This window comes from Cololabis saira, chromosome 4, assembly GCF_033807715.1.
Source record: "Cololabis saira isolate AMF1-May2022 chromosome 4, fColSai1.1, whole genome shotgun sequence".
Taxonomy (NCBI): Eukaryota; Metazoa; Chordata; class Actinopteri; order Beloniformes; family Belonidae; genus Cololabis; species Cololabis saira.
The window spans coordinates 38,801,604-38,915,561 of NC_084590.1; the positions used below are offsets into that span (position 1 = coordinate 38,801,604).

General features: G+C 40.9%; 1 protein-coding gene across 1 annotated transcript; it reads right to left on the reverse strand.

Annotated features, from left to right (window-relative positions):
* Positions 1-385: 385 nt before the first annotated feature.
* LOC133441927 (protocadherin-16-like) lies at positions 386-109,748 on the reverse strand. The gene is made up of 21 exons (XM_061719720.1): positions 109,615-109,748; positions 102,116-103,936; positions 25,979-26,167; positions 25,029-25,260; positions 24,670-24,906; positions 22,181-23,209; positions 21,073-21,260; positions 20,885-20,981; positions 20,034-20,191; positions 17,210-18,056; positions 13,250-13,489; positions 12,284-12,409; positions 10,150-10,359; positions 9,172-10,038; positions 8,315-8,428; positions 8,019-8,230; positions 7,551-7,702; positions 6,420-6,550; positions 5,826-6,112; positions 5,304-5,445; positions 386-4,566 (listed from the first exon to the last, which is right to left on the reverse strand). Exons 2-21 carry the CDS (start codon positions 103,913-103,915, stop codon positions 1,979-1,981), a joined length of 9,846 nt encoding a protein of 3,281 aa, XP_061575704.1. The 5' UTR covers positions 103,916-103,936; positions 109,615-109,748; the 3' UTR covers positions 386-1,978.
* Between the last annotated feature and the right edge of the window lie 4,210 nt (positions 109,749-113,958).

The window sequence follows — 113,958 nt, forward strand, 5'->3', positions numbered from 1 at the left end:
ACAAATCAATACATTTACAAAAACACATGGTGTTGTTACATAAAGTCCAAAATTACACTTAATAGCTATCATTACATCAAAATATGGTTCAGCATATTTTATCTTCTCTAAGATTGGGATAATAGTGGGGCTGAACTGGGCAGTTTTAAGACCAACCTATTTTCTATTAAACCTTTTTTTTTCTTTTCAGATAAAGCAACGTCTCATTTGTACAAGCTTACACGCTTGTATAAAGCTCAGCTGCAGTGAATTTACATTTGAGATCTTCCACCCGAAGGCTCTAATTCAACAAAACAGCATTCAGTAGAGCCAAAAGAAGAAAAACACAGAAAATATATGCATTTTTTATCACTTTCAGCTGAGAAAGATGTGACAGAGCCGAAAGCAGGATCACAAGTACTTTAATTAGGCACTTTTTGCTTTAAACATCTTTCTCGATGAGTGTTGAATGATATCTGTGATCATCTGGAGGAATTTCTCTTCCACATTGACAAACACGAAAGGCGGGTGGCAGGTTATTAACACTTGCTGACTACAAAACAGCACAAACGACAAGATGCCTTCCTTCCACCATGTAGGTATCGCTGACATGTATTTCAGTATATTATCAGTGTAAATGATTTCCCAAGCCTCTCCGCCTCTGGGGCCCGTCCTCATGGAATTGCATTATGATGTATGGCAATATTATAGAGTCTAAAAGTCAGCATTAAGCGAGGGCAGAAGGTGACACATTAGGTTATTTATAAAGGCTGGCGGTTGCACATTTATGGTCAAGAACATTTTATACTGAAAGCATCTGCGTAAAAAGCAGTACAGTACGTTAAACATTCCCGGCGGTGATTGAACATTCAGAAATATTTGCTTTTTATACTAAATGTATCAATTGTTAGTTCATCCATGTAGTGGACAGAGAAATATGGCCCAGAATGACTTCTTTACAGTTTGTCAGTAAATGTATACAATAACACTTATCCAGACAGAAATTAAATGAACCTGCTTCGAATTTCAATTTTACAAGAGCATCAATTCATAGCTTATGTTAGTTGCTTTTTTTTAATGTTACTCTACATTGAAAACAGAAGATAAAGAGCTGTTTACATTCTCTGGAATGATCGGGCTACTGAAAGAGCAAACAATGTCCTCCACAATATAACATAAAAAAGCAGTAAGGCTTGTTGTGAAAAATTAAAGCCAACACACCTGGCCCAAAGGAATCAGTGGATGCCGTCGGATGTCAACTTCCATTTTCCTTCGCGCAATTTGAAGGGATGCATCAATTTTTCAGCTTTTCACATTCATTTTTACCTTTTGATGTGAGATCAAACACTGGATTCTCAGAAAATATGATCACACAATACTCTATTCTGACTGATGCTTCATTTGTTAAAGCAAAGATGCCTCTTCTAGCATAAATATTTACAATTACCTCATACAAAAAAAACGCAGTTCATAAAACCTCTATGAAGAGCTTCGTTTTAAAACCACAAGGATGAGAATACAGGAAATACCAAAAACTTACAGTACGATCAAGTATACAGTACAAGCTACAAATATACAAATATAGAAATATATTCTGCAGTTTTTGCAACCGTTTGACACTTTAGTCCAAGTTTGTTCTTTTTTGTCAGAAACCACGTGAAAGTATAAAAAAATAGACAGCGATTCTTTTACAAAATTTGACATCATGTATGAATCTCCACTTGAATGTGCAAATTAAAAATAAAAAATAAAAATAATGTTTCTATTACAAACACAGTCAAAGGCATGGTCCTTTTTTTTTTGGCTTGTAAATGATATTGTTTATTCCTTCAAGAATGCAGCTTCAGCAAGTCGGACTTCTTAGTGTGACAGTGTGTTTTCGTTCTCATCACAAACAGAACAGAGGAGAGATAGCAGTCGGTTCAAGTTGCAGCCTGCGGTCATACAGTAGAACAAGTCTGGAACAGCAGTGACTCAGTTTTTATCCAACAGTCAGAACTCAAATCCGCAGCTCTGCCTCTTCACTGTGTTCCAAGTTATGCTCGGTTGTGCTTATCATGGAGGCCGAGGGGCCCTGTGAGACGTTGAAGGGTGTAATTGCAGGAGAACGTGCTGCCAGTGGGGACAGAGAGGGAGAGAAGCTTGGAGACATGGCAACCGAGGAGATGGATCCCTCAGCACTGAGGGGAGATCTTCGGAAAGATGCCAAATGGGGGAATGTCCTTGACGGGGCGGGCTTTGGAGGTACGGTTTTGGCCCCCGGGTGGGCCACGGAGGTTATGAGAGGTGGAGGGTCGATTCTTGACTCTGCTTTTGCTTTTTGATGAAACGACCTGCGAGGATGAGGAGCGGTTTCATCTTTTAATCGGGCTATTTCAGTGAAAACGTTAGCCAAGGGTTGGAACTGGGGACACCAGTTTAGGAGATAGTCCCAGTTATAACTGCCCCTCAGCTCCTCATCGCTGGCCACGATGGCTGTGAGGCAGCCGTCCGCAGGAGGCTTTCCATCCTCGGGAAAGGTATAGTCTTTAGGGTGGGAGATGCTGAGTCCACGTCCCACCCCCACGTACCCACCCCCTTCATCCCTGTAGACCGGCACCTGGCCAGCTAATAAAGAACCATTCAGACTGCCCAGTTTCTTCCCTTTGAACCAGTCTAAGGAAGGCTCACAAGACACATCTGACAGCTGATCGGCATCCTGCTGGATTCCAGAGTCCGGACCCCGGGCTGAAATGTGCTCCTGCATGGAGGAAGAAATACTTGACACCCGGGGATATTCATTAATCATTCTGATCTCATCATCCTCTGCTGCCTCTGCCTCGGCAGAGCCGCGGCCACTGGAGTGGGAGGGATCCAGGGACCCCCCACGCGTGTATGGACCCCCACTACTGCCGCTAGGATCAGCTGCATATCCAGGAAGAGCCTGGTGGTAAATCATTTCATTTGCTGCGAGCTTTGTCTCCTCAAACTTGTGCAGCAGAGTGCCTGCCATCGGCGTTCGTTTAAGCTCTTTTTGTTCCCTTTTTCGCCGTCTTAATTTAACGAAAAATAGTGCCACAGCTATCATTATCAGCATGATTATGGTCCCAAGTGAAACTGCAATGACACTGATAAGCAGCATATTCATGTCTGTACTGAGACCGAACGATGTGTGGCTCACATCTACGGTAACTTTGGCTACTGCTGTGCGAGAGGTCCCCAGAGGGCTGTGAGCAGTGACTTCCAGCGTAACTAGTCGCACCTCTCTTTTAGAGCGACTCGTGTGTCTATTGTTGGCGTCCATCTTCAAAGAAATCGCCCCGGTTGATTTATTGACCTCAAAATATGGCGAAAGGTCCGATAAGGAGTAGAGGATGACGCCGTCCACACCTTCGTCCTCATCTCGGGCTTCTACCTTGCCAATGACATCACCTTTCTTTGCTCCTTCAGGCACTTCAAGCGAGACCTCCGAGGAGGTGAAAACGGGATCATATTCATCTTCTCCGGTAACATAAACCTGTACTGTTACAGAGGCAGAGTAGTTGCCTACGTCTGCGGCGACAGCCACGAAACGGAAGGAGTTGACCTTCTCAAAGTCAAAGGCAGAACGCGTCCGTAATTCGCCTGACGTTTGATTGACGTAGAAGTTCTCGCTTCCCTCTTTAGAGGGAAGTAACATGTGGTACCTCAGCTGTCCGAAAACTCCTCTGTCATGGTCGATGGCGTGCAGGATTGTAACTAAGGCATGCTGGGGTTGGTTCTCCCTGATGCTTGCAGTTACAACTTTAAGAGGGAAGAAGGGCCTGTTGTCGTTGATGTCCTTTACCTCTATGCTGACTGAGGCCAAAGCATAATGTCCGTGGCCATCAGTTGCCTGGACAACAATTACATGAGACAGTTGCGTTTTGCTGTCAAGAGGTCTCTGCAGCCTCAAAGCTCCGGTAAAGCTGTCCACCTGGAAAAGGTGGCTCTCGTCTCCTGAGTTTATAAAGTACTGCACCTCGCCATTGGAGGAAGAGTCTGGATCTGTGGCAGATAACTTCAAGATCTCGGTCCCTGCTGTGGTCCCCTCGATCAATACAACACTGTAATCTGTGCGGCTGAACACTGGAGGATTATCGTTGGCGTCTAAAACACTTATTAGAATGGCCACGCTCGAACTACGCTGAGGGATACCACGATCCGATACCACGACGGTCAGGTTATAGCTTGGTACGACTTCGAAGTCCAGTTTCTCCACCAGGATGAGGCTCCCCACCGTCTGGAAGCCTTGCCCCTCTATGAAGCGGACACTGCTCTCAATCTGGAAGACGTTGCCGGAGTTGCCACTGGCGATGGCGAAATCAAAACCACAGTTGTCCCGGAACAAGTCTCCGTCTGCAGCATCCAGCGTCAGAACGGTTAATCCGGGAAGTCCGTCTTCAGACACGGCAGCTCGGTACTCTGAGCGGTGGAAGATGGGAGCGTTGTCGTTGACATCAGACACTTCCACCTGGACAGTGGCAATGGATGACAGGGAAGGAGTGCCCTGATCCCGTGCCTCTATCACCACCAAAATGGAGGGATGTTCAAAATCCAATTCTGCCTTTTGACTTATAAAGAGAGTGCCTGTGAAGAAACAAACAAACAAAAAGAGATAATTGAATTGTTGAACGTATTCAATGCATAAACATGATTAAAAACCTTTAAAGGAGCATGAGGCTCCTTTTAAGAAATAAGACTCTCTAGCGCCACCCTTCACCACGACGGCTGTCGTGGGTACTGCAGCCAACAGTGAAGCCGGCACAGGAGAACGGGGAGAACGCACATGCAGCGTCATGTGACGTCACATCCGCAGGACAGCGCGGGAAATTCGGGACCGAATTGCAGCACATTTTGCAGCACACAGCCTGTTCAAGGCAAAGGAGAGATACACTAGAGGCCTCATTCTTTTGGGTTTGGAACGCTTCATCTGACATTATTCCTAGAAAACTTAAAATGTATACGGATTTTTTTCATAAATCCTGCCACAATCCGGCCTCAAGCTCCTTTAAGCAGTTTTTGGCCCAAGAGTTTAAATTATATTAAGTAAATGGATAAAAACAGGGGAGAGCGGAGCTTAAGACAGAAACAGTCCTCTTTTATGATACACTTAATTATAGAGGGGGAAAAAAATCACATAAAATCTCAGTTTCAACTACCTCTTAATGAACACAATGTTTTTATGTTTGGATTGCTTGTTGCAAATATCCCCTGAATCCAAATAGATCACAAAGGAAAGCCTTTAGAGAGTGGTTTTAATTTTTTTTCTTAAGTGTAAGTAACTCTCAGCAACTCAAAATAAGCACATACTGTAGCAATCTTACCATTGTTTGGGTCAATGTAGAAAACACCCTTGGTGGATGACATCACTCTGTAGACAATCTTTCCATTCTCCCCGGAGTCGTGGTCAGTGGCTGTTACTGTTATGACTGCGCTGCCAGGAGGTAGGTGCTCGGATACAGTTACCTGAAGAGAAACACAAAGTATAAATGTATCTATATCCATCATGAATAATTCCACAATTTAACAACTAACAGCTGTTCATAATAATAATAATAATAAATTGTATTTATAGAGCGCATTTTCACCTGAAGAACAAGTCTCAAAGCGCTTACAATAAAGATTAGAAAAAAAAAGAAAAATAGAAAAGAAAAAGAAAAGAGAAATAAAAATAAAAAAAAAATAATAAAAAAATAAAATAAAATAAAAAAAGCTAAATTAGCAAAAAAGCACAAGGACATTCTAAAAGACCAGGATATCAGGGATAGGCTTTCTTAAAAAATAACGTTTTTAAGTTTCTTTTAAAACAGTCTGTGGTCTGGGGGGGTCCTCATGTTCATGGGTACCTGATACAAATCTTGGGTGAAGATGGGGGCGTTATCGTTCACATCCTCCACCAGTACAGTGAGGTTGGCCTCGCTGTGATGTTTAGAGTCGGATGAGCGGACCGTCAGCGTGTACCACGTCCTTTCCTCAAAGTCCAGTGGGCCGGTCAAGCACACGCCACCCCCGTAATGGTGAATCCCAAACATGCCTTGACTGCTAACATCCAGGTGCAGCGTGTAGGAGAGCGGTGGGCCAGAGTCCACATCATTTCCTGTAACCTGGGTGATCACCGTGCCAATGAGAGTATCTGCATGTGGGTGACGATAAAAAAAGGGAGATGGGAGAAGAGAAGCAGACATTCAGATTGCAGCTGAAACAAAGCAGGGAGTCTTAGTGATGGAAAAATACATTTTTTCTTGCTCTTCATGAAGAAATATCCTGCTCTGGAAAGCCTTGACCTCACAGACAGGAAATGAATAGAGGAACGTTGGCAATAACTTGTTTCATAAAAGGATCAGATTTTTCTCACTGAGCCCCGCTGACTGAGCTGCCAGGGAGTGTGATGTGAGGCTTTATGATAAGATCACTGGACTAACTTCCACTGTGCAGCTTACCCTCAGGAACCCGGATCTCCCGAGGCAGAGGAATCATGGGACTGTTGTCATTGAGATCGATGATGATCACAGTAAGGGTAGCAGAGCCAGCCAACCGTGGGGTTCCCCGGTCTGTTGCCGTAACGACAAGCCTGATGCCACAAAATGAAAATGGGACATTAGTAACTGCACTGTTGTTGAACCCAGTTGCATAACATTTAGTCCTTAAGATTAATAAACAATAAATTACGCATTGAAACTTCAACTCCCCATGAGAATGAATATTAAAGGTATTGTGACATGAAAAACACATTTTTCTTGATTTTTTGTGTTTTGTTGGGTGTCTTGACATCAATTACACAAAAAACAACGAACTTTTAACAATCAGTGTATTGTGTGCTTTCTGGGATTTTCCGCATAACTATGCAAAAACGGCGCATGTGGTTTGGTGGCGGGTCGTTACGTATAGACCCGCTTAATCACCGCCCCCTCCACCCAGCTCCCTGCCTCCTCTCCTCTCCAGCGCACCATAAAGGCTGATTTATGGTTCCGCGTTACACCGACGCAGAGCCTACGGCGTAGGGTTAAGCGGCGACGCGCACCGTACGCTGAACCCTACGGCGTAGGCTCTGCGTCGATTTAACGCGGAACCATAAATCAGGCTTAACACGGAGCTGTTTAGAGCCTCTTTTGTTCTAATCACCGGAGGAAAACTGCTAAGAAGACCCGCGGCCACTGACTGGACACTGGGACACTGCTGCTTGCATGCCTTTATTTTTATGATTGTTTGCTGTGGACTGCTTCGCCCTGCTGCTTTTCCGTGCATGCTTCGCCTGTCGCTCCCGGCTTAACTCTCCGACGCCGCTGTGAGCGTATGGTTGGGTTGGAGGAGGTTTGGAGGAGCGGCGCAATGATTGACAGGAAAGGGGGAAAAGGAAGCGTTTTTCACAGCGCAAAAAAACACTGTAATAAAAAGCCAGGAATGGAGTACTGGAGTGAAGTTTTTCTTGTTACACTCTTTTAGACACATTTGAGGGATGTTGGCCAAGACTTTTAATAGTGTTAAAAGCATGTTAAAAATGATGTCACAATACCTTTAACAAAAAAGAAATCAGTCTTATTTAGTACAACCAAAACAGAAGAACAACTTACTTTGTTTGTGTCCAGATCTCTCTGTCCATTATAGCTGCAGTGGTGATGGTGCCAGTTATCGGGTCTATCCTAAACAAACCACTCATGGACGAAGACCTGATAGAGTAAGTCACCTGACCATTCTGACCCTGGTCCCGGTCATCTGCAGTAACCTGAGGAAATTACCACCACATTTATTGAAATAAAAATACAGACATATTTGCAGCAGCTGGCTAAGTGTAATCTGAGCTAGTGAGCAATATTGAACTTGGAAGTCAGTAGTTCATAAAAAAATGAGCTATATGGACTCATGAATATAAAGTACATTCAGTTGGGACACTGAGAATACATACAGCTGAATAGAGCAATTTTTCTACAATGCTGAACCAATCCAGACTTTTGAAGACTGAATGTTCCTGTTTAATTCCACGACTTCACACTTAGACATCAGCCAACCATAATAAACATGTAAGGAATGGGCTACTGCACCTGGATAATGGGAAAATCGTATCCCTGCGCCTCTCTTATAAATGCTACATAGTTCTGGAGTTGGAAGCGTGGCAAGTTGTCATTTACGTCCTGCAGGATTAAATTAACAGCCATGTAGGAGCTGGAGGACGCTGTTTCTGCTTTCACCACTAAGCGGAGTTTAGGGGTTTCTTCAAAGTCGATTCCCTCAGGTTTCTGGACCCATATTTCACCTAATTCATAAAAACAGCAGTGACTCACTTTGTTGGATTGGAAAATGTCATCTGGCACTATGAGCAACCGACTTGTGTACTTACCAGTAATGGAGTTTATTCCAAAAGACTCTATTCTGTTTCCACTGAAAATGCTGTAGCTGATACCGGTCCTGGAGCCGTCTGGGTACTGCGCCTGCGTCTGTGTCACCAGCGTGCCTGTGGGGCCAAAACAATACGATACTGAAATACACTGCACGGGGTGATACGCACAGATATTTTAAAGTTTGGCAGCCATTTTTATCTTATTTTGAAGATAAATTTCTGACAGTGTAGCCCCCCCCCCTTCTTTTTTTTTTGTGTTTGTCGGTATGTATGCATATAGATTATTCGATTACATTTATTTATGGGTATGTGTTTTATACATTACATTTATTTATTTATTTATTTCGTTTCGTGCATGGTGGTCAATCTACAAACCATGATCGAAAAGGAGCAGGATGAAGACAAGTCTTATTTTACCTGCCCCTTATTAAATACCAAAACAAAAAGAACAGTCAATGTAACCAATATTTACAAAAATATACACTTAAATAGAACCAACCACAGATATTAATAATACTGCTTAATTCCCAGTCTATTCATGAATATATAACTTAAATATTTTATCTCTATACATTTTTTTGAACCTAAGTGAATTTGTGCATTCCTTTAAATCATTCTGTAGAGAGTCGTTACGTTGTCGTTACATGCCATACCATAGGCATACATTATATTTGTTTTTGTATTGCATTTATTTGTACTTATTTTATGGGTCTGGGAACCAAGTTCTAATGTTGATGTAAATATAATTGAAAAATTCAATAAACATATTTGAATAATAATAACAATACGATACTGAAACAATTCAACACATTTACAATTTGTGTAGTAAAGAGTGGGAAATGTTGTATCAGTCACACCTTTAGCAGCGTTCTCTTGTAGACTGACGTCTCTAGCCGTGCGGGGGAAGCGAATGCCCTTGTAACTCTGCTCCCTGATGTAAACGATTACCACTCCCAGGGAAGACTGAGCTGGTTTTCCTTGGTCCATGGCCTGAACTATCAAGGTCCTCTGGCTTTGGGTCAGAGTCTGCAGCTTCTCTGTGGCCTGGATGTCTCCTGTCAGGGAGTTTATGGCAAAGCCTCTAACGGCGTTAGCGAAACGATAAAAAACAGAGCCGTTGGCTCCAAAGTCCTTGTCCTCCGCTCTCATGGTGGCCAGCACTCTGCGGCCAGACAGGCCGCTGGCAGAGATGTTCACAATGAGCGGGTCCTGGATGAAGAAGGGGGCGTTGTCATTCACATCCTGGATGTAGACGGTCACTTGAACGGTGGAGTTACGCGGGTCGGCGGGGGAGGAGTCGGTGGCACACACCTCAAAGGTGTAGGAAGCAGCTCTCTCTCTGTCCAGGGGGGCTGCCGTGATAATACGGCCCGTGCTCTGGTCTATGATGAACATGCTCTGGGAACCCTGGCTCAGGAAGTACAGGATCTTGCTGTTGGGTCCGTAGTCCAAATCAACGGCTTTTACTTCGAGAACCAGAGAGCCAATGGGAACATCTTCCGAGATGTCCGCGGTGTAACTGCTGCTCTGAAAGCGCGGGCTGTGGTCGTTGGTGTCCAGAACGGTCACCTCAACCGTGGCGGTGCTGCTGAGGGAAGGGCTGCCTTGGTCTTGGGCCATGACAGTTAGAGTATAACCAGCTCTCTTCTCCCGATCCAGAGGTCTGGAGGTATACAGAACCCCTGACTGCCTGTCCAAGCGGAAGTCTCCAGCTGGATCTCCACCTGCCATAGGAGCAATGGCAAAAAAAAGGTGTTACGAGTATGAAGCTTTGCCACTCTAAACTATAAAAATGCTAAATAGAAAAAAAGCGGCTCCGCTGAACAAATTCAAACCTGCAATTCTGTAAGTTATCTCCCCGCTGTCTCCCATATCTGGGTCAGTGGCTCTGAGGGTGAACAGTGGTAACATTTCCATGTTTTCAGGCACCTCAGCGCTGTAGTACAGACGTCCGAAGACAGGGGCGTTGTCATTCACGTCAAGCACCTTGATCCTGACAGTAGCTTTGGCATAGTTGGGCGGCAGGCCTCCATCTTTCGCATAAACTGTCAGAGCACAGAAATAATCAAGAAAATGAATGTTTTCACATAATCCAAACAGCACTTAATTTAATTTAATTTAATTTATTTTATTTAATAGGGACAATGCAGGTTTACATGTGATCACATTCACTCATTACAAACAAGCCAATGTGACTGATGTTCTGCATACAGAGATTATAGCTATTGCTAGTTTCCATCTCCTGTCCCTAGTTAGGCTTTTAGTAAAAGAAAACGAAAGAAAGGAGAAAAAGAATACAAAAATACATTCAATTTTCAACATGCAAAGCTATATCCTATTTACAATTCTCAGCTTGCAAGAGAGCACCCTATTAGCGGTTACAGGTGATTAAAAATGCGTACATTTCTGATTTTGCTTCAACCAGTCTTTGACATTTTTAGTAAAAACCTTAAAATCTTGAGTTGTTTTTATCTCAGTTGGCAGTGTGTTCCACATTTGAGAGCCCTTTATAGAGAACGCTGACTGCCCAAAGGAGGTCTTACGGTGTTCAACCTTACAGTTACCACTTGTTGTTCCCCTGGTGATCCTACCACTATTCTGCCTGCTAACTAACTTACATAAAACATCTGGTGCTAGGTCCCCCTCCCCTGCAATCGCCCTGGAAACACTCCAACAGAGCTTCCAAGCCGTACAGTCTGGTTTCTCTGCCCTCGGCCTATCCATAAACTCCAGCAAAACCAAGGTCATGTGGTTTGGTCGTAAGCACGCTGTCCAAGATGGTACCATTCTGGCTGCCGACGACCATAAACTTGACCTGGTATCCTCTTATAAATATCTGGGAGTCTGGATAGATAGCAGCCTGTCATTCACTGAGCACTTATCCTCTCTGCAGTCAAAAGTGAAGGCCAGGCTCAGCTTTCTTTACCGTAACCGCTCCTCGTTCACTGCCACTGCCAAACGCTCCTTGGTCCAGCTCACTGTGCTTCCACTTTTTGATTACGGTGACGTCATATATAGATCTGCCTGCAAAGGAGCACTTGAACGGCTCAACGTTCTCTACCACTCCGCCATTCGATTTGCTACCAACGCCCCATACAGGACCCATCACTGTGACTTCTACACCCTGGTAAACTGGCCCCCCCTGGAAACCAGGCGCAACATGCACTGGCTGATGCTGGTATTCAAAACCCTCCTAGGTCTTACTCCTCCCTACCTAACACAGCTTCTGCATCTGCGCCCTCCCCCTATACACAACATCCGTTCTGCCCCTCTCATCCTGTTAAATGCCCCACGGTCGCACTCTTCCCTGGGCCGTTCCTCCTTCCAGGTTGCCGCTGCCGACAGCTGGAATCAACTCCAAAAATCCTTACAGTTACAAACTCTTACCTCTGTCAACTCCTTCAAAAATGTCATAACTAAATCCATGAAATATACCTGCAGCTGTCCCCGCCAAAGCTCTCTCTGATCCTGTCACCTCATTAACCTGACTAGCTGCTGTTGTTTTGTTACAGTCTCATTTATTCCTTTTCTGTTGTGTCACTGTTGTTGTATGTGCTTTTATTGTCTACTGTATATCTTAATGTTACTCCCCTTCTCCCTTCCCCTTAGGAGATCTTTCACCTCCTACCAGGCCATTGCCTTAAATAAGAATGTATTCTTAGCAATTCTTGCCTGGTAAAATAAAGGTTTACTACTACTACTACTAGGTTCTGTAGACACCTAAAAACCAGTTTGAGTGTAGAAAACTTAAAGAAATTATCAAAACTAAGCATGTTGTACTGTTTCAATATGTGACAGTGATGCCATCTCATCGGTTTTTTATCCATTATTTTTAAGGCTTGATTATATAGAGGTGAGATAGGCTTAATCGCAGTTACACAAGTTTGGCTCTACACTGTAACACAATATGACATATTCTTAACATTATTCTTTATAAACCAATAACGTATTTAGTGTGGGAGTAGATACCTGTCAGAGTGTAATGGTCCTGAGACTCTCTGTCCAAGGACCTAGTGGTTGTTATGACGCCGGTGATGGGATTGATGCTGAAAGCTCCATGTGAGATACTCCCATATGTTATGTGCCCGTTGCTTCCTGCGGAGAAACATGAGGTAACAATTCTCTGATTAAAAAACCTGCACTGAAAGAAAAATAATCAAAAATTAAAGCCCAACAATATGTTAATTTCTATAACGTGAGAATCCGAGCCAAAAGTCTGTTTTCTCCTATTATGGCTTGAATTCTTATTTGTTTGTCTGTCATAGAATTTGCTGTTTAAGCATTTGGCAGCGATAGATATCCCCCAGATGTCTGGATGCCAGATTATTGCGTGCTAAAAGAAAGCATTCTGGCAACCTCACCTGTTTACTTCACTAATTGTTTTTGAGCAGAAAGTTTATAATCCTTCTGTTTTATGTGCTTCTGACTAAGACCAGGGGAATGCACCCTCTTTGTATCCATACCACCACCCTCCTGTGAAGCCTACAATCAAAAACAACTGGTAATGTCTCTAACGTGAACACTAAGAACATAATTGTATTCAAAAAAAGGAACAGAAAGCGACTTGTGTTTTTCAGTGCAAACATTTTGTCTGATTACATGTAACCAGAAACTCTGTAATCCTGACTTTGCTGTTTATATTTCATGTCATTCGAGCCTGTTGTTTTGATTTATCACAATTCACCTTTTTTTTTTCTTTTCTGTTCAAAGCTTTATGAGCACTGGTGGGCCTTATCAAACAGGAAGGAGACAATAAAACAGGGAGAGAAAGAGGAATGGCATGCAGAAAAGGCCGCAGGTCGGCTGCACCGGGACCGGAGCCTCTGCATATGGAGAGCCTGCACAACCACACGACCTATTCAAGACCCCTAAATCAGAACTGTTGGTTGCAAAAAAATGTGGTGACGTGTTCAATGCATGAATAGTGTACTTCACCTTGGTCCAAATCGGAGGCAGAAACTGTCAATACACTCATCCCTGCAGGCTGTTTCTCAGAGATTTGGGATTCATACTGGCTCTCCTCAAACCAGGGAGCCTCATCGTTGACATCAATCACATGGACACACAGCAGCTGGCTGGACGATTGTTGGGGTATCCCATGATCCTCGGCGATCAAAGTGAGGTTAAAGATGTCTTGCTCCTCGCGGTCCAGAGGTTTGAAAATGGATAGAGAACCTGTGTAGAGATGAACCAGTCAAGAAATCCCATTTGTGTGGTTACTATTGTGACTGCTGATATGGTTTAAGGGGCAAAAGTAATTTTAATGTCACATTAATACGCACAAACAGGAAAGGTTTTTGTGTTTCAGTCAGCGCGGTGAGGCTATGGAACTAAATTCAATGGAATTAAAGCAATGTCCAAATATTAAACCGTTTAAAATAAAATACAAAGATATTATTTTTCAGAGGTACAGGGATGAGCAAAATGCTTGGGTGCAATGATACAGTGTTTATTTTTTATTTATCTATTTTTATCCTTATTTTCTTACACTAGTCAGTAGCTTATGTTGCTACAATGTTTTTATTGTCTTGTTTTGATTGTTTTTTTATTTTTTATTTTTTTTTATTATTATGTTTGCATAATGTTATGTTTGCATGTGTTAGCTAGTCATATTTAAGGAGAGGGGGTGAGAGTTTATAAGTTTTACTTCTTCTCACTCCCTTTCGAATATGTAATTTGTCTCATGTTAAGACGATTGTCTTATTTCTTTCTTTTTTTATATGATTCATATTCGAAATAAACACTACTACTACTACTGCTCTGTTTCAGAGTCGGTCGAATGCAGAAACTGTTGTAAGCTCCCAAAAGGCAGTAAAACTAACCACTTTTCTCAGATTGTGTGTCTTCAGGTTATTTTAAAATGTAAGTGTGAAAAGTTGCCGTGTGAGGGCCGAATCAAAGCTAATCTCTTCCACACACACGGCCTTCCCTACCTGAGTGCTACTACCACCACTGCTGTAACAACCAAAACGGTCTGGCCACAGTTTACAAGATTTTCCACTGGAGAATACCGCAGCCATCGAGAGAGAAGCAGTAAACATGCTCTAGACACGCAACATCCAGGCCTGCCGTGCTCCAGAGGAATTAGGGGCACCCTTGCCTTTTCATTATCCTGCCCTTAGAGGGTAGAGTTTGCATTGATTCAATTTCAATTTCATGCTTTAAAATGAGATGCAACTGTTAAAAACAGAAAAGGGCCGGTGCTATTTTGTTTTTTAACTTCTTCTGTACATGTTTTTCACGTTGTGTCTCAGTGGGACTGAGATAACTTGCCCCCGAGCTTTTAATCTGGTAGAAGTTAAAGGCTGGAATTCTTTCACCTAAATTTGATTCCTCTGTGATCGTGCCACAGCCACAGTTAACACATGGGCAGAAAGAAAGAACAGTCAAGAGAGGAACTGGGAAATGTTTTTATCCTGGATGTTTTTTAATGTCAAGATCATAGGCGTACGTGTGGTTTGTGGCACTGGCAGTGTAAGGGCTGGCAGAGGATGCTAAGACTACACATATTTCCTGTCCTATTTTCTGAAGCCATTCATCAGCTTTTGATGTCTCCATCTCCTATTGGTCGTCTTCTGCAGAGAAAATATTCACTTTATAATTTTATAACGTCCTTTAATCCAAAAGTGAAATGAATGAGCTCACTTCTGATGAAGACTGATGAAATCACTCTGCGACTTTAGAGTTTCCTTAATAACAGCTTGATCGTTTTCTCTCTTGCGGTTAACAGTGACACCGAAATAACGACAAGAGTGTGCAGACTCTGCTGCACGTCTCCACTCTCTCACCCTAAAACAGGAGCAGGACCAGGTGCACGGTGGATTAACTCTGTCATTACTCTAGCAAATAAGCAGTGTGCGAGAAAACACTCCAAGACGAGCACACACTTGGAGCCGGAGGGGAAAAAGACACGCTTGACGGATCCTGAAAGTTTCCATCCCCGAGGTTTGCTCCGGAAAGGCATCCTTTTTTGGGAGCAAATGTCAGCACGTGTCTCAAACACCACAACGTAGCCCACAGGACCAAACAGCCCAGGGTCAGCGCTGACTAAAGTGACACCCTAATACAAGCACACAAACACATGTGAGTGTGCATAATACACAAACACAGCTTCACACATGCAGACACACAAGCACGCGTAACTGATTCCCTCTCTAATAGTTCCCAGAAGCTCGAGTAGGAGGTTCTTTTGGGCTTTCATGGGAAGAGATCCACAATAATAGATGATGGGTAGTTGTGTGTGAATGTGTGCTCGCACATTCTCAAGCGTGTGTGTTTAATATTTGGCAGGAGGCTCTGTCTGGCCTCCAACTGAGAAAAATAAGTCATGAAAGGTGAAGCAAGAGTATGTTGTACTGAGTAGCGAGCAGGGTGGAGACGTTTCACAAATGCTTAAAAAGTCAATGAAATGACCCGGGCAGATGTTGTGAAAACTGTTTTCATCTCAAGCAAGAGGTTTGCATGAGACAGCCATGGTTTAGTGCTGCACTTCCCACCAGTTGGTGGAAATATCCTTTCCTGTTATACCCTTGCAATGGATTGCACGACTCATCTACTGTTTGCAGGATGAGAATGTTGATAGCTTATGTCAGTGTCTCCCAACCTGGGGTCCGGGCCCCCCCTGGGGGGGCGCCAGAGATCTCTGGGGGGGGGCGCGAAACTTTGTCTGCTTTGAGGATATGCAGTTGTAAAAATTATATGTGCACATGTTAAATAAATAAAAAATCATAATAACACACCTAATGGAATACTGTAATCCAAGTCTGTATAAACTCACTTAGAAATATATTTTGGTGTATTTTAAAATACTAAGTTATTTATCAGGATAAAAACTTAAAAATGTATTATTATATCATTATTCAACATTTAAAGGAGCTTGAGGCAAGATTGAGGCAGGATTTATGAAAAAAATCCGTATACATACAAGTTTTCTAGTAATAATGTCAGATGAAGCGTTCCAAACCCAAAAGAATGAGCCCTCTAGTGTTTCTCTCCATTGCCTTGAACAGGCTGTGTGCTGCAAAATGTGCTGCAATTCGGGCCCAAATTTCCCGCGTCGTCCTGCGGATGTGACGTCACATGATGCTGCATGCGCGTTCTCCCCGTTCTCCCGTGCCGGCTTCACTGTTGGCTGCAGTACCCCCAACGGCCGTCCTGGTGAAGGGTGGCGCTAGAGAGTCTCATTTCTTAAAAGGAGCCTCAAGCTCCTTTAATCATACTACTTTTCCGACAAGTTGTTAAAGGAAAAATGTTTAAAAAAATTGCTCTCATATTAAAAGAGACATTTTTCAGAAATATTTTTATGTCCTTGCAATTATTTTTTTTGTGCGTATTTTATACATTGGTGACACAAAAGGAAGGTGAGAAAAACTAAGTACAGGGTAAACCAAAGAGAAATGTATCAAAAAAACATAATTAATGTTAATTTTTTCAATTAAAGGTTTGTAACAAATAACTTTACTCTTTTGGTGCTAGTACGTGCGGGTCGGGGGGGGGCTTGCTGGTCTTAGACACAAGTAGGGGGGGCTCCAAGGAAAAAAGGTCGGGAACCACTGCCTTATGTTATTCATTTTGGATGGTAATTCCAATTTCTTCTCAGATTTCTCAAATCCAGAAATGGAAACCATGCCAGTTAGAAGGAGACACATGGCCTATAGTTAAAGAAAATTAAAATATGTGGCAAGGAAAACATTTATACGCCTTTCTTACGACATTTTCTCGTGCAACTCATGCAATAAAGAACAATAAGTATGAATAACACTGTAATTTAAAAACATTAGCAGGTAATTATGGTTAGTCAAATATAGCATTCATGGCTTTTCAAACAGAACAAAACACTAATTGTCGTGAATGAGGACATAATGAAAAAAATCTGTGCAACAAACGCATTGTTACCTGTGTTAGGGTTGAGGCTGAATGTCCCGCCGGTGTTCCCGGACTGGATTCTGTAGGTCACTCTTCCATTCTCCCCCTGGTCTGCATCTCTGGCAATGACAAAGAGCACCACGAAGCCCACCGTCTGGTCCTCCATCACGCTGACGGCCGTGGGCGACGTGAACACCGGAGGATTGTCGTTCTCATCCGTCACGTACACCCTGGCTGTAAGGGAACCCCAGCGCCTCCGGCTGGCGTCAGTGGCAGAATCCATTGCCTTTGCCACCAGGATCAGTGTGGGAGTTTGCTCGTAGTCCAGGGCACGGCCCAAGGAGAGTACGCCGGTAATGGGGTCTAGGGTTAATTGCCCAGGACTGTTTGGCCATTGGTGGAGGAGGGAGTACGTCAGCTCACTGTTGGGTCCACTACCGTCCATATCTGTGGCCTGGAAAGTATACACAGAGGAACCGGCCTCCGTGTTCTCAGAGATGACAATGGTGATGGGGTCCTCAGCAAATTTAGGGGTGTGGTCATTGCTGTCCTCTATGTCGATGTCTACGTGGACTAGGGTGCTACTCAGAGGGACCTGAGAGAAGTCGTCCACCTCGATCTCAAGGTTGTAGCGTGTATCTTGTTCGTAGTCGAGAGGACGAGCCAGGTAGACATCACCGTTTAGATGGTCCACGACAAAAGTCCCATCTCGATCTGTGCCCCCCACTACTGTGTAGGTCACCTTGCCTTCCTCTGAACTTCCTCTGTCGTGGAGGCGAACGGAGCCAATAACGGAGCCGGGACTGGCCTCCTCCACAGAGTTGAAGGATATGGAGTGTGAGTTTCTCGTAGTGATAACTCTGTTAAGGCTGAGAACCTGCAATAAAGAAACACACTGTACTGTATTTTGTGTTTATGGGCAGAGCAGCATTGGGGCAGATCAACAGTTGCTTCATTTACATCAGGGGTGTCAAACATACGGCCCGCGGGCCGGAACCGGCCCCCAAGGAGGTTCGATCAGGCCCGCGGGATAATTTAAAAGTGAAAAAATGCATAAAAGACATGGAATTCCAATTTTTAATAAGGTGCAATTCATGTATTATCCGCTAGGGGGCGCATTGTTTTGATCAGAGTAGAAGACAACAGCGGTATCAATGCGCCATCTGCTTTTTTATAAATCTCATTTAATCTTAAAGTGCATTACTATATTTTTCAATACCAATTAATTGTTAAAGTTTTGTGCCTTTGCACAATCAGTGGTTGCAAGTTGCAATGCATATATGTGAATGATAAAAGTAAATTGCAATTTGAAATAAATACATTTGTCTAAGGAAATATGAGGTGTTCCATGAAATGTTTTGTAAAAGGAATGTTAGTTGGATTTCAACATTTTCCTAATGTTCTTGCACTTTTTTACACCAAAACAAAGGAAAGACATGATATTTTGAGTGCGACTTCCATACATGCTATGATACAGCATGTATGGTATAATTTTAATGGTCCGGCCCACTTGACATCTACCGAGGCCGTATGTGGCCCCCGATGTGAAATGAGTTTGACACCCTTGATTTACATGCCTGGTGGCAATTCATATTTGCAATTTTTTATTTCTAAAGAATGAAATAGTCAAACGTTTTCATTTTGTTCCATCCATCTCTCCTGTGCCGTATGTGTTCACTGGGACTAAATGAAACCGGTTACAAGAGGTTTTTATAGACTTGAATAACAGGGTTGCTAACATTAATCACACTTAACAGAGACTCCTTTTTCTGCCAGGAAAAATAATAGATGGTAAAGTAGCACGATCAGAAGAGGAAATAGTTAAAGGGTTTGACTTTAGCGCTGGGACACATATTCCTAGCTTTACACTTCATCTTTTGATGAGTGGTTGAAACATTATTTGAGATTACAACACTGCACGAAAAGAGCAAGTGACACATGGTTTAACTAAACAACAGCAGCAGTAAAACGGAAAAAGAGCTTAAGACTCTATGCTGACGGAGTTTTTAGAGAAACGACTCTTTTTGTGACTCGAATACTACTTTAGTACCCAGGATGGATGTCTATGGCACAGACTCACAGCTAGTTGGCACTAGGAAAAACCAAAAGAGCTGTGTTTGTTGACAAGCTGTAATTGCTTTCACATCAGAATGAAAAGGAGAGTTCCAAAAATAAATTGGTATAGTCCCATCCTATTATTGAGATGATTAAAGATAATTAAAGGAAATTACATAAATGCGTCAGCAGGCAAGAACAACACCGCACTGTTTAATCCAATTAACTTATCATTATAACTTTAATTTTTTTCCTCTTTTTTTTTGTGATTGGAAAGGAAAAAAAAAGTGAGCTTGAGCTTTCTGCTGCTGTTCATATGCCCGTTTTTATTTTCCTGGATTTTAAAGATCGAAGCTCCTTCCAAGACCCATTCTGTCCATTTCTGTTCTATATTAAACATTAACTTTAATTACCTTCAGAGCTGTGTTTTACGTTGAGTGTAAAGCCCTGCTGCTCTTTGTAAAAAGGGCTACTGTATTAAAAAAAGTGTTGAAGTCATTGAGAGTGACCTTGATCAGAGAGCGTTCTACAGCTGGCCCTCATCACGAGCCAGCTGGGAGTATTTGATTCAGACCCACTTTTCCATTTCAGATAGAAATTGAGGCTTTTGAAAATTCACTCGGGGAAGAAAAGGGAGGTGATGGGAGGGGACCTTGTCAGAAGTGAAGCTGATATGTCGGCGGCTGGTCTGACGAGCCCGGAGTCATGGATCCTCTCAGCCTCCAGTCCATTCTTTGATATTAAATAGGTGTGTGTAGTGAGGGTGTTTGTGCTGGCTGGGGTCCAGCGGGAGACTGACCTGAATGTTGAGGGAGCAGGAGGCGCTGCGAGGGGGGACTCCTCTGTCGGTGGCTGTTGCCATCAGAGAGTACTCAGCTCGTTCTGAGTGGCTAAGAGGAGACGACGAACGCAACTCCCCAGTCACTGCGTTCAAGGAAAAACGCTCAGCTCTGGGGCCTTGAAGAGACACAAAAAGTCAAAATTTTTACTGAAGATCAAATGCATAAGAGGGCTAAATACTCTAGCCCAGGTGTCGGCAACCTAAAATGTTGAAAGAGCCATATTGGACCAAAAACACAAAAAACAAATATGTCTGGAGCTGCAAAAAATGAAAAGTCTTGTATTAGAATGAAGGCAAATGGTGAAAGTCAAAATGTTGAGAAAAAAGTCAAAATGTTGAGAAAAAAGTCAAAATGTTGAAAAAAAAAGTCAAAATGTTGAAAAAAAAAGTCAAAATGTCAAGGAAATAGTCGAAATGTCGAGAAAAAAGTCGAAATATCGAGATTAATGTTGAAGTACAATCTCGAGAAAAAAGTCTAAATGTTGAGAAAAAAGTTGAAATGTCGAGAAAAAAGTCGAAATGTCGAGAAAAAAGTTTAAATGTCGAGATTAAAAAGGAAAGGAAAAAGGAAGAAAAAAAAGAAAAAAAGAAGAAGAAAAAAAAGAAAGAAAGAGAAAAAAAGAAGAAAAAAAGGAAAAAAAAGGTCAAACATTTTTGAAAAAGCTCCAGGGAGCCACTAGGGCGGTGCTAAAGAGCCGCATGGCGGCTCTAGAGCCGCGGGTTGCCGATCCCTGCTCTTGCCCATAATAAAGAAAAGAGAACATTTTCAGATGTACACAATAAATGTGATTGAAATCTGTTAACTGTACCTGACAACGAGTAGAAAACTGTGCCATTCTCTCCTTCATCGGGGTCTTTGGCTTGCAGTGTGCCCAGCAAAACCCCAGACGACTGACCTTCTGTAACCTGTGGATTGAAAAAAAATGTGAATAGACGCCACTAAAGACATAAACGTGTCCATGTTTCTGAACACTTGAGCTCCGTAGTGTGACATCACCTGTAAAGTGATGCTTTTTCCTGGCTGACTGTGGCTGAAAGCAGGGGCGTTGTCGTTGTCATCCAGGACGGTAATGAAGACCGTGCCTGTCGCAGTACGAGGGGGTGAACCTCCATCTTGCACCACCACCACCAGCTGGTAACTCGATTGTTGCTCTCTGTCGAGAGTCATCCTTGTACTGATTTCACCTGGGGAAAGATACGAGGGGAGTTTACGCAGAGGCACTAGTCCACTGGAATAATGATGAGAGATTTAACAGCCAGCAGCAACTTTGATCAATGCCACAGACGTAATAGGCATGCAGCATGTACATATTTATAGCTCCATACTCAATGTACACAGTCACACACACACACACACACACACACACAGAAAAACAGACAGATTTTTCTAAGGTTGGCAGATGCTGTAGGGAGTCTCAGCCTCATTGAAAAGTTGATCACCAGAGTATGAGTCTCCACCCACAGATTTAACAGGCTCAACAGGCCAATTAGAGCCCAGCACGACACTTAGTGCTGCTGTCACCTTCCTCTGCCTTGTTTAGGAGCAATTTGCAACCAGAGCAGTCTTCTTTGCAGTTTCAACACTCATCCAACTAAATAATATCAGTTACCGTATTTTCTGGACTATAAGCCGCTACTTTTTTCATAGGTTTTCAACCATGCAGCTTATACAAAGGTGCGGCTATTCTGTGGATTTTTCTTCCACCGCTCGGGGCGCTCTAACCGGAATTAGAATAAAAACTAAGACAAAATAAATGCAAAGAAGAATACGCTACTTCTTCTTTAGCAGATAGAAGTAGGTAGAAGCAGATTTCAAACAGATAAATAGATAAATAAATACTGGTTATTTTCTCTTGGTTCTGTCCCGTTTTAATCATCAAGTTGCTGCCGTGTTAAAAGACACTGTTAGGAAAGGATCTATTTAGGTACAAACATGTACATCATTTACAGTTCAAAATGGTTCTGTACATGTAGTAAATGTCTAATCTAACAACATAAATATCTGCGGCTTGCATATCTTTTTTTTTTTTAAATAGAGCGGATGCGGCTTGTATGCAGGTGCAGCTTATAGTCCAGAAAATACGGTATATACATTTTAAATTAACCTGTGTGGGTGTTTATCTGGAAGTGGCGTTCGGGATGCAGAAAGTAGTAGCTGATGCGTCCGTTGGAGCCGCTGTCTCTGTCTGTGGCTAACACGTGGCCAAACCCCGTCCCCGCAGGCAAGTTCTCTCTCACAGCCATGAAAACTCTCTCCTGTGTGAGCCGAGGAGAGTTGTCATTCTCATCAGTCACGGATACCCGCACCGTGGCACTGCCTGTCTTCTTTAACTGCCCGTAGCCCACACTGGCCAGCACTGTTAGGAGATACATGTCCTTCACCTCCCTGTCCAGGGCGCTTTTCACAAAGAGCCAGCCGCTGTCAGCGGCGATGCCAAACCCTGCGGCATCTCCATCTGGACGCAGGTGATACGTCGGGGGGCTGAAGTGACCCGAGCCCGCGATCTCTCTGTTCAGAGCCCTGACTTGCAGGAAGCGCGTGCTTATCGACGTCCCTTCTTTTAGTTCCACTCGGTACGTGAGGGTATCAAACACGGGTCCCTGGTCGTTCTCGGCTTGGATGTGAACCACTAGCACGAGGGTGGCGCTAAACTGCGGTACTCCATTATCCTTCACAATCACCTGGAGGTCATAGCGAGGGTTAGTTTCGTAGGAGAGGCTTCCCACCAGTCGGATTTCTCCGCTGTTGCGATCTATGTTGAAAATCCTCTGGGCTCCACTCGGAGGGGAAAGGTCGAAGCTGAGTTGCCCATTGGCTCCCGAGTCCTTGTCCTCGGCCTGGACCCGGTACACCACCGTGCCCATTTCTGTGCGCTCTGGCAGCAGCAGAGTCTCTGTGGACGAGGGCAGGACGACAGGTGGGTTATCGTTGATGTCCGCAATGCTGATGTGGACACGAGTCTGGCCGAAGGCCGGCGGGTTGCCGCTACGGGCCTGCACTTCCAAATCAAGAGCTGACAGGGATTCGTGATCCAGGGGCAGACTGGTTCTTAGGGTTCCAGTGTCAGAATCGACAGTGAAGTAGCCCTCGGGGTCCCCGGAGCTGATGCTGTAGGAAATATCCTTGGAGGTCCCTGGAAAGAGAGAAAGATGAAAAAGGACAAAGAAAAAAACGTTTAAAAGCATCATATTATGCCATTTTTCTTAGGTTGACCCAATTTCCTAAAGTTTGAAAACTACAGAAATTTCTGCGACATGTTTAGGTAAAAATACCAGAGGGATACAGCAAAAAGCTGTTTCAAATATTGATTTATCTTTTTTATACCAGTGGGTTTTAGAGAATTTATTGTATTTTATCATCTTTACATTTTCTTACATTTCTAAGGTTCAGCAAAAGCGTGTGTGAAAATGGATGGAGATAAAGATGGGGAAGCTGAACAAATATGACAATGATCAGGGTATGTGATATCACACTATCATACAAATGAGAACAGCTCTCTGGGTGGCAGTTTTACAGACTGAGGTTGTGTTGTACTGAAAGTTAATTGTCACTTCAAATACCAAAATGATCAGCTTCAACCACACAGTAATTTATTTATTTTTAATAAGCCCACTTAAAGGGAAAGTTTGTTTTTTTACAACCTGGACCTTATTTCTGGCATTTTTTATGGTCGTATACTCACCCAGAGGTGTTTGGTGTCATTTGGAGTCCTTCGGAAGATATTAGGAGTTTTGTGCGAGCCGCTTCTCCATATAATGGTAGCGGATGGGGCACAGCGGGACACAGACGATGCAGCGTCTAAATAACACATGATTGCCGCGAAACTCGTTCATTTATTTTATGTATCACTAGATCTGCTTCCAGGACCTGTTGTCTACATCCGGGGCTGTGTGTGTAACAAATAAATCAGTTTGTAAACAAGACCTCTGAACTCATAACGTCATCTCTGTGCGCGCACTCTGTCCTCCGTTCAGTGAGCTCTTCAGCCGTATACTCTGGCTCAAAACGGTAATGACGTCCATCATATTCAAAGTCGTCATCCACAACCTCAGAATTTGACAAATATTCAGACATGTTTCAAATAATTAACAGTAAACTAACAGTAGCGAACTCCAGCTGGACACAGAGCTGTGTCTGCGATGCGCGCACAGAGATGACGTCATGAGTTCAGAGGTCTTGTTTACAAACTGATTTATTTGTTACACACACAGCCCCGGATGTAGACAACAGGTCCTGGAAGATGGCCAGAAGCAGATCTAGTGATTCATAAAAGAAATTAAGAGTTTCGTGGCAATCATGTGTTATTTAGACGCTGCATCGTCTGTGTCCCGCTGTGCCCCCATTCGCTACCGTTATATGGAGAAGCGGCTCGCAAAAAACCCCCTAATATCTTCCGAAGGACTCCAAATGACACCAAACTTGCCTGGGTGAGTATACGACCATAAAAAATGCCAGAAATAAGGTCCAGGTTGTAAAAAACCGAACTTTCCCTTTAAGTGTTGGGTCCAATTTATAAAATAGTTGCTTAGTTCAAAAATGAGGAGCATCATTTTCAGCGTGGTAGAGTGAGTGAGTAGTTTCCATTGCCCCCACCTGTCTTGCTGCTAGCCTGGACGATGCCGACCACTGTCCCCCTCAGGGCATCCTCTGATACGGTGAAGTAGTACTGAGTCTGCTCGAATACAGGCGGAGCCACTAGCCCAGCCACCACGCTAATGTTCACCTTTGCATTGACCAAGGCCAACAGACCACCGCCGTCTTGAGCGGAGATAACCATGGGAATGACGGAGTTGGCCTTTCCATAGACAGACCGAGACAGAGAGATGACACCTACAAAAAAGTAGAAGGACATAAAGTACCTCTGCTGTACCTGCATCATCTTTAAAAGAAATGATTATGATTATATGTGACTGTAGAAAAATACCAGCATAAGGAAAAGAAGTTACACTAACCTGTGTCTTTGTTGAGGGTAAAATACTGGGAGGCCCCTCCAGGTACAGTTTTGTATGTAATTCTGCCATTTTCACCCGAGTCTGGGTCATGGGCCGTCACTCTTACAACAAATGTCCCCGGGGCGCTCTGTGTGCTCAAACTAACAACATAGCTGAGCGGGTAGAAAACGGGTCTGTTATCATTAATGTCGATCAGATCTACCTTCACATAGGCCACTGAGCTCAGTCCACCCTGCAGAGGAAACAAAAAGCTCTTTTGTTATACCCTCACATGCATTAAATCATGAGCAGAAAAAAACACACACACACCTGAAAGCAGGATTTAAGCCACATTAATGGTGCAAGTTCAACATATTAACGGTGAAAGCAAAAAGCATCCATGAGCCCTGTTAAAAATTTCGATTCATTGCGTAGCCTCTAAAAATGTAATCCCTGCAGATTTGTGCATGAACGCAGATTGAAAGCTTCCCTTGGGAAAGAGCAATATGTCACGACCCTTACAGGGTGAGAGGGCTCATGGCAGCCCGAGTCTGTTTCACAGGGTTTTCATTTGCAGAGAATACAGTGCAGGCTTTTCATTTGGACCAGGTGGCAAAAAAGAGGGAGGCGGCAGTCCGGCTTGTTAAAATATTACTGCCTGACAGTTGAGGTATTTCTCCATCTGATTGCTTTAACATGCCCAAAGTAATTCTCTTTTATTTTTTGACCTTTTATTTTTTAAGTATTTGCTGGCAGTCGGTGAACAGGATGGCTGAGTAAGTCTACCTACCATGGAGAGCTATTCAAACTTTTATTTTTTTACTTGGCTGTTCAAATCAAAAGTTCTTTTGCACAGTTGGCTCTGTCTTTGCTCTGCTGTCAGTAGGAAAAGCATTGCTGCAATGTTTATAGGATTACACTGCGGCTCAGCGGATTCATATTAAGCATGATTTCGAGTGGAAATAGCTTACCCCATCCACGGCAGTAACAGTGAAGTCAAAACTGTCTGGTCCTTGATCTCTGTCTAGTGCGGCGTTGGTGCAGATCTGGCCGGTGTCCTTGGCAATAGTGAAAGGAGAGGGAGCTGCACCGTTACTGCCAGAGCCAAGGGAGTAGGTGACTGACCCGAAGGAGCCGCCATCTGCATCTGTCGCAGTCACCTACGGGGACAAAGGCACGCTGCCGGTTAAATCTACAACTTTAGAATTCAAATGTTGTACATCCAAACATCCACACACAAAAGCTGCTAATTAAATATTCTTACTCTAAAGTGGCGACAAATGAAATCTATTGTAACAGAGGGGGGTGCACGAGTGATGGCCCTCCACAGACTGTAACAAAGCACCATACCAGGTGCTTTGAAAGCATCTCTGGACCCATTCTGTGTTGTGTGTTTGTGCCAGTACATGAGCCAAACGGGCCCTTTGGCCAGAATCAATCTGGCCGGGATATGGTGGGGGTTGGCAGGATCTGCAGACTCTGCCAACAGGAAATACTGCCTGCTTTCAGGAGCGTTGTCATTCGAAAGAGACAGTAATGGAGCTAGTCGGGCCAAAGCGAGATACCACACAGCACACTTTAGTGCTGTGCATTACTGTTTAATCTAATATTATGTCATGAATGTGGTCTGGTTTTCATCTGCAGGAAGATAGAACCACCGGAACTGTAAAGGTAGCTCCCAAGCCATCAACCAAAGAGCACATTTAATTACTATGGGATGTCCCAGGGCAGCAAAAAAGCAAACACACCAATCAGATCGGGCCCCTGGGTACCACCGGTGTAATTGTTACCAGAAAGGGTTAAACCTCACGAGCTGATTAGAGTTATCCTTCCTTCAGTGTTTTATAAATGGATCTTTTAAGCAAAACACTAATTGGGAGAAATGTTCTTTAGCTCCAATGCTCAGCAACAGGGAAACTCCGCTGCATACAGTAAGAGAGGGGCGCGATCATCAGGAACCGTGCCAAAAGAAATATGGCAGGCAATGCTTCTCACTTCTCATCAAACACTAACATTTATTCTTTCTTTTTAAAAGGATGGCATTGGTATAGTTGCGAGCTGTTGGAAATCATTCATTCGAGGTGATGAGTTTGGCTGAAATAATTCCGCCTCCGTGTCTTTCCTGAGCAGATGGCAGACGGGGAACTCGGCAGAGAGCGTGGCCCACACTCTTGACTGGAACTCCGAACAGAGAGTGAGTAGTGTGTTAGAGTGAGAGAGAGTTGTAAAGCTGGCAGAGATGCAAGCCAAAGAGAAGAATAATAAACCACATGAGGAAAGGGAAAACCAAGAGCAATGCAAAAGAGCTCTCTCTTTTTTAATGTAAAAGCTGCAGCCTCCTGTAGTGTTTCATCATTTTGCAGGACTTCTGTGAATGTGGGGTGTGAGGGTTATTCATAACCACCCCACAGCTTTACATATTAGTTGCATTCCCATTTGTACCGTAATATGAGTGCCAGCTGGAGAGGAAGCAGGAGTGGCATTTTAGAATGAACACCTGAATGTTCAACAAATAAGTAAACAAGTTGGCAGATATGCAACAAATATTCCAGAAGGTCTGCAGGAACATTCATTCTTTTCTTGTAATTTCTCCTTTATCGGATGGCATTGAATTAAGGCATTTTAAAGGCATCTTGCTCTCCATTTTAGCCAAAACCATCATTTTTCACACTTACAAAGCACATTCACAGAAGACATTTTTAAAACTTAAAAACGATGAACAAAAAAGAATTTGAACAATGAGAAGAAAAGATGATAAGACAAAGTCAAGATAGAAAACACGGATGTCACTTTTGAAGAAGTGGAAGTTGAGGCTCTTTCGCTTGATTCTGTTCAGACGGAGATCACGATTCACATTGCAATCTTGGTACAAAAAAATGACCAATTTGAGTAAAGCACTGAGGCACAGTATGAGCTTTAGAGATACTAAGCTTCTTTTCTGATAAGAAGTTGAGGAGAGACAATGGACTGAGTCAGGAAATTAAATTTAAAGGACCGGATCCATTTCTGTTGTAATTGCACTTTGTGCAGTCTGCCCGACATGGTGAGGAGTTTCGGAGCCGTACGTGATTTGAAAACCTGAAAATAATATGTTCCATAAGTTAGGTGTATGCATGACTATACTCCACGACAATAAACCACACGGTCGCATTTGCATAAACCACCATCAGAAAGACTGAAGAAATCTATTTTGGACTCTGCGGAGACTGAGCTTCAGTTCTCATATTTTTTAGGTTAATAGCAGGATATCGGACTCGTCTGTGCAGGAGATCATAATTTGCCAGCTACCTATGCTAAATTACACAGGAGGCCATATGTTAATAAAGAATTAGCATAACAATTAGTCAAACCACAAACCATAAACCCTGCGAGATGAGAAAAACAGACAAACTGTGGCCTCTGGAGGCAACCATTCCCTCAAAAAGGCTATTATTAAAAAGCTTAATATAACTCAGTAGCACAAATAAGGAACAAAGTCCTAAATGAGGTGCACACTGTAGATTATCTTGGTTGATATAATGCTTCATATCAGTATCGAAGGCACAGCAAGATACCGTTAATCGCTCATCCTAAAAGGTTGACGACACTTTTTGATCAGTGTTTATACTAACATGCAGAGATTATACCGAGGCTAAAACCACATATGCCTTCTGAAGTTTCAAAATATCAGTGACCACAGTTGTAACTTAAGATGTTCCAGAGTTGGGAAGGAATTCTGTGCTCAGCAGGCGCCAGATAAATACCACTCTCCCCTTTGTCACATCCATCTTGACGCGGATACGAAGATCCTCTCATTGTGTTTCTAAGTTACTTTTCACTTTCCCCCCAAAGTGTGCAGGTATTGTACAAACTGTTTTCACTGGATTAAATGTTCAAAAGCCAAAGTAATCGTAGAAGGTCGGCAACAGCCAGAAGTATTCTCCCTACACTTCATGTGTCTGAGTGAGGCATCATGGGAGCTGTCTTATCAGCGGGGGAAAGGCAACGTTCGAATGAGTCCTTAATAAAACAAGCTTGGGAAATCCAAAGATAACTTGGGCACTTTGTGGTTCCGCCATCAGATTCAAGAAGCCTTCCAGAGGAGGCTTTTTTTTAACCGACCGTCCAATAAAGAGAACCTGATTCACATGTCTACGCATGTTTATGTGTAATATGTCCAAATGGGATAATGATCCTAAGACTTTTGGACGTTCTTAGCATTCTGGCCCGACTAATGTCTTAACTCTGTGGTCTGAGAAACAGGCAGTCCAAGAAAAGTAAAGTCCAGGATTTGGGTGGTTTCTATTGTAAGATTTTCCCCAAAAGTCTAATTAGATTCAGTGCACATGAATTCTTACAGTTAGTTTATAGTTCTCGCCCCTTCAGCTTCTGAGAATAATGCAAACATGACAGTATGCCAGCATGACCTATTTTCTTAAGCTACTGTTCTTATTTCACCTTCTTTCTGCAGCCATGTGACATGTGTGCGAGCAAAGTAAAGAAAGAAGAAACACTGTGAGTAAATGGATGATGCAAAGCTGAAACCACTGAGGCCAACAGGGGGTTGAAGTGAAGGCGATGCAGTTTTTAATCATCCTCTCTATATTTTAGAGGGCCCAGTCAAACAAATCCATCTCACGTTAGTCCTCATTGAAACCAGCCAATCAGGACCGTGCCACTGCCAATCCAAACAGGCCACAAATGATGGAGTCCGCATGTAAATGTTTGCCAGTTGTGAAATTATCACACACATCAATCAAACTCCGTGCGCATATGTCCACCTTGAATGCGTAAGCAAAGAGACAAACACTGGGGATGAAGTGATTGCTCATTTCAATCGCATGATGCCTGTGGAACAAAAGAGTAAGACCAAGTTATTTTCTTTTGCGTTCTCTTTTCAAAGAAGCTCAGATGAGAAAACATCTGTGGCTACTGTGACTGTTGCCCAAATTAGAAAAAATCTAAATCTGCGGCATAAAGGTATATTCAAAAAATGCTGGATGGTATTTCAATCTCTTAAGCTGATGTTTATGAGAGAGCTTGTTTGGAGATTGCTCTCTTAGACGTAGCAGATGTCGTTTCAATGAAGTCATTTTTCTAGAGAGGCTGTTGGTTCACAGCAAACAGGAACAAGTGTTCATCCCAATGGGCCCAATGAGTAAAAGTAGTGATGCACCGAAATGAAAATTTGTGGCCGAAACCGAAACCGAAAATAATAATAAACACTTGGCCGAATACCGAACAATACCGAACATGGTTCTTCAGCAGTTTTTCATTTATTTTGCCAATTTTTTCACCATTGCATAAATCAAATACATTTGATTTAGGCATGCTTTTCAAAGAAAAAAATATTTTACAAAATTACAAGGTAGAAAATATTTATTGAACATAAAAAAATGATTTTTTAAAAATTTCCCAGCATTATGTTGTGTTGGTTCCACCTCCTGGTGAATGTTAGGTAAAATTCTTATGGGGTTAGTTTTTGGTTGGCCAACGATTTATGTAGTGCGCAACGTTACGGGACGGAGTGGCCAGTCTATTTCCTTATTTTACAACGCCGTTATTAATTGTTAGTTTTTTTCTCCACTTATTCCACCGAACACCGAAAGTGTTTTTTTTGCCTTTTTCGGCCGAACAATTTCGGTTACCGAACAATCGGTGCATCACTAAGTAAAAGGCAAGGAACCTTAGTATATTAGCTCCAAGACTACGTTTAGCAGCCATATACTGAATGATGGATTCTTTTGAGTAAAGCAATGTGCTAATTCATGACAAAAATCAGAAAACTGACACATTTTCTTCAAAATGAAAAACCTTTGGGACATTATTGGATAAAGTCAGCGCAACACAACAACTCCTGTAGCAGAGTAGTCAAAGGCATCATGTTAAAGATTGATGAAATGACTGTCAGATCATTAGAATACAGTTGAGACAAAGAGGAAAGCGTAGGTTCAAAGAAATCAAATGAGTGGGTGAGCTGTGGAAATCTGGACTGAGCGATGCTTTGAGCTTTCACAGCTGGTGTGAAGCCATCTCTCTCCCTCTCTCTCTTTCTCTCTTTTTCTCTCTATTGTCCTGGCATCGCTTCAGACGAAAGCAGAGATGAGGAAAACGAGGCGGAGACCTCCTCAAGGCCTCTTTCACTACTTGCTGAAGTAGCAGATATGCAGGTCAGAGACTTTGTCACATGTCAACCACCACACGAAAGCTCCAGACGGAGACCGCACCGGGCCGGTGGAAGGAAGAGAGGCCCACACAGTGTTGACAAATATATCAAAACACCAAACATTTGTCGCACAGACAGTATTGTCTGCACCGAAAAACCAACCATATGTGGAAGACTTAAGTGGTAACCGGGGAGACAAAAACCTGAAATCTTCAGTCTGGTTTACAACAAGAGTAAAGTCTAACAAATATTGACATTAAACACTGTAAAAATTTGCTTTGTGATGTCGGCGTGCTTCGTGCATTTACGATACTTGTGATTAAATTTCAAAAGGAGGACGAAACTTGAAATGAGTGTCATCCCAGAAGCCTTGTTGTGTACCAAACATGCAGGCGGTGTGTACACAGAGCTGCTCCACATGATATAAGCAGAAACCCCAAGGCCCTACTACAAAGCTGAAACACTATGCTTCTGCTTCTTTCTTTTTTTTTTTTTTAAGGCAACGAGGGAGGGAGGTGTCTTGTGTATCCCTTAGCTTGAGGTATGTCGAGAACTTGTTAAAAATAACAGTTCATAAGAAGGCCAGGGGTAATCAAAAGAACCAGTATTTACCCCAGAGGACCATTAATATCCACAGTGAATTTAATGGAGCCAGGAGACGGTCAACCGCCTCTGAGACACCTTATCATCCGCATGTGTCGGAGACGGCAAAATGTTGACCTAAAACGGAGTGCAGAGGGCCACACATGGGGTCGCTGGGGGAATACACAGCCCCACCACGCTTATACCTCAATGCTTTGGGGAAATAATCCTTTTGGTTGGGAGCTCGTGTGTGGGTGCCTTTTTTTCAGACCACCCAAGCAAATTCTTCAGGAAAACACTCAAATAAAACAACCATATTTTCCATTGAATAATTTATCTTCTTCTTAAAATCTGTTGTAACAGCCTCAGTGTCTATGTCCGGTCACAAGGGGCCGTTGCTTACATTTTATTTTTTTTTTTTACTATTACACCTGTGCAGTTTCATTCACATGAACTTCCAGCACGGATCCACAAGAAAATGATGGTCAGCAATCATCTTAATAACACAATATCACCAAGAACTGTCTTTCTCTGGTAGAAATGGTTCTAAGTGTCATTTGAAGGGATATTGATTTGACCAGGTGATAGCTTTTGAAAGAAAAAAAAAAAAAGGACATTCATTACACATGATGGATGGGAACTATCAGCTGATGCTTTTAACATTTTCCGAGCTTGTAACTTTTGGCTAGGACTGGGCGATATGGACCAAAAGTCATATCTCGATATTTTCTAGCTGAATGGCGATACTCGATATATATCTCGATATTTTTTCTGTGCCTTAATTGGGGTTTCCCCCAAAGCATTATAGCATAGCATCTCTGTTAGCTTCATTTTTTTCTGAGGCAAACCCTTCAGTCAGTTTTAATACAAAGCCTCGTGCCAAATGTCACACAGGTTCCTTTATTAACAGAGGTCTGCACAATATCAAAATGTATAAAACAAATGAAATAAAAATAAACTGCCTGGATATATAGAATAAAAATGCTTCTTGAATAAAATAAAACAAATATCCCTTTCCTGCATAACAATTAAATTAAAATACACTGTGCAATTAATACAATGTAGACAGTAACAGGCAGACTTTTCCACTGAGGTTGACAGTTGTGCAAATGACAAAACATTTGTGCAAATCTCAAATAAAACATTTAAGTCAATTTGTCACAAAATAAGCTATATCAAAATCATAAATTATTATTTATTTTTTATTTTTTTTAAATCGATATAAACGATATTGTCTCGTACCATATCGTGTTTGAAAATATATCGATATATATTAAAATCTCGATATATCGGCCAGCCCTACTTTTGGCTATACAGAAAACCTTTGCTGAGAGGCATTATCTTATGACCTTGGTAGATCCTGCTGTCCTTGTTTCTTGGACCTGGACTCCTCACTTGTTTAGCCCATAGATAAAAAACATTTAAGAAATTATTAAACTGGTATTGATTTCCAAATTAATCATGTCTCCATGAGCTGCAGTTTTTTTTTTTATCTTATTCTATATAATAAAGAGCCATAAATGTGGACGATCCAGGCTGAGAGCAGCAGTTTATGTGTTCTTAATCCCACAAATCTGACAGAACAGAACCGAGAGGAGGCAATATAATAGACTGAGATTTAAAGGTACTTGGAGGTATATGGCAGACTTGAGAACGTATACGATTTCTGGCTGATTCCTCTCATATATCACTCACTGTAACCACCACAATGTTGGAAAAAATACCTGTCTTAACCGCATGTCTGTATATGTACTTAAGGTAGATCTCAGGTCAGGGTGCCAATTCATTAATCATGATGGAATGATTTAGTAAACATATAGCACTAATGTATATGTATATATATATATATATATATATATATATATATATATATATATATATATATATATATATATATATATATATATATATATATATAAACACACACCGTATTTTCTGGACTATAAGCCGCACCTGCATATAAGCCGCATATAAGCCGCATTAAAAAAGATATACAAGCCGCATCCGCCTTATTCAAAAAATATATATATGCAAGCCGCAGATATTTCTGTTGTTAGATTAGATATTTACTACTTGTACAGAAGGATTCTGAACTGTAAATGATGTACATGTTTGTACCTAAATAGATCCTTTCCTAACAGTGTCTTTTTACACGGCAGCAACTTTGCTGATTAAAACAGGACAGAACCAAGAGAAAATAACCGGTATTTATTTATCTATTTATCTGTTTGAAATCTGCTTCTACCTCTTTTTATCTGCTAAGGAAGAAGTAGCGTATTCTTCTTTGCATTTATTTTGTCTTAGTTTTGATTCTAATTCCAGTTAGAGTGCCCGAGCGCTGGAAGAAGAATCCACAGAATAGCCGCACCTTTGTATAAGCTGCATGGTTGAAAACCTATGAAAAAAGTAGCGGCTTATAGTTCAGAAAATACGGTATATATATATATACATATACATATATTGGCTATGGGTGAGAACATTGACTTGCAGCATATCTGCACAGAGCTCTTTCAGTCCTTTCTGTCAAAAATGCTTGACATTGGCAACATTTTGAAGACCACATCCATTATGTTTCAGAAGAAAACTCTGGCAATTGGGGAATATAAGGATGAGCTAATTGTGGCCATTGGATGGTTCACACTACTGCTTGATGCTGAAGGCCACAGGGCACATACTGTTTCTAATACTGATGCTGACAGACACAAGAAAAATGTACTCAGAGGGTTGATTGAAGAGTTGGAGAGCAGATAAGACTCCCTCAAGTCATGTGATCACTTCTTAGTATTTGATCTGTCAACATGGCCTCTGGAAATGCAAGACCTCCATAGTTTTGGAAACACAACACTTTGCAGCATTCTCAAGAAATATGAGGCCACGTTGCAACTTGACAAAGACACCACTGCGCCAGGAGGGATGCGCTTAGAGCAGGCAGGAAACGCCTGGGAGCCTCTTCTGTGTACAACTTGGTTCAAATTGTAAATACAAGTAACCCAGACGCTTACTCCAACATCAACAAGGTGATTAAGCTGTCTCTTACACTGCCTTAAGGCTGTGCAGCTTGTGAGAGGAGATTCTCACATCTCAACATAATAAAAACCAAGTTCAGAACTCATCTGTCACATGATCGTCTCTCAGCCCTGATGCACATACACCTGTCAAAGCAGACCACAGAGACATTTGACCCAAAGCAAGCTGTTGACCTGCGGATGGAGACAGCTAATCGGAGGTTCAACAAAGGACATGCTGGTGCATCTGCAGCATCTCCATCATCTGTGATACAGGAAGCTGAAGCTAACTCACTGAATAGGTTATGTGCACCATACAGACATACATACATACATATGTATGTATGTCTCACTAATCAGCAGCTTGCATCTTTGCACTTCCTTTAGAGCCTCATGGTGACTTGGGATGAAATCCTCTGAGCATTTTGACGAGCTTCCTTGTCTTGATATCAGTGGCTTCCGTCTCTTCCTGAGGCCAGTTTAGCATATTTTGAAGTTAGTGTGGGGTTGGAAAAACATTGTATTCCAACCTTTGATTATAATTGGATTATGGTTTAGATTTGAAAATAGGGTTAACGCTTAAAAGCTAATGTTGGCGTGACGTCTAATTATAGAAAGGTAACGTGGACTAGATGTTGGATGATGGTTGTTTGCCAGCACTAATTGGTTATCGAACATTGTCTGACGCCGCAACCCATAATGGCCATCAGAGGTGTCAAGTAACAAAGTACAAATACTTTGTTACCTTACTTAAGTAGAAATTTTGGTTATCTATACTTCACTGGAGTAAACATTTTTCAGACGACTTTTTACTTTTACTCCTTACATTTTCACACAATTATCTGTACTTTTTACTCCTTACATTTTAAAAACAGCCTCGTTTCTCTATTTCATTTCGGCCTTTAAAAAAAAACTATCCAGTTAAATTGCTCCATCCGGATAGAGTGAATTTGGTTGTGGTTGTTTCAGATGTTCTTGTCCAGTTTTGTTCTTACATCCGTTCCCTCAGATTCCTGCAACTAAACTTGGATGTACATTCCAATAAAGGTTAGGATAAATGATAACATGCCTCTGAAGTTTGACTTTTTGCACCATTACAATACTTATAGGCAACTAGTCATCATATCTCCTGCTCTCTGAAACACATGTTAATGCTCAATAGTACACATATATGGTTCTTTAATATATTTGCATTATACTAAGATGCATTCATTTTCAATGGCTTTTGTCCTTAATGGCTTTTTTCCTCCTTACATTACTTTTACTTTTATACTTTAAGTAGTTTTGAAACCAGTACTTTTATACTTTTTCTTGAGTAAAAAACTTGAGTTGATACTTCAACTTCTACAGGAGTATTTTTAAACTCTAGTATCTATACTTCTACCTGAGTAATGAATGTGAATACTTTTGACACCTCTGATGGCCATTCGCCTGTGGAATCGACAGTAACGTGTAACTGTCCTGAACGTCTGATAGCAGGAACTGGATATTAGCCACCATCCAGGTCAAAATAATACGGATCCAGGAATATATAAAGAGGATGGCCCTTAAGGACAAGCTCCTAAGTGAATATCTCAGACACCAGAAATCCAGTGAGGAGGAAGACGTGGGAGACGAACCATCATGGAAAGAGCAGCCAATGCATGTGGACCATCTGCACTTTGAGAAAAATCCTACCAGTGGCTGGAAAAGGCTCGACTGACGGACAATATGGCGTCATTAATCATAGCAGCACAAGAAAATGCTTTGAGCACAAGAGCAATATAGGCCAGAGTCTATCACACTATACAAGACCCCAGCTGCAGACTGTGCAAAGATGCCCCTGAGACAATCCAGCGCATAATAGCGGGACGCTCGGTCGATGCTGGCAGGTGAAGCAGACATGCACAACACAAGCAGGGAACGGTTAGAGCGTATGGGAACATCTGCACTGCACTGTATATAGGTTGGTCCCAAAGTCAAGATGGGAGATACCTCCACGGGTGGTGGAGAATGAAAAAGCAACGATCCTGAGGGACTTCCAGATCCAGACTGATAAAATGTTGACGACTTAAAACTCCAGATGAGAGAGCAGTGGAGATTGACGTGGCAATCCCAAGAAACAGGAATATCATAAGAACTGGAAGGAGAAGACAGCAGTGGGGCCAATAGTGGTTGGACTATTGGACATGTGCCATCCAAGCTGGGCTGCAGCAGATCCTAGGAACAGCTAAGAGATCTTGGTCCACAAGAGCACAGTCCCAGGAACTGCAAACCCCAGACTGTATATATATATATATATATATATATATATATATATATATATATATATATATATATATATATATATATATATATATTAACAGTTTATGAGAAGTCACAAACTTCAGCTGTTGAAAGTAAGGTGGTCTGCTTTTTTCTTTTTTTTTTTTTTAACTTTCATAAGACTTTCCCCTAAAACTGAAGCGTCTGTTTCTCATCTGTTCCTTGCATCTGGAAGCAATTAAGCATCCATCCATTTAAGGAGAGACGAAAATCTAAAAGAGGCTAAATGAGCAGAGAGGAGAAGATATTACGCAGCTGACATAAAAAGGTACAGCTAATAGAGCTGGGTAGAGTGGACGATGTATTCACGGTCAGAGAAATAATATCAGTCCATTTCTCAGCTTTTAAATAATCGGTGCAGCTTTTAAATCATCTGTTAAGGTTAAAGGACTAACTCTCACAACAAAGATAACAAAAAAGTCTACAGCAGGTTAAGAACAGGCACATATGTAGCTGAGCTATAAAAGCAGTCTGAGTAGAGAGCCGTGTGTCTAAAACATGTCCTATATCATCGAGAAGGAATGTGACTACACCATCAAAACAACTCTCGTGGTGAGTGCAGGTCAGCACTTGATATTAGCCACAATACCAGTGAATAAATTGAAAACACTTGATTTGTGTTGAAGAAAAAGAAAATCCTGAAAAGGTACATGATTTATTTATTTATTTTTTACATTTTTTTTTGTAGACAGCCACTAATATAAAGGTTGGCAAAGAACAGCGTGCAAGGCCTGCGCGGAGACATGCTGCTGACCTTGCCATGAGCTCAGCGCTGGACGGTTGCTGACAAATATCTTGCACTCAATATGACTTCTCGAGGTTAGCTCTCCGATGGCCAGAAAGACAAACTACTAGATGTGTGATGTCTGCTGCTATTGTGGCATTAACCTCTGACCGCCTGGAATGACGGACGCTTGATCTGAAAGGCTCCTGGAAGACACTTTTTTTTCTCCTTAAGGTCAGAGAAGAGAAAGAGAGAAAAAAAACTGCCATCCATTTTTTTTAGCGAAATGGACACTGTCTATTTGATGAGAAAAAAGGAGAAAATAAAATAAATTGATGTTTATCTGAATCTGAGTATTAGGGCCAAACTAAGACAAAAAACATTGGAAATTACGAGAATAAAGTCATAATATAATGAGAATAAAGTCGTAAAATTACGAGAATAAAGTCGTAAAATTACGAGAATAAAGTCGTAATATTATGAGAATAAAGTCGTAATATTATGAGAATAAAGTCGTAATATTACGAGAATAAAGTCGTAAAATTACGAGAATAAAGTCGTAATATTATGAGAATAAAGTCGTAATATTAGGAGAATAAAGTCGTAAAATTACGATAATAAAGTCGTAATATTATGAGAATAAAGTCGTAATATTATGAGAATATAATTTATGAGAACTCTAACAGGAAGAGCTTCTTCTCCCTGTGTTAAAATGAGGAATATTGAGCATCTTGTGAAGTTATATTTATATATTTATAATATATTACGACTTTATTCTCGTAATATTATGACTTTATTCTCGTAATTTTACGACTTTATTATCGTAATATTATGACTTTATTCTCGTAATTTTACGACTTTATTCTCGTAATATTATGACTTTATTCTCGTAATTTTTACGACTTTATTCTCATTACATTATGACTTTATTCTCGTAATTTCCTTTTTTTGTTTTTTTGTTTGGCCCTAATACTCCGTCGTAGAATCCAAGGCAAGTCATTACTATGAAAAATGTTATACAATGTTATTGATTGTTTTTAAAATTATTATCTTTTGATCAACACAATATGTCAGTGTAATCAATCAGTAGCTTGTTGAATTCTGCAGCTTTGACACACGTGGGCAAGATCATTACTGAAAGGAGCGGATGATTGTCTCTAAATGATGGACCACTGCACACCTCAAGTAACCTCTTATAAAGCAAACATTGCAGTCTGGGAGAGGATCTGACAATGGACCCTTGCTGATTGGAAGTATACACGACGCCACAGGGGAAGTGACGTTGTATCAGATACCCACGGAGGCAGCCTGGTCCGACTCTGGTCTGGTTTTGGAACAGATACTCATCCCTTTCCCTGCATCCAATGGGAGTGCTGAGCCTCGCTCTGCTGAGGCGGACCAGGCGGTGGATAACAGGGTCTGGATAGGTGGGAGGGGAGCTTAATATGAACCATGCGCAGCATGGGGGGTGCAGGAGTACTGATGTGGGTTCGGCAAGTGCTGCAGCTGCCTGCAGTGGGTGGGAGAATACCCACTGAGCCTGGCATGCACAAACAAAAGTGCAGAAGCAAATGCAGAGCCAGATTGGACCTGGTTACCACGTATCCAAGAGTCAGTTTGATGAGAAGACTGGAGATGATTCAGAGCTGGCGCGTCTTCTCTTCTCAGGGTGAGCCAGGTCACACGGTACATTCCAAACGATCAAACTGTTATTTGTTAAATTTATAATCAATACTGGCTATAAAGGAAGGAACCATGCGTCTCTGCTGCTCTGGCAGACGGTACATACAGGCTTTTGGTTCTCTAATAGAGATATCACTGGGGAAAATAATATTACTAAATTTTAAATCTGACATTCCACATAAATAAAACTATATACTCATAAATAATAATCCAGTGTCCTTTAAACATCAAAGTATTATGCTGTATTCTGTTCATACAACATATTTTTCTTCTCAATGTTAATATTATTTAAAGGTGACTCAAGTTTGCACGATCGCTTGCTTACACACAGAATCGCATGCAGATGTTTATTATGTGACGCACGTGGACATTGAAACAAACATGCAAAAAAAATGCAAAAAACAGCATTCGCTTTGTATACTTTAACAGTGCTGTCGTCAAGGCTCTGCTGATCTCAGCGATTAGAGAGAGACTGGAATGAAATGAGGGAGTTTCATCGCATAGCAGCTGGAGACAAAGCTTTTAATGCTTTGCATCTTTTCATGGAGATACAAGTAACAGCAAATCTGAGAGCAAGACCACCACGCCTTAAAAAAAAAAAAACTTTTTTCCTGTCATATATCTACAAATATGCCCCGATTAACAATGTATTCTTGATTAGCATGGTTGATTAGCATCACCTTATCCCTCCCAATTCCAAAGGTACCAGGGGATCTACGATCTCCAGCAGATCCCTATCTTATACTAACTTCTTAATCAGACAATTCTCATTGAGGTTGTGGTGGTTGCTTGTGAATTACACAGCACTAATAGGACTCAGGAAACTCCAAATAACCGAATCTAACCTCTGTTAATCTTTTTTTAAATTGTTCAGTGCTTATTCTTGATGTGAATCACTTTGGTTTGACTTTGTCCATGAAATTTTGCAGTATAAATAAACTTGCCCCAGAACTGACATTTGTATGTGTCTGATTTCTGGGTAAAGAATTTGTTGTCTAAGAGTTTGAAAAGATATGTCATCATAGCCTGGTAATTTCATGCTGGAAAACAGAAATTAAAGCAGGCAGTTTGGAAGCGGAGATGGAGTACAGTATAACACTCTGTGTATTTGCTTATGTTGAGTCTAGACCTGACCAGTCTCACGAATAAAACACATTATATGTGAAAAGATATCAGGAGGATCATACAAGCCTGGGGACTGTACCTGACCCTTAATGAAAACATGAAACATTCAGAAGTATTGGCATTCCAGCCCATATTTTATATCTTATAATATACATGGGATATTTTATATTCGCAGGGCCATCTTGTACGCCGTCACTGATAGTGGGACTCAAATAAGCTGTTATCTTGAAAGGTGGCACCTACACTGTCATTAAGGCCGTGGACATTCACAAAATGATGACGATTGAGTTTCCTTGTTACACTTTAATGTGCATTTTCAGTTAGACGTTTATACACAATTTAGAAAGTCTTTAGAAAGTCTATGTCTGACAGAAAAGTTGAAGAAACTGTTTCAGGATAGGCAACTACAAACGCATGGAGTGCTGCTGGGTGTAAAAAAGAGTATACTTCAGGTGCTCTTCGGCATGGGGATCCAAAAGACTCAAAAACAAGAAAAAACCGAGGCACTCAAGAAGTTAGAAAAATATAAAAGGCCTTTATTAAATCATGGTTTAGAAAAAGTTAAAATGCCTAGAAAAAGTTAAAATGCCAACATGTTTCGGCCATGTACTGTAGGCCTTCCTCAAGGCAGATAGCAAAGGCCTTTTATATTTTTCTAACTTCTTGAGTGCCTCAGTTTTTTCTTGTTTTTGACTGTTTCAGGATAGTTTGGATACCCAAAATCTGTTATATTTGTAAAAAAAAAAGTTTAAAATGTATTTATTTTAATTACTTTCTTTAAACTTAGAAGTGTTCATACTGTACAATGAGGTTGTTTCCACACCTAATAGTTCAGCAGTACTGGGACTGGGACTGGGACTGTGACTGTGTCTGTGAATGGTTTGGAGAATTTGACATGATGATGTTATGATACTTGAAAGCTTCTGATAAGACTAATTTGATAAACTAAAATGAATAGAAATCAACCAAGATAATAAGAAAACAGTTGTGGACCATCACAAGTCCGGTTCATCCTCAGGTACAAGTTTCAGACGCCTGAAGTTCCCGTTTTCATCTCTTCAAGCAATAATAAGCAAACAAAAAACAAACACTAAAGATGCATCTGGGCACCAAAGCCTTTTTTTTTTTGCATTTATTTACAACCGAAAGATATTTCTGTGCAACGAAAGGCCTTGCAACACTGTACAAAACCCGGAAGACGGTATCATTATCCCATAGGAAAACGTGCTCTGCGCTAACATGAGCTGAAGGAGCACAAAGAAAGAAAAAGAAACTGCAGCAAAATTATCGTAAAAAAGAAGAATGTACTGTAGCTGGGAGGGGGGGAGGAAAGATTTTAATTTTTGGAGACATGTCCTGTGGTCTGAGGAGCCAAAAATGTAACTGTTTATACTGGTCATCATTATATTTGGAGGAAAAAAGAAGAAGTCTTACAAAGCAGGCGGTATCATGGAAGGAAAGAAAACTGTTGGACAAATCGAAGCAACAACTTGAGACAACTTCCAAAATGTTAAAGCTCGGACATGAATGGCTTTCTCCAAATGGACAATGACTCGATGCAAGCCTTTGAATTAGCTGGAGAGTGGATAACAAAAGTCAAGATATTTGAAAGGCCATTAAAAAGCCACGTTCTCAGTCCGACAGAAAATGGATATGCAGAACTGAAAAAGCAAGAAAGGGCAAGAATTTGATTCAGTTTCATCAGTTCTGTCAAGAGAAACGGGTCATATTCCAGTGAGGTATTATGAGAAGCTTGTGGAGGGCAAAGATATCTAACAAATTCTCTCTGACATTTTAAAGAAATGGGAATCCTATCGAGCTTAAAACCGGGAAGGTTTCTTCAGCTTTTACAGTGAGACATGAACAAAGTTTGTCTTTTTCTAAAGTGGATGTAAACTTCTGGAAGCAGCTGTAATTACTCCTTCATGCAGCACCATCATTTTGGAGAGTTTGTTTTTCTGAAGAAATGTATCCATCAGCTGTTTTAAAAAAATGTTACTCAGACATACTGTAAAGCTTCATTGTGACTTCAAGAAATTCAAATCAGATTCTGTGACTGTTTGCTCCTAATCAATATTGTAACCCAGTTTATTCATTCATTCATCATTTCCACTTTGTCATTTGTCATTTATGTCTTAAAATGTTTAAATTAATCCACGGGACATATTTCATTTAAACACTTTACATGTATAATGTGATACTTACGACGGAGTATTAGGGCCAAACTAAGACAAAAGAAAATTGGAAATTACGTATATAGGTTGGTCCCAAAGTCAAGATGGGAAAATAAAGTCGTAAAATTACGAGAATAAAGTCATAATGGTGCGAGAATAAAGTCGTAATAGAATAAAGTCGTAATATTATGAGAATAAAGTCGTAATATTACGAGAATAAAGTCGTAACATTACGAGAATAAAGTCGTAACATTACAAGAATAAAGTGGTAATTTATGAGAATAAAGTGTTAATTTATGAGAATAAAGTTGTAATATTACGAGAATAAAGTGTTAATTTATGAGAACTCTAACAGGAAGAGCATCTTATCCCTGTGTTAAAATGAGGAATATTGAGCATTTTGTGAAGTTATATTTATATATTTATAATATATTTAATATTACGACTTTATTCTCGTAATATTACGACTTTATTCTCAAAATATTACGACTTTATTCTCGTAATATTACGACTTTATTCTCAAAATATTACGACTTTATTCTCGTAATATTACGACTTTATTCTCACAACATTATGACTTTATTCTGGTAATTTTACGACTTTATTCTCATATTATTATGACTTTATTTTCGTAATTTCCATTTTTTTTTGTCTTAGTTTGGCCCTAATACTCCATCGTAGATACTGACTGTCAATATTCGTTTTTTTTTTCCCATATCTATATTTTACTGAGAAATTTATACAAAAAAAAAAAACCTTAGGGATTTCTGGCAAAGTGACGAATTTCACCATCCATGTAAACATTGGAGCGTGTTAGTGTAAGCGTCCTGATTACGTCCCGGCTCTAACGAGCAAGAACCTCACAGCCACTGCCTTCCAGCACCGCTGACACAATCAACCCTGAGGGAGAGGATCTGGATGGCTCATCAATGCTGCTGTCCGTGGGGCAAGAACAGGGCGAGGGGAGGTGGGAACGTTGCTGAGCCGGGGGCAACGGGGTCACCAAGGCCCGCTGGAACCATACACTTAATCAGGCTCTGTCACCGGCTGACAAACACTGCAAACAAAGACCGCTCGGGCCGTTTCTGGTGTCTTTTCTCCAGTTAACTCCCTCAACTACGAGTCCAGTCAGGGTTCAGATATGGGTTGGACACGTAGACTGGACTGCTGTGGCTGTAGAGTCGGTCCACAAAGCTAGTCATCTGTTTTGATCCCTTTCCTTTGTTTTTACCAGTTTCAGGTCAACGCAAATTCATCCTGACAGGACACACAATCACATGCAGATGATCAGACGAGTGCAGACAGACACACGTGTAGAAAGTTAGGTAACTTTCCAGTTTCCTGCAAACTGAAAACAACAGCCGTTGCACCGGTGGCATGTCATCATTGCGAACGCTATCCAAAGTTCCCTAATCTTCCTGGAAAAAGTGATAATAGAATTTTCCATATTTATTCTTGCCGATTTTCCGCTTGCTTGTAAAACTCTCATCTCCTCCTGAACTAGCGCGCTTTCTGTTTTGTTAGAATCTTGTTCCTTTTTGGCACGATCAGTAAACTTTTCTATGCCATATTTGTGTTTCTACCATCTGATTCACGAACAGTAATTTTTTTTTATCATGTAAATTCTTTTGAGCTTCGACAGCGATAGGCCAGCTTCATTTCCTATCCACCCTATTTATTTAGATCTCTGCAAAATATTTAGGCGTTAGAGTAATTATATTTTATCTTGTATACATGTCCAATCCCCTCCTTCACGTGATTCATTTCAAACAATCTCCTCTGAGTATACATAAGGTAGTCAGTGAGCACTTGAGCTGATTCTCAGAGCAGAAGGGACTTCCACAGTAAACACGTCCTCGACTAGATTACCCTCAGGAAAGCTCTTTAAAGGTCTGAATCAAACATTTTTCATCTTTTTTGAAAAAGAACAACCTGTTTGGGTTATATGAAGCCATGGTTTTGGCGAATCTTCTCCCTGTTCTTTAAATTTTACTCACACACGGCTAAAAAACCGTCTCCCACACTTACCAAAGAAGACCATTTATTCAACTAAACTAAAACCTGCTCTTTGATTACATTTTCTTCTTTCTGCTAAGCATTGAGACTTGCAGAGGATGGGGTTCTTATCGTCAAGTGTCTGGAGACATGCCTTGGTATTAATTACTTTTCCAGCTGTGCAAGGGAATGTCCTCTGTTTGTAGTTAGTTGAGAGAGGTGCTGTGAAGAGATTCTACAAGCGTTCCACTCCATCAGTCACATCAAATGATAGCTTTAACCCTTCGCTTGTATCTGTTGTTAGTTTTCAGAACTGCGAGGGGCTCACGATTAAAGGCTCCACTCACCTAAATCACAGAGACGGATGTTTTACTTGTTTGCCGCATGAATCATTTTATTTGAAATCCTCATTCCAAACAATGTGAAGACAATCAGCAAGTTGTAGTTGTCGAGTTTGCAATTTCATTTTTGATGCTGTTATCATCATAAATACTTGGAATTACTAGCAGGGCCTGTGAAAATAATTCTGTCTCCAAGAAAAACTGGCAAATAAAAGTCAGTTGATGTTATAAAACAACTCACAGACCACATAATTGAAGTGTCTTGAGCCTGAGTGTGTGACCTTGCCTGAAGAGAGAAAGCTGAGCTCATTTTTAGCACAGCCCTGCAGTTATAACCTTGAAGTGGAGTCCCTGTCCAGCCCCCGCTACACTTAGAAGAACTCAAAATCAAAGGGGGGCAAAACTGGGTGATATGTGCCAGGAGATTTAGTAGACTTAACTCAGACTACAAACACCTGTCATTGTGATCCACTAAGACCCACAAAGAAAACGTGCAATATTCGCCGAACAGCTCTTCTTGAAACATTCTTGCAATGTTACAGGTCGCTTTGACCCATTTTGAGCTGTCTGAAAAAGTGATTAGCATCTCCTTTTCCTCCCTGAAATTCATCGACATGGCTCCTTTTTGCATTATGACCTTCGGCATAAAACGTGGACACGGTGACGCGCTTGGAATGCCAGCAGATGGACATGCATTCAACCGTTATATGTGAGCAGGTCAATTTGACCCATATACTATCGCAAATGCATAATTGCACAGACACAAAAATAAACGTGTCTTTGAAGTCTTAACTGATTTTATGCCAGCCGCTGGTTGGGTTTGTCATGGTGAAAGGGAACTTCCCCACACTTTACAGCATTGCAAAAACAGACACCACGGACTCTACGAGGCTCCAGGTGGTGAGAATATTAGCAGGGGAAGTGCAAGAGGGTCTCTGTAGCCGACCACAGTATGTACCTGCAGAATTGTTATGACTGCACAGACTTGTCTCACTTGATTTGTTAGCGATTTTTTTATGGATCGTGAACTACTGGAACATGTTGTGAAAGTTGCATACATGTGTCCCTGCAACATTGCATCACTGGCTTCACTTCAACCTTTCAAGGGTGAAATGTATTTCTGCTTTTTGGCGAATGTGTGAGGATTGAAAATCACAGACACTACTTAAATTCTGTATTACAACAAGTACTATTTTTAGTATTATTAATGGTGGGACTGGAAAGTGGAAAAGTGGAAAAAAAAAAGTGCTGGTCCATCATTACAGTTCAAACCACAAATTTACATACAGTGACTGTTGGCTGGACTGAAATGAAGTGCGGTCCAAATGAGTATCTCGATCCTCTGATATTTATTTTAGAGTCAGCACTGAGGTTTTTTGGCTTCCAGACAAATCACATTACAGATATTTATGCTGTAATAAAGATGATTTTTGCTGGCTTCATGGAAAACTGGGACGGGCTGGCCTTAAATCCACATCACAATAAACTGAACAATTTACCTCCATCAGTGAGGGATTATTTGATGTATTGTTTTTATCTTTGCCCTCACATCACTAATGAGGTTTTTAATACGCTCCAGCATTAAAACTGGGATATTTTTTTAATGAAAAGGCAGATACCTTTGAGATTTTGGTGAAGTGAAGGGAAGACAGATGAACTATGTCAATTAAAATGAAAGCACACGTTGCTTTAAATGAAAACGTCTCATGACAAATTAGACATGTTAGTTTTGATGTAAATGTAGTTGCATGTTTGAAGAAAACATTACATCAACACACACAGTGGGGAAAGTAATAAGATAATTTTATAACTGACAAGTGCAAGACTATGTCATTTATTTATTCTGAATGTTTGTTTTGATTCATTTTTGATTAGCTGCCAAACCCCCGTTTGGAGACTGTTTCTACTCCTTCATCACAAGCATGTTCAAGATTATTTTATTTATGGCAGTATGAGCTTCACGCTTCAGGTTTAAGAGAATTAAAAGAATTTACTATGTTTTTAGTTCTGTTCTTCAGCTCTTTTTCAACAATAAAACCCCCCAAAACATTTTATACGCCTCCAGTGCATTACCGTTTTGATAAAGGGAACATAAATTACCTTGTTTCTGTGTGTTTTTAGGGGTTTCTACTCTTCAGAGCGGGGAACGTGGAATGGCATGCGTTTCACGGCTACAGGAAGGACTGAAAAGCTGCTTGGAGCTGCTCTTCATTATACAGTTTTGAGGGAGCTCAAGTGTCAACTTCAACTCATCCAAAAATCTGTGATCAGGCCTCAGAGAAGCATCTGTGAGCATGATTAAAGTGTAACAACCCGCTGAATTAGAGTGTGCATAGACCGGTGATGTCTGCAGTGTGACGGCGGTTGTTTTATTTAAAAAGCTGTCTGCAGATGACTCACCAACTTGTGTTTGCGTGGGCTTCACTCATACGTGCATGCTTGGATGCTCGTATGAGGAGCTCTTTCAGTCAGACTCTAAGCAATCTTTGCAACAAGAGCAAACAATGAACATGTGTTTCTTTGATGGTGGGCGTGTGCTTGTTCACAACCGAGCAAAATCAGCATCTTAAAGAGAAAAGAGTATAAAGCATACCTAATCTAATCCAATCAAGCGGCGTGTTCCGGCTAACATGTCAGTTCCCTGGGTCAAAGGTCAGCCAAACGTCCAGCTGCAGATTCTGACCTCCAGCACGGCAACCTTCCCTTCTGCCTTTCATGTGTCAGCCAGCCACTCGATAAAGATGACTTTGAGGCGGACAAGTGAATTACGGGTCAGGAAAAAGGAAGGGTAATGTAAATCACAGATAAATTGGCACCTAACTTCTCCCGAGAGCCCTTTGTGCTCTTCCATGACCTAAGTCAATTTGGTTCTTACTTCATAATTAAAGACTCTGCTGATGTTATGAGGTATGATATTATAGGCCGTCTCAGACCAGCAACAGACCTTCAAATAAGCCACAAACAGTAACCCACTTATTAAACAAGAAAGCCAAAGGGGGCGGGGGGACACTCAGTTTAATGCCTTAATGTGTTTTGCTACGGTCCTGCAGCTTTCATACTCTGTCATTTAAATGTTGGACTCCTTGCTTCATTGGCTTTGTTGACATCTCATTTCCAGGCATCATTGGTGCTTTATTTAATCTCAGTTTGTGACTGGCTACTCTATGAGTGATGAAAAACAAAAAATAAACAGAACAAACTGGCCTGAGCTGAAGAACATGGAGGAGATGCCCATCATTAAAAGTGAATATGTGCACGAAAAAGCTGAAGGACTCCTCTGTCATTGTCTTATCTGCAGATGCGTTGAGCATGTCAAGTGTAAACTTCTGTTGTTAGACGTGTGATGTTTTACATGGTTTCAGCAAAACATGTGCCATATTACAAGAGATGATCTGAAATCCTTTCATGTCCGAGTGCAGATAACGAGAAGCCGACAAAACTGTATCATCACAAGTTTTATCTGTATATCCTGGTTTTCTTCAAACCTTCTCTGCCTGCTGAAGCTCAGTTCTTTTACTTGATTCCCAGAAGAATATGAACATGTCTTTTAACTTCAAACTCCAAACTGATCCACTCAACTTTTAAAGTTAAGAGATCTTTTTGTTACCATTAACATATAACTCTCACACACACGCACACGCACACGCACACGCACACGCACACGCACACGCACACACACTTTAAACTTTATAAAACTTCTGCTGTGATATGCTGGTCTGAAAACTGTACCGTTCAACAACACGAGAGATATTTCACGAGTGAAAAACATCCAAGAGATGTGTCAATTTTCTGGGGATATCCATGTAACATCTCCCCAAAATCAAGCGTGTGAAATGCAGATGAAAATAAAAAAAAAATTTGACACGTTAAATGTTAAGGTTCATGACAGAACAACTAAAAAAAGCCTGCAAAAGCATGGCCTAGGGCTGTGCGATTAATCTTTTTAAATCTTTTAAATCTAAATCGGATTTATTAATCAAGACGATGTTAAAAAAAGGAAAATCGGAAAAATCGATTTTCCTTTTTTGCAGCTGGCTGCATTACAGACAGAGCTCGTCTAGTCGTCTTTGTTTGGTCAAGAAAATTGTAAATGTTGTCACTTTACTAAACTCAAGGAGGATTTACAGTATCTTTCAATTGCACTTAATTCCCAATAGGGAAATTTGTTTGCTATTTTTCTTTAAAAAATAAAGATGAAATATTTGAAACAATTTATTCCATTGTCTTTTGTAGTTTTACCAAAAAAATCGAGATTGAAATCGAAAATCGGGTTTTCAGAGAAAAAAAATCTGGATTTTATTTTTGTCCAAAATCGCCCAGCCCTAGCATGGCCTGTTCAAAAGAGTTTCTCTGGGAAGGTATCTTCTGTCTAATGGTTTGCAAAGCTGCATTTAAACACCACGACACATCTGCAACAATGACCTTTATGCAGATGAGGCAAAAGTGGTAGATAATGGGCCCAAACATCTTGCGGCCTGCTTGGTGAAAGCTATCAGCACAAACCCCTCATAACACGTGTAAAGCAAAGATGGTGAAAGGCTGATGACCTCGGCTTCTCAACGGTCACAGGACCTCGGTACCTTGCAGCCATCAAGTCAGTATAATTTATACTTATGCATATACGTCTTTCTAACATGCCCAGGGCAGTTAAACTAATGAGCCCATTAAAGCTGTACAACATGGGAACTGAATAGGGAAATGTGTTTTATACCGCCGGGGGACCCTGGGCTCTAACCTCTGTGACTTCTCAACACTTTGACTCTAGACCTCTGTGACAATGGCAGAAATAAATCAGAGTTTCAATCCCCAAGAAAAGATTTATCAGAGGGGAGGACGGTGTCACCTATTGTGAAGACTGTCTTACTAAATGGGCGCAACTGCAGTCATAGGTCACGGTCTTTCTTCCTCCTCCAGGCAACAGGCAAAGACAATTGTACGGATGTTACCATGCTGTCAGTGGCAAGAGAAAAGAAATATATGTTTTGCTTCAACCATTACAAACTAACTATACTGGGATTGCATCATTTAAAAGGCTGCTAAAAAACAAAGAGGCAAAGAAGCAGTCCACCTTTCATTTCTCAAGCAGTTTAAATCCTATATGGAAATTATTATTACAATTTACCCATCAGTCATGTAGTACAGGGACACAATTTTCCCTTCATTTCCTTCTTACGTCAACCCACAGATGAGGTCAAATGTGTCTCTCTGAACAGATATGCAATCGTTCTTCTACATCCACTGCATATCGATGCTCATATGGTCTTCATATTAAAGTCAGAAATTTAAACTGATCCACTCAGCACCTGTCCAACGAAAAATGGTCCAGGCATGTAAGAAGTTGCTTTGTACTTCCACGGAGTATATTCCCAAGATAAAACTGTCAGTGTGTTTCAATTTCTGTATTAGTGTAGAAGCCCTAGCTGTATCCTCATTTGGAGATAACGGCCATCACAGGGATATTTCAGCACGACAATACAGGAGAGGTCGTGAAAGCAGTAAAGCAGACAGAGACGATGGGTGCAGACCTTGAGAAGATCAAAGAGAGGTTCACCAAGGGGGAGCTACTATGCCATTCAAGGCCTGTAGTAAGGAGGATAAATTGTCGGAAAGACACGCGCCCCCCCTGTGTTACATTTCTAGTGCCGCTGAAACAGGACCATATGAACAAAGTGAGGCTGCCTCAAGATCACTGATAAAACGCTGAGAGGACAAGCGGCAGAGCAGCTCTGAATTAGTCAAACTAAAGGGCCTGAATATTAACACGGTGCAGGCAGGGAGAAATATTATCATTATATGGGTGGAAAAGATTAAGAATTTTCTTTTTCAGTCTACAACCCAAAAAGGAGGTTGTTGTAAGTCTTTCGCCCGGCGAGCATTAACTCTTGTTACCGGTTAGTCTGGTTACGATAATGTATTTAAAACTTAAAGTAACAGGGTTAACTAATCACGGAATGATTAACAGAAAAACGTGACCGATTAAAGCTTAAAGCTGTTGAGGAAAGCAGTCGATGGTCCTTAGGAGCATGATTGGTATACATTGTTGTTGTTCAACAACGTATACGCAAGTGCGTGTGCACATACAACTGTATACCAAGGAATACATAAAGCAAAATTTTGTTTTAATTTCCACCTGATAAATGTTTTAATTTTCACAAACTCCGACAGATTCAGATTTCAGACAATTTTGCATCATCACGCATTCTTGCAAGCAGCAATTAGCAGCAGATATTAACACAGATTAGATTCATTTTTTTATATATATTTTATTCTAGATTTTTCAATGCAAATATGCAGATTACAATGCAAACATGTAAAAGATGAAAAAGTAAAAGGCAAAAAGAAAAGAAAAAAGAAGACATGCATATAAAACCTACAGTGGTGGTGAACGCTCAGGCTCGACGGCACTACGTCACACATTAGCAACAATGCTCGACAACAAAATGAGGCTCCTTTTAAGAAATGAGACTCTCTAGCGCCACCCTTCGCCACGACAGCCGTCGGGGGTACTGCAGCTAACAGTGAAGCCGGCACGGGAGAACGGGGAGAACGGGGAGAACGCGCATGCAGCGTCATGTGACGTCACATCCGCAGGACAGCGCGGGAAATTCGGGCCCAGAATTGCAGCACATTTTGCAGCACACAGCCTGTTCAAGGCAAAGGAGAGATACACTAGAGGGCTCATTCTTTTGGGTTTGGAACGCTTCATCTGACATTATTACTAGAAAACTTAAAACGTATACACATTTTTTTTCATAAATCCTGCCTCAATCCTGCCTCATGCTCCTTTAAAAGAAAATGCTGCTTTCATGAACCGAAGTTTTGGAAACCTTGCAGTTTGTGTGGCTAATGTTGAGCATTTGTCCTGTTACTGCTCATTGGTCAGTCCACATCTTTGCTGATCCTCAGATTGTCTCTCTCCTGTTTCTCATGCACGTACGTTACAGGCCTCCGTGTCTACAGGGGTACCCTCGTAGCTAAAAATCACTAAAGCACCTTTGAATTCCTTTCAGGAGAGGTCAACTAGTTCCTGAGATCACATGTCGTGGAGCAGATGTGCAGCAGAGAGTGAAGCGGGCCGTCCCAACTTCGGTGGAGGTTCATCGAATGAAGATGAGGAAATATGACATTGATAATGACAAAGTGTGTGATTTTTTCAAACACAACTTATGGAGAGGCTCACAGTCTCAAATGTTGACATCCCCTAATGTATTACATTATCTAAAGCAGGGGTTCCCAACCTTTTTTGTGCCAAGGACCAGCAGAAGTATAAACAAAAAGCTCAGGGACCGGTTGACAATTTATGTCAATTTTAATAAACGTTTCAGAAAAAAACAATGCATTTTAAAATGCAGGCTATCATCAGCGACGTTAGCTGATGTTGTGGCCTTTAAAACTTGTTTCTGCAAATCTAACTCACGTTTTTTCCTTTCGAAAAAATCCACTGGTTTGTCTTTGAGAGAAGGATGTTTTGTATTTAAGTGTCTTTGGAGCTTGGATGGCTTCATTGCTTCGTTGGCGAGCGTTTCTCCACATAAAATACATAGTGTGTTTGGCGTCTCCAAATCGCCCGTTGCAACAAATCCGTATTTTATATACATAATGTCGTACTTGCGATTAAAGCTTTTGCTTTTCTTTTTGGTAGGATTTTCCACTTGTTCATCACTATTTCTTTTACTCGAACAACCAGTAAAGAAACGGCTCATGGAGGTTTGCTGAGGTCCGCTCATCTCTGCAGCTGACTGAACCTAACCTAATTATATGACAAAAAATGAAAAAACTGTTTTCTTAAATTTAGTATGAGGTTGCTTTAATTATGTGGCAAATGATAATAAATACGAGAAAGATGGCTACTTCAATGAAAAATAAATATTTTATTCAACTTTGCTGCTGTTCATACAAAAAGTAAATAAAAAACAACAATTTTCCCCTGTTTCAAGTAAATTTTCACTTGAAATAAGTACGAAAATCTGCCAGTGGGACAAGATTTTTTTGCTTGTAATGAGAAGATAAATCTTGTCCCACTGGCAGATTTTTCTACTTATTTCAAGTGAAAATTTACTTGAAACAGGTGAAAATTGTCAAATAAGTTATTTTTCTGGTGTTATTTTTCTGGTGATGACTCTAAATGTTGAAATAGCAGTAAAACCACATTCATTGATGAAATTACATAAGAGATGGAAAGGAGGGATGGCAGTTTTACAGGGGGGATGATTTGGACCGTTTTTATTTCAGGGGGGGATGATTTGGACTGTTTTTATTTCAGGGGGGGGTGATTTGGACCGTTTTTATTTCAGGGGGGATGATTTGGACCGTTTTTATTTCAGGGGGGATGATTTGGACCGTTTTTATTTCAGGGGGGATGCCACCCCCCCTCATCCCCCCTCAACTCCAGTACTGTTTGTTGCTAGGCGACCGAAAAAAGTTTTTCCGATCTGGCGCCCTTTTCCCACTGGTTTGGACATACAGTACTTTACAGCTCAATTTGCAAAATGTATCTGTCCCTGCTTCAAAGAAAAGCCCTGGCTTTAGTTCTTCTGAGGAGGAGACGAGCAGCAGCAGCAAGGATTCCCCCAAATCCTGTCTTCTCATGAGGATTTCATGGACCCTCCATGAAATCCTCATGAGAAGACAGGATTTGGGGGAATCCAGGCTCGTTGGAGCTACAGCTCCATGATGACCAGGTCTACTTCAGATTGAACAGGGAGCAGTTTGACAGCCTGTTGGGGAGTGGGTCCTCAGCAGGATGACAACCATCTTCTCTCCTATTGGTCGCACCGAGATGCCCTCACAGCGCGATGAAATTAAAAAATGTTCAATTCAGGCGCAGGCAGGTGAAACGCCCGTGGCAGGTGGCCTCTCGCGCGCCGCCAAGCTCGCCCGCAGAGCGCGCTGCTCTTGTGCCGCGGTAGCACATACACGATGAATGGGAAAGCCGGCAGCGGTCGCCGCTTTGCGCCCTCCTGAAAGGGGCTTAATACTGTTGGCCCTGAAGGTTACATTTGGCCCCATAATGGCCCCTGTTTCAGAAAAATCCTAGAACCGCCAGTGCCAAGTTTTGTTACCCGCAGCTGCGCTGAGACGCAAAAAAAAAAAAAAAAGCTGCGAGAGAGACCCTGTCGTGCAGCGCGGCTGTACGCAGAGATTGTATGAGGTGAAGTGAAGTGAGATGCCTCACTTCACTGGGAAAAAAACGTCTGGTGACAATTGCCGACAATTTTGATTATCGCTTTTTGTCGACAACGTCAACGAATCGTTTCAGCCCTAATTATGATCGGAACACAAGCCATTCCACGGCCCGGTAGTAACGCCTCTACGGACCGGTACCGGTCCGGGGACCGGGGGTTGGGAATCACGGATCTAAAGTATTAAGAATTTAGCATCGCTCCCTAACATTATAGTAATTTCTTGCTTTTAGTTTTCAGAAGGGAATGAAAACATTTGGAATACACCATGGAAAATCTCTTTTTTTTTTCTCTTAGCATAATATTCCCTGGCAGGGCAGCAAAAACATGGTTTTAACTCTACTATGGTTTACAGAAGTGCTGATGTCTTCCCTTTACTGGACATTATGGGATAGGAATATGAAGCCACATTAAAGAAAATGACAACGCCCCAGATGAAACACAACTTCACTGTGACCACACGCTCATAGATTGAGTCTGAGGTGCCTTTTAGAAAACTTGTGAGTGAGTTTTGTTTGGTAACTGCTTGCCCTGTAACACCAAAGTGAGTGTAAACGCTTACGTTGTCAAGTGCTTTTGTCACCGACATCAAACAGCTGCTTACATCTGCCGGTCGTAGGTGTAAGGAAGTGTGAAAGGCAGCATTGTGCTGTGCAGTGAGGCCAGAAGCACATTTTAGTACTCTCCTACAAAGAAAGGAAACTGGGAAAAGTTTGTGAGGAAAAAAGTAGGGAGAAGTAAAACAAAATCTGTGGGGAAAAAAAAAAAAAAAACACTCAAACCCCCTGTTTCCAGTTTTCTCTCAGGCGAGGGCTGTCCAGGGTTCATTCAGCAACAACTATACAATGTTTTCCTTCCCTTTAACAGATTACATAAGCACATTAGAGTCAAACCCTTTCAACTGAAAATAGTTGCAGCATCTCACAAAACTGCGGCTGCTGTGAGAGGCTGCAGCTTTCACAGATCAGCGAGATGCCAGAACACACTGGACTGGTTAAAAAAAGGGCACAGGTTACTGCACAGAGCCTTTAAGAAATAGGTTTAAAACATGTACTGCAGTACATTTGCAAAATCTCTGTGGTTAACTGCAGAATCCATCCATCCACTGAGACCACATACAAGTCTCGCAAATATCTCGATAAATGCCTAAATGTGGGATTAGTTGTGGCTTTAATAAAATAAACTCAAAGCCATGTGGACCGTTGTGAGGGTTAATGGAAAGAAAAAGAAAAAGTGGCACAAAGAAAACGTATTGTAATCCAAAAGGCCAATGGGATACGCGAACTGTGGATTATCGGGAAGTCATGGGATCTCTCTAACTTTGCTTCATCAGTATAAATTAAGCTTATTTAACTGGTTTAAGATTCAAATGTCACATGGTAGAGTCTTTGGAGGGGAAACAGGCTGTGTGTAGTGATACAATAAGCTGATCAAGCGCCCCTCAAAGAGATTACATCTCATTTCAGAGGCCAAAGGTTTAGGAAGGGGAATTAGAAAACTGAAAATACAAGGTGCACAGCCAAAGTTGGAATGGGTGAACATACTGAAAAAATGAAATTCAAATTCTTGCCGACGTTCCTGATGCGTGTGCAGAAAAGCAATGCCCAAAAAATGTAAATGAACTCTTCTCAGAGCTCAAAACATCCCAGCAGCATTTATGTTTCATCCAATTCTCATTCTTAATTAAAAAAGATGCAAATGATAAGCAAAAAGATTTTTTTTAAACCATAATTGATCAATAATTAACGCGGAATAATATCAGCATCTGTTTGAACCATGTGCACATAATAATTTACCATGCCAACAAGCTGTTTAAATGGATATGCGGGTGATCATTACTGCCACTGCCTTTAGCCCCATTAGGCAGTTTTATGGGGAAATGGCAATTTCTTTGCCAAACATTCGCTTTGGGGATCAAAGCTTCAGTTTTAGAGGTATTTCCCTTTTTGTTCTGCACACTGTGTGGCCTTTGCTTGAAGGTTTAAAAGAAATTACTGCTGAAAACACACTTTATTCATTTGAAGTTCAGAGTATTAAGACTGAAGTGATATAAGGCGTTTTGGCTGACCACAGACTGGCTTTTGTAAGCTTGTCTTTGTTTGATATGTCACTTTTGTATGAAACGATTTTTCTTTCATTTTCAATTAAGGATTAGTTGTAGATATTCAAGGAACGTTCTAACACCAGAATTAATATGATTTATCCATATGCTGCCCTGCGCGCCAGTGTGTGCCCACCTCAGATAAAAACAATACCGAAGACAATGCAGCTAACTAAATGAGCTTCTATAAATCTCTTCAGCTTTGTTACTCTCCTTTCAGCTGCTTTCATCACTCATGGTCTGTTAGATCCCCGTTGCTGCAGAGACAATGACAATACAAGTGGAGGAGTGGCCGTAAGCCTTCCCAGACCTGACCTCAGCTGAGGACTTTGCATTTATGAGGTGCTTTGGAAATGTGATGATGTCACATGCCGGCTGTGAAAACATGTTGAGCGGCCTCTGCATTGCTCCTAATGAGAATCTTAGCAATGCACACAGGGGGAGTGAAGAAACGCTCTGAAATGGCAGGCGGCATGGATCCGTGTGTGGCCTGAGAGCCCCGGCATCAAAGCTAAGATGGAACCAGACACCTTACAAACCATGCTTTGACAAATAACGTGATACAGCGTCATAATGAGTCTGATACTGGAGTTACACTCAAAGCTTTAAGAGTTTTTGTAATTTTGCAAAACTGTAGTCAATATTTGCCTTTGCTGCAAAGCGAATTGTTTTCTTTAATAATGCCTGTTATACACATCTATTATAAAAATTCCGGACATGGCAACAGAAAAAACAGAGAAGTGAATAATGTATGATGTCAGGGCTGACCTTTGACTCTATTCAAGGGTCATTTCTGAATTTAAGAGTAACTATATACAACAACAACAAATGTGCAAAAGGGGGGTGAAAAGGTGGTGTAGTGGGTGGTGAGTTGGAGAGGGTAGCTCAGTGTATGTGTGTACATACAAGTGTTTACACACACACACACACACGTAAAAGCACAATGAAACAATCACTTCGATCAAGGTGCTCAGTGCTTTTGTCTTGATGAGTTCTTACTTGGTGATGGCTCTGAAAGCAATCCATGCTGGTTAGAAATAAGCATCCCGAGGCGGCTAAGGTCACGACGCGTCAGGGACGACACAGCTCTGCCCTGATCGGCTGAAGGCCTCACTGACACAAACGCAGTGGGATCACACTTTTCAGCCCCAGATCCATTATTGTCTCTTTGTATTTCTCCAAAGGCAATTTATAGTATCTGATTTACCTTTCTGGTAGCTCCTTTTCTACATGTGAACATCAAACACTCTTCATTTGCAACAAAAATAGAAAAAGAATGTAAAAACTTCAAAGAGCCAAAGCTCACAAGTTACAATGCTGTTCCTGAAAAAATGAAGTAATGTCTTTGATGTACATACATTTTATTTCTGTGTTCTTTTAAAACACTTTCTTTTCACCCTTCTGGTAATGTGATTTGATAGTATTCTTGTGAAAGGAAGAAAAAAAAATCAATCTCTCTTAGCCAGCGTCCCTGCAGCATTAACCCCAGTTATGAGATGCACAGTGTTGGTAAACCTCGTGCAGTCTTTATACTCCATCTCTTACATCACTGCCTGCTCTCGTGGGACATTTAAGTCAGCAGAAGTTAGCCGATGGCATGACCATTTATATTTCCTACGTCTTCTTCTTTGTGTAAAACCAGAAAAACTATTCCAGCCTCTTGTCTTGTCACGCAAACCTCCAAAAGGTTAGCAGATACGGCAAATGGATAACATCACTAAACACTGTTGTGACATTAAAATTGCTTAGGGGTCGAAGATGCACTATACAATTTGAAATGTATCTTCTTTCATCTTATTTCTCCCTTGCCAATATTGAAACAACAGGTGGGAAAGATAAAGATAACCCTTGCGCTACGCTGAAACATGACCTGAGCATGAACCAATCTTTTGCATCTCATGTGAAGAAACGTATTGTCTGTGTTGGACACATATCAGGAACACTTGAGGCATTCATATATATTTGAAAGTCTTGTAAATCAGATGACCTCAGGAGGATTGTGTCAGTGATAACTGACAGAGGCTTTACATTTAAGAGCAATATTTAACTTTTCTCTACTTAGCATTTAGCAAACAAGGCACATTAACTGTAGCATTTGCTAATTTTCTATTGACTTTGACTCATGAATAAGAAAGAACAGTTTTCCATCCACTTTGATCTACTAAATTTATAGCATGTCGTCTTGAACCCTGCTCAGATGTGATTATTTTTATAAAGCAAAGCAGGCACATATTCTAATCATAGCAGAACATGTCTGTTATTTAATTCTGTGCAATGTTCATTTACTTTTATGCATGTGGCTCCATCAAAAAGAAAAATCTGGACTTTGAGTTAGCACTGTAATTTTATCCACAACCCCAAATCAGAAAAGTTCAGACAGTATGGAAAAAAAGTGCAGTTATTCCTAAATTTACTTTCATTTCATTACAGACAGTATGAATCCAAGATATTTTATGTTTTGTCTCATGGACTTCATTTATTTTGTTAATCTCATTTATTTATTCATTTAAATCCCAAACGAAGCCTGCAAGGTACTTAAAAAAAGTTAGGACATGTTTTACAAACAGGTGGTGTCAAAAACTGATTATACTTTGGAGTTTGGTATAAAAGAGGTGTCCAGAAACGACTAATAATGCAGTGCCAGTTAAAGCTCCTGCAATTTATCACGGCTGCTTCGAGTTAACCTGAATTGTTTGTTACAAATGTACTTATTTTCTTGAAGGGTATTCAAATGCTGATATGTTTTAGCTCATTAAAATTTGCAGATACAAGACACAAACATGGTAGACCCAGATTAAAGTTTTTCTTGGATCTTTTAGTTTTGACTTGTTTCCTGTTTTATTTTGAAAATCTGATTCCCAACGTGTATTGGGTATATTTTGACTTCCCTTGCCTGAATGTTTGCACCTGTGTCTCGTCAGCCCTGTCTGTATGTTGAGTTTGCCCTCCCGTCCTCTCTGCTGGTCCGTCTGTTTCATCCTGACTGCTTTTATATCTCGTCTGTTTGCTGGTATTCCCAGTTACCATACTGTAGGCCTATATTTTCTTGGTTTCGGCTGGGGGGCCTTTTTACATTTTAGGATTTCCTGCCAATAAGAGCTTTTTGTTAGCTGTATCTCAAAATATGTAAACTAAAATGCAAACCATAGACTGTATAAAATAACTGGACAAACCCTGTGTGATGTCACTCATATGCTTTTTGAAGACTTGGTGAGAAACCAGTTTTTCAGGAATCTTAATGGCACAACATTTTTAAAAGTTGACTCCACCCAACCTCAGATAAAAGAAAAAATGGACCAACGGGTAAAAATACCCAGCTTGGCCTTGGCTGGAAGCCATTCGCCTCATCTCAGTTACCACTAGCTAGCTATTTTAGCTTGGCTTAGCTCACACCAACCTATGGCCCTAACTTGCACTATCAGGCTATACAGTTTGATGTCTTTACATGGACGCCAATGGAGACTGACTCACTTTTGAAGCTAACAACTAGTGGTCATTTGATGAACCACAATTCTCCATACTTTTGCAGTCACTTAGGCTCTGAAAATGGCCTTTTGGTGTAAAATTGTATCACTGATTTCAAAAGAGGCACACCCTGCAGAAGAAGAGTGGAACATCTGACTCCACCCCTGAAACCACAAGAGAGATAGAAGGCCATGGTTGGAAAAACTGAGCTTTTGTTCTGTTTTCCTGAAGTATTTTGACCAAATAGTGTTGAATAGGTTTTATTCATACTTCAGGAAATCATTTCAACTGTTGAAAAAAAGGGCATACGTCTCATTTTAAACATTGCATCAAAGTTTCCATAGGCCATTGTGTAATGGCTTACAGATTAGAGTTGCATGATGGTAAAAGACTTATGTTACTATCTGTTATGCTGAAAGTGTCGACCACCTAAAACTCTGAGCCCCTTCCACATTCTCCATCCATTTGTTTCTAATACGTTTTCTGTTGGAAATCTGTGAAAAGATAAATGTTCTTCCTCTAACTGACATTTTTATGAGGCACATCTTGGTCGTAGTTGGGCTGTACGTGCTTATCCCACCCTAAGTGTGCTGGGAGTTACATATGACCACCAAGGGTATAAAACCCATACACTATTCTCATATTGACAGTGTTGGACACAGATTGTAGAGTTTCTGTGGTAAAATTCATTTTAACACCTTGTCTAAACATCACAGTAAATGAGGGTGCAGGCGAAGCTGAGTGATTATCCTGTATCACAGAGCCAGAGAACGGATCCTCAGACGACTTAAATTTATTTACTTTATATAGTGATGTTTTCTAGCACACATAATCTCATGGCACTTCCAAAGCACAGGTAAGTTTTACAATTTTAAAGACTGAAACCCAAGAATCCCACCCTTAAAGGAGCATGAGGCTCCTTTTAAGAAATGAGACTCTCTAGCGCCACCCTTCACCACGACGGCCGTCGGGGGTACTGCAGCCAACAGTGAAGCCGGCACGGGAGAACGGGGAGAACGCACATGCAGCGTCATGTGACGTCACATCCGCAGCCCAGCGCGGGAAATTCGGGACCGAATTGCAGCACATTTTGCAGCACACAGCCTGTTCAAGGCAACGGAGAGATACACTAGAGGGCTCATTCTTTTTGGTTTGGAACGCTTCATCTGACATTATTACTAGAAAACTTAAAATGTATACGGATTTCTTTCATAAATCTTGCCACAATCCGGCCTCAAGCTCCTTTAAGTAAGCACTTTTTCAACAACGTTGCTGTTTTAGCAGGAATTAACCGACAACCAACAAAGCCCATTGGATTTAAATTTGGTGTGAGGCACATATAGAAAAAATGAGCACTGACAAACCATTTATCAAAATGCAACCACCCATACATAATTTTTCCCATGAACTTAAACCTCTAGTGGAATTTAAAAAAGATAAATCTCTTTTTGATAATTGTGCCTATAAATACATTTTTTGCAGTTATAACTTAATTTTTTGATATATAAGGCATTGATACAATTATGCAAAATGTGATAAAAATGAAAAAAAAAAGAAATATTGCCTCGCTGCCTCAAACCATTTAAAAACCAGCAGGCTCAAATTAGGCACAACACATTATGTGAGATCTCATAGACTTCCCAAGACTTCCCTCCACAAGTTTCTTTTCATTGGGGATTAGGATCTTTCAACCACACGAGCCAAATAGAGGGAAGCCACAGATGGAAAACAGCATTCCCTCTAGTCTAATCTTGGAGTATTTTAACCATTACTTTTTTATAACAACTTTTTTAAGTGAGATGTAGAAAAACAAAGCAAAGAAGTGTGATTTGTTTTCTTCTCACCACCCACTCTCTCTCAAGTAATCGCATATACTAACACCTGTTCAGAAGCCCATTTTTTCAATGTACAATCTATCTGAAAAAGCATCATTTTTCACCGTGAAAGTTATTTTGCAGCTGGTGGTTTGTCTTTGCTCTGTCGGTATCCAAATGTGTGTAAATCTGTACTTAACATTTTAAGACCTTTTTTTCATACCACTAACCAAATACTTTTATAGCCTAAACTAAACCAAAAGCCTTTAAATGTCTGTCCCTACCAAAGTTCTTTCTATACACAAAACAGTATCTCAAATACCCAACAAAGTAGTAACAGGGCACATAAAGTGAAAATGGAGACCAAATAAATAAAAATGAGGAAATAAAAAACTGCAATCCCACAACTGCCACCAATATCCGTTCCCATGATTTGCAGATCATTATTATCTTCTTCCCTCTTCTGACCTCTTCATGAAGGCCATGTTACGTATGTTAAGTCACGCTACAGTCTTAACTGTAGCGTGACTTCTGCAGCTTCTTCTGTTGGCTGTGACTACTGGCACAGCAAGTGCAAAGATTATGGACATAACAGGACACCTGGTGTAATGCAGTTTCCTGAAGGTTGAAATAATGATGGCTAAGAGCTACCAAAGTGGGTTCAGAATTGACTCGAAAGCAGGGGCGAAAATCCCGTTTCATGGTTGGGGGGGGACAATAAACAGTAACATTTTAGAGAATAAATCCAGGGGGGGACAAGGAATAAAAGTTTTAGCCTTCCTTTAATACAGCATTTTGACATTTTCAACTCTATCTCGCAAACAGGCAGAAGACCTTTCTTAGAGTAATACAAAACAATGGTATTAGGTGGAAGGTGGCAATAATACAGCACATCTGACATAATACACTGCAAAAACCCAAAATCTTAACAAGAATATTTGTCTTATTTCTAGTTAAAATGTCTCATTTTTAGTTAAGAAAAATCTCATTACACTTAAAACCAGACTCATCACTGGAAAAAAACAACAATTTTCACCTGTTTCAAGTAGATTTTCACTTAAAATAAGTAGAAAAATCAAGACAAGATTGTTTTGCTTATAAGATCAATCTTGTCGCACTGGCAGATTTTTCTAATTATTTCAAGTGAAAATTTACTTGAAACAGGTGAAAATTGTCAAATAACAAGTTATTTTTCTGGTGATGACTCTTGTTTTAAGTGTAATGAGATTTTACTGTTTATTATTATTTTCGATTTCGGTTTCGGCCACAAATTTTCATTTTGGTGCATCACTACTAAATACTACTGCATTGTTCCAAAATTATTAATTCTGTCTCAAATTATTCTAGGGGGGACAGCTTTACTAATGGGGGGGACTTGTCCCCCCTGTCCCCCCCGGGATTTTCGCCCCTGCTCGAAAGGCTCCGAACCAAATGTCAGTAAGTGATAGATGGCAAAAAAAATGTGTTCACTTTCAGTTCACAGTTATTGTTCCTACAGAGATGTCGTTCTCTAAGGAAGGCACACAAACACAAACATCACGTGGTGTGGTTTCCCTATTGATATGATTAATTTCATAGCCTCTTATCCTTCCCCTAACCATATTGAAATGCCTAACTCTGACCTTCCTAACCTTTACCCCAAACCTAACCTAAACCTAATTACAACTCTTATCCTAATACAAGGATTTGACCCTAAAACTGCCCTTTAAACTTGTTTTGTCAAGTATTTTGGTCCCAGAAAAGTTTGGAAACAGAGTGTAGTGGGATGCCAAGTTTCAGATTCCATAAATACAGGAAAACAAATGAATACTCACACACACCTAGTCCCTATCACTTGCAGCTAACACACACACACACACACACACACACACACACACCCACACAGCAAAAGACAACAGTGGCACCGTTTCTGTCTGCAGCCAGCGTAGAACAAATGTACTTACGTGTTTGTGGAACAAAACACTAGCAGGGCAACTGTTAGTTGAAATAAGAAACAATGGTACAATCAACTTTTCAAATGTGGGGTCAAGCACTGCTTTCAAACCTTCCCTTAAGAGTTGGATTATTCACTTACATGTGTCATCTATTCTTTATAACCTTACTTTACATTTGTCCTGATTTATTTTTCAGCAAAATGCTAAAAAGCACGTACCAAATGAAAAAATGTCAGAGACGTTGGAGCTGGAACATAAAATCATGGAAGTTCGGATTTACACTGAACTTTTGCATTCCTCTGAGAGGCAATAACTCACTTTCTGTGATCAGGGTCGTTAATGGCTATCTGAATATATACTGAATACATGTGTTTTAAGTTGCTCTTTGATGATTTAAGACATCATCTGTAATTTGATAAAGCATGAAAACTTCCTCTTTCTTCTCAGCGCTTCTTGCCTTTTGTTATTCTTCATCCCCCACAAGTGCTCATGGTTTCAGATTTCTCCCTGGCTCGCAGAGGCCAGGATATCTCTGAGCTTTTGACTCCATCTGGAACATTTAACCTCTTGTGCTCCAAGATAAAGGTGTTGTTTTGGTTAATTCAGTGGTTGTGCCTTAGCAACGTGATTTCAGCTGAGTTTTCCTAGATAATATTGCTTAAATCTGTGAGTTAAACAATGAGCAGAGGGAGGGAGGTGATCTACCAAGTTGACCCCCCTCTTGAATTTGTTTTATCCATTTTAAAGTACTTTTTTATTATTATTATTATGTAGGGTCCCAAAATATTCCTCTGTTTTCCAGGAAACAAACAACAGGTCATAGGGAAACTATCTACTTTTCCCAGTGACCAAAATGTGTTGGCAGTTTGTCCATACTCTCTATAAATCATGAGAATCCATTCACGAGATGTTTGAGTGTGAGTGCTGTGGGATATTTGAAAAGTATTTGACACAATGTGGAATGTAGATGTGGACTTTTAACAAGATTAATCACTAACACGTTTTTTTCTTTCCGTGCAAACTACTTTATTCGATAATTTAAGACCATCACTGATAGAGCTCTTATCATTTATACATCTCTTTTGGGTTGACTGACTCCACAAAAGTATAGTTTGATTGGAGAGGGAACGAATATGCAGTGTTGCAATTTTAATATCTTAGCTGGCAGCAGTGGAACGGTCCGCTTTGACTGATCCTGCAGAGATATAAGAAAGAAGTCTTTGATTTCAGGTAATTCCAGGTAATAGTTTCCAGAAAGCCATTTAACACTGAGGAATGCGAGGTAATCTGCCGAAGCTCTCGGAAGATTCGACAGAGTCGTCACCCTTATAATGCCGGTCCACGTTTACATCCGGCTACCATAGAAAGTTAGAGTGGGAGGGATGAGAGAAGGATGGAAAGAAGAAAAGGAGTAACGTCATTAAGCTAACAATGGCTTCTCATTTGTACAGTTAATGCATGGAATAGCCCCCTGGTCTGCAGGGACAGTATAAGTTGCTGGACAAGTGAATGGAAAAGAAAGCTTAATTACTGGGCAGCAAAGACACGTTTCTCTGCATTTTTCTGTTTCCACTTGGAAAAGGCAAATTAAATTTTAATGAGTAAAGGGCCTTGAAAAATTCCACTTCTTTTTGTTAATCCCGATGTTTTGTTTTGTGTTTATATGGCTTACATTTCATCAAGGCAAAGGGGAAAACAACTTTTAAGTGTCTGAGTCATTCTGGAGGGATCTAAGACAACAAATTAAGCTTGATCTACTGTGTAAAATCCTGAATACTGTTGGGTTTGGGACTTCATTCATTGTGTAGGCAAAGACTTTGCCCTCCACTTCCAGGTCAGGTTCATTAATTAAGTTACGAGCCACTCAAAAGCAAATTCAATCATACATGTTTTTCTCACGGTCCGGCGGTTGGATTCTGCACGGCTCTGGAGGAGTTTCTGCTTGACACAACAACCATCACAATCATGGGGATTCTCAAACAGTTGCATTGCAAAGGATGGAGGGGCGGACCAGAGACAGGCGATGGAAATCATATGCATAAACCAACAAAGGTTTATGCATTTGTAAAAACGGAAGACGGAAAAACAAAAACCTCCTTTCATGTGTTTGCATATTATCTTAAACAGTCACTGAGCGTTGACACGACAGATTAACTGGCTTCAAAGTAACTGTGTTTCATGTTTAAAAGAATTTAAGGGTCAAATCAGTTTTATTGCAGCTTCTTAACCTTTCTCCTCTTTTGCCTTTGGTGTAGGGGTTTGGAGATCCACGCATTCCTTTTGAGTCTGTCCATTTGTTTACCATCTTCTCTATTCAGCTGCTTCTTCTGCAGACAATCAATAGTTACATATGGCCATGCCAAAAGCTATCAAATTAATATGTTCCGTCTATTTGATAAAGATATCCAGTGTAGTTCATCACTTTTTAATGAGTTAAACCCAGAAGCTACTTCATCATTTAAGACTGAGATATGAGGAGTGAACAAGGCTGTTCTCCTGAGATATGAGAAGTGAACAAGGCTGTTCACAGTTGTTTTTTTTACTCTTTTTCTGCCTAAATACTGCGACTTTTATTAACAAAACACTTGAGGGATAAACATAAGAACAGTCGAAATGTGTTTGGCTGCAATTTGCAAATTAGGAACTGATACCTTTTACACGTTTGTTGGCAAATTAAAACTGAGACAAAAGGACGGTTATCATCTGAAAAACGCCATTGAATTTGTCTGTCAGCCTCAACAGTTTGTCTTTTGAAGCTCACACTTTAATCCCCTGCATGACGTTGTCTGCCAATAGACCATACTAAGCTAACAGTTTGACATTTTCCTTCAAACAAAGAGCCGCAGGAAACCTCGACCTAATGGATCTAACAGATCACACCGGGCGTAGACAAAAAGATAAAACTTTAAGTGAAGAAAACGGCAGTGTTAAGAGGACAAGGGTAGAACCTAGTCAGTGTTGTATTTCGGCTTGTTCCCACTTTGGAAAGTCCTAATTTGATTGAGAATCCTGGAGCAGAGAGGAGAGGCGCATGTCTTTCATTTACTGGTACCATTTCTGCAGAGCTGCTTAACCTGGCCGTTGTCTGACCTCAGACCTTTGGGCTTAACTGTCCTGATGATGCAGCCATGCACAGACAGAATAAGTCTGCCTAACCGATATTGTTGCAGCTCCCAGGAAAAACAGAACGCATCCTTCCTCAGTTTTAAAACTTCATGTGGGCTTTATAACAAATCATTTGTACTTCGCCAGGTCTTAAAATTCTTCTTCTTCTTTATTTTATTTAATAGGGACAATGCAGGTTTACATGTGATCACATTCACTCATTACAAACAAGCCAATGTGACTGATGTTCTGCATACAGAGATTATAGCTATTGCTAGTTTCCATCTCCTGTCCCTAGTTAGGCTTTTAGTAAAAGAAAACGAAAGAAAGGAGAAAAAGAATACAAAAGTACATTCAATTTTCAACATGCAAAGCTATATCCTATTTACAATTCTCAGCTTGCAAGAGAGCACCCTATTAGCGGTTACAGGTGATTAAAAATGCGTACATTTCTGATTTTGCTTCAACCAGTCTTTGACATTTTTAGTAAAAACCTTAAAATCTTGAGTTGTTTTTATCTCAGTTGGCAGTGTGTTCCACATTTGAGAGCCCTTTATAGAGAACGCTGACTTCCCAAAGGAGGTCTTACGGCGTTCAACCTTACAGGATGAGGTCCAAACTCAAATTAACCACAGCACAAGACATAGCCTACAACACTGTAGAAGTATTCATTTAACAAAAGGGCTAAGCCTAAATTCAAAATAAGTGAGTGAAAAGATTCAACATGATTCAACAGTTTAAAACCCTTCCTTGAATTGCAATAATTTGGCAAAAAATCCTTTACTTTATAATCTCAATCTCAATGTTGGTCCACTTTTCTTTACAGTGTTACTTCAGCTCATTGGGATGAAGTCTGGAATCTGCGGGGCTGTCACAACAACTACTGTACAATGTGTCACTTTCATCCATTATGTTGCAGATTTGTTGTTACAGATCATGACCAAACTTCAGCCAAGCGTTGGCTCTTGAGCTGATGCTTTCACAGTTGACTCTTGAATACTTTTGTATACTGAGCAGTTAATGATCAACTCAGTGACTGCATAGCGAAGGACATCTGGCTGCTTAACGAGACCAAATCATCACTTCTCCATCCCCCACGCTCCAAGGCTAGTATGGAGTTTGTTTTGCTAAACTAGTGTTTGGTTTTCGCTAATTATAGCGCTGTGCATTATGGGTAAACATCAACACTTTGGCCTCATCTGTCCAAAAGGACATAGTTTTCAGAGGTCTTGTGGTCTGTTCAGGTGCAACTTTGCACCTTTATACCATGTTACTGTGGGTTTTTTAGAAAGAAAAGGCTTACTTCTGTGATTCTCCTCCAAACAAGCCATACTTATTTAACCTTTTACTCACTGGACTGTCAGGCAAACTGTGACCTGTAGAGTCTGAGATTTAGTTTGTTCTGGTTTTTGTAACGCAGGCAACCTGAGGAGGATGCAATGAAGTCGAATCTGACCACAAAAGGCGACAGAGTCATGAGGGAAATCAGCAGGAAGGCAACAGATCTCAACGTAATGGATGTGCTTTTCACAAAAAAATCTCAGTCAAAAACCACACTCGGGATGTATTTACATATTTTGTGAATGTTTGTCAATGGCTTAAAACATTCAGGGACTAAGATGGTCACGGTATGTATGTGTATGTATGTGGTCAGGTCTTCATACCTCGACTCTGCAGTCGCGACAAAATCCACCGATTCTTGTTTTTTCTTCCAACAAGTACTGTATATAATCCCTCCTCTGACTGTTGACTGGTAAACTCTTCTTCAGCGCTTCTTCCTATCTTCAGTTTTTGAGATGAGACCCAGAAATGCCCCGGTCAGTTCTCCTCCTCTGCCACCCCCTCACATAATTGCTTGTATTCCTCTGGTGCATTGAACAGTTCAATATTGGGGTGAGCTCGCTGGGTCTTTCCTGGGAAGATTGGCAACTGTCCTGAACGAGTTCCAAGTGTTAATAATCTTTCTCAATGTAGAATGATAATACTCCAATTTCCTTGTTAATTGGACTTTTAACTCCACCCATATTAATGGGCAGCACAGTTGCTTCTCTAAGGTCATTGCTGATGTATTTCCAACTTGGAGTTAGTGAGCACCTCGATAGGCACCTACTTATCTTTTCTCATACATAGAGAAGCAGCAAAAAAACTTTTTTTCATTCACAAAAATTTCACCAGCATTTTGGTTTAGTGTAAGTGACAGATAAAATTCCAGTTTTTAACATAATATACACTTTTTAACATGACTTTGCATTATTCCTAAATCTGCACAGTATTTTGCAGCAGATTTTTTTTTATCATTTCCGGGAAATTCTTTAGGCACATAGGGGTAAATCCACAAAGAACAGATTGCGCCCGCAAATAGCGCTGTGAATTGCGCCGCATTTGCACCCGCAATTTGCCCCGCCTTAAGGTCCTATTCACAAAAGATTTTGCTCTAATGATATAAAAAATGTCCCCCCCTCACTTTTCAAACTCATGCTTTTGCTGCTGACTATAGATTTCACCCTTAATATCATTCAGTATCACACAGGCTTGAATGACATTGAAGAGAGAGAGAAACAGAGAGATGGGGAGTGAGGAGTGAGTTTGCGCGCAGTTAATACACGCTTCGAAAAGACAGCATTTGCTCAACTATTTTTGCGTGTGGCAAATAGCGCTGGCCTTTGTGAATTAGACGGTTTTTGCAATGAGGCTTATTTGCATAGAAAGGGGAAAATTTTGCGCCGAATGTATGAATATTACCTAATTTACATGCATGCAAATGGCACAGGCGCACAATGCCACTATTTGCTTGGCAGCGCAGTTTGTGGAGCAATTCGCCCTTTGCGGGTGCTTTGTGAATTAGACGCTCTTTTTTTGTGTCATTTGCACCGGTTTAGCGGCCGCAAAAGCCGCGCAATCCTTTTGTGGATTTACCCCCTAGTGTCTGAAAATGAAAAACAAAAGTGATTTTAAGTGTTAACGTGCTGAAGATGACATATCTGAAGATGAATCTGTTATGAGAAATGTTGGTTTTAATGATGACAGCAGTGAGAAAGCTTTTGTTTTAAATCTTGGGAACAACTGGAAGGATTAAGCCAGCCACCTCCTAGACCGAGCAGATCAAGGGAGATCTACCGTTCAACAGCTCTATTTTTACAACTGCCAACTTCAGATTAAAGCAGCTGACAGACAACATGTGGTTGCTGAAAGAATTTGACCTGAAGCTAGCGACTCTGGGATGTAGACACGACCGGGCTGCCGTCGCCTTCATATCCAGACCCTAAAATCTGACTCCAAGACACTTGTAGGGTAAAAAGTAACATTGGGATTCATTTAGAGATCAAATGGAGGCTTTTTTTTGGTTCCTGTTCCAATCTGTGCAGCCCGGGTTGACACTGAATTGAATCAACAACTGGAAATGTTTAAGGTTGCTTAAAGATTTAGCTTTGGAAAGTTTAAGAGGGAAAAAAAAACTGAATTTCTCAACATGTGATACAAGGAGGACAACCTCCATAAATTACAAAGTTTCTTCATTCAAGTTATAAAACAAAATCGAATTTTCTGAAGACGTAGGATGTCCCAGATCAGAGAAGAAACCAGGGAAGGTAATTCATCTACAATAAAGTACTGCTTTGTGTCTCATCAAATAAAAATATATATTTATTTTCTCTCATAACAAAATCTGCTTTCCAATGAGCTTAAAAAAAAACAAGATTGAAATGTAATCAAGAATTCGAAAAGGGGAGGGAAATCATTTGGTTGTGATATGAGAAGCTTCACATTTGAAATCGATTACAAAAGATTACTTTCTGCAGATAAATCATCAACAAAATCGGAGAACCCTTCAGTCACACTGTTCCCACAGTCTGCCTGGTGCATCCTGCAGATAAAGATAATAGTATGCAGACTTTACTGCAGCTTACTGTAATAAAGGGATTGAACAAAATTAATAAACTAACAAAGACAATGTGTAGTGAAAAAATGAAAAATATGCCTTTATGCAATTTGCAATTTGTGTTTGTGAATAGAAATGAGAGAAAAGGACACTGCATCGATGGAAAGATCTCTACATTTTGACTACTAGCACCTCAGGGCAATCTTGTAAAAATATTTGTCTCCAGTCTAGCCAGATCTCAGCCGACTGCTGGACTAACTCACTGTGACATCCACTTCTAACACAAAAGAGGAAAAAGGCGCACCTTCCACCACGCAAGTCCGCTCACTCTCTGAAACAGTCACGCGAGACATCCAGAGACGGGGGAAAGCCAGGCCCGGCGCTCGCCGCGGCACTGGGGACCCTGCAGGAACACGGAGGTGAGGGGGCCGCAGACCTCGGCTTCTCTGTTATGTCCCAGAGGGGTCCCGCGCTACTTCCATTTCACAAACAACCTAAGGACTGCTGCGCAGGATGCGGGAAGCGGGGGAGCCAGCTTACAAAACAGAGAAACAGATACAAGTCGAAGTCTGGCAGGAGACCAGGTTTATATCTGTGTGACAGAACCCCCGACAAGAGGGAAAGGGAGGAAAGCTCTTAGCACGCTCAGATAGCTTAAAACGGAGATATCGCGCTTAATGGCGTTTCAGCGGTTATTGTCATATAATCGTGAACTTGAGTAACAGAATTTAGAAAGTGGCTTTAACTTGAATAAGAGTTCAGTTTTAAGAAAGAGCAAGAAAGGGTTCCTATACACTATCATTTTAACTCCTTATTCCTAAAACTGTGAAATGTATAAACTAGGTCAGTGTCTCCCAACCTGGGGTCCGGGCCCCCCCTGGGGGGGCGCAAAACTTTGTCTGCTTTGAGGATATGTAGTTGTAAAAATTATATTGTTAAATGAATAAAAAAAATAAAAGTGTTTAATAAATAAATAAAAAAATCATAATAACACACCTAATGGAATACAGTAATCCAAGTCTGTATAAACCCACTTATATGTTGGTCATTTTAAAATACTACGTTATTTAGCAGGAAAAAAACTTAAAAACGTATTATTATATAATTATTCGACATTTAATCATACTACTACTCCGACAGGTTGTTAAAGGAAAAATGTTAAAAAATGTTTGCTCTCATATTAAGAGACATTTTTTTTAAATATTTGTATGTCCTTGCAATTATTTTTTGCGCGTATTTTAAACATTGGTGATACAAAATGAAGTGAGAAAAACAAAGTCATATGTGTACAGGGTAAACCAAAGAGAAATGTATAAAAAAAAAACATAATTAATGTTCATTTTTTCTATTAAAGGTTTGTAACAAATCACTTTACTCTTTTGAGGGGGGGCTGGCTGGTCTAAGACACAAGTAGGGGGGGCTCCAAGGAAAAAAGGTTGGGAACCACTGAACTAAGGGATATATGATCATCTGAAGTTGTGTAGAAACTTTGTGCAAAAGTTTTTATTTACGTCACGATTCTCTTCATTTATGCAACGTTTTATCTTTGTCTACTCAACGAAACAACAAAAAAACGCGGTGCAGTCAAAATGTGTCCAACCACGAGCGACTCTTGTAAGTAAAGAAACGTTTGTGGTGGCTTAATGAAAGAGACAATTCTTATAATTTAGTCTAAAATGGCTCACGAGATGTAAGGGGGTTACATGATACCCAATCAGAGCGGAGCCATAACACTCATGCTTGTAGACGAAGATGAGAAACAGCTGCTTACTCCTGACTGCTCCCTTGGCCCTGTCTTCACCCCGGTAAAACCATTCATGTAAATGAGAAAAAAATGACCACAAAACTCAATATGTTTCATCATCATTAGGAGCTGGGCAGGTTCTTAACCTTTTTTAAAGTTTTTGTCATTATCTCAGATGTAAAAGGGAAAAGGAAAAAACATGACACACAAGCAATGGTTTCTAAATTTAATTTAGTTTAGTTTTTTCTGTTTTAATTGCCTTTTGGTTTTAGCAAAACAGTCAATTTATGGTTCGACCAAATAAGTGTACATCAGCATGCGGCCGTACATACACACTCACACATGATCGATTGTTTGTCAAGAAATACAAAGGATAATAATATTCCCAATAGTGTAATTTCAGGAAATTAAGCGTTTAAACGGAAAAAAAAAAAAACATATCACAACCGCTCATTTTACAAACCTGATTAGGGAATGTGTCTTGCAGCTGGAGGTAAATGTTAAGACCTATACTGAGCCTTCAATCTGATTTCCTCTGCGTGAAACATCCAACGTCTGTGATTTCTAAAGCTGGATCACTCTTGCAGTCGATCGGTAATTCCCCCCACCCGTCTCTTCCTCCTTCCTCCTGTGTGTGTCTGTGTTTCCATTTATCCCAGGGATTACTCGTCTCATCTGAAGTAACAAGTGAACAGAGAAAGATGCTAGTTCATTTTTTCTGTCTGGCTCATTTTAACCGGCTTTATTCAGACACCTCTCATTTCCTCCGAGCGGGTCCGGTAAAGACAGACATCCTGCATGCCACAATCCCATGATGCAGCCCTTCACTGACCTTTTTTGTGAAGGGGACGCACTGCAGCACTGACGCTGGCGTGCATGCCCGGCGCTCGGGGCAGGAGCGAGGAGGCCGCGTGCTCCTGGGCCGCTTTTCATCTTTTCAGACAGACAGATAGTATTAACTTTTATCCCGGGTTCTACTCTTTAAAGTTGAGCAAATATTAGTTGTTTTAAGTGCGGTAGATAGCTGAGGGCTGTCCGGTTCCTTCTATGTCCCGCTGCGCCGTTATCATCTGTCCACAGAACAGTTTGAATTGAACAGCATGGAACCAGTTAGCAGGCGTAGGTAAATATTCAGCCTCCACAATGTGATGACTTTGGATGGAATTCATAAAAAGAGGATATTCAGTCTAGTCTCTAGAAGGAATACATATGGTCGGTATAATCTGGCAACAATCATTTACATTGCATGCGCACAGCACCCATTTTCTCTGTTTGCATTGGAGTTTATGCAATCTGGTGCTCATTTTCCACATCAAACCAAAACACAGTGTGGTAACTGTCTCAGGCAACATAAAAGAGGAACCAATTAGAACCCGTCTGCTATACATGTATGAACTACGCGCGTTTAATTTGTAATTCTTCTGTTATCTTAGGAGTAATGAACAAGCAACAAGTTTAAAAAGACAAAGAGTGTTTGGGTTAATGTGCAGCTATTTCTCGCACAAAAATAAATATGCAGACCCCTTTTTTTATTCCCTTTACTTTCGTGTCCTCCCAAAAGCAATCATTGCACAAATGAAGTTTAAACTGTGTTTTTTTTTTCCATTTTAAAACGACATCATGCCTCTGTACATTTACACTGCCTTTCACATTTCATTGCAGCACATGACGGTGGCTGATGGATTGGGCTTTTGGTGACTGAAAGCTCACGAGGAGATTGCTACCAGATGAAAAGGTCTCGGAGTACAAACCGGGCGGTTTTGAATAAAGCCATAACTCCACACTCTCTGAGAAGTGTTTCAAGGACCACACTTCATAAAGCACATCGATATGGCATGGATAGAAAACCGTGGCTCCAAACAGTCTGATTATGGGAATATTCCCCCAAAATCTCACCTATTTGCTGAAAGCGACTTATTCTGTGCTACTATGTGTAATTTGGGGTTAACCGTTTTCAAAGACAATGGAAAAATCCCCTCTGAGTTTCGCAACATCTTTCAGCGCAGGCTTGTGGTTTGCATTTCATCTTTGATTGTTGGGTGATTAAGTCTGCAGGGTCAGATCAGTTGTGGCTGATTGAAACTTATTCATGATTTAAAACCTTGAATGTTTTTAAGTTATCTTTCACCCTTGGCAGTGGTGGACAGTAACGGAGTAAATTTACTTGAGTACTGTACTTAAGTACATATCCAGAGGATTTGTACTTGAGTATTAGATTTCTTTGGTACTTATTACTCTTACTTGAATACATTTCCAAGACAAATATTTTTACTTTTACTCGAGTAAATTTCTAGGAAGGCTGAAAAGTACTCGTTACTTTCAGGTCTGCTCTTTTTTCTGCTTCCCTAAAATCCTATTGGACACAAGCTGTTTTTGTCAAAGGAGGAGACCTATCACAGTGCACGCTCTCCACTGGGATGTACGTAAAGCGGAAATACGTCAAGCCTCCTCAAAACGATACCGCCAAAGTAGCCTGCGTTTGTCAAGACAGAGCCGCATCAAGTCAAGACAGAGCCGCAACAACGGCTACGCCTGCGTCAGGAGAAGAAAGACAATCCGCTGAGTCGACTGAGTCTGATAATGAGCCGGACTCGGAGCAGGGACTTTCACAAAATCCTTGGCCGTATCTTAACTCAATGTTTGAGTTCGACCGAGTAAAAAACGAGGGCACAGACAAACCACAGACAAAATAAAAAAATTTAATTAAATTAAAAAATATAGTAATTTACTGATGTGGAAAATAAGAAATTTACTCTTACTCTTACTTTTACTTAAAGTAAATCTAAAAGCATTTACTTTTGGATACTTAAGTACCTTTAAAAGCAAGTACTTTTCTACTCTTACTCGAGTAATATTTTGACTGAGCTACTTTTACTTGTAACGGAGTAAATTTTGACCAGTAGTATTTGTACTCTTACTCAAGTACTGGGGTCGAGTACTCTGTCCACCTCTGACCCTTGGAAGAAAAAAAAAAGTAGACAAAAAGCTGGAGAAATTAGTTTATGTTTTTTAGCTTGTTTTTTTTTTATTGCTTGTTTCCTCTGGATATCAACAACTGAACTGTTCAGAGAAAAAGAACTTAACTTTGATTTTTGTTTGTTGGTTTGTTTTTATCATATCCCTTTACCCAGTACACGAAACATCTGAGCAGGAGACTGAAATCTCAAGTTTCAAACTGATTTCTTAAGGGAAAAGAGACAACAAAAAACGCAAAAGAAAACTGCAAGTTATTTGTTTGGAAGTAAAGTGACAAAACCAAAGAAATGTACAGTATATACTGTATACTCCCTCTTAGACACCACTGATGCAACCCAGATGTTCTTTTTGTGAATTGGGAGGAAAATACGTGTGTACAGTCCCCTTAATCTGCCTAATATGTAAAATTTAAAACAGTTATGAAAATATTTTCCCATCGAATATCCTCCAGATGGGTGAGCATGTTGAGCTGTCTAGTTCTCTTCTCTTCTTTGTCTGTCAATATTTCCCAGATGACAGCGCAGACTTCCTGATCAGATTCGGTTGTTTTCATATGAGGCTCTGAGTCCATTTCACTTATTTCACAAAGACAGTCCAGAGCAGAAACCTGCTGAAACTTGGCTGAAGTCTAATCCGTATCATGGAGATCAGGAGTCTTGATTTTTAATCTTCTTTTTTCTTTGTTCTTCCACTGAGCATTTCTTTAGCATTAAATAAGCCTTCCTATTGCACTGGAGGACAGAAAAGTGGTCTCTGGTCACTGACATCCTGCCAGATTCGTGTCTGTTCCTTTAAAGCCCAACTTGCTGTAACTTGAAACAAAATAAACTGTAATGTGCAATCATATTGCCTGGGCTTTTCCAGGATCATGAGGCTTTTGTCCCAGTAGCAACCATATTCTATTCTGACTCAGGAACTTCAGGAAAACCAACAGTATTCTTTCAGCAGTCACAAAGAAAAAAGAATAGATCAGTTTCACCAGAGAAATGACAGCAATGGTTGAATTTTCATTTTTTTCCATTAGCTTCATTTCATTTATTTCAGTCAGACGAGTCCCATCATAAACATTTCAAAGCCTTTCCTAATAATAAGACACTAGAGTTGTGGCATCTTGGCTCTGATCTAATAAATCCCCACTTTTAAGGCGTACATAAAGATATTGAGGGGTAATGAAAATAACTTAATCTCCCTTCTGTGGAATCGGAGCCTACAAGTGGAGCCTGGGAGGAGGTGGGATTTGAAGAGACAGCACGAGCTTGACACGTGAACGACATCAGCAGACACGTGAGAGGCGAGTGCGTATTACTCCTTAGATATACCTGTAAGCACGATGCTACGGTGCAAAGTAACGCTGCAAACAGAAACAAACGCCGCTGCAAATAAAATAAACGCTTAGCAAATAAAATAAACGCTGCAAACAAATAGAAACGCCGCTGCAAATAAAAGAAACGCTGAAAATATTTTTGCTGTTTTTGCTGATGCACCAGTGTTTTTATGTGAGAGGTGTTGTTGTTTTTGTTGTTTTTATCATTAATAATAATGCCAAGAATAATCTAAAGTGTGGATAACAATAGTTATTTGGATGAATGTGAAGTGGAAGCTGTTTGTGGCGGTCAGGGACTTCTCCTCTCACGTAAAAAACGCTGGTGCATCAGCAAAAATAGTCCCCGGTAATTCACTTCTGTTGTGGCTTTTTTATTTGCGTCGTTTTATTTTCAGCTGCGTTTCTTTTTATTTGCAGCGTTTCTTTATTTTGCAGCGGCGTTTGTTTCTGTTTGTAGTGTTACTTTTATTTTCAGCAATGGCGGGTCTCGGCCACCGTACGATGCTGTGATTGGATTAAACCAAGTAGAGGGGTGAGTGCGAACATGTCAGCCTCGCTTCAAGGAGTTGACACATTAATGTTCAACAATTTTTCTATTACAGACCTGGAACAGATTCCAAAGAGATTGCCATGGGGGTCATTTAATGCTAGTGAGGAGATAGAAGAAAACGTATTGAAAATGGTTACTGGACTAACGAGTCTATCATTTCTTCAGCTTACAAAGTAGTGATGCACCGATTGTTCGGTAACCGAAATTGTTCGGCCGAAAACGGCAAAAAAACACTTTCGGTGTTCGGTGGAATAAGTGGCGGGAAAAAAACGAACAATTAATAACGGCGTTGTAAAATAAGGAAATAGACTGGCCGCTCCGTCCCGTAACGTTGCGCACTACATAAATCGTTGGCCAACCAAAAACTAACCCCATAAGAATGTTACCTAACATTCACCAGGAGGTGGAACCAAAACAACATAATGCTGGGAAATAAAAAAAAAATCATTTTTTTATGTTCAATAAATATTTTCTACCTTGTAATTTTGTAAAAGATTTTTTTCTTTGAAAGGCATGCCTAAATCAAATGTATTTGATTTATGCAATGGTGAAAAAATTGGCAAAATAAATGAAAAACTGCTGAAGAACCATGTTCGGTATTGTTCGGTATTCGGCCAAGTGTTTATTATTATTTTCGGTTTCGGTTTCGGCCACAAATTTTCTTTTCGGTGCATCACTATTACAAATATTGATGTTATTCTTTATCCATCCATCCATCTTCTTCCGTTGATCCGGGTTGAGTCGGGGCGCTGGGGCCAGTATCCTAAGCAGGGATGTCTCCCAAGGGGTTCCCGCCTCCCGGCAGGACCGGCCTAGAAGACCTCACCAGGGAGGCGTCCAGGAAGCATCCTCACCAAATGCCTAAACCCCATAATATGGCTCCCCTCGATGCAAAGGAGCAGTGTCTCTGCTCTGAGCCCCTCCCGCATGACCAAGCTTCTCACTCTATGTCAAAGGGAGAGCCAGACACCCTGCGGAGGAAACTCATTTCTGCCACTTCTCTTGGCTCCTCCTCGAGCCACCACCTTATTGTGGTGGAAGGGTTTGCATGTTCCAGTGACCCCAGTAGCTCAGTTGTTCAGCGCATTATGCCCCTGGTAGGGTCAGCCAAGACAAACAGGTCCTAGGTGAGGAGCCAGACAACGCACGGCTCAAAACACCCCTTACAATGAAGAAAAGGAGGGATTCCCATTTTCCTTTGCTCGGACGGGGGTCACCGGGACCCCCTTCTGGAGCCAGGCCTGGAGGGGAGACTTGCTGGCAAGTGTATGGTGGCCGGGCATGCACCCATGGGGGCCAGCCAAGCATGGCCCGAAAAGACAGCGTCGGTCCCCCTTCCCATTTGCTCACCACCAGTAGGAGGGGACGTGGAGATCTGGTGAGCTGGGTGGTTGGCGAAGGACCCTGGTGGTCCGATCCTCAGCTGCAGAAGCTGCCTCTAGAGACGTGTTTGTCTTTATACTTCCTAACTCTGCAAGGCCGTCTGTACGTCTAAAATAACCTGAGCAACAGTGAAAGAAAAAGACCCGGCCCAACGGCAAACCTTAATAATAAATTAGTAATCAATGCCTGTTGTCAGAATTGACCAAAGAAGCTGAGTGATAATGTTGCAGAATCAAAGACTAGAAAGATGGAGAGATGTTTTGCAGCTGGCCATGTTGAATTTGTTTTTTAGGGCAAGTCCCTTTAAAGGCACATCAACTGAGGATAAAAGTGTTTAATTAATCACATCAAATAATTTACAGAAGTTAGTCGTTAACAAGTTACTGCTCCATTATTTACAGCCTGAACATGTTTTAAATATTACACTTGACATGATAAAGCGATGCAGTATGGAGAAGGCACTGCATGATGCAGACAACGTGTGGTGAGTGGAAAGAATTACTGTACGGTACTTGTCGTAATCTGTTTAGGATGGCTGAGGGGATGGGGGGGTGTTATCAAGACATGTTACACGCAATTACCTGGAGGAAATGTAAGACTATTTAGTATCTCCAACTAAAGATCTTCATGTTTCCAACAACAAACAATCAAAAAGATCAATAAACATAAAAATATTAAGACTGAATATTGAGGTCACAGCGATCTTCCTCGGTTGGACCTAGTCACGTTCAGCAGTCTTATTAAAGGACAAACTAACACACACCGTGTGGGGTCACTCTGGAAGCTGTTCAAAGGAAAACACATTTGGTTTTCATACCTTAGAGTTCAAGCAGCACGCTTCCAGCACGGAGGCGCACCCGTAGCCAATTGCCATGGGAATAATATATAAACTCCTTATGTGGACATTGTGGGGGGTTTGTTATAGGTCAAATCTTCCAACTTTACAAAATGCCTTTTTTCATCTTTTAATCCATTGCCTTGTCAAAGTTATGATACATTTTAATTGCATGCTTTTTTCAAAAACCGGAATTAGCATTAATTGCAAATAATTTACAAAATAGGCAGCTTTTCTGTTATTTATGGTCATTAAAACGAGGTAAGTGAAACGTAAACTATAATGTATTCTATTGACAATGCCAGTTTTGAGTACTTTTTGCTTACATGTTGATGTAATCGGTGAAAATGAATATATATACATATATATATATTTAGTCTTGGTCATGCTGGAAAAAAGGCTATTTTCTCATAGCCTCTGTAAGTTTTAATATGGTAATGGATAAAAGTAGACTTACTATAAGGCATAATTAAATAAATAAATTATAAATGCATTCTGCAAATGTTCGTAGTATACCTACTTTGTTATTTACCTGCAATAATTAGCTGCAGCACCAAGTCATTTATTTTATGTCTGATACTGTACATGTTTTATGAGAAAAGCTTTATGTTTTATTAGAGTTCAAGTGCAGCTGCAACTTCTGCTTTCTACTTTTAAACATGATCAATTCCTGTCATTTTATTTAACAAAATGTTTGTCTAAAAAACATTTTTTCATGAATGACATGTTGTTAGGAGAAAGCTAATACCTAATTCTATAATGACATACAGCATTTTCAGTCAAGTGCAGCTTCTCATCTCCTGCACAACAGTTACACCTCAGGAGAAGTCCTATGTGAAGTAAAACAGAGCTGGTTAGAACCATGACTCATCATAGTGATTTTACTTCGTGTTTATACTATAAACAACTCTTTAAAACTCAATCACCACCTGCTATTGAATAAGCTGAATAATATGAATCAGGTTATCTCCACTGCCGGTTTCTTACATACACATTGCACATTTTGCATTCTGATATGACGTCTTTTTTTATTACGTTTTTCTGAAAACCTCTCATTCTTAAAAGACCAATCACCCTCAAAAGGCTTAAATAAATACTGGACAACATTTTCTTGTTTCTTGAGGACCTTCCATCCAGACGGTATCATCAGTGGTGATGAAATGCTAAAAAGTAGAACATAAAAAGTTATGCCGCAAAAGTTTGTGGCATAATTAGCCCAAGATGCAAGTAATAACACAGAATAAAACAGTTTAAGGGTCTAATAAGACTCTAAAGCAGAGTAATTTTAACTTAGTATTTGCACAAAAAGTGTATAGAAAAGGTCTGTACAAGAATATGGCTGGAAGAGGCTGGTCTGAAGAACAGCATGGCTGCATTAATCATCGCAGCTCATGAACATGCCTTGAGCACAAGATTGATAGAGGCCAGAGTTTACCACACCACACAAGATCCCAGCTGCAGACTGTGCAAAGATGCCCTAGAGATAATTCAGCACATAACAGGGGGGGTGCAAGATACTGGCAGGTAAGGGAGTCATGGACTAACACAACCAGGTAGTGGTTATAGTGTACAGGAACATCTGCACTGCATATGGGTTAGAAGTCCCCAAGTCAAGGTGGGCGATGCCTTCATGGGTGGTGGACAATTAATGAGCAAAGATCCTGGGGGACTTCCAGATCCAGACAAATAAACTGATAATGGCTAACCAACCGGACACTGTAGTCATCCACAAACACCAGAAGAGAGCAGTACCAAGTGTTGACGGAGCGATGAAGAAGATCTGGAAGTAGTTAGAGCACTTGGAGAGGTGTCCATATGTATGCATGTATGTAAACTTTTTCAATTTAACTCATTTTGCTTCTCATTCCCATCTAATAATAGATGTAAGACTTAACTTAAGGAGTTAACGGTAGAAATTTGCTTTAAGTTTGAGATTGTTGGGTAAAGGTGTACTACTCACTAGGCCTGTGTTGAAAAAATCTATTTTCTGATTCTAAATCGATTCTCATATTAATTCCTAAAAATCGATTTGTATGTCTAAATATCGATTATTTTTTTTTAATTAATTTTTTTTTTTTTCTCTCATCATTACATTTTTGCCTGGTGAACTTTAATCCCAGTAGTCCCAGTAGTTTTGAAAACTCTAAATGAACTTTTCTTTAGAGAAAATGCTTATTTATTTCTTAGTTATTTCACAATAATTATTGTGAAATTATTATTTCAATAGTTATTTTACAGTCATATAATCCAGGCAACACTAACCCAAATCAATATCAATATCGAATCGAATCGGATCGAATCAAATGGTGATAATCGATTCTGAATCTTAAGAATCGGAATCGAATCGATTCTTGACATTTGAATCGATACCCAGCTCTTCTACTCACGCTTAAACAACGTTGTGCATCCATGAGGTCTGAACTTTATTGCTATCTGTTTCTACTTCTTTTTAAAAGCCCATATATATAAAACTTTGGGAGTCACTGGCAATTGACCTGTACTGCGGTTTGGTTACAAAGAAAGAAAAAGGAAATACTGCAGTCGGAGTTGTCACCTGGCGGAGACGTTGCCACTGCTCCTGCTCAGGCATGAGGGGCCTCCCTGTCACAACCAAATGGCACCAGCGCCTTGTTGTTTTTCCGAATGTGAGTTGTCCCCCCCCCCCCCCAACAAGCCACCCCCTCTCCCTCTCCCTCACCCCCGCCTAACCCCCCCAAGACCAGCCTGAAAGAGAGAGAGAGGCGGCCTGGCGCAGGAGTCTTGGCAGCCAGAGGGATCTGTGGTGTGGCCCCTCCTTTTCACTGGGCTGGGATAAGTCAGGGAGTGTGGCGCCTCTGAGGTTAGTGGGCTGCCTCATCGAGACACCATCTCCATCATGTGCCTATTTTTATTCAATTTTCTCGCATTCTCTTTTTTTTTCTTCTTCTCCCCTACTTGGACCACTGTCACTCCACTTTCAGATCTATAGTTCTGCCTTCGTTCGTCTAGCCCCTTTTACCACTGTCTTCTTCCTCTTGTGTGATGTTCAGTTGTGTGTCAGTGGTGTATACATGATGATGAAAAGTGGAGAGGAAAAAAAAACAACCTCCATGGCTCGGTTTTGGTTTGGATCCCAGTATACACTTGCTTTTTTCCCTTTTTCTGTCTCACAGACGCTTGCCAAGACATTTAGAGCTCTCTGTCACTGGTTTGGCAGCGCTATTGCAACATATATAAAGGGCTGTAGCCCTTATGCACAAATAGAGGCAATGTAAACCAAAGCGCTGCCCAGTTTCTCATGTTTCCATTAGACTTTAATTCACCATGAGACCCTTGCATGGATTTGCAGCGAGATGCATCATTATTGTGCAGCTTTGAAAAAGGCTGAACGGACTTTGTTGGTATAATAAAAATAGAAAATGCCATGATTGTATTTCTGAGGGAACAGATCTTTGCATTTAACCAGTTAATCCAACATGTTGACTCAATTTACATGCGATGCAGTTATGCCACTGTGTTAGCAGGGGGTCCCCGACTTTCAGGAAGGGAGTTTACCATTATAAAGCAGCTGTCCCACATTGACAGTCCCCGCGGACGCAGACACTGCCGTGTTTGTGCTATAAGCCATTCTATACAAGCACATTGTTGCAACTAGTCCAGCATTTTTAACAGCCTGGCAACAGCAAGCTCACGGACTGAAAAGAGTCTAGACCGGACTTCTCAAGAGACCCTTGCTTCACAGTAGCACTTGTGATTAAAAGAAGCATTGCAACGAGGATACTGATGTACTTGTACATAATCCCTTAATTAGGACTGGTTACGAGACTTCTAAATTGAAACAATCAGTAACTACAGTGCGTTTTGTCATTAGTTTAAGGGTCCTAAACACTACCGAGGGTCTGGAACTATCAATATTTCTTTGGTACCCTACTCCAGCCAGTGAGGCGGTTAAATTAATTATTTGATTTATTTAGAAAGAATCTGTTTTCCTCTCTGCATCAGCGATTACTCACCTAACTACCATGGCTAAATGAACTCTGTACCTCAAAAACAGGGGTTTTTACACAAAGTATCCTGTCAGCTGTCCTGGCTGAGCTGAATTCATTTGAATAATTTCCTCTGCAGAAAAGCTTGAATCTGGGGAAATGGTTGATCCATCAATCTAGTCTGACACTAAGCTTTACAAAAACACAGTTCCCCCTCTATTCTTTGTTTTTTGTATATCCAGCTTTTTTTTTTTTTTAAACTGCAAATAGAGGTAGAGCGTTATATAATAAAGCCCTCTTTGGTGAGCCTGGAAAGGATTCAAATGACATGAATTAGTTTGGTGCTGTATGAACCGTTAGTTTCCTTCCCCGTCATCCACAGAGCGCACCACCACCACGGTATTCATTTCCACTGGTTTCCTTCAGCAACCACATCTAAGGTTTCCCCCGGCTTAGGCAGGGTTTGGAAACCAACATACTGTCCAGCGTGAACTAAGTGATGTGAGCATATCAAGCCAGTCTTTCCAGTCAGGGCACGCTGACGTCACGTCATTAATCCCGTTCACTATACCACCCACGCCTTGGAAAGACCACACCAAATCCCTCACTCGGCCCCCGGGCAAAAGAAGGAGTACCCCTGGGATTGCATTAATGAGGCTTATTACATACTATAAACCAGTAATGAACTTCACAGAAGGCTAAGATGTAAGAGTCGACCCAGTAAACAAGGGGTCATAAGCTAGACCTCATGAAAGAAAATCAAAAATGTTAATGAGACATTATGCAAAAATGCAAAGCAATGTCTGTCAAATTTTCCCTTTCAGAGGTCAAGTGATTAACAATAGATCGTCATATTACACACCCTAGCTGACAATTTATTTGGGTTTGGGGCCTACACCACAAGAACACTGACTTGTGGCAGCGGGGGAGTTCATTGTCCTGCCCATGTGCATTTTTGGCATGTGACAGGGCTCAGGTTTGATCCGGCAACCATGCGGACTACACTCACTACTCCACAGCCGCCAAATAATGCTACAATGCAACAATGACAAAAAAAAAAAAAAATATGAATCTGTCAAGCATCTGCCCAAATTTGAACAACACAATATTTGTGGTCAACTGTCTCCACCATACGACGGAGTATTAGGGCCAAACAAAAAAACAAAAAAAGGAAATTAAGAGAATAAAGTCATAATGTAATGAGAATAAAGTCATAATATTACGAGAATAAAGTCGTAATATTACGAGAATAAAGTTGTAATATATTATAAATATATAAATATAACTTCACAAGATGCTCAATATTCTTCATTTTAACACAGGGAGAAGATGCTCTTCCTGTTAAGAGTTCTCATAAATTACCACTTTATTTTCATAATATTATGACTTTATTCTCATAAATTACCACTTTATTCATTACGACTTTATTCTCGGAATTTTACGACTTTATTCTCGTAATGTTACGACTTTATTCTCGTAATGTTACGACTTTTTTCTCGTAATATTACGACTTTATTCTCATAATATTACGACTTTATTCTATTACGACTTTATTCTCACAACATTACGACTTTATTCTCGTAATTTTACGACTTTACTCTCATTATATTATGACTTTATTCTCGTAATTTCCAAATTTTTTTTGTCTTAGCTTGGCCCTAATACTCCGTCGTACCACCAGACTGAATCCCTGCAAGAACAATACTGAACCACTTCAGTGTTGTTTTTTGAAAAAAGTGATGTTTTCAACAAAGAACTTAAGATCTAAATGGTTAAGTTGCTACTTCAGATGACAGGAGGCTCTTGAGGGAATAATGAATGACCTAAGTGGTTAAAATGGTTTACAAAGTCCCGAAAAGCTACAAGCCCAGCTTTGTGACCACGAACACAAACAGGTACAGTGGCCTCTGGAGCTGTTTTCTTGCATACTTCTTATCATAAACTTATTTGCACAATCATGTCAAGTGACCTTAAGGGGCTCATTTAGCAATTACTTTCAGAGAGAACTCAAGGTCAAATGGAGGATGCCCAAATGCAGTTAAAATGTGTCTCAGGAGACAAAATACAATGCATGTGTGTGAACATCTATTATTGTGTATGAGTATTTTCTGGATTCTAAATGTTTAAATCTTATAGTTTGTCTTTTGTAACTTGTGCAAAACATTACTTTGCTGACTGATCCTTCTTTTTAAATACCTTTATACTTATATAATGTGTTTGAAAAAAAATCACCATCATCTACAGACTGTGTCATAAAAATGAAGCCCGTTTCTTTGAGCAAGTTCCCATTTTCACACACCTGAATATGTCATTACTTGAACTCAACCAGACGCCCACACAAAGGATTATAAAGTCAGTTAAGGAACGGGTTTATTTTTGGCTGATACCCCGGTATGGATCTGATGTGGCTGTAGTTTTGTCTTTCATGTATGTAAAAGACAAAAAAAAAAAAAGGAAATCTTTTACGCTCACAGGTTCTTAGTTCTCGTTTTGATGCAACCTCCTCTTACTTCACAAGCTCGGGATAAGTCCTGCAGCGTCGTTCCACCTTCCCCAACTGGGAACAAAACAACACTGAACCAGTGTGGTCCTGTTTGTTTCCATCGTTTCTTTTTTCAAACATAGTTTTTGTTATTTTACGAGTTTTTCCATTTCTGCATTTGTTTTGAGATTACTTGTATTTTAACTCAAAATCTGAGAAATATTTAAATATGCTTAAAACTGACGTTCCAGCAACTGTAAAAAAAAAAAAACATTTTCTGAATACTTTTCTCTTCTTATGTCAGTAAGAAGAACTCAAACTAAAAACAAAAGCCCCGTTAGATAAATGTCTCATTGAATGAGTTGATATTGATGAATGCACCACAATAAGCATTTTTCTTATATTTAGGCATGTTTTTATCTATAAAAGGTGACATATGTGATTTCAGGTTTAATTTTCTGTTCTGTAGATCCATCCATTTATTATTTTTACCGATTTGTTCCCTTTTAGGGTCGCTGACCTACTGGAGCCTATTTTCTGTATATTTACTTTTATATTAATACACCTTATATATATTTAAACGCATAACTTAATTTGTTTAGGGTTTTTCCAAATATTTGTCAAAGGGAAAAAACAGGAATATATCAATTATACACATACATTTGTGTGTCCACACAAAGGTAAATAAACCGATCACAACACATCTTAAATTACACTGACAAAAACACACATTTTTCCTGAAAGATTTTGTAACGCCAGCCTCATCTTGAAGTTGATGTTACGGTAGTGTTTCACTAAACCTGAGACACATCCTGTTTATGCAGACGGACGCCTATTCGTCTAATGAAAAATCTTCTTGAGAGTTTGCCCAGATATGCTTTGTCTAGTCTGAGGAAAAAAAAAAAAAAACACTTGTGCTCATTTTTTTTTTCATGCGGCTACATTGTGGGAGATAAAAAGCTGAATTGATAGTAACGGTCTGGCGGCTTCTGGCGACATGGGGATTTACTGTAGGTGTGGGGTAAGTCTGTGTCTGATGGGAAGTGTTTCTGAGGCTGATAGCGCCTTCTCTCCCAAGAAGGAAAAACTGGGCAAATAGAATCTAATCACGCTGGCGCTTCATTAGGGTGTCCTCAATCTATTATCAGAGCCCAGGAGTGCTGCGGGAAGTGTAAATCCATTCAGGGAGATTAAAACCAAGGACAAAGACTTCTGAGTGAAGATGGGACTTTTAGAGAGAGGAAATCATGTCGATTCCCCCATGTGTGTCCATTATGACGGATGCAGAGGCCCGGCCACCGACAGCATGTGAGTTTAGGAGGGCGAACATGCCGAGTAAACACATGGAGTCCTCTGCCACTCTCATGACATCCCCTCCAAATGGAAACCTCAGTCGATATACAATATACATCCATCTGATAGCCCGGTTTATACTACATGTTTACACACCAGGAAAAATGTAACCTCTCAAGGCCAAGAGATCATTATGTTTTGTTATCTCCAAACAAACATCCCAGACTCGGCTACATGTTCTCCAGACCTGGAGGATGTGTTGATATTGTCATGTGATAGCTGAGACAGCAAGACAATCCCAAAAGAAACAGGAACAGGCTCTGAAAAAAAGACAGCGTAACTCTAAACAGGCCACTATCTTCAAAAAAAAAAGGAAAGGTTAAAGAAATGGTAGCGAAAGCTAGGGCTGGGCGATATATCAAGATTTTAATATATATCGATATATTTTCAAACACGATATGGTACGAGACAATATCGTTTATATCGATTTAAAATTTATTTTATTTTTTTTTTTTTACATTTTTTTTTTAATGATTTTGATATAGCTTATTTTGTGACAAATTGACTTGAATGTTTTATTTGAGATTTGAACAAATGTTTTGTTATTTGCACAACTGTCAACCTCAGTGGAAAAGTCTGCCTGTTACTGTCTACATTGTATTAATTACAGTGTATTTTAATTTAATTTTTATGCAGGAAAGGAATATTTGTTTTATTTTATTCAAGAAGCATTTTTATTCTATATATGCAGGCAGTTTATTTTTATTTCATTTGTTTTATACATTTTGATATTGTGCAGACCTCTGTTAATAAAGGAACCTGTGTGACATTTGGCACGAGGCTTTGCATTAAAACTGACTGTTTTTTTAAGGGTTTGCCTCAGAAAAAAATGAAGCTAACAGAGATGCTATGCTATAATGCTTTGGGGGAAACCCCAATTAAGGCACAGAAAAAATATCGAGATATATATCGAGTATCGCCATTTAGCTAGAAAATATCGAGATATGACTTTTGGTCCATATCGCCCAGCCCTAGCGAAAGCTGAGGTTTCAAAAGTTCAGTTCACCTCTGTTCAAAGCCTTCAGGGGCAGCTCAAGCACAAAATACTTCAATTATCAAGACCCAGGTACTTGCGGATGGCTATCTCATGGAATCGACGGGGTTCCTTGTTCGGGCCGCTCTCTTCTCCCTTGTTTCCAATATTGTCATGGTAACAGACCACCTCTAGAGATTCATATAGACACTCTATATGCTTTCACACTCCCGCTTCATGAGGAGATCGCCTCCTTTTCCCCCTCAGCATCTGCTTTCTTTCTCATTCTTCCTTCCACATCCCCCTTTTATCTCAATTACTTTCCACTCGCCTCATTTAGTCCTGTTTTCTGCTCAGTTTTCTATTCCTCGGCATCGTCATGACTTGTTTGGTAGTCTTTTGCTTAATTAAAGAATCTCAAAACTCACATTTTATGCATAATAAGTAGCAGCCGGTCATTAAAGAATTTTCAAAAGGCTTAACCCTATAGCCAGTTTTGAAACGCTGTAATTAAAATATTGTGGTATTTTTAAAGCTGAAATCACAAGCAGTTAATCATTAACTCAATTCTAACTTGGTGTGACTGAAAAAAATAAAAGTTGCTTCTTAAAGGACTTTTCTCTTGCAGAGAAGAAAGAGAAAAAAAAACAAAACTTTCTGCAGTGTGTCAGAGCTTGGCCCAGTCCCATAACGGCGGTGGAGCCCTTCCCCCAGCTCTTCAGTAAAAACTTTCACCATACGTCTGCGTGGATGTGTGTCAGCGTGATGTATAAAGAGCGGAAGCAGGGCACGGAGGAGCGGGAGGAGCTGAAATACACAGCAAGAGTAAAACAAGGCTGAGGAAAGCTTGAAACAGCTCTGCTACCTGAAAATGTGTTTTTTCTTAAAAGCAAAGTGTGCATGAGCAGATGCTTTGGATGTGGTTTATTTAAAGTAAGATGCAAGAATAAAAACTGAATCGTATCAAAAAAACAATTAGACTGCAGAATCAGTATACTTGTGGTAAAAAAAAGACACATACACACACACTTACACACACTGGGGAAAGGCTCATAAATAAAAAATGATGCAACAACAGGGATGACAGCTACAGCAAAAGAGGGAGAGCACTGCTTAAAACCAGCTAAGATTTCAAGCCTGAAAAGAAGACCGATTACTTTATAAATATTTATATGCACAGTCATGATACTTGATAAATGATTGCTCGCTAAACTGACCCTGTCAGAGCATTTTTTTTACGCCTCTTAGAAGTAAAACCTTAAAATAACTGAACTTTATTCAGATGCACTGGTGCAACTGAAACTGTTTGTGCTTGCATACAAGTATCGTTGCAACATTTAAAAGTGTATTTTATATTGGATTTTTTAGCAACACTGATGAATACCTGCAGCTAATGTTACGGGTGCAATAAGGCACATCACGTCAAGCAGAAAGCTGGTAAATGAGAGTGTGGCAGCTGCTTCTCCACTGGAGTATCAATGTAAATTTGGAATGATTCAGTCCACTCGCCTTGGTAGCAAAGTGCCCAAGAGAAAAACCTGCTCAGTGACCAGCAGGAGACTGAGACAGAAGTACAGTACTCGGCCTAAAGCTATTCCACTATGCTATCCCTTGACATACAACTTTCTGGTTAACTCCAGGCACCAAACCAAAGATCAGGTTTGCAAATACAAGATCATTCATTCACATCTTCTCAGCCCACAGCCTTTTTTCACTGACACTGCATGCGAATATCAGCACCCTCCACATGAAAAGTGAAGTTGTACTGGAGCCACTTTACTGAAGTGTGCAAAAACTCAAGCTCTGAAGGTGTTCAGCATCTGTCACAGTGGAGCTGAGAGAAGAGATGATTAAAAAGCTCTCCTGTCTGTAACGAAGAGCTGCTACATCCGGACCAGCAAATGTTTAAAGAGGAGATAACACAGTACTCTTGCCATACTGGGATTTAAGAACTTTTGTAATTGCAATAGGATCTGATGAAACATATACTGTATAATTTAGGTGTGAGGAGAGACAGCATCTCAAAGGAGATGTCTAGAAGCCTTCAGCCCTGGCGATGACGCACCGGCTCACTGAACTTATCAGTATGTTCTTTCTCAACAGTGCATGGACTGACTGACCGCATGTCTGTGCTGATTTTAAAGTTTGAAATGACTTTGTAGAAGCCGCTGCAGATAACCCACATTTTTTATGGAAAATTAAACATTATGAATATTTTTTCACACTTCCTTTAAGCGTAATAAGCTAGTAATAACTTGAAAGCCTGAAAGAGAGCCTTTGTAGTCCTCGTACAGTTAACACAAAAATGTCAGGCCGCATTCCCAGCTGCTGAGTAACCTGCCAGAGATAATCACCTGTGCATCTGGCCTTCAGTTGAATGGAAAGATGCTTCAGAGCAACGTCAAGAACATATACAAGCTGTGATATTAGGGCTGGGCGATATGGACCAAAAGTCATATCTCGATATTTTCTAGCTGAACCGATACTCGATATATATCGATATTTTTTCTGTGCCATAATTGGAGTTTCCCCCAAAGCATTATAGCATAGCATCTCTGTTAGCTTAATTTTTTCTGAGGCAAACCATTAAAAAAAACAGTCAGTTTTAATACAAAGCCTCGTGCCAAATGTCACACAGGTTCCTTTATTAACAGAGGTCTGCACAATATCCAAATGTATAAAACAAATGAAATAAAAATAAACTGCCTGCATATATAGAATAAAAATGCTTCTTGAATAAAATAAAACAAATCCCCTTCCTGCATAACAATTAAATTAAAATACACTGTGCAATTAATACAATGTAGACAGTAACAGACAGACTTTTCCACTGAGGTTGACAGTTGTGCAAATAACAAAACATTTGTGCAAATCTCAAATAAAACATTCAAGTCAATTTGTCACAAAATAAGCTATATCAAAATCATTATTTTTTTTATTTTTTTTAATAAAATCGATATAAACGATATTGTCTCGTACCATATCGCGTTTGAAAATATATCGATATATATTAAAATCTCGATATATCGCCCAGCCCTACTTCAGAGCAACGTCAAGAACATATACAAGCTGTGATGTTGCATCATAACTCTTCAGTCCGATGTCCCAACTCTGCATAGTCACAGCAGAGAGTCGCACCGGCCCCTGCGCTTCATCCAGACTCCCCACAGCACCAGGGGATTCACAACAATCTAAACAAAGATGTGACCTTTCAACATAGTGTTTAAACAAAGCTGCACACTACTCCTAACATAAATACTGAAGCAACAGAGCAAATTAACTTTATTAATGAGGTGCACAACCCCTGTGATAATTAGAGCTCCTGTTAAATGACCACCTTACACTCAGGAAGTCCTCATTAAGAAGAGCCCTTTTCTTCTTGTTACAACTAAATTGCAGGGGTGGATACATGTAACCACAGAAGGCAGGGGGGGGGGACAAAAGCATAAGATATCTCCTCCCTTGTAACACAAGGAGCATTTCTGGTAAATGTGGCAAATATTTCAACAAATGCACATATCAGTGTGACAGTAGACCACCATGGAGCATCAGTGTACACAAGCTCGGAGTCTGGTTAAAACTAAGCCTGGGTGCCTCTCTGTCTGAAGCCAAGGCAGACAGCGCTGGTGAATCACGATGTAAAAGTGGAGCATTTCTTTCCACAAACCTCCTTCTTCTCCCTGCAGTGTGTCCCTCGTGCTCTGCCTTACAAGATCTGGAAAAACTGCTCACACAGCAGAGCTGGGCCAGGTACGAGCACCGGTGGATATTTGCGTCTGATGTTGTCTGTTTCCTCTTTTTTTGTTTTATTTGGGTGTTCTTTGGGGAGGGTTTCCTTCAAGCAAACACATTTTTTAAGCAGTAAAAAAAAGATTTGAGCTCACTTCTCCAATACTGTTAAAGCATGCACCTGTAAAAGAACTTTGGCTGAATTAAAAGCTGTCAAACAATTGGTTAAAAAAAAGGTTAAGGGGATACGTCAAGCTCTGTTTAGTTCAGGGGTCGGCAACCCAAAATGTTGAAAGAGCCTGATTGGACCAAAAACACAAAAAAAAAATATGTCTGGAGCCTCAAAAAAATGAAAAGTCTTGTATGTATAAGCCTTAGAATAAAGGCAAATGGTGAAAGGCGAAATATCGAGAAAAAAGTCAAAATGTTGAGAAAAAAGTCGAAATTTCGAGAAAAAAGTCGAAATGTCGAGATTAATGTTGAAGTACAATCTCGAGAAAAAAGTTGAGAAAAAAGTCGAAATGTCAAGATTAATATTGAAGTACAATCTCGAGAAAAAAGTTGAGAAAAAAGTTGAAATGTCGAGCAAAAGGTCAAAATTTCGAGAAAAAAGTCGAAATGTTGAGATTAAAAAGGAAAGGAAAAAGGAAGAAAAAAGAAAAAAGAGAAAAAGGAAAAAAAGAAAAAAAAGAGAAAAAAGGGAAAGAAAAGAAGAAAAAAATTAAGAAAAAAATAGAAAAAAAGGAAAAAAGAGAAAAAAAGAGAAAAAAGAAGAAAAAAAGGAAAAAAAGAAAAGAAAAGAAGAAAAAAAGGAAGAAAAAAAAGTCGAAACATTTTTGAAAAAGCTCCAGGGAGCCACTAGGGCGGCACTAAAGAGCTGCATGCGGCTCTGGAGCCGAGGGTTGCCGACCCCTGGTTTAGTTCAACTGGAACGGAAATTTAGCTTTAATGTGTTGACCTCACTCCTGAAACAATACTCTGCATCATATTTTTCATTTGGCCAGCGAAAGTATATAGGACTTATTTCATTGTTAATCCATCTGTACGGCTTAATCAGACCTGGCCGTAAACTCAAACCGGGCAGTTTGAGGGCAGGCACATACGCTGTAACTGTCCTCCTTGAGTTTCGTAGAGTCGGTGACGTTCTTCTCAATCGTTATTTCGTCTGGCAGTCAGTTAAGCAGAAAGACTGGAGCTACAGAGGGGCTGAGGTTGCTGGCAGACCAAAGCGATGCATTCTTTGTAACAGTCAAGTTCTGGATATGGAGGTATTTGCTCAGTGGTTAAGATATTTTAGGATTGAATAAATATAAGAATTCTTTTCTTGAAAGAGACGCGCTTTTTTTTTTCATGAATGTAAAATTCAACATGCTTGGCAAGTGTCTATGTCAGTTACAATAAAGTGCAGCATGGATTTGCCGTTTGTTATGGATTTTTGCGTCCTGGTTGCTGATTTTTCTCACCTGGCAAGCAATGGCTCAGCATCTGCTTTCAAGTCTGGTGGCTTCTGGTGGACAGCAGGGGCCGGGATGGATGAATTATCACAGATTTTTGTTGGAACGGAGGAAATATCATGAGCAGACGACGCTTCCTGATGCCCCGCTTGTTTGGTAGTGCCAAATGCCGTACACATGTGTCGGGGGGAGGGCAGAGACAGAAGGCATGGCAGCCATCATCACAGCCCATCATGAGGTACAGCCTTCTCCCCATTAAATCATCTCAGAAGAGGCAAAGTGGATAACTGTCTCTATTAGGAGGGTCAGGCTGAATGCAACGCTATAAAATGTGACTGTGAGGACACGTGCACCTGCAGCCTGACCTCACTCTGCTGGAAATGTACACCCTTTCTTTCTTGCATCATCAAACTAAATAAGCCTAAACCCGAGTGATGTGGGACCCACAAGGCGGTCCGCTTGGGTCACTCAAAAGGGGGCTAATCGTCCCCAGGCGGGCAGATGTGAGCTATCACCTGCTCTGATCCAGATGTCACCACACCGCAGGGAAACCGGGGGAAGTGAAGAGGATTATCACAGACGGGGAAGCAGCATTGTGGGAAAAGGAAGTGGGAGGTGATAAGAAATCTGGTTAGGGACAAAACAGTGGAGAGACATAACAGCCCGGTGTCAGAGGCTAGATGTAAGACGAGGCATCCACAGCTGCATCCAGCTGCATCCAGCTGCTGGGATGGAGCTTTGTCACTGCTGCCACAGGCAGAGTCCCTCAGCGTCCCTCAGCGTCCCTCAGCGTCCCTCAGAGTCCCTCAGCGTCCCTCAGAGTCCCTCAGCGTCCCTCAGAGTCCCTCAGAGTCCCTCAGCGTCCCTCAGCATCCCTCAGAGTCCCTCAGCGTCCCTCAGAGTCCCTCAGCGTCCCTCAGCGTCCCTCAGCGTCCCTCAGAGTCCCTCAGAGTCCCTCAGCGTCCCTCAGCATCCCTCAGCATCCCTCAGAGTCCCTCAGCGTCCCTCAGAGTCCCTCAGAGTCCCTCAGAGTCCCTCAGCGTCCCTCAGCATCCCTCAGAGTCCCTCAGCGTCCCTCAGAGTCCCTCAGCGTCCCTCAGCGTCCCTCAGCGTCCCTCAGAGTCCCTCAGCGTCCCTCAGAGTCCCTCAGCGTCCCTCAGAGTCCCTCAGAGTCCCTCAGCGTCCCTCAGCATCCCTCAGAGTCCCTCAGCGTCCCTCAGAGTCCCTCAGCGTCCCTCAGCGTCCCTCAGCGTCCCTCAGAGTCCCTCAGAGTCCCTCAGAGTCCCTCAGCGTCCCTCAGCGTCCCTCAGCGTCCCTCAGCGTCCCTCAGCATCCCTCAGAGTCCCTCAGCGTCCCTCAGAGTCCCTCAGCGTCCCTCAGCGTCCCTCAGCGTCCCTCAGCGTCCCTCAGCGTCCCTCAGAGTCCCTCAGCGTCCCTCAGCGTCCCTCAGCGTCCCTCAGAGTCCCTCAGCGTCCCTCAGAGTCCCTCAGAGTCCCTCAGCGTCCCTCAGCATCCCTCAGAGTCCCTCAGCGTCCCTCAGAGTCCCTCAGCGTCCCTCAGCGTCCCTCAGCGTCCCTCAGCGTCCCTCAGAGTCCCTCAGCGTCCCTCAGCGTCCCTCAGCGTCCCTCAGCGTCCCTCAGCATCCCTCAGAGTCCCTCAGCGTCCCTCAGAGTCCCTCAGCGTCCCTCAGCGTCCCTCAGCGTCCCTCAGCGTCCCTCAGAGTCCCTCAGCGTCCCTCAGCATCCCTCAGAGTCCCTCAGCGTCCCTCAGAGTCCCTCAGCGTCCCTCAGAGTCCCTCAGAGTCCCTCAGCGTCCCTCAGCGTCCCTCAGAGTCCCTCAGAGTCCCTCAGCATCCCTCAGAGTCCCTCAGCATCCCTCAGCGTCCCTCAGAGTCCCTCAGCATCCCTCAGCATCCCTCAGAGTCCCTCAGCGTCCCTCAGCATCCCTCAGCGTCCCTCAGAGTCCCTCAGCATCCCTCAGCATCCCTCAGAGTCCCTCAGCGTCCCTCAGCGTCCCTCAGAGTCCCTCAGCATCCCTCAGCATCCCTCAGAGTCCCTCAGAGTCCCTCAGCGTCCCTCAGCGTCCCTCAGCATCCCTCAGCATCCCTCAGCATCCCTCAGCGTCCCTCAGCGTCCCTCAGAGTCCCTCAGAGTCCCTCAGAGTCCCTGAGCGTCCCTCAGAGTCCCTCAGCGTCCCTCAGCATCCCTCAGCATCCCTCAGCATCCCTCAGCGTCCCTCAGCGTCCCTCAGAGTCCCTCAGAGTCCCTCAGAGTCCCTGAGCGTCCCTCAGAGTCCCTCAGAGTCCCTCAGCGTCCCTCAGAGTCCCTCAGAGTCCCTCAGAGTCCCTGAGCGTCCCTCAGAGTCCCTCAGCGTCCCTCAGCATCCCTCAGCATCCCTCAGCATCCCTCAGCGTCCCTCAGCGTCCCTCAGAGTCCCTCAGAGTCCCTCAGAGTCCCTGAGCGTCCCTCAGAGTCCCTCAGCGTCCCTCAGCATCCCTCAGCATCCCTCAGCATCCCTCAGCGTCCCTCAGCGTCCCTCAGAGTCCCTCAGAGTCCCTCAGAGTCCCTCAGCGTCCCTCAGCGTCCCTCAGAGTCCCTCAGAGTCCCTCAGAGTCCCTCAGCGTCCCTCAGAGTCCCTGAGCGTCCCTCAGAGTCCCTCAGAGTCCCTCAGAGTCCCTTAGCAGGCTTTCTGTATCTCTGTCCTTTCACTTCACTCACACTAACCTGCAGCAGACGGTCTGGGCGACAGACTGCACCAATGACGTTTAATGATTCATGAAAAACATATCTTAACTAGGGATGAGCGGTATGGACTAAAATGTATCACGTGTATTGTATGTAATGTAATGTATTGTTTTGTTGTCGTGTTTGTTTTAAGTGGGGTTTTCCCACCGTTTATGTCTGTTTTGTTTTGTTAGGTTTTTTTGGTTTTGTTTTCGTTGTGTTTTGAGGCTATATATTTGGATATCATTTTGGTTCTTTAACGGACCAGCCCCAACTTAAGATAAGAAAGTAATGACATTAAGTGTTTCCTACTTTTTTTTCTTTTTTTTTTTGATAAGTCCCCTTCATCAAGAAGTAGGTAGGAATATTATTTAACTATTTAATTATTATTTCAGAGTCATTGATAGAACAGATAGGGTAGTACTATCTGGTATTCTCAATTAGTGCATTGAGTAGAATTTTTGGTTAGTATATTTGGCATGATTATAGCACTATGAAATATGTTTTGGTATGTATGGACTTTGACTTTTTTTTTTCTTTTTTTGGAAATTGAGTTGTGGGGGTTTGTGTTCTATGTGTCTAAGGTATATCCCTCTTTTTGTGGCTGAAAATATAAAAATACAATAAAAAAATAAATAAATAAATAAAAATGTATCACGATAATTTCTGGCATTTATCCCGATAACGATAAAAAAAATACCAATACAAAAACGTTATCCATGGGAATTTATCCTTCTTTCTTTCTTTCTTTCTTTCTTTCTTTCTTTCTTTCTTTCTTTCTTTCTTTCTTTCTTTCTTTCTTTCTTTCTTTCTTTCTTTCTTTCTTTCTTTCTAGGCTCATTTCTTTCTTTCTTTCTTTCTTTCTTTTTAGGCTCATTTCTTTCTTTCTTTCTTTCTTTCTTTCTTTCTTTTTAGGCTCATTTCTTTCTTTCTTTCTTTCTTTATTTCTTTCTTTCTTTCTAGGCTAATTTCTTTCTTTCTTTCTTTCTTTCTTTCTTTCTTTCTTTCTTGGCTCACTTCTTTCTTTCTTTCTTTCTTTCTTTCTTTCTTTCTGGCTCATTTCCTTCCTTCCTTCCTTCCTTCCTTCCTTCCTTCCTTCCTTCCTTCCTTCCTTCCTTCCTTCCTTCCTTCCTTCCTTCCTTCCTTCCTTCCTTCCTTCCCTCTTTCCTTCACGTACGTTGTGCATGGATTTAACACAGAACCATAAATCATCTTTACACAAAAACGTCATCAACGGGAATTTATCATTTTTACCGCGAGATGACAAATTCTTACCGTGGGGAATTTTTTTGACGGTATATCGTGAACGGTAAAATATCGCCCATTCCTAATCTTAACCCATCATTGACAGATGTGTGCAGGAAACCTTTCCAGCAGGAAACCTCTTACTTTGTCTTTAATCCTTTCCTTACTTCCACATTACAAGCAACAATGCTTGAGACTCAATCACAACAGTGAAGTCACAGCAAAGACTGCGTTTTTTTGCACAACAGTTGCACCTGTTCGACACAGTAATTACCTAATCCATCCAATGGCTCAAACAGGTGACATTTAAAGACCTGATATCTGCTGCTTAAGGCGGTAGCAGAGCAATGACTAAAACAGACGTTCAAAAAATTATATAGGAATCCAATATCAGAGATGGAAAAAAGGCGCAGATGCGGCTTGGATAATTGGTAGGGTTACTGGTTTTGGTCGGCACGGAATTTAAGTCATTGTGAGGAAAAGAAAATGACTGAAATTTTCAGATTGTCATACATATTGTTTTTGGACCGCTTGTCAGAGAAAAGAAAAGGCAACTGGTGAACTGTGAAAAGCATATATTACAACTAAGATACTTCATTATCGATTCAAAAATAGTCAAAATAATGATGAATCCATCCATCCATTTTCTATACCTGCTTAATCTAAGACAGGGTCACGGGGGTCTGCTGGAGACTATCCCAACTTATTACAGGCAAAAGCCAAGGGTACACTCAAAATATTAATCTAAATCTTAATTGATGATCAAAGCCAACACAACAGTATACTGCAGTAGTTAAACTCTTCATTAATTATCTTTTAGTTCTAAAATATGGGCTTTCTGTTGCTTTGACATTAACTTTTGGGGCTGTTTTTACACTATTTCCTCCTGGCTTGTATATTTGACAGTTACAATCTTGCCACAACCTGCTCCTCTGCCTTTGCTGCTTGAGAGCGAGCCAGTGGATTTTGCTGATGGATGTCTGAGCACAATAAAATGCGCTCAGCTGTCTCAAGTCCAGCAACTCTGACCTGAACGCCCACACGCCATCCAGATGTACATCAGTGTTTATGTTCGCTCCACTGCCCCTGCTCGGCCCAGGACTAAGTGCTCAAGGAAGTATTACATTCGCGAACACATTAAGTAGCACATCCAGTTTCCTGCAATTTTACCATTCCCTGAAAATACTGTTACACCGCAGAGCCGCAGTGAAGCTCGGTTGTTAGGAGGAGGAAAAAGAAACACAAGAAATCCAAATGCAGAGTCAGCTTGCCTCAAGCAAAGCCAATCTCGCAGCAAGACAGGCCTGTCTAGTATTAAAAAAGACAAGTGAACATTTCATTTGACACACACACAATCCCCAGCAAAAATGTCTGGTGAGAATTGATTACATGGTTGTGTACCAAAATACCAGTCTGAAATTGGCAATTTCCCTCAACTCCATAATTAGTCTCTTATTTTCAGAAAGCTTAAGTCTTATTTGAGAAAGAAGCAAAAGTTTGCATGTAGAGCAGTCAGATTTGACTTTCATTCACCAAATCATTGCATTCTGCATGGATGCGTTGCAGAGCTTTTGTTTGGGTAACTGTAGTATGAGCTATAATGAGCAGTTTTTTTTATGTGCTATCCAAAGAATCTCTGTGGAAAAAGGGTTGTTATTCAAGAATAAGACAGAAGAAACTCTAAATAAAGATGTAAAGAAATTAAATATCAAAAAGCTGATTCAATTCATTAGGAGAGTGCCTCTTTTATTTGTAAAAAAGAAGGGATAAGACTATTCTGGAGGCGGCACACTTAAAAGAAAAAAGAAAGGGACAAAGGGTAAAAAAAAAAGTGGTGCAGACTTTCAAAAGTGCATGAAGGAAGTTTGAGTTAAGGCTTCTGCAGTTGAAAAGCTCACATCTGAATCCCGCTGTAGCAAGCATTCATTTGGAATATTTCCAAGGCAAAAATAAGCCTTTTTTTCCAAGCTTACACAGGATTGAAGCATGCTTTTAGATATTGGAGTGAACGTTATTAGAACCTGCCTGATTATTGGTGGGTGGTCAGGATGGTACAAAAGGAATACAGAAACTTTAAGGGGCTTGGATGAAAGAAACTCATTCTTTCAATCACCCAAACGTTTTCTCCTGAGCAATTATGAGGAGCCTTATCCTGCAATAGACTTTCATGTGCTTTTATGTTGTCGGGACTGAAGACGGGATTCGGAGCGCCACTTCACTGAGGTAGCTCTTTCGACTTTGTCTGTCTTTAAAGACTCTAGTGCGGAATAATGAATATATATGAGTGTTTCTGTATGAACACCAAAAAAGACTTAACACAGCAAAAACCGAACAGGATCAAGTGATATGCAGTGAAAGGCTAAAGCATCATCAAGTTCCAGCTCAAAACGAAGGAAAACTGAAACTTTGCTCCCTATAACTACAACAATCAGGTGGGGGGTTGCAGCAATGACAAGCGGTTCTTTCTTCCATGAACATACGGGAGGTGACTTTAAAATTTTGGTGCGGTCTATCTTCACACCTTGCTAATGAAAAATGAGGGGAGATCAGATAAGATTTTGGAGGGGGCCAGACAGGAAAGGAAGCCCCCCTGCTCATGTCACCTCCGCCACTCCTGCAAGCACTTGTCAGGGTTCATTTCCCCCACAGCTGCCAAGAGACCCCCTCTCAGCTTTCTACTGGAGCCAGAGCAACCCCCCAAAACAGACAGAGGAACAATTCTTAGCAGAGACTTTCCAAATTAGCCCAAAACCACAATGATGTGTAAAAATGATTCCCCAGTGCAAGATTCTGGCATAACCAACTGAAAGGATTCATGACACCATCGGCAATATTAAAGAAGTAGTAAATAGTAAAATAAATGGCTTATAAGTATGAAAACATGAATTGCCTTAATAAATGTGTGCAGAGACTACATCAGCAATACCACCAAACCCAAAACTGCAAAGGCAATTTAACCCATTTAAAATATCAGATCTGCAACATCATTCAGAAAACTTAAAAAATTGGACACTGTTAGCAAACTAATGATGGAGAATTGGATTAGTTATGCTTCATGAAACACATTCTCCAGAGCCTCTCATAGTTTGTTAAATGTTGCTTTTTTTATGTGTTATATTTGATTCGTCCTTTCAACGATGACCTATATTCTGCTGCAGATCTTACATATTGAATTACAAGAATTATTTCAGCAAATGGATTTTAAGTAACGCACACACACATGCACACACAAACACACGACATCTAATTACACTGTCATCTCAAAACCAATTGATGCATGAACAACAGAAAGTGACAGAATATCTTAGCCACACAACTGTGGAGCCAGACCTCATTGGAATAATCATGAACTGCTGTGCTGATGACCTGCAGAGTAAAATAAATAGGGAAACTTCAAGACTTCTGAATCAATAATGACAATACCCGTATTGTGATGGTTCTTTTGGACAAAAGTGAGCATTGAAAGGGAAAATCACTGAATCTCATCTGCAGAGGGGAATAAAAAGGCGCTCATCAGACGTCTTGCTGTGACATTTGGATGGAGAGCTGGCACCCTCAGTAAGAGCAGCCTGTTCTCACATGGCTCGCCGCATATAGACGTCTGCAGCATCCAGGCAGGCCAAGAGAAGATAGAGAGCAGTGGCTTTTAGGAACTACTTCATACTTGGACCCTGTAAGGCCACTGATCAAGCGTAGCTTGTACTGAGAACAGACTTGGACACAGTGATCACAGAGAATCACAGTTTTCCAAAACATACATATTCTGATATTTATTTGGTTCATTTTCCAGCTTCCATAAACAGTTTCAGAATGCTTCCATTCATCTTTAACCCAGTTTGTGATTTGCAGCTGGGGATATTCACACAAAATCCCTTTCAAGCTTATCTCACTACCTCCAGGCCAGGTGCTGTAGAGGGGCCTGGATTTTCTTTCGCCTCTCCTTCTCCCATAGTCTAACACTGGACCAAAAAACATCTTCTGGGCCCTCTATCTGAACTGCATGCTGTGTACAACTCCTTGATCCAGGCAACAAAACTGCAGACATTTATGAAACAGATTTTGGTTTGAACCTTTACACTTGTAAAAATAACAAAGGCCTGCTTGACTGGAGAAATTACTTGAACGAATTTGACAGCTTATGAGCTTGTTCTCTCTTTCAAATTGCTGTGTTTTTGATACCATGGGCAAAAACTACTTGAGAAAACAATGTTTTCAAAGAAACGAGCCTGCAGCCGAACAGAGTGCTGTAATTTGTCTGAACTTTAATTCATCTTGTCGACTGTGACCATTTTTTTCTCACGCTCAACAAGACTAATTAAGGTATCTTTTCAGACTGAAGTGACATATATTCCTTTAGATAAAGCCCTGAATTTGTCTCTGCCCATGAATACGTGAAAAACCCCATTGTGCCTTGGTTGATGGAGTACTTTACACTGTCTCTGTTACTCTGGAAACCTTTCAAGGGGGGAACGAGAGGACAGCCAAAGCCCAGATCATCTTGGCCTACAGTTGCAGGTAAATCCTCGCTGAGGCTGGCCAATTTCAACAGCTTTATCGTTAAAAAATGATTTCTCTCAGAAGAGTGGAGGGCCGCTAGAAAGCGAGCAAAGAACTTATCCTCTATTCATCTGATAAATGTACATTGTTATGCCCTCACGGTTGTCTTCAGGCTGCATGGAGATTTCTCTCAAGATGTAGATTATGTTGCATTATACTAAATCTTGCAAAATGTAGTGTAATGGAATAATTTTACAAAAGAAATCAATCTATTAAAAGCGTTTGATCAAAATAAACAACAAGATACAGTATGTCCTACCTCAAGAATGCAGGTCCCTTGAGCCGTGTTCTCTTTGATGGAGACATTGTAGAGGTTTTTCTCAAAAACAGGCTCATTGTCGTTTACGTCCTGAAGTAAGATGTTCAGCAATGCAGTGGAAGAAAGGGGTGGGCTTCCTCCGTCTGTGGCCACCACAGTTATGCTGGGACTGGGGTTCTTCTCATAATCCAGCTGGGACAGAGTGGTGATGATGCCTGTGGTAGAGTCTATACTGAACCAGCTGTGGTAACCACTTTGGTCTTGCAGGATGCTGTAGCTAATGTCCCCATTGGGTCCCTGGTCTTTATCTCTGGCAGTTACCTGTAACACAAAACTGCCTGGGAAAACCACTTCTGGGATAACCTGTCTGTACACAGACTGGTCGAACAGAGGAGGGTTGTCGTTGATGTCAGTCACTTCAATTACGAAGGAGGACTCAGCCCTGAGGGGAGGTGTACCCGAATCTGTCGCCATCACCCTCAAGTCATAGCTGTCTCTCTCCTCCCGGTCCAGAATCTGATCCACGCAAACAAGATAGATGATGTTGTCTTTTGTGGTAAGGGCAAACTTTCCATCCCCACCCTCCAGTGAAACGTTGACATTGGCGTACTCCCCGTAGTCTGGATCGGTGACTGAAATCCGGGCCACGTACTGTCCCGGCTGCGCCCCTTCCGACACTCTGGGAGATCCGTCCTCACTCAGAAAGATGATGGTCATGGTGGGCTGGTTGTCATTGTAGTCTCTGACGTGGACGGTGACGAAGGCATTGCTGACTTCTGGATGGGTTGCATTGTCTTGCGCCTGGACCACCAGCTCGTGGACTCTCTTCATCTCAAAGTCAAGAGGCTTGTTCAGGGTGATGACGCCAGAGTGAGAGTCTATGACAAAGTAGCGTTCTGGGTCACTCTGTCTCCTGTTTATTTCATACAACACCATCCCATTGTCCCCTTCATCAGCGTCTGTGGCAAACACCTGCAGGATGTTGTTTCCAGGTTGAAGATTCTCAGTAATAATAGCATGGTAGCGGCTCTGTTTGAAAACAGGAGCGTTGTCATTAATGTCTTGTACGATGATGTCTAATGTCATCTGATCGGTTCTTTTGGGGGACCCGCCATCAAATGCCTCCAAAGATAAGGTATAGGTGGATCTTTCCTCTCTGTCTAGAATGGCATTGACCACCAAGTCCAGAAAGAGAACCTCACTGCTTCCCCTCCTGGTCTCCAAGGTAAACGCTTGGCCAACATTTCCGTCCTTGATAAGGTAGCCCTGCGTTGTGAGCTGGCCTTTATCCTTATCCACAGCTGGCTCAAGAGGAAACCGAGTGCCGATCGCCGTCTGCTCTGGAATTTTAAAAGTGGCCCTTTTTCTGGGAAACTTCGGGGCATGGTCATTTATGTCATTCACCCTGATAGTCACCTCCACCGTCACGCCTGTCACTGTGACTGCAATGAAGTTATATCTATCCCTCAGTTCTCTGTCCAGAACTCTAGCAGTTTTAATTATGCCCGTGCTTTCATCTATGTCCAAATCACTGCCAACTCCTGTGCCCTCATGGTCTGAAATGAAATACAAGGAGGCCGTGATGCCAGGGGGAAGTCCAGCGCTGATGTCACCCACAATCGTGCCCGCCGGTTGTTCCTCATCCAGTTGTAGCTCAAGCGTCCCGAGGACCAGAGGTGAATGGATTGCTACAAGCTCCAAGGCCACATATACCAAGAGCACTATCCTTCTGCTCCACCAGCCCTCACGACGTAAAGGATCCATTATAGACATCCCAAAACCTTTGGCAGCCGTCTTCATTTTTGCTCCTTCGTTTTAAACCTGGAGACACACAAGGAGGAAAACCGGAGTAATGTTAAAACCTCCCAGCAGCAGAAACTAAGAAAATATTGCTGTAATATTTTTATGGTGGGTTGGTTTAAGAAAAATAGGTATATGTCTTAAACACCTTCCCATATGTTTTCTTGGCTCCGTTCCTTACCACACCGCAAACAATAGACCCCAGCACATAACATTTTCCACCTTGTCTTACTGTAGCTCAGCTTATACGTCAACAGCTTGTTTCTCCTTTTCCCCAGACAGCTCTTTTTTGCTAAAGAAACATCAAAACCCCAGGATGCAGCATGCCACCTCAAATAGTAAGTCTGTGACTGATGCTGTTCAACTCTAATTAAAGAGCTTCAAGAATCACGTTTGCCTGGAAAACCCTTCATGGTCATTAATAGCAGCACCCTGTAAGTAAGACTGGATTTAATATTACCAACACTTTTGGCTCTCATGGAGCGAGCAGTTTCAAATTACTTTTTTGAGAACAGTTAAAAACTTTTTAGCTCTTTCTAAGCAACATATCTCAACATATCTAATCTAATCATTAAAAAATGATTGGTTTCTGTTTTAAGTCAAAAGGAAAACATAATAAACTGCTGACATTTGAAAGGACAGACAATCCCTCTGCAAAAACAATAGGCACACTTTGGCACAGGGCCAAGACCACTGCAGACGATCTGTAACTGAGAATGAGAGCCACTGTGAGGCGATGTGGAAACCACTCAAAAGGACTGTCACCGTCTGCAGAACAATCCAAGACCATGAAGTGTCTGGCACACGCAAAATTGGCGTGTCACTTTCATTAAATAAAGAAAACGGCTTCTAATTGCGTGCGGTTCTGTCAAAATTCTGGTAATTCAAAACTACTTGCCTTATTTGCAAAGTAAATGTTCTTTCACTTTAAATATATATAAGAGAGAGAGAGAGAGAGAGAGAGAGAGAGAGAGAGAGAGAGAGAGAGAGAGAGAGAGAGAGAGAGAGAGAGAGAGAGAGAGAAGCACATTACACTGTATTAAGTTTTGAAGAACAGTGTTTGCAAAGAAGGCTCCCCCCAGTGGTTTAAATAAAACCTACATGAATAGATTCTCAAGAGTGTGTGTGTGTGTGTGTGTGTGTGTGTGTGTGTGTGTGTGTGTGTGTGTGTGTGTGTGTGTGTGTGTGTGTGTGTGTGTGTGTGTGTGTGTGTGTGTGTGTGTGTGTCCACACACTAAATGCCTCCCATGTGTCCCTAAACGCAGTGTGGTGATCTGTCTTGGCCACGGTAGTCGCAGTGTGTTTGAGTGACAGAGTAGTAGGCTACAGCAGAACTGAAGGGCTCCACACAGTCTACCTCCTTCCCTTTTTCTGGCTCTGCAGCATTGTAATTGAGGTCCTCTGGAAGATGGCCATATGCACACAAGATTCCAGGGCTAATTTCAGTGTGCCGTGATTCAGAGCCCACAACATGGAACATGCTAACTTGTCATAAATTGGATGAAATTCCACATTGTGTTGGGAAACTCATAAGCAATATTTGTCCTCAGATGTGACGTCAGATTCAGCACTAGTGTCCACTAATGAAAAAACACCCCCACCCCACAGTTCAGCGGCAAAAGTGAGCTCCACTTCAGTTTGCTAAATCAATATTTAATTCACTTTGCCTTCAAAGAGACCACAATAACTGTGAATGAAATGTCCATGAAAGGCAAAACACTAGAAATTCACCATAACATTCCCTATCTTGGGTTGTTTTTGTGAGTGTTGTTCAGTGCATATGAAAGCCTAAGAAAATCCTAACATCCCTTGATTTTGAAGGTTTCTGATTTACTTTACAGCAACAGTTGGGGTGAACTTTAACAAAGCCTTCTCTAAAGCACAAAGGATAGCTTTTCAAGGCCTGAGTCTTTGTCCAAATGCCACAACTGAAATAATGCACTTTCTAGTTGAGCTAGAGTGGAGGAACTACGCAGAAGAGCAAAGTCTAATGGATATAGCAGACAGAGTTGGATAAGCTAATTGCACAAAACCAGATTAAGTAGAGCATATGGTTTAAAACGATTTAATGTGAAGTTGAAGAGAAATTTGTGCCCACAAAGTAAACCAGCTATATAACAAGAACTGTCGCTCAGGATCTATCATTTTGATGTCTGTAACTTAGTAGTTAGTAAGGAGTCAGGATATTTTATTCATGTATAGGGATTAAGTGACAGAAATCTGGAAAAAGAAACTCTTTTTGAAAAGCTGATAATGGTTGAAAGCTGTTGCATTTGGTAAGATAATCCCATTCTCCTTCTGATTCAAGCGCTTTTCTTGCATCGTTGCCACAGAGCATGCTGGGTGCTTCCTCGTAGTTAAAGGCTGTTAATGAGTTTAGTTATGGTGATGCAACTACTGAAGGATTAACTTCTATGTTCCTTCTCAAACCAAAATTATTTAATTTGAATATTGATACAGCTTCATTAAAGTTATTTTTCCTAAAACCTGCTGCACAGTATGTGTGTGACATTGTTAGCAATAGCTTAAGCATTGACCCAGTTTCTTCTAAATCCTTTAAACCAAGTCAACCAATCAAACTGAAGGTGCGCTCAGAGCACAAGCAGAGTGAAATCTGTTTGAATTCAGTTCAAGTACTTTGCAGATCAACTGAGGCAAAACAAACTTTGGGGTTTCACTTCTTCATCTCTTCACTTCCATCTGTTGTGGATAATCTGTAAGATATTTTGAAAATCTACTTGCTTATTTGTAATTGTGTTTTCAGCTTTCTGGGATTATTATTCATTTGTCATGCATCACTTTAAAGACAGTCAAGTCCTTCAACTGAAGTGAAGTGTGGAAAATCCTGCAGTAACAACAGAATTAAAATCATTTTTGTGCTATAAATCAAACTGCAAACTCATGCAATATAGTCTGAAAATACATTTTTATACACAAATGTCTCTCTCTGAATTGTAAACACATATTATTTAAGGTACTCCTATCCCAACAATTTAGATTTAAGGAGAGTTTAATTCTGATCACATAGAGAAAAAAAAAGGAAAATATTGTTTAAAATCTGTATCAATAACTGCTTTGTTTTAATACAACCAAATCAATTTCACCATCAACAAGAGGCCAAGAAGGGATGATCATAGTGACAGACTTTGTAAAATGATTCCAGCAAACTCAAAGCTCAAAGAAAAAGTCTGTGGTTTCGATACCATGCCAGCCTGCCCCAGGCTCAATGGAGCCATAATGGAAACCACAGACAGAACTGCAGATTGCGTGGACATGAGGATGACAGGCTGAGCACAAAGCAAACTAAAATGATCTGAATGCCGGCCAAACTGAGTGCTGTGTTTCTGTGCCTTGCATTAGTCTTTTAAACTCAAGACCCTGCATGTAAAAAAGACCAGGAAAAGCGATCACAGGCCTCAGATACATATGCATTCTCCGGTCACAACAAACATTGCATTGAAAAAGCAGACTGGCTCCTTTTTTTTTTCAAGGTGAACTCTTTTGCCTGGCGTTTAAGGGGTCAAGATTGTCTTTTTTCCCACAGCGAAAGCAGCAAGGGATGGTTCAGCTATTTGTCTAAGGGGCTCTGGGTAAAAAAACAAAAACAAAACACAGCTAATATCTGTGAAGATGATACCATCTGGCATTGCGTGGGCAGATCTAGTGATTGTGTAATTAAAAACATGCGTGCATCGTGTTACAGTAGCTGAGGTGCAATAACTACAGAGTTAGATAGAAGTTCACCTCGTATGTGAACAGGGAAAGTGCATCATCCTCATTTATGAAAAGAACAGCACCGTTTGTGGTTTTGAATTTTTTTTTTCCAATTACTACACGAATGTTCTCTCCCTTGGCAGAGATGCAGTTGATTTCATTTAAGAGTAACAAAAAAAAGATAAAATGGACTCCAGACATGGCAGCCCTCTGCCTCGACACCCCCAAAAGCCATCATTTGAGTACACTTGACTTATGTTACTCATGACGACACCATAATAAGATGAGTCAAACCGCAGCCAGACAATTTTCCCAAATGGAAGACAGTCTGGGTGGTGTGGCCATGCCGAGAAAAACACATCTCATGTTCTTTATTCTTTTCTTTTTTTGTTGTTGTTGTCGGGAACGTGGAATGCTAGCTTCATCAACAGCATATGCACATCACAGGCAGATGCCTGATTACATCATGCACAGAACCAAGAGTTTATGGCATAATTCTTGGATGGCCGCAAAATCTAAAGTGGTCCAGATTTTGGGTTTATTTACCAGTGCTGAGTATTGTGCTTGTTTTCTCGGTGAGGTCATTTGAAAAATCACTTGAAAAGAGTCGCCAAACTGAGCAAACACCAATTGCATGCATGTTTACAGATGGAAAACAGCAACACAATAAAGGTTTTTGCTGCAGCCTTAAGATCTGCTCAGACAGCCTTATAAAAACCATACTATGAATGAAGTATTATGCATTAGGCGTTACATTCCAATTAAGCCAAACGCAAAAGAAGAAGGAGGACGAGGAGGAGAAAAAGAGCCTGCTGGCTTAAATTCATAACAGAAAAGCAGCTTTACTATGGTAACCATCACAGTCACAACTTAACTGCGAAGTGACGGAACCCAATGGTGATTTAATTAATCTATTAATTGAGGGAAAAGAAAACCCATTCAAGGTCAATGAACACAAGTCTGCCCCTGACAATGACTGCCGTCATGTGCGTAACTGTTTGGTATGTGGCAAAGTGGAGTGAGAGGTGGAGTAAGAGTAAGAGGGAGGCGAGAGGAGAGGGCGCATCAGCGCACCGACGACAACAGTACAGTTAAACCGGAATTATGGTTCTGCGTTATTCGACGCAGAACCTACGCCGTAGGGTACGTAAGGACGCTCACGGACGCCGTTGGCGCTGCGTTGGTGTAACGCGGAACCATAAATCAGCCTTTAACAGGAGTGTGAGTCTCTGCGGGGAAGCCAGTAAATAAATAAATAAACGAATAAATAAAGAAATAACACTGAAAATCAGTTTTAGCTGGTTTTTCAAAGTATATGCTCGGGTTTTGTGCAGTAATACAAAAATAAATAAATAAAAATAGCCTAGATGTACTCATGTTAATGTTCAATGAAAACATGCAATACAATTTGATTTGTAGGTTTCTTGGCAGTTATATTTATTGATAAAGATCAAGTAAGCCAATATGAACATAAATGTATTCGGTAACTATATACTTTTTGGCGTTAAAAGGTTAAAAGAGGGGCTGAATTTTGTGTCAAAGTCAACAGTCACACACATAGAGTTGAATGTCAAAGTCAACACAGAAAAAAGGAAAAAAAGATGTTGCCAAGTTCTCAAGTAGGCTATTTTGCATACTAAAAACATGCCCTGCTGCTGGAGTGTTTTTTTTTTTTTTTTTAAGGCGAGACTGAATCTGGAGAAACTGCATAGAAATAAGCCAACCTGACCGCATCAGTTAGGATACAAGTGAGGAGTCCTACTGTGATGGGTATACTCACATTCATCTGAACCTCTCCAGCAGTCGCCTTTCCTTGACAAAAAAAAAAAAAAAAGATATCCAGATTCCCCCTCAGTAAACCGGTAAAAAGACGAGGAGCAAAGTGAAATCCATCCGTGAATGAGTCCGGGGATGTTCTCTGCAGAACTTAATTCCTATTAACTTCTATTAGACTTAATAGCGGAAAAAGAAAGACAAAAACACACCCGCAACAGACAAGAGAGAAAAATGCAAAGTTGCGGTAAAAAGTTTCCCTGGCTTGCAGCTCCTGCGCTCCAGCCTGCTGCTGCCTGTGTGGCTGCAGAGACGCTGCTGCAGCTCGGTAACTGAGACCAAGCGATGTGGGGGTCGCACACTGGCCGCCCGTCTCCAAAATCTGATTTATTCAACACGTGACGGGGTGCAACCTCCTGCTCCTCTCCTCTCCTCTCTCTGTGCTGCTGCTGCTGCTGCTGCTGCTGCTGTGATTACTTCAAGAAGCCCAAACGAGTACACGGAGGCAGTCCAGGTTAGAGCTGAACTTTGGTGCCACCATCCTATCCAAAAGGGAAGTGTAAATCAGCTCCCCTTTTTTGGGGAAAGAGCACAATCATTTTTCTAATGGCTGCGTTCCAGTGGCGTCAATTCAGTTGAAGCTAAGGTATGGCAAGGTTACGAGTCACAGAACTTAACTAGAGTATCAATCAACACGTCCAGCAAATACTCATCACACTAGTCTGCTATGCAGCTTTTCTGTGTGGTCAAGAAAGTTGGAACTTTTTCAAATGCAGTCTCGCTCACTGCAAAAACTCAAAAAAAAAAAGGAATATTTGTCTTATTTCTAGTTAAAATGTCTAATTTTTAGTCAAAAAATCTCATTACATTTAAAACAAGAGTCATCACCAGAACAATAACTTGTTATTTTACCATGTTCACCTGTTTCAAGTAAATTTTCACTTGAAATAAGTAGCAAAATCTGCCAGTGGAACAAGATTTATCTTCTCATTACAAGCAAAAAAATATTGTTCCACTGGCAGATTTTTCCACTTATTTTAAGTGAAAATCTACTTGAAACAGGTGAAAATGGTTGTTTTTGAGTCTTGTCTTAAATGTAATGGGGTTTTTTTTACTAAAAATTAGACATTTTAACTAGAAATAAGATAAATATTCTTGATAAGATTTTCAGTTTTTGCAGTGTATAATAACTAGTGAAATCGATCATGTTGTTCTGATTTGCATTTGTAGTTATTCTATATGTATTAAGTAATAGAATAATCAATACAAATAGACACAGAGTAATTCCATAAATGTATTAAAAAAACAAACATTTACATTTTCCCTTGAAGCCAAGGTGTGGCGGCTGCCATACCTTGCCATACTGAATTGACGCCCCTGCTGCGTTCCCTTGCAAAACGCTGCCATTATTTCCGCCTGGGCAATAACATGTGTGCTTTCACTCATTGGAGTGGATCTCAGATAATTATGGAGATGAGAGACAAATTAACTGCATCCTAAAGAAAATTGTTTGGAAATACTCCAGGCAAGTGGTGTGCAAAATAATTGCTCTTATTTTCCAGGCTCTTGTGTGTATGACTTCAACTAAGGTCATCCACCTGCAGTACTTACAATCCCTCAACAGAAAACACTGCATTATGAGCTTTTCCCCTTCCTCAGATGTTGGCAGTCAAGAAACTTCCTGGGGCTGTTTTCCATCTAAGTCTAGAAAAAGAGACAGTGCCTGTAACTTTTCTTTATAGCTTGTGACTCTTGAAAGGAGCGCAGCATGCATCATTTGTCAGCTCCCATGAGAAACTCGGCTTTTATCTCCTATAGTGATGGACTCAGATTCCTGCTTTTCTGTCTCGTCAGTCCCAGAAAACTCAGAAAGTTATTAAACCTGTGTCACTTTGAATTTAGAGCTGACAACGACGGTTCAACAAAAAGCACCCTGCTGTGTCAGCATATTTCTGTGAAACGTCTTCCATAATGGATGCACCTTAATGATTAATGTTGTCATCATCAATGAAGAGACTTTCTAACATTTTTTTTTTTTTCTTGGCACGTAATTTCATAGATGTTCAGATTACTTTAGGTTGGTATACTGGAGTCAGGAGGCAGTTTGCAATGAGTAAGGAAAAGCAAGCAGTATGAACAGTATTTGGGCAATGTCTCCCCCACTGAAGTTCAACATTCTTGCATCTAAACCTTTTTTTGTGTGTGTGCTCCAGGCAGCCCAGTTATTTCTCCCTGCAGTGACTGTGTGAACTGCTGTATCACTAAGGGGAATGAGCTCCGCTGGTGCCAGCTTCTCATTACTCTGACAGCAGAGCAGGACAGCTCAAACGGGCCTGTGAGCACCAATATACAGGCCAAATAGCCTACAGCGTTGTTACAACTCTATCACCTGCACTGGCTGCCCCGATTTTATAGTTAAACAGACAGTTAAACTTGAAACAACCCTCAGGTTGGATGTGTTGTTTATGCATAAGACTCAATTTAGAATCCAAGGATCAAAAGAGGAAAATATGGCATTGGTACATGATGTTTGTGCAAGCATGTAAGTACCTTTATTCAACAAATGTCACTAAGATACAGTAGTTATAAAGAAAAAGGTCATTGCTACTTTATTTCATTTTCTTATATAAAAGTGGGGATGTTTCATATTATCAGTTTTTGGAATAAATGAGACCCGCCATCTGTCTGACTGTGTTTCATTAAGAAGATTCTTTGACCTATCATGATTCATTTTTATTGCAAATATTCATTCCTGTTTTTTAAAAAATATGTGCGAGAAAGATATTGTGTTAGCATACTGATTAGATAAATATTCACATAGAAGAGTTTTGAAGAGAGTTCGTGCCCAAAATGTCAGACTGATGCAATTTTTGTGGTTTGGGGGCGGGGGGGTGCAGGTCGGGTATTAAAACATAGCATTTGTTCGTTTTGCATCAACACTTCAGTTCCTGATAAAAGCATGCCTTTGATTTCAAGCAAATGTTTAATGTCTAGCGCTTAAAACCTTCTCAGCATTAATTTTACTCAGGTTCACTTCACACTTCCAATGAATTTTTCATGTTCTTTTTCCATGCGCACGGTTATCCAAGATATATAATACAGTGAGATCAGCTTAGAAGATAGTTTAGACTGTTTTGACTTCTCCTATGAGTCACAGCTGACCATAAATAAAAAAAAAAAAAACAAGGTGCAGTAATAATGGATAAATCTGCAATTTTACTTTGAGGTTAGATGCTTTCCACATCATAGGATTCTAGTCTTAGTAGTTTTTCTGTGATGCCTATTTTAGCATCATTTGACGTGGGGTAAACCGCATAGCTTGGCTGCTTGAGTCTCATTTAAAGTTCATGTAAGAAATGATAAACAGCTTCGGTTTAATCAAGATTTTAACTTAGTGAGTGACAGTTCACTCTGTCAGAGGAATTTTGACCATAGCTGTATTAAACCTGACACACAAATTCAATAAAAATAAAATATTGGATGCACGCTCACCACAAACGTATGAATTTAGCATTCTACCACAAACAGCATCTGAAGCCCAGACTCTTTTTTTTTTGATTTGCCAGATGCAATAGCATCAGAGTTGCCAGCTGAACAAGATTCAGCTATTATTATATTCTCATTCCTCCACCAAGGCAGGAGCTGACGTGAAAGTGATCATTGCATTATTTGTCTATTTGACAGCAGGATGATGCAACACTCTACCAAGATCATTTTTTGGATGCACAGCGGGGAGCGACATGCAGCATTGGCTTTGACAGAAGGTCAACTTTCTGAGCTCGTGCATTCTTTCTCGCTATGAACAAGCAGTAATCATTTTCTTGAAATCTTTTTCATTTGATTTCCAAATTCAACAGCGGATCGACTTTGTTATGCTGACAGATTTTATTGTTACATTTACAAGCCTTCACTGGCCTTAAAAGACTTATGTTGTAACGTTAACATAACTTTAAAAAAACACTTTTGTCTTTTCTTTTCTAATATGTGAGTTGTCTTAGACTTCTTAGATTGACTTGTTACTTCTGTCCATTATATGTCTCAGTTTGCTCCCATTTCTAAAGAAGAGATCTTATACAGACTTTTTGGGGGACAAAATCTAAATTAGAAGCCGCAGGAATCAGATGGTTTTCATTTGATTAAGATTAAGAGTCACTTTGATGTGTCTTGTAGATTTCTTCTTCATTCGAGTACTGTCACCTCCAGAATTACCACAGTACATCCAGTGTTCCCTTAAACACACAATGAAGATCATAATTTCTTGTATTGTCTATTTCTTGAAATCCATTGCTCCATGTTGCTCTGGATTGAGATCTGCTCTGGGATCCTGTCCAGTTAACAGCATAGTGGCTTATAACAGAGACACCTACCTCAGCACTGCTCTCTAATTAATACACTATCAATCACACTGTCTGACATGTCGTTCTCCTGCTGCACGAAATTCCTGAGACGTTGTAGGGAGTCTAACTAATTCTGATGGAAATCACTTTATTCTTCAGGAATGCATTGTGTTGAGGAGGAAAGGCATGCACAGTATTGAGAGCGATGCTGAGGAATTC

What these genes read in the sequence shown, in the direction of transcription:
- LOC133441927 (XM_061719720.1), bottom strand. Translation starts at nt 103,915, where the DNA reads ATGAAGACGGCTGCCAAAGGTTTTGGGATGTCTATAATGGATCCTTTA. An exon ending in GGACCATTACACTCTGACAG is followed by an intron (nt 10,360 to 12,283) that starts GTATCTACTCCC and finishes GTGCTCTGACAG; the next exon opens with TTTATGCGAAAGATGGAGGC. An exon ending in GAGATCTGGACACAAACAAA is followed by an intron (nt 6,551 to 7,550) that starts GTAAGTTGTTCT and finishes TTGTGGCATCAG; the next exon opens with GCTTGTCGTTACGGCAACAG.